Here is a 126250-nt window from a genome sequence, read left to right as displayed (position 1 = left end):
TTGTATTATATCACTGAAAATAGGTGCTACTATTATCTTCATCTTACAAATAAGGAAAATGAGGCTAAGTGACTCACCCAGAGTCTCACAGCTCGTATTCTGTAAGTGTTTAAGGCAGTATTTGCGCATGTCTTCCTAAGGCCTTGTTTGATTCTGTGTCCACTCCACCATCTTGCTGTCCATACACCAAGAAATTCAAAGACAGAAAGAAAGCTAAAATACTCATAGCAAGGCTTTACTTTTTATTTTTATAATCACAAAGAATTGTAACAGAGTAGATATTTATTGCCAGGCCTAGAGGTCTGAGGGCTACCCGAGTCTTACCTTACCTGTCCCAGGTCTTCGGTTGGCCAAACCGGATAAACATATGAGAGAAGAGACTTTCTGGAGTCGAACAAGGGTTAGGCTTTATTCAGGGTCCTGGTTACATGTGCAGGGGGAGCTCTTCCTTAGGAGGGAGAGAGAAATCTCCCAAGGAGGCAAGATCTTACGGTAAGAGATTGGAAGTAGAAGTGTAAGTGGGGAGAGAGGGGGAGGGGAGAGTGAAGAGAGGAAAAACGGAGCCTTCTGTCCTGTCAGGGCCCCTCCTCGCTAAGAGCGCCTTCAGGCTTTCCTGACCCTAATTAAGCTCTCCGGCGGCGTAGTTTGCGCCTGAATACCGTGCCTGTTAGATAACAATAGGTGTGCCCAGACCCGGGCCAATCTCGAGGGCGGGGAGAGCTTTCTCCCATCACGTTTCTCATGGGAAGAGGCGGAAATACACGAGATAGCTCGGTCTTACTCCTCGATTCCCTGCTGTTTTCTGGGGGGCCTCATGAGAACTCTAAGATTTAGAAGTACCCACCTTTACCCGCCCGAGACTGTCCACATGGAATTGAGCTTCCATCCCCAACAATTTATCACCTGGGGAATTGGCTAAAAAAATTATCATATGTGAATGTAATAGAATATTACTTTGTTGTAAAAGAAAAATAATGAATATGATTAATTCAGAGATTTTATGGGAAGACATTTCCCTCCATTTCTTTGTAGAGGTGAAGTATTTTGGGTACGGAAAATTGTGTCCCCCATGTCAGACTCTTTTATTATGTTGGTTAGTTTTACTGAACTGGTTTCTTCTCTTTTTTAAATTCTTTATGTTGTAGTCTTGACACGCCCCCCCCCCCCCCCAATCTCCTAAATGGAAACATTTGGGGGACTATTTCTGTCTGCGTGCTGATACCTTCTCTGTAACTTATAGTCAGGGTTTCCTAGAGCAGTGAACTCAAATAGGCCTCTAATTCTTACATAAAGATGTCCGTGGGTGTGTATTGATTTGGAAAACTGTATGTTAACATTACCTGTGTTTTGTTGTATCTTAATTTATTTTGTTAAATGTTTCTCAGTCATATTTTAATCTAGTTTAGGCTATTCAGGAATATTTTATCTGCAATGCATCCCTATATCAGTGTGTTTGACATCTCTGGATTAAAGAAATGAGTGGTTAATTGACTTGTCCAGAGTGACACAATCAGTGTGTATTAGAAATGGGATTTGGGAAGAGTTGGGGAGAAAATTTGGAACTCAAAATTTAGTGGAAATGAATGTTGAAAACTAAAAATAAATAAATAAACATAAAAAACCGATATTGTCAATTACCTGACTAAAATAGTAAAAAGTTCAGTAGGAAATGTGTTTTAATTAAAACATTAAAGTGAGAGAGACACACAAAGATGAAGGGGGAAGAGAGGAATGAGAGAGGGAGAGAGAGAGAATGAGGAGGGAGAGAGAGAATGAAGGGGGAGAGAGACAGACAGAGATAGAGAGAAAGAAGAGAAAAGAAAGGGGATCAGGGAAAAGAAAAAAAGGTGACTCACATAATTGAATAATTTTTCTTCCCTGTGTACAAAAGACAGTAAAATAGGCAAATGAGACATTCATGGCATGATGGCTAGAGAGAGGTAGCCTTGGAACCAGGAAAACCAGGGCTCAATTCCCCCAGGGGCTCTAGGCATAGGGCTCCAAAAATGACAGCTGCTGCTACAGTGCCTGTTGCCAGAGGTCCAGACTATGCTCCCTTCTCCTGGATGAAGGAGCCCTCCCACTGACCTTTGTAGCTGTCTATAGTGTTTGTGGGTTGAGCAATCTGGGAACTGTTGCCAGTGGTCCCCTGAAGCCTGTTCTGGGTCCTGTCCCTGCTGTGCTCCACTGCTCTGCTTGCGGGGCTGCTCTGTGCGCTGCACACTGGTGACAATGTTGTTACTGTTGTTGATGGAGGGGCAATAGGGGAAGTAGGGGAAGATTCGAACATTTAGTTGTAAATGTAAATCAAATACCCATTTTTACACTTGGAGGATGCCAATGAAGCGTTAACTGAAGTTCTATCCAGACAGGTCATCCCTAGTTCTATCAAAAGATCTGTATAATCTCCTTCTTGAATCAAGTCCCTCTCAGAATTCTGTGGAGATTATAGTGCTGAGAATTTAGAGGTGAATTTAAATAATGCATTTTGGTAACTCTGTGATTCTGTGTGATATATATTGTCCCAATTCTGAACTTGAATTTAAAAGGGTAAGAGTGCCCAGAATGTCCCAGAATACACTTTGCTGGAGGTGTAAAGTCATAAATTAGCAATAAGTACCCTCAAGAGAAATGCTGTAATTAGTTGAGGGATTTCCATGCTATGGATCTGGCCTTTTTTGACCAGATGTTATGAAATCTGTCTTCTTGAAATTGATGGATATTTTTAAATGGAATCCTCCTTTGGAACAGCATGGGGCCAGGATCAGTCCTTTTACTTTAGAAAACTATATGACAGAAAACCTGAAATGTTTTCTTTCTCATTGAGTAATAGTATACCGTACCTTAAACACATAAATATTGTCCTCTTACGGTGGTATGGAGAAGAGAGAAGCTGGAAATAAAGAGGGAAGTTAGCAATGAATACCCATCCCCCTCCAAAAGAATTGGTTGGCAAGTTAGTAGCTCACATTCCTTCAGGAAAGGAGGTCTTGAGGAGACATAATTTAAGTTCCCCCTTTATGTCACCCAAAGGATACTGCTGAATCTCAGAGTTTAAAGCCCATGGAACTGTACAGTCATGAACACTTATATTTTTGCTAAACTTTAGACCCCTCCAGTGCCAACTTTAGAAATGGGAAATAGGACAAAGTGACCTTTTATAAGCACCCAGAGACCCAAAGATTAATTTTACTTTTCAAGGAGTTAAGGGGGAAAAAGTATGTGGAATGCAAAAAACTCAACCCAAAATAAGCAAAGAAAAGTCTCTTACTCTACCCCCCTTATTGCCTATGCCTCTGTTTCTTAACTCTTTCATTACCTTCAATAATGCAGGTGTCCTAAATCACATTTCTCTCTGGAAAGGAAGCATTTATTAAGGACCTTTCACATGTCAAGCACTTTACAATTATTTTCTCATTTGATCCTCACAACAACTCTGGGAGTTAAGTGCTATTGTTATCTATATTTATAGTTGAGGAAACTGAGGCAGAAAGAGTTAAATGACTTGTCCAGGGTCACATAGATAGCAAGTTTCTGAGGCTGGATTTGAATTCACATCTTTCTGACTGCAAGTCCAATGCTATAGTCACTATACCATCTAGCTCTCCCACCACTAGATAGATATTTAAAAAAATTTTTTTAATCCTTACCATCACCACCACAAGAACTTACCTCCTTATACAGCCCCTGGCTTGGTTCTTCTATCACCTACTGAAATATGTCATTTCATTGTTTTAAAATAATTTAAAAACTATTTAAAAGCCATTCAACACAAAATGGCTCTAATGCAGCACATAGGAATTTTATCACATCTCTTTCCCAGTTTCTCCTTCATAGTTTCATGAAAGAGATCAAAAAGAAGCCATGTTGTGTTTGATGAGGTAAGATTCAGAGACAACTTGGTCTTAACTGGCTAAAAATCTGGATTCAGATGAAGGGGTACAGTTTACAGATTTCTGTTAGCTATAGATATGGGTTATGGTGGGACTGTTTACAAAGTAGAGAGAACATCAGATAAATATGACAGGTTTTAATGGAAGTGACCCTCTGGGAAGGATGAATGCATTAATTCTTGTCTGATATATGATGAGAAACTCAGTTCTCAACTTTTAAACATCCAAAGGGACATCTAGGTGGTGCAGTAGCTAGAGTACTAGGCTTGGGAACTAGCAAGACTCATCTTCCTGAATTCAAATCTGACCTCAGAAACTTACTGGCTTTATAACTGTGGGCAAGTCACTTAGTCCTGTTTGCCTCAGTTCCTTATTTGCCAAGTGAGCTGGAGAAAGAAAGAGCAAACCACTTATGTCACCAACATGATACTCACAGAAGCAGTTATGAACATGCCTGTGTATTTCCAGGTTTGAGTCACAAGATATAACACACTCTCTTCATTGAAGACAGAACCAAGACATTTATTCAAACACCAAAAAGCCAAATCCATCATAGTAACCAAGAAGTCTATACACATTATCAAACCTTCCCACATACCAACTCCCTCAAGCAAAACGACTGCCTCTCTCACTCACACCAGCTTTTGCTTCCTCTCTCTTTCCTAGCTCTGTCTGCTTTGTCTTACTTCCTCTCAGCTCTGCTCCACCCTTCCTGTTCTATGTGACTTAGACTCATGTGACTCAGGCTTCCATGTGACCTAAGCAGGTCACAAAAGGCCTATTAGTGTATGGGAAAGATCTTCCTATTCCATTAGCAATACATTAATAATACACCACTCCAACATCTCTGCCAAGAAAACCCCAAATGGGGTCATGAAGACTCAGATAGAATTGAAAAGTGATTGAACAACAAAACACCCAAATATCTATTGAATAGGGAGTGTTTATTTCCACAGTTAGGTGCTGGTTGGAAGAGGAAAATTAGAAGGTGTTATGACTGTGGGAGGCAACAGTAGAGTGGGAAAAAACATTGGATTTATAGCGGGAAGGCCTGGGTTTAAAATCTGTAGCTATTTCTTAATGGCTGTGTTACCTTGAACAAGTCCCTTCTCTACCCTTAGTTTTCTCATCTGTGAAATAGAGTGTTGGGCTAGGTAACCTTTGAGAAGCCTTCTAGCTCTAATGCCTCTGACCCCTATGATCCTAGGTTGGCCAATTATCCACTAGGTGATCTTGGGCAAGTAACCTTCACCAACCCAAGTTGGCCAATTGTTCGCTAGGTGATCTTGGGCAAGTAACTCTCACCAAACCAAAGTATCAGATGAAGGGGGTTAAGATAGATGACATCTAAAGTCCCATTTGGCTCAAAATCTATGATGTTATTAACTCTAGTACTAGGCATCAAAGTACCATAAAGGTGCATCCTAATGGGGTTGGCAGCAGTAGGGATGAGGGAAAGAATAGAGTAGGATGAGAGAATTTGAGATTTTCCCGAGTGAGCAGACTCTTTTCTTAATTTTTCATTGAGGTAGTTCAGTCATACAAGCATTTAGAGGGAGTATATGGCTTCATCCAGTTAGTAAGACCAAACTGTGGAAAGGGAGAGGTTTGATGAAGGCTATTTTTCCTCAAGGGTCTGTGGGAACATATATAACTAATGTCAAAAAGGAAACAAAGACAACTATAGAACAGACAGTGTTTGTATTTAGTAGACCTCACACTCCTGCATTCATGTTCTTATATATGCAGTCAGTCAACAAACATTTTATTTAGCACTTACTATCTGCCAGTCATTGTTTAAAATTTGGTTTAAATAATTAAAACCTTAAAAACATTAAAAAATATAATTCATTGGTTGACGTGAACAGTTCCTCAGTAATGAAAGTGATGGTGGTAGCAGTAAACTCCTTGAGGCAGAGGCTGTCTTTTGCTTCTTTTTTGTAATCTCTTAGTACTTAGCACAGGGCCTGGCACCTAGTAGGTGGTTAATAAACATTTCTTGAATGAATGAATAAATCATTTTGTTGGAGAACATCTTGTTGTCTGGAGGATTTTGCCATTAGGAATGCGCTATTACAAATGCACAACTTAACCTTTTTTTTCTGTCCTTTATTCTGTTTCATGTACTTTATTCCTTTTTTTTTTTATTAAGCTAAAAAATTTCTAGTAGATTATTATTTCATTATTATGACTGTTATTCTATCAGAGGATAGTAGTTTTCCTGTGTTGCTTGAGACAATGTAGAACAGTGGAAAGAATGGTAGATATTGAGTCAGAAGACCTGGGTTTGAATCTCAGATTTTTCACCTATTACCCATGTGATCCTGGGCCACCTCTCTGGGCTTAAGTTTTCTAATTTGTAAATGAAGAGGTTGAATCCAATATCTTCTGAGGTCCTTTTAAACTCTCTACTTATGATCCTTCTATTATTAAAGACGGTCATGTCTTTCAGCAAAAACTGGATGAAAACTTGTTGGGAATGTTAAAAGAAGTTGTTATTTTTCCAGGTTTGATTTGAGTTAGATCAGAAGTTATTAGATTTCATAGGGACTGTGAACTTTCATGGGAAAAATATTGCATCTTTATTCACTAACTTTTAGCTAAAATTTAGCATTTCCTTCAATTATGATTAACCCCCTCTGCCCCAATAACCAATCATTCTGAGAAGGAGTCTGAGAAGGATTTACCAAGCTACCAAAGAGGTCCAGGACATAAAAAGGTTAAAACTCCTTGTATAATGTGGCCTCTGATAGCTTTTCCAGTTTTCAAATTCAGTCAATCTGATATAATTTTTGTACTGACAGAACAAAGGTAGGCTCTTCCCCTTTTACTAATCAATAAATCAATAGATATTTATTAAGCACCTACTATATTTCAGGTTCTGTGCTAACTGCTACAAATACAAAAAGAGGCAAAAGACAGTGCCTGCCCACATGCAGTTTACAATTTAATAATAGCCTAGTAATAATAGTCTTTTAATTTAATGATAGTCTAGTAAACTTTCAGTCAAAATAAACAAATAGGCCATGAATTTATTCCTTTCCATATTCCCCCAATGAAAAAGAAGTGCTTAGAATCAAAGAAATGGATATTTTTGAAGAAAGGGATTCTTTGGGTGCAGGGATATGGAGATACTTTGAGGAAAGTACCTCAAGTAAATGAAGTGAAAAACACCAAATGGAATTTCAATACAGTTTGCTCTTCTTGTGATGCTTAGTACTCTCCAGATGTCTAAGAAATATCCATTGCTGGATCCTCAATTTTAGTGTTTTCTCTTTGATACTACAGTTTCTAGGATTTCTCCACTTTTCTAGTCAAAGAGAATGCAACAGAAGGAAGGTTCTAAATATATCCAAGAGAATTGATCTCATTGTTGGAAAATGAAAGAATGCATTCATTTATTAGAAGGTCCCTTTATGTAGATTCCATGCAGGCCGCTCAGCACAAGTCACTAAACAGCCCTTTTAACTGGGTGCGAGTATCATGGAAAACGAATGTGTGAGCAGGAGTGCCACATCCAAACTTTGTTCTGCCTCCATGTCACCATGACTCACAATGGATGCAACATCAGTCAACAGCAGTTACCGCACATTTCCTTTCTGGTTCTTCTTGTAAAAGAAAGCCTATCTAATAAAACTTAAGCTAAATTTAAATGGAATTTTTAAAACATCAAAACAGTGAGAAAACATGAATCATCCCAACACAATGTCCGGATATTGCACTGTTCCTTATTATATAGCTTTCTGGGATCCTAACGGAAGAGAGTTTCTGTTTTGCCTTTCCACTCCTTCTCTACTGTTGATTAGGAGAGAAGGGGAAGAAGATGGTTTTTCTCTTTAAATGAGGACCTTCTCTATTTCTCCTCTCCTTGCTGTTTTTTTAAATATCAGAACATTTAGCTCAGTCTCTTCAACCTATATCAGAGCCTGAGGTTTCTGAGGAATTAACTACTGAATGCTACTCTTGGAGAGGCTTATATTTGTGTCCTGTTTTCTGGGGCAATGCCAGTGTTGTCCCAGTGACAAAATTGGTGGGGAAATGAATTTCTAAAACGATAATCCAAGCAATTGAGTAAATGTCCATTTAATTACTTTCAAATGGAAAAGAAAAAAAATAACTGTCAGAATGTTTAATGACCCAAATGAGAGTTAGTTGTGATGTACTGCTTAGTGATTTATGGCATAGCATGACTGATGCCAAAGTAATAGGATCAGACAGTTTTAATCTGGTCACCCTGTCTTCTATGGAATCTTGTCAACATAACATCATTCAGAAAGATTTTGTAACCTAACAACATACATGACAGAATTCTCTCAAATTTCAGCCTGCCAGGACTGAAACCATTTATTTAAGTGATTGGTGGATGGTAATTCCTTTTTCACAGGGATAGTCATTTGGAGGGGCTTGTCTGGGAGACTGAATTGCTTTCCCTTTGAGTTAGCATGAGGAGAAATGGTGTTTGGAAGAAACATTTGTCTAAGGACATCTAAGTATTTCATAAGGGGTCTGGGTTGATGTTTTTTTCTATCAAGAAAATAATAATAGTAATAAGTAATCAGTGTGCAAAGGAAACTTGGATGAATCAAATGATATATTATTCCAACATAGTTTCGTCTTCCTGAGTACGCATGGCTATGTTCATTAGCTTTAGATGGTGTGGCATGGCAGGCATGAATTCATTCTGGCCATATGCAATTCATTCATCATACTAGTTTGAGTGATTAACATGGTTGGTCAGCTGATCAATTCAGGAATGGCAATTGGTGTTAATCAAAATGAGAGTCAATTCATATAGCTAAATAGTGCCCTTCTTGGATCCATAAAGATCTGTCAGAACCATATCTCACTTGCGCACACAGAGCTAGGACTGAGTTACAAGATTGTTCAATGATAGGTAAGCAGTAAGTATAGTAGTTAAAAACAATTGATATGTCTAATAGAGATTGTATTTTTTTTCTCCTGAAGGGAAACAGAATTTTTGCAGATCAAGTGACAGAAAATAATTTGTCAGACTCACAATAGAATACATTGAAACAACAAAGACAATTTTTCAAAAGATTAATGAGAAACCAATGCAATTAGTTTCGAAGGGTGTGCCCTACAGAATCTGGTCAAGAGATGAAGCATTTGTTTTACCTTTAAAGTGGGGTTCAGTCCTTAAATTTTTTAAAATTAGGATTTTGATAACTGTACTTCAACATAATTCATTTTCTCTGTAATTCTCTGTATGTCATTTTATGTACTTAAAAACATTATTCTGAGAATGGGTCTTTGTCCTTTACTGGACTGTCAAAGGGGTTCATAGTACACAAAAGAATAAGGACCCCTCATTTAAGGACATTTCATTGGATCATAGATTTAGGCTAGAAGGAGTTTTAGATGTAAAGTCATCAAATCCACCACCTTCATTTTAAAGCTGAGGAAACTGTTTCTATGAGACATACAAAAGAGGTAGCTCTTCTTACTGGCTGTATGTTCCCAGGCACATTGAGAGATTAGATGAACTGTCCAGGGTCATGCAGCTAGCAAGTGAGGTATGATTCTGATGAGTCTTCATGCATCCAAACCCAGGATACTGCCTTTCCTAATGAAAGGAAGGCTCATCCTCACATATCTCACTGAGGATGATGTGGTATGTCATGGCATGGCATTCAGGTATAATTGGGGTGGGTCAAGACATTTTAGATTGGAACCCAAAGGGAACTAAGATCCTGATGACATAGAAAGAACCTCTGGTAATTGATAGGCCCAGGAAGGCAGCCGAGACAAAAGCTGGCTTGGGTATCTATGGAATTCATCTCTAAACCTACACATGTCCCTCAAGAAATCCTGGGATGTAGAGATGGCAGCTTTGAATTGTGGTGTGTTTATTTTGTTCAGAGATGGCAGGCATGGAGATTCAGAACTGACTTTCCACAGTTGCCATTGACTCAGTGGAGATGGAGGTCTTGTGTTTCTTTCCCCCTTCTTTCCTTTGTCCAAAAATTAGTTAGCAAGACTTGCAATTTTCTTAAGTGGATAGTTTGATAAGAATCACTTTGGCATAGAGGACAGAAAGCTGTCTTGCCTCAAACATGTACTTTCTGTGTGACCTTGGTCAAGTCACTTAAGCTGTTAGGGTTCTTGGCATCTTTCTGAAACTAAAATTCAGAGAAGGCACAGACCTGCATTGGTAGAGCAAATTTCCTCATCAAGGAGTTCTTTATAACAATATAATCAACAGCTCTAATCCCTGCCCATGTCTCAACAATTTGCTGGACTGGAAGAAACTCAGACACTTTTGATATTAGGTAGTAAATCAAACTGTTTTTCAAATTTTTATGTTCAGTAAAAAAAGTTGGTGATATTATTTTATTAAATATAACAATAATCTCCTTCTTATTCCTCTAAAAGCACATGCGTATTTTTAGGGAAATATAATTCCTGTGTTTTTCTGATTCCTTTACACATAACTCAACAGTGTTCCTGAGTGAAAATTATTTGATGCTTGAAAAAAGTCTCCAAAACTGTACAGTGTCTCTCTTTAGTACGAGGAAGCTGTGTTTTTGCCAGGGTTGAGAAAACAGGCAGAAGGGATTCAGATAAGTTCTAAACCCAAATCACTAGGTTTAAGTTAATGCTATGCTGGGTTAAATGGAATCTCCTATTTCTTCAATTGATGCTGCCAGTCAGTATGTTGGTGGCGGCGGCATTCCATATATATATGGAATACATACATATATATGTTTATGTTTATATATATACACATATATATGTTTATATACATACACACATACATGCAAGGCCTTTATAATAGAGCACTAAGACCACAAACTTTCTCACCTTTTTGATCCCTCTTCCCAAGGAGAAGAAACTATGTAGTGGGGCTGAAAGACATCAAAAATGAAACCCATTTCCCTCTTCAATATCTTCTTCAGTTTTCATGAAAATGGAGGATTATGAAACTTTCTTGGTCTCCATAGATTCTATTGCCCTTAGCCTAGTGTTGGAGGAGTGTGCGAGGGTTTGTGAGCAGCAGCAAATACTAATATGAAAGGTACTGATAAGTGTGAGGAGAACAAACTCATATTTTGTAGGCTGATGGACATTTTTTGGAGTGCCTGAAGATTTGGGAACCTATTTCCAATTTTATTCCTGAAGTTATTTTTCAGGACTATGAAGATTTTCTATATCAATATTTCTCTATAGTTACAGACATATATATATGTGTATATATATATATATATGTATACATATATACACATACACACACATATATATATATATGCCTAACATATTTTCAAAGGGTTAATATTGGTGCCCAAATAATATGTAATATATGAATCAGTTAGTACAGAGAGGACCAGGGGATCATGGGATTGCAACTTGAGAGTTTCATGCGACCTATGAGACTATGTATTCCAACCTATTAATTTTAAAGATGAGGAGACAAAGGTCCAGCGACTTGCCAAAGGAGCAGAGATTTACAAGTTATAGCAATCTGACGCTAGGTCAGAAAAGAATTACAAGGAGATACAATAAACAATAAAATGAAGAAGACACAAATACTCAATAAACAAAATATAAAAGCTCATAGAGAGATACATGCTTGCTTTAAAAAGTGTTCAGAACATCCCTTGACTTCGGATGTCACATCTGTCTTACAGAAATTATGAGAGGAAAACAACAGACTTTACAAAATCATTTCAAAATAAACACTCTACAAACCCTAATGGAAAAACATCTGCAGTCTTTAGTTCGTTACCACAGTTTGTCATGAAGGTTTATACATAATTATGCACTTTTCCTTGGATTTATTATTATAGCCTGCTGTATTATAAGCCTGTGGTTCAGGGTTCAAGCTAGTTTTTGTTGGTATTTTTGATAAGAAATTGATAAGCAAAGTGCGGAACCCATTGAAATGAACAAGGAGGAAGACAGGGACAGATGGAAGACCAGAGAACAGTTTTGACACAATTTCCGGATTAGATGGGATTGCACCTGGAAATCTTTGGCTTATTTGGTCAAGTGGAGAGAGACAGAGAATATTAACTGTCTCCCAGCATGGAAGATAGATTGAAGCAACATTTTGTATTTATGGGAGTTGAATGATCTATAAATATAGTCCATTAAAGAAAATATCCTTCAAAAACTCAGAGCCATACACATGTACACACAAACAGACCCTCCCCCCGCCCCCCACACACACATCTTAAGGGAAGCAGGCACTGGAAGGACAAAATCCTGGTCTCTGTTATCTGTATTTAAATGTCTTCACATCCTGTAGGAGCCAGCTCAACAAGAAGAGTCGAAGAGACAAGCAATGAGCTTCTATCATGCCTTGAACATTGTAGGGTTTTGATAAATGTCTTTTGAAGTGTGTTTGATTATCTTTTTCTAATCCTTCAGAATATTTCATTGCTATGGCATTAAGCTCTTAAAGGACAGGAACTTTTTCATTTTTGTCTTTATATAAGTATATAAGTAGGGCTAAATAAATGATTGCTGTTTATTGCATTCTATGCCTTCTGATTAGAATATGGCTTCTTGATTTAATGAAGAAATTTGGTTGAATGAAAGTTTATGATGTATCTTTTTGGAAAGTGTTGAACATTCCATTCATTTATTGCTATAACTACCAACTTTGGCACCAAGGGCAAGCAGCATGAAATGCATTCTCTAGGTGGTTTTCTAATTTATAACATGGAAATGATACATGTCAAAGATCTGTCATTTTGTTAATGTGAGGATTCTGTCTACTACTGCATACTGCAGTCCATTTAAAGCGATGTTAGAAGCTCAGAGGGATTAAGTGATTTGCCAGTAGTCAAACAGATAATGTCATAGTTAGACTTTTGACCTAGGTCTTTCTGACTCCAAATTTGGCATTCTCTCCATTAAATCACCCTACCTCTTCATGAGTTAATGATTCTGTGATCGTTTGTGTAATAAACATCAAGTCAGACATATAACAATGAGATGTGTCCTGACTGAAGGCATTTGATGATGTGTGATGGAAGAGATCCAGCAGAAACTGAAAAATATTTCCTGTGAATGCTGAGGTGCTCAAGTTGCTCCTGTTCACAGATGACATTATTCAGTTTGCATCAAACCCCAAAATATTACAGACCTCTTGCAAAACACCTGTGATCACCCAAAAGAGTTTGGTCTGATCATTCACACAAAAAATGCCAAATGGATGAATAATGATTATCACATGGATTTAACATGCATTTAGATGTGCACCCTGGAGAGCTTGTCCAATAGTACAAACAGTGCAAATGGAGAATGAGTTGGTCTCAGAGTTCAACAGGAGGAAGGGAGCAGGCTGGAATAACTTCAAGTAATTTCTAAACCTTTTTACTAGACCTTAAGCTTCTAATGAAAGCAAAAGTCCACCATCTTTTCAACATTAACATTCTGCTACTGTTGATAAATTACAGCAAGACATAGAATACAACTGTCCTTGAAGAACTAAAATATCTCATAGATGGTCGTAGAGAGGTGTATACTGTGACATGTTTCTTGAGCACTTTTTTTCCTTTAAAAATCAGTTGTTAACTACCTCTAGTACTAGGTCTGAAATTTGGTAAGATTGTGAAATGTGTGGAGTGTTCAGAGAGAACTAGAACCTCTGGGCTTGTTGAGCCCTTTTCAGGGCTGCTCATCCACCTTTGGTGTCTATGACACTCAACTCTCATCTATGGCTCCAAGAAGCATAGTGATCACACCCAGATCAACTATCTCGGGCACTGACTTTGTGCAACTCTACCTCATTTAAATCTAATTCATGCACAAGTCATCACCCCATGATATCATTTTGAAAAAATGAAGGATGAACAGCAGTCACTCCAAGTCACTCTGAACTTATATTGTAAAGTTCTCTGACTTTTACTTAAGCCAAACAGACACAAGAGAATTTTGCCCTCAAATGGTAAAGATTCTCTCTTGTAGAATTCTAATGACTGTACAATTCTGCCTCACTTAAATCTAATTCATGCATGAGTCAAGACATCACCCATAATGCCATTCTTCCTTTTTGAAAATGAATGACAAACAACAAGTAAGATTGCTTACCAAGCGGAGCCCAAACTCACACTGGTGAGAACTTGAGTTCACATGGAAGATGGAGATGGGAAAATAGCTTGGAGGATCTCTGAAGCTAACATGTTGTCCCCCAACCCAGTTATCCTTTGCTTTAGCTGTATCAGTCTCACATCCTCTCAATTACATATTTCTTTGATACTATTCTTTTTTCCATTTCTTATTAGCATTTCCATATGTGCTGGGTGTGGTGGCTTCCTCATATCCACCACATAGCTTTCCATTGCCCACTAAGTGATAATAAGAGACAATCAAGCCTTTATTCTTCCCTTCAGCACCCTGACCCCTATTCTACCTCATCATGACTCTGTCCCAGCTAAGAGCTAAGCTCTGCACTTGACCTATCCATAGGCCTTACCTATGACCATCCTTAGGCTATGCCCTGTCTTTTTCCTTAGAGAAATATTATCCATTGTCAGAAGCCCTTTAACTTCTCTTCCTTTTGCAAATTTCTTGCTCTTGGACAATTCCTTGCTCTGATTGTCTTGTCCAACATATGGATCATCCTGTGGCAGTAAATACTCTTTTGGACTGATGAACATTGTTTGTGGATCAATGTCAGTCCAGAGATTGAGGTTTGGGAAGGGGAAAAGAGAGGGGAATAAGCATCTACATCTTGCCTGTTATGTGCCAGGCACTGCGCTAAATACTTTTAAAAGATATTATCTCATTGGGTAATTTTAGAGCTTTGATCTGGAGCCCTGGCTCAGTAATTTACCAAGTGGTAAAGCAGACTCATTAGTACATGGTGCCTAGAGTGTGGCTGGATACCAGCATACCCATCCTACATTCATGCATACATTGTGCTCAGAAAGTAGTTATCTGACCTATGATCTACTCCTATGATGTGACTATTTTGAGCGTAGTATCTTTGCAAACATTCTTAAGATACATACTTGGAAAAAAAAAAACCCAGTCTCTAGAAAATAAGCAAGTGTAATTAATAAAATAGCTCTGACTGGTCTTGTAAATCTTGAGTTTCACTTTCACAGAGAGCCAGATAGTATGAATTATTATGAATTAGTCTCAAGTACAGATGAGAGTCTTTATTTGGCTAAATTCGGAATCTAATTTAAAACCATGGGCTACAAGTTAAGAATCCAAAACATTAGAATTTGTCATTCCATATGGCTATTTTAGAGCTCAAATGCCAAACCATTGCATGGTTTGAAAAAATAATTTCATTACACAGAAATACTTAATTTCAAATGTTTTTATGTCAGTATAGCAGAAGCTTTTATTTATCCAAAGAGACTTTAAAATCAAGTTTCCTTTGAATAACAAGAATTTAAAGTAGAAGGAAAGTGATTAATTAAACTCAAAATAAAAAAAAAAGTTTTGTGAAATTGAAATACTTTAAGACAACTTTATCCTTGCTTAAAACAGCAGGTATAGTTCACTGCAATTAGTATGTGGGTACCAAAGGAATACATTTCTTCCTTACCCCTGAGTTCTGGAATCCTTCATTTCCTTTAGGATGCGGTTTAAACGCCACCTTCTACAATGCAGCCTTTCTTCATCCTTCCCCTTTGCCCCCAGATCCCTCCTCCTTCTTCCTAACCCTAAATTACCTTTATTTGATTTTGTATCTATTTTGTGTGTACCTAAATAGGTACCTATTATTTCCCCAGATGGATTGTAGGATCCTTGAGGACAGGGACTACTTCTGTGTTTTATTGAGGTATTCTGTTTTTATAGTACCAATATTTGGGGTCTCTCATAGCAAGTAAAATAATGAAATAAAACTAATAACCCAATGACCTCAACTGAAAGTTCATGCAATATTTCAGAACTGAAGCACCCTTCACCCTGAATGTCTCTATTTTAAAAAATTAACAGAAATTTATTTTCTTTCCCCATTCCCCCACACCACTGAAAGAAAAAGAACTAAATTTGTTTTTCTTTGAACAAATATTTAAAGTCAAGCAGAACAAATTCCTTCACTGACTCTATTACTGATGAATATTGCCTGTGGTTCAATTTCCTCACTGATGAAGAATGATCACTCAATGCTCTGATCTTTTGTGAGGGGTGGAGTTGGTGGGAGCTTGAGAGAGGAGAAATTCTGGTCTTCTGGCTCCCGGTTTTGAGAGAAGAAGCATGGTTCCTGATTCTCTTCAGTTCCCTGAAAGGAGAGAAAGACTTGGGGAAGAAGCTGACATGTGGAGGAGCCAGTGCCTTGACTGTATTCTTATCACCAATTTGCTATATATGTTTATATTTTAAAAAGGGGGTCTTTTTATCCAGGTATCTGGCATATAGGAGGTATTTAATAGGTGGTTATTGATTGACAAATATGAAAACAGAGAGAAACTTTCTAATTGAAGTTTGATAATTATTTTATATGGAAACATTCCAGATGTAGGCTTCACATAAATTTTTCTGTTTGTCTAGGGGATTTTTAAAAAGGGATTATTCTGCATATCATAACACAGGTTCATACTAATTGCAAAGTGATCCTGATTTTAGTTCAGATAATTGTTACAGATTTCCTGAATAAATTTGCATATGGAAGCCAAATTTACTTTCTAAGGGTAGCTACAAAGCCACATGTGGTAATTAAGTAACATAATCAACAAAAAATAGTCCTCGTAAGAACTTCAAACTGGAAGTTTGGAAATAGTCTTACAGTCCAATGAGTACTTCATTTGCAAATAATTAACCGGAGACAATACCCTCTCTGGAGTCAGAAAATCTACCTCTGAAATTACTACACATCCCTAGGTCTCAAGGGTTTGGACTAAGTGGCCTTCTAGAACCCTTTTGGTCTTAGATTTATGATCCTATGGTCTTCCACTCAGCTCTTTTAGGGTGGTCATAGGAGGATTTACCGGTACTTACAAAGACTTTTTTTTTAAACTACAAAATGGGTCATCATTTTCTTTTCTCTTGAAAAAAAACAACTCATCATTTCATCTGAGATCTCATCTGGAGGTATGACAAGTATATACACTTAATATGAACATTGGGTAGGTTTCACCAATTAACAGTATAATCTCTTCAATAAGCAGAACAGTCTGGCATAAACAGATCTGGCATCAGAGGTCCTTCCCACATGACTTGACTTGACTGTCATTCAATGAAAACTCCATTCCTACTCATTTTAATTGTCTCCTGACCCTTTGGCTCATCTTGATATTTTTGTGTCCCAAATCCTACATCTGTATTGATTCCTTTGCATGACATGGCCTGTATTTTGACTCCCTGGAGTCTCTGGGTCCTATTGGTCTGAGACTTTAATTGCTGGTTGCCATCTCCTGATACTCAGTGTTGTAATCTGTCAACTATTTGGCTTGGATCCTCTGTTGATTTCAAGATTTGGCATCTTTCACTCCCATATCTGTTCCTGTGCACTGGCCCCTGTCTGCTAGCATCTTGGCTAGCAATCAAAACCATTGATCAGGATGTTATATGCATCCTAGATTTTGAGAGATAAACACAAATATTTTCCTTAGGAAAATAAACATAATGCCCTGTATGTAAATTTCAATGTCTACCAATCAAAAGGACTGTGATTATACATGTATAGAGACTTCTTCTATTTATATAGAACATGATCCTTCTATGCCTAAGTGGACTGTTTCACAAATTCCTATGACTATATACATATACATACATATACACATACATACATATATGTACACACATGTCCCCAAAGTCTTAATATATGTGTTATGTATATTTGTTTATATGTGTGTGTATACATATACATGTGTGTATATATGTATTTGTTGCCAGTCTCTTGTTGATGAGCTTTAGGATATACACCCTTGTTTGTGTATACACATACAAACATATATGCATATCTATACATATATGTATCAATATATTTGTAGTCAATTTTTGATTGAGTTCAAACTTATTTAGGCTAATTCTCTACCATTAGTCTATTCTTGAGCCTATGAATAAATGAATGAATGAATGAATGAATGAATGAATGAAATCTATCCATCTTCTCAGGACCAGCCCATTCGGCTAGCAGAAACTTTGGCCATGTCCATGTCATTGTAGTAGCAACCACGCTAGCACACAGGTTGGGCTGGTAGCATAGGTTCTTGGATCTACTTTTCTAAAAGAAAGACAACTTCAAAGAGGCCAACAATCTTACTTTAATTACAGATAAATAGAAAGAAGTGAATATAGAAAACACAAGCAGAGAAAATAGCATGGAGATTCAACAGACAGGGCTCCAATATCTGAAAAAAGCAATACAACCACCTATATACACCACAGATGGAGAAGGCACCAACATCTGAGTAGTCGGGGGCTCTTAACAAATAACTACTCAGAGTCCCATCCAGGGAATCAAAAGGTCCTTCTCATGAATGAGCCCCCAAAGCAAAATGCCAACCTCCCAGAATATATAACAAAGATTTGATCCCTGATTGTCTCAGAATCTGAAGGCACAAAACCTACATGACTCAGCACAGCTGTGAATTATCAGGGTTCAAAGGAGATTAATCCTTCAGATGTTTACAACTTAGCCTGAACCTAGGAAACCAAACTCCAGGAAAAAAAGTCGACAAAAAAATCCCACTTTGCTTATGCTTACAGTCATGATGTGGTATCAAAACATTATTTTAGTGGAAGCTTCATATAGATAAAAATAATCAGAGCTCATACACTGATAAGTATTGTAGAGGTTAAGAAGTTAGAGAAATTCTACAAAGAACAGATAGGAACCTGTAATTTAAACCAAGGCTTTGATGCATGCCCAGATCTCCTAAGAAGGAAGCACCCAGGAGGGAATGGGAGGAACATTTTTGGGGAAAAGACACCCTGCATTCCCCTACCATAAGAGAGGGGAGAATAGAAAGTGATTGTAATAACTGTTTTTCTATTGTCTGCATAGTTAAAACAGGCTGCATAAGTAATACTATCAGACTGCAACAGTCTAGCTCTCCCTTTTCAGCACCTGGGAGTTGTGCTGGTGGCTAGATATGGTTGCCAGCCCATCAAGAAAGTCCTAAGAGGCTAGGATGCCTGAGACATGGGCCCATGGGCGCTTTAGATTTAGAACTTCATTGGACTATACCATAAATTGCACAACAATAGGTCCTTGCCCAAACTCCACTCTTTTTGGGACCCTCTTGGGTTCACAGTGATTATCAATAGTAACTATTGTTCTTTCCCTGTCAGCTTGATTGATTGATTTTTTTTTTCTTTTGCTCATTAAAGGAGTTGATTACTTCTTAAAGAGGCCTATTCACTAGATGGGTGTTACCTCACTCTAAGTGAGTACCTGAATAGACCAAGGTCTTCCATTGCATCCTGGGCTTTCTCCACTTGTCCTGATGAATATCTGGTGAATAACTGGATCCAGATGGCTCAGGTGGAGAGAGTGAGCTTGGTGACCTTTAATCGCCCTCACTCACTCAAAACAAAATCAAGTGAAGTCACGTCATCATTTCTCTGATGTCATGGTCTTCAGAAACAAAGGACGAACACACAGAAACTAAGCTAAACTGTAAACCTAATTCTCTTCCCCTTCCTACATACTGGGATGGTATAAAGGGAATTGCATCTTCCAAGTATTAGGGAAAGGGTCATGTTTAACAAATTTGCTTTTGCGATACCCTTAAAGTAAATATTGCTTTGTGAAAAATTGATCTGATAGTTAAATGGTTAAATAGAACTAGGGTACTTCTCTAACTCCTTAACCTCTACAACACATATCAGTATATGAATTCTGATTATTTTCATGTAGATTCTCTAGTATTCTTAAAAGGGGCACAAGAGTGTCTAGTCTCTGCCACTGATTCCCTTAAATTTTGTGGAATAAATAATCACAGGCTAGAGTAAATGGAAGAGACTAGATATCCTTGTGCCCCCTTTAAGAATTTTGGATAACCCTAAGGGAGGTGGAAAAGTAACATACCTAGCTCTTAGCCTATGGGGTCACTGTTAAAAATATATACTTTAACACTTGGTGAAATCATTCAGAGCATAGAGAAAAAATGTATTGGAAAACATGGTTCTGGTATTAAAAATATAACTATGCAGAAAATTCACACCTATATATCATGAACATTTTTTCTAAGAATAGAGCCAGAAAGATACAAGGAATGCCAAATAATATCATGAAAATTTAATTGATTATATTTTAAAAGATGGAAAATTATTGAATGCAAGGATAATTTCTGGATCAGCTACCTTTATATCTCTACATGGTTAAAATACTCATTTGTTGAGTAAATATGAAAAGTAATATCACATTAGAAGAATAAAATTGAGAAGAAAAAGTACATAATTGAGACAATGACAAGCAGACTGTTTTTAAAGTGCTATCGATGCTGCAAAAATTAGAAAGTGATGAAAGAACAGATATTAACACAAGCTATTATTATTTCTTATAAAGTTCAACGAGAATAAACCAATTGGCAAAATAAAAAGAGCACAAGAGTCTATAAACCAATTCAGCTAACAAACACTTGATCTCCTTGCCAAGTGGTGATAGACTCCAGTGAAATGAAACACCATTTTAGAATAGAAACTCATTTCTAAAACCTTATGGAAGATGGCTAAATATTATACTAATTATGATCCCATAAAACAATGAAAAGTTATGGAAGGAAAATAAAATTTACAGAAAGACTAGCTAGAGACCTAATTGAGCAAATCATTCCAAATGCATTTATGAATGAAACTAGAAAGAGGATTACAAAATATGGAAAATGGAAAAGATCTGTTAAGACTTCTGTAACAAACTTTTCTCTCTCAACAATAGTTGAGCCTTCATATCTGGATTCTAACACCACAGGTTCTGATGTGCACAGTCCCTAATGAGAAAAAATAGAAAAAAAAACACACATGAAAACAAATATGGGAAGAGAAGCTGGACCAGATATCCATAGAGGAGGGTAGTACTGGAAGTGAAACAATTTTGAGGTGTTTGGGGGATTGCTTTTCAGGTCATGAAAAGGGGGAATAATATAAAACTCTTGGGAAAAATAACTAGGAAAATATCAATAATTACTGACACATCCCTACTTTCTCATTTCTACAAAATCTTCAGGAAAATAATCTACATGTACGTTGTAGTCATTCTTGAGTAAGCAAGCAACCATTTGCACATGCTATTCTATAGCAAATGATGTCTTTAAGTTACCTGTTGAGTGAAAGATATAGAAAATACAAGATATCACCAACTTTATTGTTAGTTGACTACAAAAAAGCTTTTGATATGGCAGAACAAAATCATGCCTTAATGACTCTACTCAAACAGGGGATATGTGAAAATTATTAAGATTTCTCAACAGACAAAACTACCTTGGGTTAAGAATTCTTTTACCTTTGACAAGCCATTTAATGCCTGTAAACTTACATTCCTTCTTCTGTAAAATGAGTGTTGGACTACATGACCTCCAAGGCCTCATTCAGTTCTAATTCTATAGTTATAACAATTATAATATGATTTTTCACACTTAGCAAGGGATAAAACAGGGAAACACATGTGCCGAAAGTGTTTGCTACCATCATAGAGAATGTCCAATTTAGAATCTAAACTGTACAAGGTTTCTATATATCTAGTGAGGTCCTCCAAATGTTCCTGTATGTGGATAACATTGTGCTAATTGCTCCAAGCCATGGAACACAACTCTCTTCAAAATGAGATCCATACTCACTCAATAGAATTGACCTAAATGTTCACATGGGATGAGTCAGTGAGTAAAAAATAGCTTTTTTCTAGATGATGATATGTGGTTGAATGGACAACTCACAGAGCTTTCCGTAAACCTTGGAGAGACATTACTGTAGGACAATGTACCCAGAATTGAACAGGAACATGAACAAGTTCTGGGTTGTTTTTTTAAAAAATGTGTGATGCTTTCTCTTTTTTTTTGGACCCAGAACTTTCCTTTGAAACAAAGGCTTTTATTTTTAAAAATAGATTGTTATTGATATATTGTATTTTTTACATTACCTAGATTTCTTTCTATATTCCTCCTCTCACCCTCCCAGGAGAGCCATCTTTTATTTTAAAGCTTTTTTTTTAAGAAAAAAGAAAAAAATTAAAAAGCCAGTCAATGAAAAAAATTAAAGAAAAAAGCCACACTGATGTTACATGCAATGTTTTGTACCTGTGGATTCACCAGATCTCCAAAGAAATGGTCGAGTCCCTTTTCATCTTTGGGACCAAATTTCTTCTTCTTTTCTTTTTAAATATTTTTTCCAGCATTCACTTTAGATTGTTTTGTGGTTGTTCTTTGCATTTACATTGTTGCTGTCATTGTGCATGTTGTTTTTCTGGTTCTGTTTAGTTTACTTTGCATCAGTTCATGCAAGTCTTTCCATGATTCTCTGTTATATGTCAAACAAAGGCCTGTATATTTTGCAACAATATTCTGGTATTATTTTATGGTTGTGAGTCATGGAAATACTTAATACTTGGAAACCTCAAGATGTTACTAACAGGGCAAAAAGGAGAAATAGCATAAAGGATATTACGGAGAGGTCTATGCTGAGAAAAGATGTTCTCTCCAGGTTGCTCTCCTGACTCTCTGGACTTTCTTTACCATTCCATAGAGGTCCTTTCACCTTTTAAGCTCACTCCACCCTTGGACTTTTCACATTGTAAATACCCGCTATCTTTGTGGCTTCTTCCTTTGATTGGCTGGTTCCTCTCAAAACCTCTACTTTAAGGAAGATATCAGGCCAGTCATACTATCATTCTTAGCCATACTTCACTCTTGAATCACCAGACTTTTTTTTTTTTTTTTTTTTACCATTTTGGTGGGAGAGATGTTGGTAACACTCCACTCTTCTTTTATAAGTTGTCTTCCTCCATTAGAATATTATCTCCCTAAAGGCAGGGACTTTCTTTCTGCTTGTTTTTATATTTCTAGCATGTAGCACAGTGCGTGGCATGTTGTCAGCAATTACTAAGTTTCTGTTGACTTGATTTGACTAGATTATATTATGAGAGAGATCATAGCCCTTTTGCTCCATTGGAATCCAGACAATGTCAAGATATCTTAAAGAATAAATACTACTACTACTAATGTATCTAGTATATTTAGTAGGATTACTACTACTATTACTACTACTCCTACTAATCAACCTATTGGGTTGTTGCTCATCAGTTGTTTTCCAAGAGGGTCAATGACATCATTACATGGGTGGGGTCCTGACCTGTGTGTGCATTTGCACCTAAGTGAGGCAGAGTTGCATAAAATCATCAGTCTCACCCTCTTTTCTAGAGTTATTGAAGTCCAGTGGCAAGACAAAAGTCAAGACAACTAATGATTACTCAGGATGCAGTGTCTTCTTTCACGTCTGACCAAGGGGAGTAAGAGGGAATAAACATTTTTAAAATGCCTACTTTAAAGTCGGGCACTTTGCAAAGGAGGTTTGTAAATATTTTCTCATTTGATTTTCACATCAGCTATGGGAGGTAAGTACCATTATTACTCACATTTTTAAATAGAAGCAATGGAAACTAACAGAAGTTATGTGACTTGCCCAGAATCACATGGCTAGCAAGCATCTGAGGACAGATTTGAACTCAGTTCTTTCTGAATTCAAAAAGTTTTGAGTTCCAAATTATCCCTTCCCTCCTTTCCCCTCCTTAAGAAGGCAAGCAATTTGATATAGAGTATACATGTGCAGTCATGCAAAACATCATTCCATATTATCCATCTTGCAAAAGAAAACATAGAGTCAAAAAACCCCAAGAAAAAAAAAAGAAAGTTTGTTTTAAAGTATGCTTTGGTGTCAGTGGAAAACTAAAAATAAATTTTAAAAAAAATTTAAAAAAATTAAGAAATAAGTGCTTCTCTATTGGATACTAAAATATTTGAAGATCAAGTAAAACTTTGAATTTGAACAAACAAATAAATAAGTGAAAAAAGTATGCTTGATCTGCATTCGAACTTCATCAGTTCATTTTCTGAAGGTCAGTAGCATTTTTCTTCATTAATTTTTTGGAATTGTCTTGAATCTTTGCATTACTGAGAATAGCTAAGTCATTCACAGTTCATCATAAATTTCTGTTACCATGTACATTGTTTCCCTGGTTCTCCTCACTTCATTCTGTGTTAGTTCATGTAAGTGTCCCCAGGTGTTTTTGAAACCGTCCTGCTTCTCATTTCTTCTGGCAAAAAAGTCACATACCACACACAATTATATACTACAACTGGTTCAGCTATTCTCCAGTTGATGGACATCCTTTGATGTCCATTTCTTTGCCACCAAAAAAAAAAAAAGAGTTGCTATAAGTACTTTTGTCCAAATCAATCATTTCCCCTTCTTTGATCTCTTTGGGATGCAGACCCATTAATGGTATTGCTGGGTCAAAGGGTTAGGCATAGTTTCAGATGGTGCTCCAGAACAGTTGGATCAGTTCACAACTCCACCACCAGTACATTAGTGTTCCAGTTTTCCCACATGAGGGCTAGCTATTCCCCCAAAGAAAGACTGAGGTTCATAAAAGAAAAAAACAAAAGAACTTCCTATTTTCTTGGTTTAAGAAGCAGCTTAGTTTTTCTTGCTCACCAGTGTCACTTGTTGGCTTCAAGGAAAACTATAACAATAATCATTTCTATAGCACCTACTATGTTCCTGGTGCTGTGATAAACACTTTACAAATGCTATCTTACTTGTATGCCTACTTTTTGGTTGTTTGAGTCATTGTTCAACTCTTCATGACTCTATTTTGGGTTTTCCTTGGAATGGTTTGCCATTTCCTTCTCCAGCTGGTTTTATGGATAAAGAAAATGAGGAAAACCGGGTTCAGGGACTTGCCCAGTCCCAGCTAGTAAATGAATGAGGTTGGATTTGAACTCATAAAGATGAATCATTGATTCCAAACCCAGTGCTCTATCTACTGTGTCAACTAACTCTGCCCCCCGATTTTTTTTAAACAGCTGATGAAATTGAAATTAAATGACTTGTCTAAGGATATATGTTTCTACATTGAGATTCCAGGCCCATAACCCTAGCCACTATAATGCCTACCTAGCTGCCTAAACTAAAGAATGTTTAATGAAGTCGTAAAGTAGACCAGTCTAGGGAGCTCTAGAGTAGCACCCAAATGGAATTATATTCTTTGCATATTTTCTAAACTACTTGTGTGCAGTGTAAAGCTGGTCACCATGTTCCGGAAGAGATAAAAAAAGGCCAAAGTGGTAGTACAGAGAAGGATCATAAGCCAGGAGAGTGATTTTAGTCATTTCTTTGTGTCATTACCTTGACAGGGGAAATGATAATAAAAATAGGGCTACCAGAAATAAAAGTCTCTATGAATTGGAATATAGAGTACTAAGTAAACAGAGAAATAGGAGTTTGTATTTTGTATATGAGTTTGTGTATGAGTACAAAACGAGTTGCTCATTTGTATAATGAGCTCTGATAAAAGGTGACAAGAGTATGGGATAAGGGAAAAAATGTAGGTATAATTGGTGCTAAGAGTTTTATAAAAATTTCCCTTCATTCTCTTTTTATTTTTATCTTTTATTTCTATCAAGACTGATAAATCTTTCCCACAAACAGTATTTTTCATATGCATTTGTGTTTTACTATTGTTTAGATGACAACTCAGTGGTGCAATGGATAGAATGCTGGGACTGGAATCAGGAAGACTCATCTCCGTGAGTTCAAATCTGTCCTCAAACATTTACTTGGTCCTCTTTGAGAATGAAGAAACAATAACACTTACTAGCTTGGGGAAGTCACAGTCCCATTTGCCTCAGTTTCCTCCTCTTTAAAATGAGTTGGAGAAGGAAATGGCAAAGTACTCCAGTATCTTTGCTGAGAAAATCCCAAATAGGGTCACAAAGTCAGACACGACTGAACAGCAATAGCTAAAACAACAGTTTGTATCCTTTTTCTTCTTTAAGAAGTCTTAAAATAGATTCCTGGGCACTTTTTAAGTTGTATAACCTGCAGCAAAGATTTCTCTCGGGTAAATTTAGTCAAGTCCAGTCATCCTTCCCTATTTTATCTTCCCAAGTGTCATTGACAGCATCTCATTACAGAAGGTACTGAAATGTTAGATTCAAAATATAATGATTTCACTGTAATTAATGATGAGAAGAGATAATTATAGAAACATCGTCAAACCAGCCTAATTTGAGATTATTCATAAATGTCCATTCAGTTTAACCTGTAAATATGCTTGGAATAATCTGATTTAACCAGGTCTTAATACAAGTTTTCTTTGTTGTATTTTTTAACATGTTCTACTGCAATTTTGTTAAACATCTTCTCATTATATTTTAGTCTGGTTGAAGTTACATTGGGCAGTTATGGCTGACTACATGGGGCCAGTAGACCTTGAACTGGACATGTCTCAACTTGATGACATTTAAGGTCCCTTCTAGCTCAAAATCATACAAAACTTCCAGGGCATACACATTTAAATAGGGAAAGACCTGAGAAGTGAGCTATGAAACAAAGCTAAATTAACTTTTTCGTTCTTTTTGTTGAACTTTGCCAGGTGAATTTTTTTTAGAATTTCTGGTTGTAGAGATGAGTCTCCTGAATAGACACACACTCACACACATTAAGATTAGCAAACAATGTTCCTGATTTATTCTCCTCCAGAAACATGAGGACTACTCCTTCCAGGAATGGGGAGAATGGTTCTTCAGACATATTGGCACCATGGTCTTTCTTGTGAGAATGACTTTCTAAAAAAAAAAAAAATCTAAAAAAGAAGTCCAAGCTTTCTATAGACTTCTTTCCCCCTCCACTACTTTTGCTGTTCTTTGAGATGATAACTTCTCATTATCTTTCACTATTTTCCTCTAGAATATTTTGCAGTTGATCTTGAACTCTAAATAATGTTACTTTTGGCTTCTAAATTTCTTCATTTAGTAAAGGAGTCAAGGTTTCCATTGTTCTTAGAGTCCTCTTTGTGATGAATGCTTTTTATCAGTTAAACTTCCCTAAGCATACATGTACATAGATGTATGTATAGCTATACATACATGCATATGTGACTGTATACACATATATGCAAATGCTCAAATCAATGATGTGAGTATTCTCTCTAGCAATAGTTTGCAACTCACCTATAGTTGTGTGTCTCTTACTAATGAGCTCTCATAAGTTCATCATCGGAGGATTACCCAACTGGTTAAGGAGCTTCTCACTTTCTCTCCACATTACAAGGATTAAAATAGAATCCTTTACCATTTTGTCATTTGTCTCTCACTCTTTCCACATGACCAGTCCACTTCTTTTTCTTTCCTAAATTTCTTTGCTGACCTCTTTCATACTGCTTCTTTTTTGAGATCTCTTGTTGGGAGCATGGTACAACTTGCTTCTGTTGCCCTTGTGCCTTTCTGTTGCCCTTTGGATTTTGCTTAATGTTAATTTTTCTGAGACTGTAATAATACTTGACTCATAGTCATGTAGCCACAATGGAAGGGTACTGATATTACAAAGATCAGACTTTGTTTCAAGGAGATTAAGACAATTTTAAAAAATTCATTTCCCAAAGGTAATCTAACAGGCTTTCCCTTTCCTGTTCAATTTTGGGCGCCTTATCATTCATTTGCAGAGAACTTCATAGGTTGTCCATCCAACCATAGTCCGGACAATAGGCTCCCATCATCAACTTGATTTTTCCTATATAAAAGGCTATTCAGGTGATTTATGGACCTCACTTAGGAAACTCTGCAATGTTCCTGGATTAACACAATCAGAGCAGTATCCTCTACAAAGAGGAGCATCTAGAGGACTTTTCCAGGCACAACTACAGAAATATACATACACATATATGTATCATATATGTATATATATACATGTATGTGCATGTATGTATGCAATATGTTTGTGTGTATACGCATGCACGCATGCGTATACACACATTCATTAAAGAGTTACTCTCCATTTTTGTCTTACTCATGGATGGTCACTTGGGAAATGAGATAATTGCAATAGCTACAATCAAACTCTGAGAGAAAATCTTTTAGAGCAAGATCAAAGTCTCCTTTCTTTTGACATGTATTCACTTATTTAGACTCTACTCCCTAAATTTATGGTCTATAATTAAATATTACTATTCTCCCATCTTAGACTGTTGGTTTTCTTTGATGTTTCCTTTCTTTTATGAAGTTTGCCTTCATTAAAGAGTCCTAACAATAGCAGTGCTCCTACACCAACAGCCCAGTCCTCATAATCAACATTCAGGAGAGCAAACCCAGTGAAGAAAGGGCCCCATCATTCTACCATCACCACCACGAGCTCACCAGTTTTATTAAAGGGGCAAGTAATCTAGTCTAGATGAGCCAACAAGATATCCTGAGGGAGAGACAGGGCATGGAATGTAACAGGCAGATCAAACCGTCATCATTTCCCCTCAAACTCCAGTGAAGATGTTTACTTTTCAATCTAACTACCCGTAATTTTGTCTAACCCACATCTCTCCACCTTGTGCACAAGAATATGATGAAAAATTTCACCAAAGGTTTTTAAGAATCCTGATGAACCGTGTTTGTAGTGTATCCCACATCTAGAACTGGAGAAACCTAGTCAAAAAAGGAAATGATGTAGTTTGGCATGACCTGTTCTTGATGAAATTATGTTGGCTCGTTGTGATCACCACTTCCTTTTCTAAATGTTCATTAATCATTGCTTTAATAAGATAATCTAGAATTTTGCCAAGAAGCACATTGAAGACAATTGGCCTAAATTCTGCAAATTCCATTCTCTGTTTTCTCTTTTCAAAAATTAAAACTTTTGTCCTTCTTCATCCCTTTAGCCTTCCTATTCTTAATTCTTTTAATTCACTCATAGTAATTTAATTCACAGTGCTTTAATAATAGTTTCTGACAATTCTTTTTTTTTGGATTTGGGAGCAAATTTATCAAGGGCATGATGCTCACATTATCTCCCTACTTATACTGGGTTTTTACTTCTCTTTCAGCCCATATTTTCTCAAGAATTGCCTCTCTCCACCTTTTGGAGGAGAACAGGTAGGAAAAATAGAAGTTGAATACTTCTGCTTGCTTTCTGTGATCTGTAATCTTCATTTTATCTATCTCAAACAGCTCTCTTATCCTTTTTTTTTTTTAAAAAAACTGTCTTTTTTTCCTTCAATATGCAATAATAAGAACTTTTGTCTTGGTTTAGAATTATTGACCAGCCTCTGCTCAATATAAGCTTCAGCAATTCTAACACCTTTCTTTAGGGATTGTAAATGCTTTTGTATTCATCTTATGGTGATAGCTCTTGCTTCTGTCTTACTATATTTATCTATTCATCTGTCTTTTGTCCATTTCTTGGCTTATTTATTCCTTTTTGTTTATTTATTTAATCATTTGTTTGTTTATGGTGTCTTTTGAAACTCTAAATCAGTCGGTAAGATCTTTGTGCATCCACATCCCTTTGTTAGACAACTCTCCTTTGCTATGAATGGAAACTGTTTTCCTTTGTGCCTATAGAATTTAATTCTTGAAGACTGTAGAATGTAGTCTCAAGATCCTATCGTTTCTGTCAATCCAGTAAAATCTCTTTTCCAAAGACTGAGAGAACTTCTCAAATTATGCATTGCTTTTCTTTCTTTAGTTGTCACCAAATTATTTTATCAGGAACCTGGGCATTAGAGGTGAGAAGTGTCTAGTGTTTCACTCCGCCTTGTGGTTTGAGAATTTAGTTATCATCAATCAATATCTTTATTATTTTCATATTGTTATTATATCTCAACACTATTTGATATATTTGTGAAGTTGGACTTTCAAAAAGGAATTTTTTTTCAGACTGAGAAGCATTTTGAGTCATTTTAATGCCAATTAATATTTTTTTTCCATGCTCCAAAATGCAACACTTTTTTTCAATGAACCAGTGGAGAAGTGGGTGGGTGTCAATGAACTCATTATAAAAGCAATAAATGGGAATTCAATTTGAATGCAAAGTGGAAACTCATTGGAATGATGATCTGGGGAGTCATTTAATTGTATATTTCAAAAGCACCTGCCATCCGTTAAAGACATTTGGTGAAACTACAGAGTACAAAGTTATCTATATTCAAATTCAGTTTATGCCTGATCAGCAGAAAAGTACACATAATTACTTGCTCACAACAATTTTTTTTTTTAACCAACTTATGCTTTCCCACAGAAGTTACACAGGAAATAGAAAAAGCAAAGATGAAAGGAATGACAAATGAAGCAATTCTTTTCATTACCTGGAGTAAACTGTCTTTGAAAGTGAAGAAAGAAAGGTGTAGGATAAGCATGCAAATAGATTTCCCTTTTCTTTTGTTATTTATTTGCCAGTTCACAGTTGGTGCTTGTTCACGTTTTCAGTTTCTTTTTAAACTAATCCCCAATTTTAGTGGCGAAGCTAGTTCATGGAGGTCAAACAATTTAGTCATTATATTTAGGGGAAAAAAGCCTCCCCAATGTTTAGTTGAAGTTTAGTTTTATTGGATGGGGAACATTCATTTTGACATTTATTCATACTTAATATATGTGTTTTCTTCTTACGGGTGAATTAATTGCTGGAAGAAGTATTTTTCAGTTACGTGCAAGCAAATTCAGTAAGACTAAGCATTTATCTTTCTATAAATGAGTTTGTGGGATTTTGAAAGAAAGATTCCAAATTTCCTAGCTTTAGCTGGCAGGCTGATCTATTACTATTGCCAATGTTGATCTACAACTGATAAAAGATTTTTTTTAAGTAAGGAAAACATCACATACATTTTATGTTGTTAGTTATTTTAAAAATATAACTTTTGCCAGCTTCACAGATGTGACTGTACAGATGACAATTTTGCAGGGCTGGATTCCAGGAATATAGGTGAAAAAGGTTCACCATCTTTCTGAGGGGCTGGACAGCCTATGTAGAATGTGGTTGTATAAGCAATAAATGCATTATTTATCCAAAGAATAGTTATTCATAGGAAGTGAATCAAGATCCACTAAGGCTTATTGTCTGCCTTCTTTAGAATGTAAAATCTTTGAAAGTAGAGATTTTGTCATTCTTTCTATCTGTGTAGAAGGGTGGGGAACCTGTGGCCTCAAGGCTACTTATGGCTCTCTAGGTCCTCAAGTGCAGCCCTCTAATTGAATCCAAACTTCCCAGAACAAATCCCCTTAATAAAAGGATTTGTTCTTTAAAACCTGGACTCTGTCAGAAGACTGTACCCAAAGATCTAGAAGACCACATGTGACCTCAGGCTGAAGGTTCCCTACCTCTGGTAGCACTTCGCACATATCCAGCTCATAGTAGGTGTTGAATAAATGCTTGTTGATTGATTTTGTGATTGTATGACAGCTATCTGTATATTTGATGTGCCCCTGCAATACCCCATTAAAATGTAGTCAAGGACACTGTCCCGCTTTGAAGTTCTGTGTTTATATCTTGAGAGATTAGCACGTCATATGTTGTAAGCCCTTTCTATAATATTTGTTAAGTCAAATTGAAATAAGTGCAAGTAATTCAAATATTACTTTGGATATTAACAAATCAAATCTTGATATAAAATATGAAGTCTCTCAAAAGTGCTGTATTAGTTCAGCCTTTAATAAATCTCTACCCCTGGAAATTCAAAAATTTTATTAAGCTATTGTTACAAACAGGTACTAGGTTCAGGGGATACAACACTAAGACTTGAAATCAGAAAGACTTAACTTCAGGAGTTCAAATTCAGCCTCAGATATTTACGGGCTGTGTGACCCTAGGCAAGGAACTTAATCCTGTTTGCCACAGTTTCTTCATCTGTAAATGAGCTAGGGAAGAAAACCAGTGTCTTTGCCAAGAAAACCCCAAATAGGGTCACATAGAGTTGGATGTGACTGAAAGGACTCAACACTATTAAGACTATAGATTTACTGGCGAGTATGCCTATATACACACATACATGTATATATATGTATATGCAGATATGTGGAGAAAGATGCCAATTTTCATTTGAACACTTTTAAGTACTTCAGTGTTATCCTCTTCATGAATCCCAATTCTTCCTAGAATTTTTTCCCCAAACCTTTAATGATTCTGATTCTTTTTCTCTTGTCCTGCTCCAAGTCTTCTTAGCCTTCTTAAATTACAACAAGGCCCCAAGCTGGATACAGTGCTTTAATAAGTGCCTGACCAGTGCCTGGTGGGAGAATGACTTCATGGCTTTTGCACGTTCTGTCCTTGTTAATGCATTCCTGTATGTTGTTGGCCTTTGGAATAACAGCCATGTGCTGTTCGCCTGAATTGAGGTAATGATTCATAACAGTGAATAGGTCATTTTCTCCTATCTCATCAATCCCTATCTATTTTTTGTGTTATTTGTCTGATTGCAATTGAACTTTTTTTCCAATCACTTCTCCAATTTGTGTAGGTCATTTTGAGTTTTAACCTGATATTCAAAGGAACTAGTCACTACTCTCAACTTGTCACCATTCCTAACCTTAATCAAATAATCAATATTTTTTTAATCATCTATTGTGTGCTAGGCATTATACTCAGGATATAAATGCAAAGGTGAGAAAGATCTTCAAAGAGCTAGTTGTTAAATATTTACTAGCACACTCCCATTTCTGTTCTAATACCATAGTACCCAATGCAAGAAAGAGAACAAAAGAATAATTGGATATGGCAAAGATTTTAGGTACAATCTAGTAATTTCATATATATGAAGTAGACCCCAAAGAGATCATCTACTGTGCCACACTACCTCCCTGAAATGACAAATGATATTTACATAGCACTTCTCACTTCCATCATTTGATTTGAGTGTCAGGGGTTAGGGAGAGGTAGGAATGGAGCTTTCAGTATCAAGGAGTGAGGAATTGTGGATTCTTGCCATTTTAAACTTCTTAGAATACCACTTAGTCTAGTTGCCTCCAATCACCCCCTTTTCCCTTTCAAGCAGATCCCACATATGAGTCTTCCTATTTCTTTTTCCATTGCCACAACTTTTTCCTTTCGATTAGAATTCCTCTTTTTCTTCCAACTTCTTATTTAGGATGCCATCCTTGAAACAAGCAGACAGTCCTTCAGAGGTTTCCTAAAAGGCTTTTGTAAAAACTGAAAGTAATAAAGGAGAAAACAGATATGTATAGTTGGTGTCTAGTTCATCACCTCCCAGTGCAAGTTACATCCCTACACTGCAGCAGAAATAAAGATCGCAAAACTGAAGGACACCCCAGTCTTCAGATTTAAAAAGGAAATAAAAAGGAAGAAAAACAAGAACTGTGCCTAAAAAGTAGTTAGTAATTTAGGATCTTTCCATCTGTTCCATTTTTAACTCTGGCTCATACTATGTCTAAATAATAAATACTTTTTGAATTGATTCAAATAACACCTAAAATTTGATTGGAAAATGTTCAGGATCCTTCAGCTATAAACTAAGGACATATTATAAGATTCTAAGCTTGCCTTTGTCTCAGTCTATAAATTTACAAAAGAATGTACTTTTTTTACTTCTTATGAAGTCGCCAAATCATTTCATTTTCACCTTGACCAAATCTATTAGTGCTATTTGTACTAACCCTGGAGCATTCCCATCATGGTGACAGACATAACTAATTTTCCCTTTTGTGATTGATAGATGTGTCTAGAGATAGTGCCTCAGCTAAGTCTAGAGTTGTAACTGTGAGTTGTGGTCTTTGGGCATATTCATTTGAAGAGATTAGAGAGACAGAAACCTTGGGTATGCTATATATGGTAAGCATGAACCAATGTTAGGTTAATCCCCTGGGTCAGGTATAAGTACACAAGCATGGTAGTGGGGCCACCAAGAGAAACTGGGGGATGGTTAATTTGGGAATTGGATGGAGAGGGGATGATTCTTCCCTGAGGGATCCAATATAAGTAAGGTGATTTTCTTACCCAACACTATTTTCTGACACTCACAGTCTTCCATCAGCTAATACCACCACCAAGACCACCATAAGAAGGAAGAGCTAGATTTTGAGTCAAGGATACCTGAGTTCAAATACTACTTCAAACATCTTCCAGCTGGGGGACCCTGGGCAAGTCATTTAACCTCCATCTCAGTTTCCTCAATCATGAAATGAGGAGAATAATAGCACTTACTTTAGACTTGAAAGGATCAAGTGACGGAATATCTGTGAAGCACTTAACACAGTGCCAGGCACATAGTGCATGTTTGATAAATGATTCTTTTCTTACCTTTTCTTGTATTTCTTTTCCTTCCTTCCAGAAATTAGTGCCCTGGGAGGGGCAAAGAATTCCCCTCCTTCATGTCAACACCCTGGGGCAAAGCCTCAATTGCTCCCTTTTACTTACAGCTATATTAAGAGCCTTGTGCAAATGAACTGAACATTACTTAGAAGAAAAAGCCTAAAATCAGACTGATGAAAGTCCTCCTCTCCATCCATTCCCACCCCCACCCCTACGATGACACAGGAAACACGGTGATTCTTTGCCTAATCAGATCCTCCTCTGTGATAGATTCTGAATTATTTCATACTAATAGAATTTTGCAGTTTTAAAAATCCTTGGGGGTCAGTTGGTGCGGCTTCCCAATTTTACAGATGAGAAAACTAAGGCCCAAGAACTTAAGTAATTTGCAAGGTCATGTAGCAAGTCAGTGTCAGTGCTGAGATTAGAACTCTGGGCTTCTGATTCCCAATCTGGGGTCCTTTGTACCCCATCAAGCTACCCCTCTTCTTTTCTTCCAATAGCCCAAGTTTGTTGATGTCTTATGCTCTCCTACAACTCCACCTTTTTAAAAGCTTTCTCCTAACTTTGTCAAAAGTGGAGGTGCTTATTTATTTATTTTTACATAGGAAAATGAAAGATATGTGGTCACTTGTATGCAATAAACTTCAGGCATGTATTAATAAATCACATAGCAAATAAAAATTTCTGCCCTATGAACCATCCTAGTCAATACGATCAGCTGGCTGGGTTGGAATTATCCCTGATGGTTGCAATCTGGAGAAAACAGACTGGGCAAAGCATCTCCGTCTGACTCACAATCCCAAAGCTCAGAATGCTACCCTTTGTAGGGAGCTTGATATTTCCAAAACGCTTGCAATCTCTAATTAGTTAATTGGCCCGTTAACATCAAAGGCTTTGAGTCATTGAAGGCTTTATTGTTTCCTTTGTAGTCTGTGGCATTCTTTGTGAGTTTACAGTATTTGCTTCTAGCTCCTGGTTTTGGCTTTATTCGGATATGTCTTTCTTGGATGAGATTTTAGTTATTTCTGAAAAAAATTAAGAAGCCCAGGAAACTGGGTACATAAGCTAATGGGAGAATGAATTTCATTTGTATTCTTTGCCATCTGCCACAGTGTCAGTTGGATATCTCCCTGGGAATACGAGTACTTCAAGTACTCAGAAATGTGGAATTCAGGTGCAAAGTAAATAGAGCAATTCTGAAGTATCATTTTGCTGGGAGAGAGCGGAGAGGCTTTATGCCTACTATTATTGCAAACAGATTGTTTGATGTAGGTGGTTTGAAGGACAAGAGAGAGAGGGCTTTCAGAAACTGGATTTTAAGTTATCAAATAACTTGCACACCCACAGTTTGGCTCCTCTAAGTTTGTGAAGCGGTAGCCAAAATTAAAGTATGGTATCCAACATGCCAAATATTATTCAAGTAAAAATCAGTGGTTTTCTAAGCAAGTAAGATTGGTCCCTACTGTTGGTGTTCACCTGCAAAAAGCATTTCTGGAAACCAAGCAGTGTGGTGAAGGATGTGGCCACTTGATGAGGGGAAAACAAAATTCTACCCAGTGCTGAGCTGATGCTTGCACTGAGGGGGCCAGATCCCTCTAGATCCCTTTGCATAATCAGGGCCATTTGAATCATTCTCAATCTCCTCTCCCCTCCCCCCAACTTATGAGATGAATCTGGCCACAGCAGCCTTTCCACATCTGTTGCATCCCTACACATGCTCAATGTTCATTGAATAGTTCATCCCTTATTTGGACCTTGATTTCCAATATGTGTTGTTAGTTCAAAGGGGCCAGGTTCCAGCTGGCAAGTCCTGGGTGGACTGCCAAATACAGAATTTCATCTGAGCTAGGGCTAACATTATCTGAAGCATATTTATGTTGGTGCTGGAAGACCCGAGTCACAACAGATAAATTGGAAGATTGTTTCATGATGGATTATTCATGACAGAGTTTTTCCAAAAAATGTTTTCTATCACACAAAGGCCAGAGATCACATAACTCCTGTTCAGGGCCATCCATCAAGTAGGATTTACTCTCAACAAGAAATTGAATTCCCCTAAGAAAGTAGTGTAGGAAAAGGAAAAAAAAAAGCTTTCAGCCTTTGGGAATAGAAGTAATACATGTCTTGACTCAATATCCCCTAAGATGCTGCTACTTCAGACATTGTGCCACTGAAAATCAAGCGTGTGGCTTTAAGCCCAATGGATTTGACTCTATTAATATTTATTAGTTATTTGGACAGGCCAAGAAATGGTGTCTCCACCTTTAGGGAATTTATGATCTAATTGATATGCCATGTAATGAAAAGAGTGCTGGACTTAGAGTTAGGAAGACTTAGATTCAAAATGCGTTTCATACATTTAAATGAACTGTGACCCTGGACAAGCCACTCAGTTTCTCTGTGTCTCAGTTTGTTCATCTGTTAAATGAGAGGGTTAGACTCCATGACTTCTGAGGTCTCTTCCAGCTCTAAATCTGTCATCCTATGATTTTAGGAAGATAAAGAAAGTCAAGTGTGGATATGTTTAAAGGAGTCGTGAGGCTGAAATAACTTTGTTTTTACTTTTATAAAAATGTTTGTCCGCACTTAATGTGCACATGGGCATCATCAACCGGAAAATAATGTAAGGTTCCTGGAAGCAAAGCTTTTTTCATTTTTGTCTTTGTAGACCCAGCACTTAGTACACACGAGGCACTTAATAAATTATCAATTGATTGTTGATTGATTCAACACATAGGGTGTGTACAGGGTATTATTGATTTGATCTATCTGGGTATAAGTCCAAAGCTCACTATTGACTCCTTCTGTGAACTTTAGCTCTTTACCTGTGTCTTAGAATCTCTGGCTTCCTTCCAGACTTAGCTCAAAGGCAGTTCCTGGTCTCCTCATCTCATAGAATCCCATTCATATTACACTGTATCTACTCTATATGTATTTTGCATGTACCTATTAACACACGTTTTGTCTCTGCCTTAGAATGTGAGTATTCTTGGGAGCAAGGGCTGTTTTTGCCTATCTGTATCTAAAGCATTTAGCACAGTGCCTGGCCCTTACATAGTGACAGCTTTACCACTTCTCTTTAGTTGCAATTCAGTTTACCTGATAGTACATTCTCATGTACCATAATATCATATCAGACACTACAATCAGTCAATCAAGAATGTAAATTCAGCTCCCCTTACCCACCTCTTCCAGACATCTGTGTCAGGTAAGTCAGGGGATTTACAAAGGAATTAGAAAACAGATTTCTTGTGGCTAAGAAGCCTGCACCCTAATGGGATCACTTGAACAAAACACATCTGCTGCTAAATTTCTGAATAAATCCTGGTCATTTTATTATTCCCTTATATATTGGCAGCCCTTGAGAAGATTCTCCTTCGAATACCTGCAAGATTTGTGCACCCAAAGCCTTTGGATGTCTGTGTAGGAGTTTTAGCCCCAAACTAAGGGAAAACAGACTGGGAGTTCCCAATTTGAAAGGATGAACTTCAGTTTTTTGGAATTCTTTACCATACAAAGGCAAAATTTTCTTGTGTCAGTCTGACATAAGTAGAAATCAGAACTTTACAATGTAATTTCAGAATGACTTTGACATTTAATAGACTGTTTATTCTTTCTTTTTTTTTGAAGATGACCAGTGATATCACAGGGTGATGTATATAGACTTGTGCATGAATTGGATTTAAGTGATGCAGAGTTGCATAAAATTGTCAGTTTCACTCTCTCTTTCAGAGTCTTTAAAGTCCAGTGACAAGACAAGAGTCAAGATGACATGACCTTGGCATCTTTGACGTCTCACCAAGCTCCAAGTGTTTCACAGTGTCTGCTTCAGCTGCTTTCGTGGGCACCAGAACAAATTGTTCTCATCCACTTATTTTGCTGGGGGACATCTTCACATGTTTGAGGTAGACTTCTCCATAAATCATCGATGGGTTTGAGGCCTGTTGGTTACTCTCAACCTTGTTTAGCCTATCTGCTGAGAAGGCTTACTAGGGTGAGGTCATTGGACATGATACAGCTTCTTGGAGTCAGAGCTGAGAATTAGGTGGTAGGTGGACACCAAAACTGGATGAGCAGCCTTGAAAAGGGCTCAGCAGGCTCTCCCACCAAAGGTGTTAGTACTCTCTGATCACCCCATAAACAGGTTAACAAAATAAACTAGAGAAATATACCTTTCTATCCTAACTAATCATATCTATTTCTTTTGTTTTACTTTCTGAATGGCTTTATTCATTTTTTTCATATTCCACATTAGTCATATTGCGAAAGAAGTATCAGAACAAAAGGGAAAAGCCATGAGAAAGAAAAAAAGAGAGAAAATAGTATGCTTCAGACTGCATAGTTCTTTCTGTGGATGTGGACGGTATTTTTTTGTCATGAGTCTTTTGGAGTTGTCTTAGATCATTGCATAGCTGAGAAAAGCTAAGTCTATCAAAGTTAGTCACTGTACAATGTTGCTGTTACTGTGTACAATGTTCTCCTGGTTCTACTCACTTCACTCAGCATCATTTCAAGTAAATCTTTTCAGGTTTTTCTGAACTCTGAGTTTTTCCAGATTTTTCTAAAATGGAATGGGCTCTATTTGTGAAGAGAAAGACATGTATACCTGAAATAAATACACTTAGAACTCAAAAACTATAGAAAACCATAAAAATAAACTTATAAAAATAAAAAGTCTGTCCACTTGATGGGTGGAAAAAAAGTATGCAGAGCGAAAACAGGACTATTTTAGCAACTACAGGACATGGGTTCAAATCTTAACTTATGACCTATGTTACCATGGACAATCCACCTCACCTTTCTGGGATTGTTTCCTCATTTGCAAAAGGAGCTGATTGTACAAGATGACCTCTAAACTGCCTGTCCAAGACAAGTGATCCTGCTGTAGCACCAGCCAGATTTATTTTCTGGTCTGGGTATTGCTAATTTAAATGATCCTTGAGAGCTGACCCAAAGAAAACACACTAACCTTCTGAATATCCAAGAATTTTCTCAAGGGGGAAAAAGATGGCAATTTTCCTTTAATGAGTGCAGTTCTGCTTCATTTAGTGATTTTATTCACAAAGACCTTGTTTCTTCCCCAGGTTATAATAAAAGTTTCACCTCAATGACAGACAAATTCAGAAGGCAATATAATTCAGTGTAAGGAACTTGAGCTCTGGGTTAAAATACCTTCTCTTACATTTAAATGACCTTGGGCAAGTCACTTAATCTCCTCGGGCCTCAGTTTTTCCATCTGTAAAATAAGAGACATGGATGAGATGACTTCCAAAGTTCCTTCCAGCTCTAGATTTATGACCTTTCTCATCTCCATCTTTTGGTATGTACTAAGACAATCTCTGGGGTTATGTAGTATATGATTTAGCCCTGGGAATATCAGTGAAGAGAAAGGGAGTAAAGTTTCATATTTCAAGACAACTATTGATTCATGGCTACAGGCCCCTAGAAAGAAGGTCATTGCCAAGAGTTTCAGATTGTTATTGTCCCACAAATTCCAACAGGTCAATTCATTGAGCATTGGCTCCTTCAACCAGGACCTAGGTTATTTAATCACTTGGGGCTTTGTCTTACTATTGGCAAACAAAATCTCAATTAAAACAAAAATTATTAAATCAAAATAATTTCACCATTTATAATCCAATACAGATTTTAATATGATGACCTCAAATATAATCCCAGGATCTTGGATTTTTTTTTTATTTATTGGATCATGGGTCCAGGTTTCCCTTTCATTTGTGTCTACTGCCCAGACTGACAAATTCATCTTTTCTTTCTCATCTTTAGACATCCTAAATCTCTTCTGATTCCCTTTCCCCCAACAGGAGGTAAGTAGATCTCAGCATTTTTCTGTGGAAAACACACTTAAATCCCTGATTTTGAACCCCCTATTAATGAACCTGGTTCTGAGTGTCAGTGTATCAATGGTGGGTCAAGTTTATAGAAAATACTCATGGCCTGTCCTATTCCAGGAGCCCCCTGAGGTTTTGTTGTGTGAGGGTAGGAAAGGGGGTGACCCGAGAGAACTGGGGCTCTGGGAACTCTACTATGGATAACTTCATTTTCTTCTTTGGGATGCAAATTTAGAATCAAGATCTCTGGCTCACTCTCTGCTTTGTCCAGTTCCTTACTTGCACTCTAGAAATAATCTTTTTGCTTCAAAACTTCTGTTCTCACCCCAGGAAATTTTTGTTCCTCCAGGTGTGAATGAATGTATTTAACAGAAAACAGCTGGAATAAAGGAATTAATATATTGGGTGAAGGGATCAGTGTTCCTCTTGGTAAGATTTCCTTTGCTTTGAGGCTACTACAGTCTAGTTGTCATCTCTATGAAATTCCACTGTGAAAGCCCCTCCTTTAGGGAGAACAAGTCCCTGGCAATACAACAACGAAATCCTTGGCTCTTAATATCCATTTATGAAGAATGAATGTTGGAACAGGTTCCTTGTACTTTCCTATCATGCCCTTCCAAGATACTGTACTATAGTTGACCTGGCAGCCCAAAGTTTGAGAGTTTTATCTTCCCTTCCAGGGACATCATCCAGGTGATATGGCTGCCATCAGATTACACCTGATTAAGCCAGCATGTTTAATTAGATGTACAAAGTGACTGGAATAGGTGTTTTTTTTTTTTTTGTTTTTTGTTTTTTTTTTTACGGGAAGGCAACATTGTAATTCTATACCATATGAGATGCTCAGTCCATGTAACCAAACCACAGCCTTTTTGCTTCTGTCAGTTCATAACAATGCAATTCCATGAGAAACAGCTGTTGGCAGGATTACAATTTACCAACTTGTTAGTCAATAACTTTTAGTATTTTTTCCTCCTCTAACTCTTCGTAAGTGAATAAGAAGAAGTTTTGCAGATTTCTTAGGATAAACTTTATTGATGCCCACTCTTTTCAAAGTCCCATGAAATCCCCATCCTTGAGAAAGAAAGTAGCATATCTCTTTAGAAACATCTTAAAGTTCATTAATGGTAACTGCAAATCCTAAGCTTAATGTGGTGCGGTTGTAATGGTATGTGGCTAAAGGGATGATTTTGAATTTTTTTCTGTTGAAATAGGAGATTGATGAAAGAAAGCTGAATGCTGAGTAGCTATAATGCCCAATTTTGGCCCCAAGAAACAAATAATGAAACAGAGTTCTGTCCTCTCGAAAGAGGTGAGGGGCCATGGGAAGGAAATGCTTCATTATACTTTCAGATGTGATATTTACACATCTATATATAGGCATCTATACATATATGTAAATATAAATATATGCAAACTTACTATTTTATACATGTATGAATATATGTGTATACTGATTATATATACATACTGATAATTTTACATATGTGTATAAAGTTTGATGCATATCTATATCTATACATAGCTACTAAACTTTTATTTCAGGGCAGGGTTCAATGCTACTGTTGCTGTTGGAGGTATATCTAGAAGTTCTTGTGATATAGAAATGAGGGACAAAAACATAACTTCATAAGAATAAAAACAAATACCTATGAAATGATTTTCTGTTCTTCCTGTGCTCATTGTCTCCTTTGTCACATTTTAGGTAGCACCTTTCTCAGTATACTAATATTAATGTCATAGGTGCACCTATGCCATGGCCAGACAATTAAAACAAGCATTTATTAATTAGCAGATACAGTTCTAGGTTCTGAGGGATTCAGGGATGAGAAAGGAAGTAAATCCTACTTGAAATGAGCTTTCTTTCTAAACAACAGACATGTAAAATAAATATACATGTCATAAATATAATGTGAATAAATACATGAACAAAGTTAGGTAGCCTGGGAAGGAGAGCGCTAGGAGTTGGGGGGGGGGGTGTCAGGAAAGGCTTCATGCAAGAGATAATAAAATATTTCAGCTACATCTTAAAGTAAGAGACTCTCTGAGGCAAAAGTCAGGAGAAAATACATTGATAGAGAAGACCAATTTGGCTGGATCACAGAATAAAGGATGGAGAGTAACTTCCAATGAAGTCAGAAACATAAGTTGGTGGGAAGGTGTGAACTGTTTTAAAACCTAAACAAAGGAGTTTGTATTTTATCCTAGAGGCAATAGAAAGCTGCTGGAGTTTGTTTAACTAGAAGAGTCACATGAACAGAATCAAGGAAAGTCAATTTGGCAGCAGTACGTAAGATGTACTGAAATGGGGAAAGATGGGTCAGGAATCTAAATAGGAACCTATTGAAATGGTCCAAGTGAAAGGTGTAGGTAGATGGATGAGAAGAGAGTATGTGTCAGATGTGAAAGAAATAGCAAAATTTGGCAACTGATTGGATATGTGGGGTGAGAGTGAGGAGTCCAGGACAATTTCAAAGTTACAAACATGGGAGCGAGATTAGGATAGTGGTGCCTTCTAAGGAAATATGGGATTTAAAAGAGGGAAGAATTTAAGCAGAAATATGAGTTCAGTTTAGAATATGGTTTTTTTGAGAGATCTTTAGGACACCCAGTTAAAATATTTAATAGGCAAGAAGTGATGTAGAACTGAAGCTCAGTGGAGAGACTGGGGTTGGAGATGTGTGTGCATGTGCGTGTGCGTGTGCGTGTGCATGTGCGTGTGTGTGTGAGAGAGAGAGAGAGAGAGAGAGAGAGAGAGAGAGAGAGAGAGAGAGAGAGAGAGAGGCATACACATTCACATTCTTATATAAATGTGTTCTCTCTCTTCTTTTTCCTCCTTTCTCTTTCTGTTTCTTCTCTCTTCTATTTCTTCTCTTCTGCTCTCTTCTTTTTTCTTCTTAGTTTCTCCTCTTTTTCTTCTCTCTTGTTCTTGTTCTCTCTCTTGTTCTTGTTCTCTCTCTCTCTCTCTCTCTCTCTTTCTCATATCTGAATTGAGATGAAAATTGAACCCATGGGAGCATATGATGTTACCAAGTTATAGATTATAGAGCAACTTTTCTAGGTCCCTATACTTATTAAGCTTCTTTATACCTTAATTTTTTCTTTTGTAAGTTTATTTTTATGCTTCAGAGTCCCATTCATTTTCCTCCTTAAATTTTCTTTTGTTAATAAGTTTATTTTTTGGTTCATTGTCTGATCCATTTTTATGTTGCCCCCCATGGTTCTTTTCTCCACTAATTCATAGAAAGAACTGTGTGGTGAAAATTTCCTCTGCTAATCAATTAAAGACAGAGTAGCAAATTGAATATTGTTATTTCTCCCTAACCCTTGCAACTCTCTTGAGAGAAAAAAAAGAGTTGCCTATAATCCATATTGCTTATCTTTGTAGGGTATTATGATTTCTGAATTGAAGAACTCACCCTAAGAAATCTCTTCTGTAGATCTGATTCTATAATATCCTTTTTTGGGGAGGTTTTATTTTGTTCTTGTTGTATGTTACCATTTTTGGTCACTATTCTGCTCAGTGGTTCCCTATCCCTAGGACAGATCTAAAGGAGATTATGTTACTTGCCTCATGGACCTCTAGAAGTAGATGGCAGAATGGAGATCAGATCTTACTTCTCATGACTCCAAGCTCAGTGGGAATATTTCTTGCTCTTTTCATTTCACAACCTCTGGCCATCATCAGATTATATGGTCTTAAAGGCAAAATATTTCAGTGAAGATGACATTGATAGGAAATGGTTTACTCTTTTTTACTACTGATTTTTATTTTACCACTGTTTTTTATTAGCACTTTGCAAGTTTATCCACAAGATACACGATTACAATTGGATCAAGAATAAGCATTAAATCATTTAAAAGGTATGGGTACTTAAAAGAAATTTTATATGCATAAATCGAAGCTGCCCATATCCAACGTAGAGCAAGTTACCTGACCCTAATAAGTATTGAACTTGAACTCTTAAACGTGAGAAAGGAGATGTTCTGATTTATGACCAAACCAAAATCAACATGCATATATTAGGTCTCCATTTGCATGTGACACTGTTTAAGTAAGTCACTGTACCAACGCATAATCCCTGCCCACTTGGAATTTCTAAACGTAAGTCAAAATGGTGGTGTTTGCAAGATCTGGCTAAGAACATTTCAATTTCTCTATGGATTTTGGGCAAGAGAATCATTGATAAGATATACGCTGCTTTTGGTTGGAGCCAGATAGGTGGCATAGCAATAGTGCATATGATTAGCTATCAGGAAGACCTCAGTTCAAATCCTGTCTCAGACACTTACTAACTTTGTGACTCTGGCAAGTTGTTTCACTTTTCCTATCCCTCAGCTTCCTTCTCTGCAAAATGGGGATAATAGCAGTAGCTATCTCCCAGGGTTATTGTGAGGATCATATGAGATTTTATATATATATATATGTATATATTCATATATATGTGTGTGTATGTATATATATATATATATAATATTTTGCAAACTTAAAGCTAATACTTCTTAAATAAAGGAATGAAGTATCATTATCAAGGATTGGCCAAAGAGGTATGAATCTATACCCCTTTGTTCAGAATCCATCTTTGAAAGATGGTGTCATAGCTAAAATCCAGACTTTCCAGGTAAAAAAATGTATGTTAAGCATTCAGAAACAAATTAAGAATAAAGGATCCAAAATCAGAATCACAGAAAATTTGTATACTTTCCTTTCTGTCCTCTAACACCACCACCCTCATTGCCTTGTGTCTGGACCATTGCAATATCTTCCTCTTGGTTGGTCTGCCTACCACAAGTCTATTCACTTAGCTGTCAAAATGATCTTCCTAAAGTCCAGATTTAATCATATAATTTACCCTACTGGGTAAACTCCCATGGCTCCCTATTACCTCCAGAATCAGATATAAAATCCTCTGTTTGTCTTTTACAAAGCCTTTCATAACCTAACCTCTTCCTTCCTTTCTAGTTTTCTTAAACTTTACTCCCCTACATACATTCTGTCATCCAGTGACATCAGTCTCCATGCTATTTTTCTCCAGACACTCTTAGTTCTTCCTTATGCCCGAAACTCTTTTCCTTTGCATCTTCATGTTCTAGTTTGTCTTCTAAGTTTCTTTTAAGTGTCAGCCAAATTCCCCTAGTTTAGAAGATGACTTTATTCTGCACCCTAAGTACAAGACTTTTCAGGGAAGCTAGGTGGTACAGTGGGTAGAATGCTGGGCTTAGAAAGAAATATTTATTTTCATGAGTTCAAATTTGGCCTCAAGCAATTAATAGCCATGTGATCAAAGCAAGTCACTTAACTCTGTTCACCTCAGCTTCCTCATCTGTAAAATGAGCTGGAAAAGGAAAATAGCAATATTTCTGCCAAGAAAACCCAAGTGGTGTCACAAAGAGTTAGATATGAATGAAAATGATTCAACAACAACGTAAGACTTTTCATTTATTCTCAGTTATTTTCATCTTTTATATTTGTCCCATTGATCTAGCCTGCCAGATCCTTTAGGATCATGTTTGTCATCCACTGTTAGCCATTTTTCCAGTTTTATTTCATCTACAAATTTGATGATCATACTATCTATACCATTATTTAAGCCACTGATAAAAATGTGCAATAGCATAGGGCCCAAGCTCAGATGTCTGGGGTATTCTACTTGAGACCTTCTGCCTCATAAACATTCAACCATTAGCAACCACTCTTTCTGATCAACCACTCAGTTAGCTCCAACTTCATTTTATTGGAATCCTCTAATCTCAATCTCTCCATCTCCTCAAGAATTGTATGAGATCTTCTCAAAAACTTTGCTACAGTCTAAGTAAACTATAACACAGCATTCTCCTCATCCATTAGTTTAGCAATCTTGTCCAAAAAGGGAAATGAAATTAGTCTGGCACAACCTGTTCTTGATGAAGCCATGCTGACTCTTCACAATCAATTTAGTGGATTGCCAACCATCTCTTTAATGATCCATTTAAAAATTGTCCCAGCAATAGAAATCAAATTTATTGGCCTCCAATTTTCAGACTCCATTTCCCACCCCATCCCACCTTTTATTTGGAGGATTGGGGCAGCCCTTCCTCTTCTTCAGTCCTGTGCTACTTCTGTTTTCCATGATCTTTCTAATGTCATGGATAATGGGTCAGGAATTCATCAGCCAGTTCTTTCAGGATCTGAGTATCTAGTTCATCTGGGCCAGATCATCAAGGGCAGCTGGAAATCCTTACTTCAACCGTTTTTTAGGCATTTTTGTTCCATCATTCCAAATTAAAAATCTCTAAAAATCATTTCTGCTTCTTCGCAAAAAAAAAAACAAAACAAAACAAAAAAACAAAAAATAGAAATAAAATAAAGACTGAGCAGGTCTGCCTTCTCTCTATTGCCAGTTACTATTGTCCCATTCACCCTAAGCAAAGATCATGTTGCTTTTATCCTCTTTCTCCATCAAATATAGTTAGAAACTTTCCTTTTCTTGTCCTTAGTTTCTTCACCAGTCTCTGATCATTCCATGCTTTAACACTATTATTATTTTTACAGGACACTCATATATTCATCTTCCATGACTTGGCCCTTCTTCCATATTTTATACATTTCTTTTAAAAATCTAAATTGGTTGGTGAGTTTCCTGTGCAACCATATCAGCCTCTAGACACCTCTCATTTTTCTCTTCTCGTAATTATTTCTCTTTATGTCTTCAGAATTTCATTCATGAAAACCTCCCATCCTTCTTGGACTAAATTCCCCTGAAACATTTTACTCCATGGAATCCTATCTGTCTTTCTATGAACTCTTTTAAATTAGCTTTCCCCAGATCTAGAGTGCGTGTCAGACTATGGCAAGATTATTTTCCTCCTCTATTATCAATTCTAGATCAACGCCAGGTTCTCAAAAATTCTATTTCAGAAACCAACTCTTCTCTGTGAGAATAAGATTCAAAATACAATTTCTCCTTACTGATTCTTTCACCTTTTAAAGGATGAAATGAAGGCAAATCAAGAATTTGTTAGAGGCTCTGCTTTTGACTGACAGAAAGCACCAGGAATCATTTGGATAATTGAAGTCTCTCTCTACTCTATCACGTCTCTGTGCTGGGCTTGTGATAACTTTTTAAATAATTTTTGTGATAAGTGGTAACAGAATTCTGCCAATAAGTGCTGTGCTCTTTCTATTACACTGCGTTTTTCTCTGAATGAATGACTTACAAAACATACTCAATGTGTGAGTAGACTAGTCTGTCTATGGTATATGATGATAGTAGTAATAGTAGCTAGAACTTATATATTGTTTTAAGATTTGCAAAATCCTCTATAAATATAATCTCATTTTATCCTCACAACCACCACAGGAGGTGATATTATTAGAATCCCTACTTTACAAAGTAGGAAACTGAAGCAGATAGTGATTAAATGATTTGCCTGGCATCATACAGCCAATTAGTGCCTGAGGCAGGATTTGAACTCAGATCCCTGACTATACATACAAACACACACAGAGAAGCACATTTATATATGTGTGTATGATAAAATATATATGTGTATATACATGATGTACATATACAGGCAAATGCACATGCATTTACACATGTATTTACATGCATATATATTATATGTGATTATATACATGTGATTAATATACAATTATACAATAATACATGTGATTATATACAATATTGCACGTATATGCATGTTCTCATTATTGTCTATACTGTATATATATACATGTATGTGTGTATATTATACTTACGTATGTATAATATACACACACACACACTCATTTTAATTATGTCCAGCACTTTGTGATCCCATTTGCGGTTTTCTTGGCAAAGATACTGGAATGGTTTGCCATTTCCTTCTCTAGCCCATTTTACAGAAGAGGAAACTGAGGCAAACAGGGTTAAATGGCTTGTCCAGGGTCACACAACTAGTAAGTGTTCTAAGGTCAGATTTGAATTAAAGTCTTTCTGGCCAGACATGGTACTCTATCCACTGTTATGATGACACCTGGCATATACATGTATATGTATACACACATATACAAATATGTATACATATATGTGTATATATACACATACACATGGACATATATACATGTTGTAACACCTGGTGTGCATATACAATATAGCATAATATGATATAATAAAATACAGTATTAACAGAATAGAATAAATTGAATGCATGTTAATACTTGGGGATGGCGGAGAAAAGTTGAGATCAAGTTATAGAGCACTTGAAATTCAAACTAAGGATTTTGTATTTCATTCCGTAAGCAACAAGGAGTCAAGAGGTTTCTCAGCAGGGGAATGCCATAATGAAAGCCATGTTTTAGGAAGATTAATCCAGTGATGATGGGTAGGATGGATTGGAGGGGATTAAAGAGTGAGTGCTTGGTGAAAAAATGGAAGCGGAAGGTGTAGACGACTCATTTCAAAAGAGTGGAAATGAAAGAAACTAGAGGCGCTAGAGTGGTAACAAGAGGGGGTCAAGGTCAGGCCAAGCTCCCCATTTTTTTAACCTAAGGGAGCCCCATGCACTTTTATAGGCATAAGAGAAAGAGTTTCCTCAAGCAGAACTCCAAGGTCATTATTTATAATGAAATACTGACGGTCACTTCTAAAATCAAACCCTATCCTTATTGTAGTAAACAAAGGGTAATATAATTCTATATCTATATATCTATATATATATCTATATCTATATATAGTTAAGAGTAGTCAAAATGACAATTGATACCATCCAGGTACAGAGATTCTTGACTGATAACACAATGGTAAAAAAAGAGAGAGAGGAAACAAGAGTTAATAAGTAAAGTCTTTGTAAACCCAGAATAAAGTCTATTTTATGTGCTCACACAATTATAACCAAAAGGGCACCATACCTGGAGTCCAGTGGCTTAACACTTGCTAATTGTGTGATCATGAGAAAGATTTTTAACCTCTCTTAGCTTCAGTTTTCACACCTAATAATATTTGTGCCACCTCAATTGTGCTCATTGGATTGTTATGAAGCAGGACCTCAGTAAACTTAAGAGTTGTATTGAGTAGGACAATTAATGTGGTTTTGTAAACCTTAAAGAACAAAATACACAGCCCCCAGCACTATTAGTGAAAACCATTAGAGCAATCAGTCACCTTGGGCAAGTGAAAAGATTCATGTAGCATACACCATTTGTTTTTCCTGAAGGAAATTATTCATTTGAAAAATGCTGAATTTGTAGAGGATGCTAAGTGAAGGAAACTTGAGGGGAGGGTATTGGTGGGAAAAAGATATAGTGAGGAATAAGGATAATTTTTAAAAAATTCCTTAAAACCATTTGCCAAACAGTGTGTATTCTAATATCTATGGAGTTTATTTCTGCTTTGAAAACTTACATCTAGAGATTATTTTAACTGGATCACAGGACCAGAGATTTAGAGTTAGAGGGGCTGAGAAGTAACATAGTTTTTGCACATTCATTTCGCAGATGAGAAAACTGAGTTACAGACATAGATGTTAAGTGACCTAGCTGAGGTTACACAGGCAGAGCCAGAATTTGAATCCAGATCTTCTGATTCCAAATTCATTGTTCTTTCTTGGACCACTCTGCCTTAAGCACGTTACGTCACCTATCTAAGCCTTTTTTTTGCCCTCTGTAAAGTGAGGAGGTTGAATCAGGTGAACTCTCAGGCCCCTTCTAGCTCAAATGTCCGGTGATTCTATTTTGTGTCAGTTACAATTTCTCCTTCTTCACTTTCTTCTCCTCCTCTTTCCTCCCTCCCCTTCTCCTGTCAATGATGTTCCAAAGCTAATTCATCTCTGGATAGTTTGAAGTGATACTTTCACTTCTAGTCACTCAGTCGGTCAACAGGCATTTGGCGACTGTTGTGTGCTTAAAATGACACTAAGACGTTTGGGAAAACTTCTTTATTAATCTCTAAACATGTTAAATCCCCTGCAGTGGAATACAAACTTTTAGAGGTCAAGGACTTGGTCACTTTTGTATTTGGATTCATAGTGCTCAGCATAGTGCCTGTTACAAAGGAAGCATTTATGTTTATCAATTGGTCAGTTTGTTGTTGGCAGTGTGACATGTGACCAGGATCCCATGATCTGACTACACTACTCACTGCCACATACTCAAGAATCTTTAACTGCTCCTTTTGGTTTTTCAGGCTGAAATCATTTTTATTTGATATTCCAGTCCAACTCAGTGGGCAGAAATGATCTCCACTACATAAACTAGATGGGAAGTTTTAGGGGCAGGAGAAAATCATGCCCCTTTCACTATTTCTGTGTGGTTTAGAGGACTGCATCTCAGAACCAAGGGAGACCAATGAAATTCTATTGGATTGAGACTCTTTTATGTTGCCAGTTTTGAAAAGCTAAATGTAAAAATCTTAATAAAATTAACTTCAACAGAGAAAGTATTCAGAATAGCATCTTCAGCACTAGGGTGTGACACACCATGCAATCAGGTTGCAACAAACAAGTGAAATAATTTAAAACAAAAGAACAAATAATGGCTTCATTAGATCAAGGTAATGGGCCTATACATGAAAAGAAAAACCAATGAGTTTCAATGACAATTCAATGACAATTTGAATTCAAATTAAGGATGTGCTAATAGTATTCAAATAGTCCTATGGAACTACACAGCTGAAAGCTTTACAAGAGTGATCAGTGTGTGGTTACAGACTTGCAGAGGGGGTAGGGAAGGTGCTTCAGATTCCACAGCATCCGAATACACAAAACAAAGCCATCTACAATCTAAAAGAGATGATATTTTAAATAAATAGTTCATCAATTTGATGAATATATACATATAATCCATCTTTTTGGGGATTCAGTTATTTAAGAGTAATATATTACTGTCCAGTGGTGCAGGAACAAGTGCTTAGAAATAGAACAGTGTGGCTTCACTAGCTTTGATTTCAGTCAATGATTAGAATCTAAGAAGTTTATTTTGAGTTGGTTCTGGGTCCATGCTATGATTCAGAAACTCATAAACCTCTAGGGATTTGTCTGGAGAAGACACAAATTCTAAAGTTGTGCCCCTATTTTCAGTAGAGGAAGATGAGCTCCCATCAAGAAATGCAAGGAGAGGAAAAGCTATGTACTGGATGAGCTCCTTCTCTGATTTAGGCTTAGAACGTTTTTCCATCTTCTGAAGTTGGCTAAACTTCATTATTCTTACTATTAGTTTCTCATCCTTTATTTACTACTTTTGTATTATTGATAAAATCCGTGGGATTCATCTGCACAGAGCTAGTGAAAAGATCCACCAATAGATGTGGGTCTATGCTAAATTGTCTTCCTGAAAGCATGACTTGAAAGTCTTCTAAACCGCTATCAATACCATCAAGCTAATCTGACAGCTCAACCTTTCCTGAAAGATTGATGCTTTTATTCAGAATGGAAGTCTGCATGGAGATGGGATCTTCTGAAGTCAGAGTAGATGAGTTGTTTACCTGGACAGATATGAGTGAGCTGCCACTCTCCCTGACAGAACTTCTAGGATCACTGGCTGGAACAGTGGCTGGTTCACTGCTTTTGTCCCTACCCTGATTAATAACAACATAATCATCCTCATTGTCATCTTCTACAATGACAATATCAGGGTATTTACTGGCTACCGTTTGAAGTGTTAGATGTAGCCTCTTCATTGGTTTCAGGAATAACTGGCGCACAGCCTTTAGGAGAAAATACAACATTTGCAGCTTCTTCTTAATAGATCTCCTATTTACCTTTCCATTTGTATTTCGCATTATTCTCATATTTCACATTATTTCATATTATTCCTCTCTATGTACATTAGCTGTCAGTTGGTATACTGGTTCTCGATACTTAACATAACATCTCCAACCTCTTTGTTTCTGCACATATGGTCTCTCACGTATGGCATGCAATCCCTCATCATTTCCACCTTTCTGGATCCCTAACTTCCTTTAAACAACAGATCAGTTGCCTCCTCCTATTCAAGACCTTTCCTGTGCTGCCCTGCTAACAGTATAGGTGTCATCCTATAATTGTTCTGCATACTCTTACATACAATTTTTTATGTACTTATTGGTGTATATTTTATATCTTTAGAGTAGTGTAGCCTTCTTGGAGGGAAAATTTTTTTGTTTCGTTTTATCTTGGTATTCTTAGCTCCTTGCACATAGTAAGTACTTAATGTCTATTGGATTTCATCTCATTAAACATTATCTCACTTTTCTAACTTGGCAGAGGAGTTTCTGCCCATGGATCATTGGTTTTATCACCTGAAGAGCAAATGGATCAAGCTAGTCAAGAACAAATCCATTTCAGTAAGTAGGGCTATAACTGATAGTCTGAAACAAATTGATAATGGTATATAAATATATAGTGAATATATTGATTTGATACTATTTTGCTAATGCATAAATATATCATAACACCAACCATGGATTCTGATCCACTCACTATCTAGGTGTCTTGTTTCTTTACGGTCTTTCTTTTCATGATATCCTTGAAAGTGAGTCCTTAGGTCTTTGATTTCCTTTAGTTATGACTTCCATTTGCAAATTTTAAGCTGAGACAGCAAAATGAACCTTTAACTTGCTGCAAAACCAGACCTTGTTTTCCTGTTGCAGAAGTATTTACCTTCACTCAACATTTGAGTTACTTCTAAAAGCTAATGGGAGCTTCATTCTTCTCTGAGTCGCACTTCTTTACTTTTAAGACAGCTATCCAATTTTCTATGGTAACACATTTCCCTTAAAGACACATCATTTTATAGTTCTTTTCCATTTCCTTTGATGGATGTACAGAAAATGTAGCAGACTGTCAAGGACCCCAAAAGATATGTTCTCTGTCTGTTCACAGCTAGGGCGGAATTGGTTGAAATGTGAGCTCCTTCATTTGGCCTTAATGTAACCCTGGCCTGGGAGGACGACCTGTCTCTGGGGGCAGGAGATAATTTAATTTCCATGCATGTCAAGTCCTACATTTCTTCTGTGTGGAGGCTGCTGATAAGTGTCAAATTCTGCAGAATCAGGTGTTTTATTTTGGAGATGTAGAACTTTCCCAAGGGTCGGAATGGAGACCACCAAGCTGACTTCACTTTATAATCTCAGGGGGAGTCCGAAACCATAGATTGTGAAATCAGAAAAAAATATTTCTTTACTTTTTAATAACTATTTGTCTTTCCTTTCATTTTTAACTTGTAGGTCCATGGTAGCATCAACAAAAAGAGTTTGGGAGGCCATAGTTAACAGATCTCAGTTTATTATTGTACACTTCTCCAGCCAGAAGCAAGGGCCAACTCTTCTAGTGTAAATGACAGTGAATTTTAGACAATTTTAAATGGATCACCAGTGTCTTTTCTCCTGGAAAAAGCTGAAATAGCAATGCTTATAAAGAGTAAACTTGGATAATAGTGCTGTCTACCAGATGAGGTGAATTCTACTGGCTTACTTGAGCTCATGTATTCCTCTCTATTTCTCCCATTAGTTGAAAATTTCCATTAGCTTGTAATGCTATGGAAATCTTCAGTAGGACCACTCAAGTGGCCTGACATGATTTAACATTTTAAGTGATCTTAACATCTAAGTTATTTCAGTTCAGGATGAGGTGATCTCATTCCCTTTTAGTGCTATGGGTGTCTCTGCAGACTTTCAAGGTCTTTGTCCTACTGCTTCAAGTCATCTGGTCTTATATGTGAATTAAGGTAGCAGGGAAGGAAGTGGGTTATTAGAATGTCCATCAGATGCCTCATGGACTTGAAGGATACTGGGTAAAACTCCAGCTGAGAGGCATTGCAGAGTTCCTTTTACCTTGGCCAAAGAAAAGAGTCTTTTCACAGCATTAGAACCCAGCTTACACATTGTACTATGATGTTATGTATGTATGTCTATTATACATATATAATAATGCATATAACACACATGTATGTATATAACATAAATATAATCTTTTATGATATATATTATTTACTCCTATATAATATTAGGAATTATATGTAGGAATATATAATAATATAATATTAGGAACTATACATAGAAATTATTCCAGTGTAATAGGAATTTAAATGCCTTTATGAAGGTTTATTGTTAATTTGATATTAGGTTTAGGGCTATACAAGGATGACACAATGCCTTTATTCTCTCCATGTTTTATTTTAAATAGTAGTGGAAGAGGAAGTCATTGGTATAAGGAACTTCCAAGGATGAGGAAATTCCCTTTACCAATGCAGCTTAGAGTCATAGAGTTAGTTGCCTAGAACACTTAGAAGTTAAGTGACTTGCCCAGGGTCACACAGCCAAAGGCAAGACTTGAATCCAAGTCTTGTGTGATTGCAAACATGTCTCTTTTACGCCAGGAATTCTCAACCTTGTCATTGTCCCCTTTGGAAGACTGGTGTGCCCCTCTTAATGATTATGACACTACTACTACAACAAGAATACTACTGTTTTATATGGATAAAATACAATATCTCTGATTATGTAGGAAACCAATTAAATGTCATTATCAACATAATGGAAAAAAAAAGTTCATAGATCCCAAGTTAAGAATCATTGTATTACACTATTTTGCCTCTTGGGAAGCATAGCGGGGAAGAAAATGGAAATAAAGGAGAGCAAGGAGGGTCAATATGAATTTGGGGATGGTATGGGAATTTTTTTTTATCCAAGCAAAGGTACTTTGTTGCATAAAGCAAAAAATGGAACGACTGAAAACATTCTCTCAGAGTTGATTTTGTGGTTGTAGCTTTTCTCTGTGATAACTCTCTGAAATTATGGCAAATATTTTCTGGTCAGAACCCTCATCAGTTCTCTCCCACTTTGGTGACTCTTAGCTTAAGGATGAAGAGGAGACTGCCATCTGGTTAGTAACTTTACCCTCTCAGTTATTCACGAGATACAAACTGCTAAGACTAAAACCCAATTTTGAATGGAAGCTTGAGCTCCTCTGACTGAGCATGCAGAAATTGGGTGCGGTTTGCTGAATATGATGTGTAGAGCCCCTCTATCATCTGAGACTGGGCCAATAGCCATCTGGGAAGGAGCCTGGAAAAGAGGAAGTTGAAAGCCTTTACCAAGGACTCAAAGCAAACAAACACATTCACTCTCTTCAAAGAACAAGGAGGGGCTGTTGACCGACTTAGCAAATATTCTTTAAATTCATCTCAAAGCCACAAGAGTCAGAATATGTTACGTGGTATTCTGACTCCAAACTGTTAAAAATAACTCTTGAATCAATACACAGGAGGGATTGTCTACACAAATCCTGGATTTGAGTTCTGACAGATTAGGGTTGTTTCTATTGATTAGCTTTCTCCAGAAGTGTGCAATTTAGTATATTTAGAGGAAATTCCAAGTGACAATTGAATAGAGTTTCGGAAGAAAGTGTGTAAATCCTGACATTCAGTTGACTCCCAATGCTGTGCCTTTTGTGTCCAACCCAAGAAATAAGCTTCTGAATGTTGTTTCTAAGGTATTGTAGATGGTTTATGACTAACACTGGGGCTTGTATAGCAGTATCAGGACTATTCATTCACCTTCATGCTACTGATTCTCCAGGGTGAATTTTAGGAAAAGCTCTTTTTCTTCAGGATCAGACTGTGAGCTCTGTTTTTTGTCATGAATATATGGTTAAGCAGGTGGCTGGGTGCTTTCATAAGGTGCATGACTAAAATGTCACATGGTTTCCAGGAACTAATAGACTTCTGCTGGTTGGGACTTGCACTTATTCCCATATGTACTGCTATTTCACCATTATTGACTATTATGTAATAAAGTGTGGGTAAAGGTCAAACAAGCATTACTTAAATAACTCAAGTCAGTTAAACTTTTCACGAGTAATTACTGTAGAACATGTTTTTCCTGATTCCCATTTGAACAATCCCATAAGTTGACTTTAATAGCTTCTATTCCTTAGTCATGAATACTTAGTCTAATTAATACTTAATCTATATGAAATGTAGATCAGAGTATTAAGAGTTGGTGGAGATACCTAGTGATGACTGGTTTTAAGTATTTATTTCTGTTTTTTTTTTTTCCATCATGCCCTCCCATATTTTGTAGTCTATAAGATTTGTTTTACTTTGTTCTTGCTACATCCTCTACGTACATAGCCCTTTGTAAAAGCTAATCAATTTTATTTGGCTAAGGGATATTGGAGCACTAGTTGCTGGAACATGTCAATGGAGAGGACATACCTGAGGGGGGGAGGGGGTTTGAGCCGATTAGAGTAGAGAAGAAATACTCCTCCACGCTATTTTTATTTAGATAATTACTGAATTGGGAGGTAGCATGATTCTTTAACTTGGAATCTGTGAACTTATTAAAACATTTTTTTGATAACTGTATTTGAATACAATTCGTTTCCTTTGTAATGCTCTGTGTTTTATGCATTTAAAAAAACATTATTTGAAAATGGGGTCCATAGGCTTGGAGGTAGGAAAATGTGGGTTCAAGTCCTACCTTTGACATATATTGACTCTGAAGCCCTGTAGAGTCACTTAACCTTTCAGTGCCCAGCAGAATTCCCTAAGACTATAAGGTATTAACAGACAGACAGACAGAGACAGTGAGAAACAGAGAGGGACAGAGAGATAGACAAGCAGACAAACACACATACACACACACATACACACACAATCACGGAATGAGTGAGTGAGTGAATGATGGAGATCCCCTCCATCATTTATCCCCAAGGAAGTACTGTGGTACAAAGATGTCAAACTTGGCCCCAGGCAAAACTCCCAAAGGCCAACTGAAGACAGATTAAAATATAATAGAGAAAAATTAGCAAAATAAATAACAATATAATACAATATAAATAATCATAGATTATGGTTTTCTAAATCAATATGCAGTCTGGAAAGGATTTGAGTTTGACATTTCTGCTGTTGTCCATTGAAAATACAGTTGCTATTGGTAGGCAGTGCTGTACTGTGGAAAGAGACTTTAGATTTGGAGGATCTGCGTACAAATCCTACTTCAGCCACTTACTACCTCAGCAAAATTGGGCAAATTACTTTAATCTCTATGGGTCTTAGTTTTGGTCTTAGTTTTTTCACTTGTAAAATGAGAGGTTCTAACAGGATAGCTTCTGGGTTTTTTTCGACAGTTTCAACGTCTCTTGAAGAGCTCCTATTACATTGTTTGTAAATGTGCTTGGGTCTCTACCATCCTTAAAATAAAACAAAACAACTCATCACTTGGTCCATCTCCTTAAGCAATATCCATCCTGTGTCTCTATAGTTATTATTATCTTTATTTCACTGCCAAACTTCTAGAAAGGGTCATCTATATTTGCTGCCTTCACTTTTCCAAGACCCATTTATTTCTCCATCTCAAATAGTAATCTCCTTTCTAATCCAATCACTGTACTGAGATTGCTTTAAAAAATGACCAGTTACCGAGAATCTCCTCTTCACTGGCTAGTGGACTTGAACCAGATCCAGAATGTCTATGTACAGTCCACAGTCTCTCTTGACTCATAACTTTCTCTACATGGAAAGAGAATCTCTCAGTGCTCAAGCATTTAAGGAACTTTCTCAGCTTACCTCTATCAAAAAGCCTTTCTTCTGAGTTGTTAGTGCCCTTTCTCTCACCTCAAATTATTTTCTGTTTATTTGTCTTTGTTTATAACTTCCCAGTAGAATGTAAACTCCCTGAGAATGGGAATAATTTTACCTTCTATCTTTGTACCTGTAGGCAGGGGCTCTTAAAATGTAATTTATAAACTCCTTTAAAAAATGTTTCATAACTCTGTTTTGACAATCAGTTTTCTTTGTAATCTTATGTATTTTATCGACTTGAAAGCATTATTCTGAGAAGAGATCTGCAGGTTTTACCAGTTTACCAAAGCATTCCTTGGAACAAAATAAGGTTAAGAACTCCTGCTCCAGTGCCTTGTACATAGTAGGTGCTTAAAAAATATTCATTGAATTGTAATGAATTTAATTATGTGACAAAATTTCCAATTTTAAGAGACTTTTAGTTTTCACATTTATACATTTGTATCATTTAAAAATTGTTAATGATTTCTTTGTTTTACATGATTGCATATATATAAACTATATCAAATTGCTTACTGTCTCAGGGAGAAAAGTGAAGGGAAGGAGAGAGAGGGATAAAATTTGGAACTCAAAACTTTTTAAAAAATATTTAAAAATTGTTTTAACATACTATCGGGGAAAAATAAAATATTGTATTAAAAATTTTTAAATGTTAATGATTTCTTTAAAACTTCTTAAAAGAATCAGTAATAGTAGCATTCAGGAGAGCTTATACAGAAGATCAGATATTGAAAATGTTTAAAGCAACTTAGGGCAAAATTGCCCAATGAGTCAAGTGACAAAGCATAATGAATTAGTTATACCAATTAACCACTTCTACAATTTTTATAACAACTATATGTTTTAATATTCTTCCAAGTTATTATAATTTCATACTTTGTAAATTCCTCGAGGGGAGGGACTCTATTGTATCTGTCGTTGTATTCCCATCTCCTGTCAGTGCTTGGTGCACAGTAGGCACTTGACAAGTTTCTGGTGGATTGAATCACATTGAATAGGAAAATCTCGGTCGCTGTATATGAAAAAATTCTTACATATTGAGATGTTGCCTAGTACATGGATAAATAAGGTTTTGAATCCTTGCATGGATTTAGGAATGGAACTCAGATTCATTGCATTACATGACATAAGTACATATAGTATTTTGAGATATTTTATGTATGTAGTGCAAATATTTGGATGAAATTTTTGATGCTGTTTAGTTTCATACATAACCCATCAGTCTCATCAGTGGGAGCAGGGTGTAACTATCCAGAGATGCTTTGTTCTTATGCTTGTTAAGGTGCAGAGCATCTTTTTTTCTCTCTCTTCCTTCCCCTTTTTTCTTTCTCACACCATTCCCCCTCTTTCCCCCAGAGCAGAAATGGACAGCTGACTTACTCTACATAACATCTGGTTTCTCATGCTACCATTCTTTTGGTGTGGAGCCTGACATTCCTTTGCCACAGGTAACAGCCCCTTCCACATCTTTACCATGTGAGCCCTCTTGCAAAAAGCTGCACTTGACCCACAGTTTCCTATGTGAAAAGTACTTCCCATAAAATCTTGTGAACCATTTGTTCATTCAAAGGTGGACATGTTTTACAGCCACCATCTAGAGACCCAGAAGTGAGGGTTAATGCAATAGAGAGATTTTATTGGCCTTTTAATAGACTTTGGAGATGAAGTAATCTCAGTTTCATATCATTTGAAGGCACCACAATAGATAGCTCAGTGTCTCCATGATAATTTGATGGGGCTTAAATTCCAATAGCCATCCAAAAAAGACATCTCTATTAATTCTGGAAAGCATGTAACATTATTTAAACCAAGAGCATAATGTACACATATGCACACAATAAATACATATGCACACACATGTATGTAAATATGTATGTACATGTACATACATTTGCACACATGCACATATGTCCTCAGAGAGGACAGAAGGGAAGAAGGGAGAGATAGACAAAATTTGCAACTCAAAACTTGTTTTAAAAAAATGTTTAAAAATTGTTTTAACATGTAATTGGGGAAAAATAAAATATTGTATTAAAAAATTGAAAACAATGATTTCTTTGAAACTCCATAAGAGAGTCAGTAATAGTAGCATTCAGGAAAACCTATTCAGAAGAGAAGATATTGAAAATGTGTAAAGATACTTAGGGCAAAGTTATACCTGTCTGTGTCTATGTCTATTGCCATACTTATTCTTGTAAATGTAGGATGTCACGAAAAGTCTTAGTGTAACTTAAGGCTCTGCCTCACAGATTTACTAGCTGTATGCACCTGGGCAAGACACTTAACCAGTTTGCTTCAGTTTCTTAGTCTGTAAAATGGTTTTAACTATAGCATCTAACTCTGAAGACTTCTGTGAGGATCAAATGAGATAATATTTGTAGAACGTTTTGTTTACAGTTCTATGTAAATACTTGCTATTATATATGTATCAATATATACATATATGCATATATATGTAGAGAGAGACATGTATGTGTACATATATTCAATCAGTCAGTCAATAAACATTTACAGAACACCTACTATTTGCCTGGTACTGTGCTAAATTCCAGGGACACAAAAAATGTAATAGATAGTCTGTGATCAAAAGGAGCTCAATGTCTAATTGGGGAGATAAGATGCAAACAACTATGCACAAACAACGCATATAATTTGGAGATAACCAACAGAAGGAAGGAACTGCAACGAAAGGAGAGCAGGAAAGGCTTTTTGTAGAAGGTTGGACTTTAGCTGGGACTTGAAGGAATCCAGGGAAATCACAAAGCAGGGATGAGAAGACAGAACACTCAGGTATAGGGAATGAAGGTGAGGTGGGAGGGGTAGTTAGAAAAATGTCTAGAGATGAAAGGTGTAGGTCCTACTTGAGGAGCAGAAAAGTAGGCTAGTGTCATTGGATCACAGGGTAGAAGTGGAATGTATAAGAAGACTAGAAAGGTGAGGGGGGTAAATTATCAAAGGCTTTGAATGCTTAACAGAGGCTTTACCTTGGATCCTAGAAGTATCACATATGATACAGCTAAAAAATGGTGTTATCTTTCTGTAACCTTTATATCAGAATTATTCACCAATTCCTTCATTGCATCATTTTTAATTGTTCAAGTGGGTGACCTTTAGATTTTTCTTTATTCATATCTGAAATATCCACATAATATATGGATATCAGCATACTTTTGTCTTTAGGTGTAGACTAAGCACTAGTGGAGAATATCTGTTTTTAATTTCTATTATTCATTAAAGAAAACTATTAAATTTTAGTAAGATGTATCTTATTAAAAACAATTTTACTGAAAGGGTTTGAGATGTTAGAATGTGTTGTCATGGAAGTGGTGGGCATGAGGTCTTTTGCTGGAGGAGAATGAGGTTAGGGTGATGGGAGCAAGGGTAGTGGTAGCATGAAGAAAAATTGACACAGTGTAGACAACCTGCATAATGGTGGTTGGGTCAGTTTTCCTGATAACCCAGGAAGGAATTCAGTAGCTACTTGAATTCCCCTTTGAGCTCCACATTGTAATGCTTAGGAGGAGTTGTGACTTGGTCTGAGTGAATGAGAGAGAGAACCAGCCAGCAGATGTCATAGTTACCATTCATTATTTCTTTCATTCAATTTCTTTTTGGACTGGACCTGGGATTTCATCAGAACATGGTGTGCCTGGTAAGGGAATTTTCTCTTCTAACGAAGGTCATCACCTACTCCACAACTTCTAGTTTTAGGGAGTTACCTAGAGGCAATGAGAAGTTTTATGAGAAACTCAAAGTCACATAGGGAATATCTACTTGAAGTAAGGCTTGAATTTAGATTTTTCTAATATAAGACATCTATTATACCATATTGTCTCTCATTTGAAATTGAATGGCAAGCATTTGCAGAGTGCTTTAAGCTTTGCGAAGATCTTCACAAATGGTTTCTTGTTTGATCCTTATGAAAACCCTGGGAAATAGGTGCCACTGTTATCCTTATTTTACAAATGGGAAAATTGAGGCAGATAGAGATTAAATGACTTATCCAAGATAATCGGTATTAGTTTACTGAATGTTGTAGGTACTCTTGCAATGTTTAGATAAGACATGATCTCTGCCCTCATGGAAGGATAGGCACAAATATAGAGAGCTTTAATAAAATAAGTATAGAATGTCCCAAAAATCTTGGTGCAATTTTAAACTTTAAAAGAAAAAAAAGACTTTTGGTACAGTGTATAAATATATGAAAGGGGTCCCTTAGGGAAAGTTATTTACTGCATTTTCTACAATATTTAGGAGAAGGGAGAAGAAAGCAGAGATAGTTTGGAGTAACAATGCAAGACATAGAGGGAAAACAGCTGGCCACAAAGAAGAGGATAAGAGAAGTAAGGACGTTAACAGTGCCCACAGGGTGGGGATCTTGGACTTGATCCTTTGAATAACGAGCCAGGGATTTATGGAGAAGGATACTCAGCAGGGACATGGAAATAGAGGATGATTTGGCTATTGACTGTGAGTTCAGCTGGATCAGCGTGGGTGCTGAATGTACTCATCCCTTGAACAGGAATTTTTAATAAGCCAAATGAGAGATGATGACTTTCCTGATTAGGAAACAAAGGAAGTGTGATGAATCAGAGAATCACAGATCTAGGACTGAGAGAGAAGACTGTCCTTCCTCAAACTTTCATTTTACAGATGAGGAAGTTGAGGCCTAGGAGATTTAGGTGACTTGCCCAAGGTTATGCAGGTAGTAAATATCAGAGGTGGGATTTGAGTCCAGGTCCTCTCTCATGAGGAATTAAGTTGTAATTGATTCTGCTTCAGCCTAGAGAGCAGGGCTAGGAACATGGGAGGAAGTCACAGAGACGGTCTAGAGTCATAGATTTAGAGCTGGAAGGGACTTCCTCTCCATCCTTCATTTTATACTTGAGGAAAATGAGGCTTAGTTAAGAAGCCCAAGGTCACACAACTAGTGTTCGAGGAGGGCTTTCAAATTCAATATTTTCTCTCTGAAATGATTCTCTCTCTCTCTCTGTCTCTGTCTCTCTCTCCTCCCTCCCTCCCTGCCTCTTTCTTTGTTTGTTTCTTTTCATCATCTATCCATCTATGTATCTATCCACATGTATATACACACATGCACACACATATGTGGATGTATATGCATATATGTATGTGTGTCTTGTTTGCAAATAGTCATTTGCAAATTGTCTCGCTCCTTAGACTTGAGCTCCTTTTGTATTCCCATCATTTAGTAAAGTGCCCGGCTCATAATAGGCACATATGATTGTTGGCTTGATTGATTTACCTTGTCCATTCTGTAATACTGCCTCTCAATGCAGTTAGGTGAAGTAGTGTATAGAGCACCACTGCAGGAGTCAGGAGGACCTGAGTTCAAATCTCACCTCAGATGCTTGGCACTCACTAACTGTGTGACCTTGGGCAAGTCACTTAACCCCAATTGCCTCATCCTGGGTCATCTCCAGTCATCTTGATGAATGTCTGATCACTGGATTCAGATGGCTCTGGAGGAGAAGTGAGGCTGGTGACCTGCACAGCCCTCCCTCACTCAAAACAAAGTCAGGTGCAAGCCATGTCATCACATCTTTGATGGTGTGGTCTTCTTCCACAAAGAAGGATGAACACACACACACACACACACACACACACACACGCTGCCTCTCAATGATTTTAGAATGACAGAATCAAAGATTTAAACCTGGAAGATTTTAAATGTAGTAGAAACTTCCTTATCTAGCAGATGCATGTAATCTTAATGCTTAAGGGACTTTGCTAAGGTCACTGAGATGACAGATGCAAGCTTATAACTCAGCTCCTTTTCTCCATATCTAGGATTCTCTCCACTATAAGACAGTGCCTCTATGTAAGGAATAACTTCCCAATGATTAACAATATCACAAATGGAATGGCTGCTTCAGTAGTAGATTCCCTGTTACTGGAGGACTTTTAGTGGAGAACGGGTGACCACTTATCTGGGCTGTTGTAGGGGGAATTCTTTTTAATACACATGGGACACAACACCTTTTAAAGTCCCCTACACATCTGAGATTCTATGATCTATGTATCCCTCAGTGTGAACTAACTTCAACAGGCACAGATCCCATTGTACCCTTTCCATGTCTTGGTAGATGATTTCATGAGTTTCTATGGGTAAAAATCCACTAATCTGACATTTTCTGGCAACTCTCAGTTATCAACCCCTCTGCACTTCACCAGTTGATTCATCCATCTCAAAGAATCTTTTCCCAAGCCTAGAGTTAAAGTTTTTCTAGCTTTGTAAAACTGTGTTGTAATGACACAGGTTTTGAGAATTCAGTTTCATCTCCATACCATAATGAGGCAGCAGGGGGAGGAATTTATAGGCATTCCCAGCTCTGTCTTTTTCAGGGCAAACCTGGTAAGGAAGATTTAATTTTTTTAATTGAATGCAATTGAATTGATACAGATCAGCTTCTCTAGTTATCTTTTCTATTAATATTTCCAAGGCTTAGGACAGTACTTTACCCATAATAAGAACTTAATAAATGTCCTTCCTTCCTTCCTTCCTTCCTTCCTTCCTTCCTTCCTTCCTTCCTTCCTTCCTTCCTTCCTTCCTTCCTTCCTTCCTTCCTTCCTTCCTTCCTTCTTTCCTTTCTCTCCTCTCACTCAATTTTTAGACCTAGACGGATCTAGCATAGAAGCTCTGGACCTGACTACGTAATAAGCCAACTCTCATGCAGACTGTTTAGGCCATATGAACACTTTGTGACACAGATCCTTCATATCCTTAATTGAATTAAGTGTTACCCATAATTCAATGTTCTGTAATTTACAAATAACATATGTAGAAATCTTCTGCTGATATTATGTGATCGTTAACATTAGAGCATCACAATCTCTGAAGAATCAAACTTACAAGTGGCCCAAGGGGTGGAATTGTCTTATAGTCCTGACTGAAGTATTAAAAAAAAAAAACCCAGCAACAATTTTTAGCATGTATAGTAGTGATTAAGTCGTTTGGGGGAATATAGTAAAAATAAGGGGGGAAGTCCCAGACTTTGGCTTTCAACTAGTCAATCAGCAAGTATTAATTAAGTTCTATGTGTCAGATCCTATTTTAAGACCTGGAAGTACATAGAAAGGTCAAAACTCGTCCCTAGACCTCAAGGAATTTACATTCTAACGGGAGAGAAATAGCTATTCAACTAATAATGAATAAGCAGCAGAGGTATGTGATAAAAGTCCTATAAATCCAATAGCACATGACAGAGGTTAAAGACTGTTTTGGTCATTTTGACTATCATAAATACACATATTAAAAATAAAGGGCAAATGAAGAAAGATGCTATCTGTATCCACACAAAACAAGTGATAAATAGATATATAGAATAATTTCACGCGCGCGCGCGCACACACACACATATACCTATTTGTGTTTAATAGTAGCCTTCTCTAGATCAAAGTGGGGGGAAGTGAGGGAAAAAAGAAAAAACCCTGAAATTTCCAAGATAACTTTATGGTATATTTGAAGGGGATAGCATGTTGTATGTACATGGTGGACTTGTAGTTTCATGTGCAATCATCTTTTTGCTGTACTGATTTATGGAAATGCTTGTTTCATTTCGTGAATTGAAAATAAAAGTAAATATTTTTTAAAAAAATTTTGTGATTCTGTGATTCTAGTTTCATTGGAGTCCCTGTCTCCTTGGAAGCTTTTCTGGGCCAACAGATGCTACTGCTTAAAAGGAGGTGCTGCAGATGCTTTGGATCTCTTCTCTTTCTAGAATGAGATCTTTGGTCCTCCCCCAAGCCTCCTCCCCGGAGCCTCTCCCAGATTTGTCATTCTTTGTCATCCTCAGACTCCCTACTGAATGATTTGTTTTGAGGTTTTAATTTCAATTTTCTCCTGAGTATAAGGCTTTCGATGGATAATCCTTTTTATTTGACATCTCTCTGGTCTCTTAAGATTAGACCATCCCAAGGTAGCATGTTACAGGGTTACTCTGCTATCTTTATGCACCCACAGAGGTGTCAAAATGCAACCATAATTCAAGAATTGAGTTGAAAGACTCTCAGAACTTTCTGTGAGGAGCAGCACTACATCAAAGCTGTTGGAAAGTACACAATGTCATGGTGTAGCTGAAAAAAATAGTGAACTTCATCCTAATTTCCCAGTAAACATCCCACTTTTCTGCTCCAGCTAGCCGTATGAGAAGCATTTCCGGTGTCCGTACTGAACACAGTAGGAGAAGCATCTCTTTCCAACCATAAAGGGCACATCCTGCAGAGATCAAAGTTTTTCCTCAGACATTTCCTTTGTGACTAGTTCTCCAGTGCCAGCTCTCCTTCTGTTTTGCTACCACTGTCTCATTTTTGTTTGGTGGTTGAGTCTGACATTTTTTTTTAATGTGGCAAGAAGAATTCTTCTTGCCCTATTTTTGGGTCTGAACAAATAGTTTAATGGACTCATTTATAATCATTGGCATGAACCCTATTGATGTAGAGTTCATGTTTGGGTATAGATTGAAATATGTGACTACCTTAGAAAACTATCAAAATAATTGCCCAAAATTGGATCTCCGAGGAGCTAACTGGAAAGAAATCTTTGAAATACTTTAATTCTTGTAAATAATCTTTTTGAAATATAAAAATGAGAGAAGTCTGGGACAGAGTTGACTAGGGTCATGTCTTAAAAGATGGGCTGATGGAATCAGGATTCTCATCAATGATGAGAAGTTTGGGAGAGGGCTGGTTTTGTTCAAAATGAGAAGAGTCATCACTTTGAGCTTGAGAAATAAAAGCTACACTCATATTCATGGCCATCTCTAAAAGGACTCATTTGAAACTTTGGAAGTTTTCTCACCATTCAAGAAGCACATGGCTATGATTTGAAGTGCCGACTTCCACCTATGTTTGCATGCTTGCTACAAGTAATAAGTACTCCCTATTTGATTATTAGGGAGGGGTTGGGGATGAGAATATGTTGATATTTTAATATGCCCATGAATTCCTATTTGTAACAGTGTATGTAGGTAGCAACAACATTGGGGAATGGATAGAGATCTGTATTTGATTTCAGGAAGAAGATCTAGGTTTTAATCCTTTGACACATTAGTGACTAAAACCTCCCTGGATGTCAGTTTTCTCATCTATAAAATGGTTATAATAATAACACCTACCTCACAAGATTGGGGTGAGGATCAAATAATATTATAAATGTAATCAAATTAAATAATATTTTGTAAACTTTGACACTATACAGACACTATCATTTTATGTAAAAAATTGCAAACATAAAATATAATTGAAAATTTTTAAATTTGTCTCTACATATTATGTATATACATATATACATTCATATACACACATGCATACATGGGAGGGAATGAATAAGAATTTGTATATTACCTACTGCATGCCAGGTACTGAGCTAAGTGCTTTTTGCAAATGTTATCTGATTTGACTTCTATGACAAGGTTACAAGGCCAGTATTATTATTATTATTATTATTACCATCCCCATTTTATGAGGAAATTAAGACAGAGAAGTGTTAAGTGACTTGTCTAGGGTCACACAGCTAGCATGTATATGGAGCTGGATCTGAACTCAGTTCTTCCTGATTCAAGGCCTGGCACCCTATTTACTGCACCACATAGCTGCTTCCAGGTTAAATATCCCTGTTTTCTTCAATGGATCCTCACACTACATAGTCTTTAGGACTGGTTTTCTTCTTTTGAATGTTATAGTTTATCAGTAACTGTAAAAATTTTATCCATAATTTCATAAATTGTGGTACCCCAGACCGAACATCACATTTCACCTTCTGATTAGGACAGAGCACAGAGCACAGAGGGACAATCCCTTCTCTGTTCCTGGATACTGTTTCTCCTCAAAGAACCTAAGAAGACATTAGCTTTTTTTGGCTGCGGGATCATAGTTGACTCATGTTGAGCATGTTGAACATTAACCCTCCCCCACCCCATCCTGTTCAGATGATCTGCTGTCTAGCCATGCCTGGCTCATATTGCTTTTGTGAGACTGGATTGTTGAACCGAAGTGTAATACTTTATAATTAACCTTATTAAGTTTCCTTTTATTAGGTTAAGTTCATAATGATCACCTGTGCCATGAAGTTCTTTGGTCTCTTGGCCAAGACTTCACAATCTTGGGGAGCACTTTCTAGATTTCTTTTGGCAATGTCATCTGTGCCCATGTAATTCACCAGAAGTGGGTAGAGGTCATCTGGTTTGACACGACTTGGGAGGTTCTCTGTCATGTCCTGAATACACATCTCTAGAGACTGGTAGAGGGCTCTGTTGCTCTGGCTTAGATGACTTAGATGGCTTAGCAATTGTTTCCTGTTCTGGCCATAAACTCTGAGGGCCTTCCCCTCTCAGACTGATATTTTTGTGATAATAAATTGGACCATCTTTTGTCTCAGTTCCTACCCAGTCCTTAGTCATTGAATGGGCAGCGCCTCAGGCAAAGTGAGATCTGGGAAAGACCTTAATCTAGAAAGACCAAAGTCACCTACTGCATCCTGGGCCACAGCCAATCATCTTCACTTTTGTCTTGTCACTCAACTCGGATAACTTTGGAGGAAAGAGTGAGGCTTATGAACTTTGCACAACTCTGTCTCACTCAAATATAATTCACACACAAGTCAAGACATCATGGTCATGACATCATTGATCTTTGACAGCAAAGGATGAAAAACAACAATTTATCAGGTTAGCAAATAACCATCTCATGCAATTGCTTATAATCACCACTGCTCGTGTCTTCTTCCTCCAGCTCTTTCTAGGTGTCTGATACCTGATATCACTTGGGAATCAGCATCCTCCGTCTTCAAAGGACAAGCTCCTAGTTGAGCTTCCTCCTTTTTTGGGCACAATCTAAAATCTGTTCCATAGTTTCAAGTATTCAGTAGTCTTCTCTTTTCCTTTTATTTCCCTTCTCTCTGATTAGTGTTTTTCTGCTTTCTAATTTCTTGATACAAGTCAGGTAGCCCTTCAGTCTTGTCAGATCCCTTTTCTTTCTTGTTTTTACCTTCTTTAATTTATAAAGAAACATTTAATTTTCCCTGATGAGCTAGTGAATGAAGAACAGCTCCTTACATCTATTGCCCTCCCTTATACTATGAATACCAGACTGTACCTGGACATAGACAGTAATTACTTGTTTTCTTTTTCCTGGAAACCATAGTTTTATTTTACTCAGCTATCAATAAGAGAAGAGAGAAAATAATTCATACTCTCTTTATATTTCTCTCTTCTATTCCCCATCTCTCCTAGGGGCTTGACCTATGATTTTATTATTGTAGGGAATTCCCAGATGAGGAAATTCCCTCTACCAATGCAAGTCATCACCTTTTTGTTAATTTAGAGTCCTAGAAAGTTTTCTACAGCCCTGAGAGATAAAATGACTTGCCCAGGGTTGCACAGCCAGCCTGAATCAAGAAGCAGGATTTAGACTCAGATATTCTGGATTCAAGATTTCTCTCTATTGAATATACCCTAGGACATGCTGATTCCTATTTTCCCTACAATTTTCTTAATATCTATTCCTTACACTGTGATACAAAGTAATGAAGGGATAAATAGAACCATATAAAGAAAAACAGGAACAGTAGATCTTCAGATAATCACTTAAAGCCCTCCAACACACACCTTGGAGAATATTAACCTAGAAGCAAAAGTGAACATTTCACTCTTATGTTCATTGTGATTATTGGTTATAGATTAAAGAGACTCTTTGTATCTTCCACTTTCTTTCTCTGATTTTCCTTCTTTCCTTTTCATTCTCTGTCCCAAAGTTTGACCAAATCCACAAGGCAGGCTGGTGAATGACCATAATGTCAGAATTTTTAGGAGGTGAAGATCACTTTTAGTCCTTCTTTACAGTTGTGTGCAAGGCTAACCAATCTGTGACCCCCAAATCTTCCTGTCCTTTCTCATGGACATGCCTGTGAAAATGATGGATCATCTAATAGACTTACAGTATTGTGCCTCTCATTGTGCCTCCCTGTGCCTCAGGGAAAGCGTTCCTTGGCTTTGAAAATAGGACATCTCCATTTAAGGCCAGATCAACACTGCCACATTAAGATTCTATAAGTCAGAGTGGTGACCAGAACCTGTGATCTGAGATTGACCTCTGTTAATGACTCTGGGCTAGGACTCCATTTGCCTGGGTTAGCTCCACTTGATTCAGGCAATGATAATCAAGTCCCAGACTGGGACAAACCGCTTCAAGGGTCAGTTTGGATTTGCATTGTGTTTTTTTCCAAACTGTGTTCATTTCAGAAGGAAGAAACTGGAAAAAGTAAACTGACTCTTGGCCCATGTCTTGTTGTTTACCACTTAAGAGGTTGCATGAAATTTCTTATTATGTAAGTTATGATAAAGCTGAATGCTGGAACAATTAACCAAGAGCACATTCCACAAGTCAAATATCTTTTACCCATACTGTAGGCACAGGGTTCTCACTTTTAGCTTTTCTGTCCCATTTCCCACCCCACTTGAGTGGGTCTTTTTCATTCTGTTTCATGCCTAACCAACCTCTCCTGAAAGTACATATTTTTGTACATTTCCAAAGGATGGTCTGTAGTCCTGTAGCTAGCTGTCAAGTCTTGGAATGGGGGAGAAGTTGGACTGGCTTCACCTTCTTCAGAAACCAGGAAACAGCACTTGCTAAGACTGAAATTTTGAAGGCATTTGCTTTTTTTTTTTTTTTTTTTTATTCCTTCTATAGGGCATGTTTCAGAAGACACGCTGACATAATACATGACCACATACAGACAACACAGTCAGCAGCTAACCACAGCTTTCCACTCAGAAGTAGGACCTTTGGCTCCAAACCCATCTCAATTCCCCTACTTGTTTAGATCTTTATACCTCATCAGCTTAAAGGTGAAAGTCTGAGAAGTGCTGACAAGACTTATACCCTCTTTCATAGTAAATCACCAGGGAAGCCATCTATCTTCATTAGGACTTTCCCAAGGGACAGGTATACAGAAACAGGTACATTTGCATAAAATTGGGTATCAGAATACAATCTGTGGATTTGCAAGTAAAAGTCATAACATCTCTCTCCTGAAGGTTACATTTTGTTCATCTTCCTCATTAGTCAATCAGTCTAAAGGATTTTTATCGAGTGCCAATTATATGACAGGTACTGTACCAAGCACCAGGGCTACAAAGAAAGGCCAAAGATTATCCCTGCTGTTGAGGAACTCCAGGGTCTAACAAGGGAGATAATATGCAAACTACTATGGACAAGGAGATAGATACACAAATAGCTGAAGATGATAGAGGGAAAGGTGAATTTTCAGAGCAGCAAGTAAAGAAGATATGATTTGCTGTTGCCTCAAATGGATTGGGGCAGGGGGAACCATCTTTTCTCTTTTCCCCTCAATATCTTCCTACCTAGACAGACTGGTACAGTGTAGAGAGGAGGGAGTCTTAAACTGATATCCACAGATACATCTCAGTGGCTCTGTAAAGTTAAATGGGGAAAAAAGTACATCTTATATCTTCACTTTCACTAACCTCTAAACTGAAATTTAGCATTTCCTTCAATAATTTAAAATCATTATTCTGAAAAGGCAGCCATAGACTTCACCAGACTACAAAAGGAGTCCGTGAAACAAAAAAAAATGGTTGAGTCCCAAGTGTAGAGTTAAGTAAAAGAGGTGATGTCAGTGTTTCTTGGAAGTTTTTTTAAAGCAGTGAATTGTACTTCTCTCCTCTCTGCAGTAAGTGATAGACTACAGGGACAGAATGGGGTATATATAACCTGCCATGAACAATATGTTAATTCCTTTTGTTTAAATATACTTCTTTGATACAAAGGAGGGTTTAATAACTGTGTGTGAGGTGAGTGTGAGCACCTGCGTGCAGAGGTGTCATTGGATAAAAAAAAAAACAAAAACACTTAATAAACCATTTATTCAAGCAAACACTTTTTCCTAGGCTACCACGGAGACTCTTACATTTGAAGGTGAAGGAGACACTGATTTCCATCTGACTACCTCTTTCCATAGCATTTGCATTATTTCACACACACACACACACACACACACACACACACACACATCTGTCTGATACCTTGCCACAATATGTTAATCTTGACTACTGACAGCTATATGATATTGAGCTAGGCATACAATATAAACTTGAAACCAGTACATAGAATGAAAAGATTATATATTCAATTAAGTTCAAATTGTCTACAGCACCCTCCACCCCTAATAATGTTATGCCAAAGACTTAATTGTTTATTATGGTTTACTGTTGCTGTATCCACTGATTCTTCAAGCAGCCATGTAATAGAACCTTGTTTAGGATAGTTCTCTGCCTCTGTCTCCCCAAGCAACCTACAAGAGAAAACATTGAGATGTTTACAGGGCTACAAGTCAGCGATCCTAAGGACTGGACTTTGGATCTGAGTCCTCTGTTTTTTTGACGATTTGGGTGCAGTATGCCAGGAAGATTCTGTGCAGATGTTGCAAAGCTGTTTATGACATAATGTCTTCCTTCCACAGTCAGATAACTGAAAGTGACCACCAATAGATACCAGGGTGGTGCCTGGAGAGAGGGAGGGCCTGCCTTGCCTGTGTGATTTCATGAGAGTAGCAAATGGAGCATCACATGTTACAGAGCCACAGCCAAATAACACATATTAAACTGAGCTTCATCTCACTTGTTATCCCAGAAGAGCCTGAATACAGATGTTCCTAGGGCATTTACAATGCAAAATCCCTTCCTAGAGAACTAATTTGAAGCTAGACCATTGAGACTTATGAAGTTCAAGTTCTTTGTGGCACAGTTTCCTTGAGCAATTTTTATAAACACTTCCTAAACGTTTTATGAGCTATGAAAACAGTTGAGGGAAACTGTGCAGCCACATAAAGGTCACATGCTAAGTACATTGCTGGAAAAGTTGCAGCAAAAACCCCCCAAACCGGCTAAGTTTACTGACATGCTGTGGTCTTAAGACAGAGCTCGGCCTCAAGTTGCATCTTGTTAACCAGCAGGAATGCTTTTAAGGCTTCTCTTGTCACTTGCAATAAAATAATTTCACAAAAAGGGTTACAGATCTTCAGGCAAAAGTGTTCTGTTCATGCAGCATTATTGAGCTGTTTCTTTTAATTTGGGGAAAAGGTGGTTTAGCCTTGAAACTGTTCCCTCTCATACTATCTTAAATATTTTATATTTTTTTAAATAACCAACATTTATTTTCTCCCTTTCCATCCCCTATCCATCCTTTTTGTCCTACATTGAGAAAAAATAATAAAGGCAAAATCTTTGTAACAGGTATGCATAATCAAACAGAAGAAGTTCCCACTTTGGCCATGTCCAAAAATATGTGCCACATCTCGCACTTTGAGTCTGTCAACTTCTATGTCAGGAGGTCTTTATCATCAGCTTGTGGTTGGCCACTGTGTTGATCAGAGTTTTAAAGTCTTTCTGGGTTTTTTGTTTGTTTTTACAATATTGTTGTTATAGTATAAATTAGCTGCCTAGTTCTGCTCACTTCATTCTGCATCGGTTCATACAAATCTTTCCAGATTTCTCTGAAACTGTCATCCCTTCTGTCATTTCTTATGGCACAATGATGTTCCATTTTAATAGAGGAGTTGTTTTGTAAGTGAATGGGTTGAATTTCCTGGTTTAGAGTTACAATTGTAACTGCTCTCCATCTGCCTGAAACCCAATGAAGCTTTGCCTCTCCCCTTGATGACTTTCCAGCTTGGGTTGCTAAGACATGGCAGAAACTTCCTCTGAGGGAAAGGGCAGGAACTTACAAGCTGAAGGTGCTAGCCACAAGAAGCATGTCTCGTAGACAATCAAAAGTCAGATTGACTGACTGTTTCTCCATTTCCCATTGTTGGTTCCTCTCTGTTAGTGAGGTTGCCTTTAAGTATCTACAAACCAGCTACAGTTTGTTTGCTATTGTTTCTGTAGCGACCTGTGTGAAGAAGTTACTTTAGATAGATTTGTGGAATGAATAATTAACGGCTGAATGAATGACCAGAATTAAATGCCATAAATTAAGTGTTTGATTCTAACACAATCCTGTTATTGCCTAACTTTGTTACTCCTCCTGTAGAAAGTTAGGAAATAATAATACATAATAACTGACCTTTATATAGTAATAGCAGACAGATTATGCTTTAGAGTTTGCAAAATGCTTTTTATATAATCTCATTATACACACACATATGTATATACATTGATATGCTACTCTGAAGTTTGCCAACTGTTTACATGCAAACATCTAAGTTGCACAGTGGCCCTGGGGTTGTGATGACCTGAGTTCAAATCTGGCCTCAGACATTTCCTAGCTGTGTGACAAATCACTTGGCAAATTGCTTAACCCTTATTGGCCTCAGTTTCCTCAACTTTAAAATGGGGATCGTAATAATACCTCCTCACAGAGTTGTTACGCAGCAAATCAAATGAGATAATATTGCAAAGTTGTTAGCACAGTGCCCAGCACATAGTAGGGACTTGGTTGTTGTTCAGTTGCATCTGATTCCTCATGACCTCATTTGGGGTTTTCTTGGCAAAGATACTGAAGTGATTTGCTATTTCATTTTCTAGTTCATTTTACAGATGAGGAACTGAGATACAAAGGGTTAAGTGACTTGTCCAGGGTCACAAAGCTAGTAAATGTCTGAGGCTGGCTTCAAACTCAAGATGAGTCTTCCTGATTCCAAACCTAGTGCTCTATCCACTGCACCACCTAGCTGCCAGTGGGTGAATAATAAATGCTTTTCCCCTTTCTCTTTCATTTGCTCACACAACAGTCCCCTGAAATTGATGGGTGTCATTATCCTCACAAAGTAGGTGAGAAAGAGATTAACACAAGTCCTAAGTATCTAATGCAGGTTTTGAACTCATTTTTCACTGAATCTGGGTCTAGCATTCTATTTCCTATCTCGTGCTATCTCTATAATGCTTAGCTTCACCTCTCACAGATGGTGTGAGGCATGAGTAATGGAAGTTAAGGATTTTGAACGACATGGGCTACTATTTAAATATTTTATAAACCCAGCACTAAGTTCCCCATTAAAGTCAGGCTGACAAGATCAGAATAATTGCCATGAACAGAATGAGCCAGATTGAAAATGAGAATGTTGACAGTCGTAAAGTTCACCCCTTTAAATAATTTAGGAAAAAAGAATGCTATGGCAAAGAGATTTATGGAAAATAGAGAATTCATTTAAAAGTGGACCAAAAATTCCAAATACGTTGTGAACAGAGAAATGCAAAGCAAATCTGTATTCCATTTTACTGTTCTTTTTAGGCAAAGACAGGGCTTTAGTTTGAAAAAAAAATACATTTGTTCTCTATTAGCTTTTCCTTTAGGCTTGTTGCTCTGTGGAACTCCTTCTAAGAGGTAAATCAAAGATTTTTGGGGGAAGAGAATCCCAGAGAAAGAAACCAGGAGACTCTCAGGAGGAAGTGATGGGTTGGGGTAAGAAGAGGAATGATAAAGGCAGAAGTGGAAAGTGAAAAGTTAGCCCAGTTGGTTGGCTCCTGATGAAAGAGCCTCACGTTTCAAGACAGTTTGGCCCAGGGGAAAATTCTGTTCCATAGCCACAAACCACACCCTGAATCTTGGCTAGCTGGCTCACTGAGCTTTGCCCTGAGACCCAAAAAGAGACCAGGTGAAAGAATTTGGATGTCTCAGTGAATTTGTCACCACCCTTGGATAAAGTGATCAAACCTTTAGACCTACTGACAGTAGTATCACCTTCATGACTTAGCAGATAGAACTGGGAATTACTGATTCAGGATATCACTGCTGGTTTCACAGTTCACTGACTGTATGAATGAGATGCTCACTTGGAAATATTTTTTTTTTTATTATTTTCTTACTTAAACCAAGGACTCATATTTTAAAAAAAACAACCCTGAGGTGATCTTAACAAATAACTATGTCTTCAATTACTTATGCAAATAATTTACTTTCTATGTGACCCTAGGAAAGTCACTTCAAACCTCAAGTTCCTTATCAGTAAACTGAGGGAGTTAGAGCAAGTCATCTCTCTCTAAAATTTCTTCCAGCTCTAATATTTTATGATATTATGAACACAATAGAGAAGAGAAAAGAAGAGAGGAGAGAGACTTTCTTTTAATTGTTGTTTCAATTTGGAATAGCTTTTAAAATTAGGGGCATGAAATAAATTTAATGAGAAAAATATCTAACTACAAATTCATTTATTCATTCACTGAAAGTTTTATTAAGTGTCTGCTATGGTTACATTATGCAACAATGGGGAAAACACATAGTTTAAATTAAGACATGGTACCTCATCCTTATAGAGATCACTGTAGAGGAGGGTCATGATAAAAAACATAGATGGTCATAACAAATTGCATTGCATTATTGGAGCATTAGGGAACTGCAAAACAAAGTATTCATTAGAAGGGTATCTGGGGGAAGATCATTATGATCTTATTTTCTAGAACTGGAAAAGACCTCAGAGGTCATTAAAGCCCTTATATCACAAGGAAGGGAAAAATGAATGAGGATATGAAGACCAGGGAAGCTCACTCAGATAATGAGTATCAAAGGAAGGAGCTAAACATCAGTAACTGTTGTTTCTCCTCTATTGTAATGGCTCTGAAGGAAGGGGAAGTCCCTTACCTCCTGGCAGTCTACAATCCTATCTTTTATGTGCTCTTGAACTGGGGTCTTCTAAGCTTATTCTGAGACTTCTCTCTCATTTCAGATGGACTCTGGCTCAGAATGGATGCTCCTAAAAACTTCGCCTTTTCTTCTGAATACTGAGGAAGTACTAAAATGTGTTGGGGGTATCTAGGAGTTCAGTGGACAGAGTACTGGGCTTGAAATCAGGAAGACTTATCTTCATGATTCCAGTCTCAGACATTTATTAGCTTTGTAACTATGGGCAAGTCACTTAATCTTATTTTCCTCAGTTTCCTCATCTGTAAAATGAGCTGGAGAAAGAAATGGCAAACTACTCCAATATCTCTGCCAAGATAACCCAGAAATGGAGTTACAATGAGCTGGATATGACTGAAACAACTGAATAACAACAGCCTTAAAATGCTAAATAAGCATCATGTAATTAAAAAAAGGAATTATATCTTGTTCTAATGGCATGAATTGTGTATGTACTTTTAAAGTACCATATGTACCTCCACCTATCTAACTCCAATATGATGACCTGAGAAAAAGATATGCAATTATGTATAATTGGTATGTGCCACATTGTGAGTTTTTCTCCTCATAGGCAAATGCGGTAGAGGAAGACAATGGGGAAAATCTGATCATGATCCATATGGTGGTTAACTTCTTTTCTTAATATCTGCTAGGACATAATGGAAAGGAAGCTTGTCAAAGAGACATCATCTCATTGATGAATGATTCTGCACACAAATTTTGGGGATCAAAATTCTGACTTCAGAGGAAGTGATGATAAAGAAAAGGGAAGCCAAAGCTTTTTGGGTCTTGGCTACCTAACTGTTATTGAAGAGGAAGCAAGTAAGTGGAAGTTACTCATTTTGGATGACTTCCCTCCTACCTCCCACTCCTCCAACCTCCCCATTCCTTTTTTTTTTAAGGATATAGACACATGCTGTCTCCCTCTGAAAGAAAGAAAAGGAGAAATGGCCACATGTGGCTTGCAGATGGAACAAAAAGGGGTTCTTGTTTTTCCGGAAAGAGACAACCCTCTCCCGTAACACCTTCTTGAGAGCAACCTTGTAAAGACAAAAAGGGAAGACAGCATGCTTCTTCTAAGATTATGGTGCCTATTATTGGTTGTAGGCATAGAGAACATTGTTTACTGGGTTAAGTAAATGTAGATGAGTTGTCATCCATTTTCAGTGATGTTTTGATTCATCCTTTCCAAAACAATGCAGTCAAAATTGCATATTTTTATCTTGGGGTGGGGAGAGGAGGAATACAATTCAGTACAATCATATGTAGAGAGATATGGATCATTTTTTCCTTTACAATACAATATGGTACTAGCAAATTACTAATGACTTTGACTCACTAACTGTGCAAACTGATCTTTTTTTGGGAGTCTCAGTTTTCTCATCTGTAAATTAAAGTGTTTGGAGCCTAATACCCTTTAAGGCTCTAAAATTATATGATTCATTTTTTAAATTCTTGTTTCCAGGAATGGTGATGTTTCTCTGTGTGTTCTTCTGAAAATCTTTGTTTGTATCTATCTCTTTCTCCATTCCCTACTTACCTTCCAAAAAGATAGAGAGGAGAGTAGGGGAAAGAAGAGAAAAGAAGAGGAGAGGATAGAGACTTTCTTTTAATTGTTGTTTCAATTTGGAATAGCTTTTAAAATTAGGAACATGTTTCTTTTTGGGCCCCTTCATGCTGTGTTTCTCCAAGAAAGTAAAATACTGTGATCTACTTGTGTTAAGAGCTCAGATGTCACAGTTTGATTAAGAAGTGCATGAAAATGCTCTCTTCCCAATTAGACTACTCCTTCCATTTGGCATGTGACTTCTCAGTCCACTTTTGTAGGAAATTATTCTGACCAAGATATAAGATTCATTTGAATGTCCTCAATTCTTTTTGGTCTCCATGTGTCAAAACACAACTAAGTAAAATTTTATAGGGCCATAGGTCTAAAACCAGAAGTACCCCCAGAAGTCATGTATTTCGACCTCATTTTATAGATGAAGAGACTGAGGAAAATGAGCTAAACTGAAGTGGGTGCCCCAAATCGTAGAGTAAGCATGAGAAACAGGGGTTGAACCCAGCTTCTCTGACTCAAGAATTTATGCTCTTTCCATCACATCATTACTCCTCTTTCTATCTTAAGGTAGCCCACTCTGAGCACCCTAACGTTTTAATCAGTGAGAGGCCCCAAAGATTAAACAAAGGTGATTTGGGTCAACTCTACTTGCAGAATTGCACTTATTGGTTTTTGTCTATTGTCAAGATACTCCCTTCTCTTGTCAGTGCATGTCTGTTCCATGCTTTTGAATGTGGATTCTATTTGGCATATGAATACTGTATATTTTCAAGTAAAACTGTGTCATATAGGACTCTAGTCATTATTAGTCATTTTAATCTTTATTACTGTATTTTGGGGTTTCTAGACGTTATATAATACACTTCCCTGCATGGTAAAGAGATAGTGAAAACTCAGATTGTAGCTAAGTCCTCACTGATTGTAAGGCTTATTTTGGAGTTCTCTTAGTATGTAGGATTTAAAATGCCCAAAAGGCTCACCCACAAAAGACTTAATATGTTAGGTCCTCCAGGTTTTCTAAGAGACAGGAGGAAATTGAATTGGAAAGAAAATAGTTGAAACACCAATTCCTTAGGCACTGGCCATCTCAAAGAATGGCCCCATTCCCCAAACTTCCAAGCTGAATTGTGAGATTACTACCACAGTGTTTCCTTAGGGTTCTTTCTATGTGAGTTCTGAATATCGGAATAGAAACTTTTGGAAAGAAACCAGCTCTCTCAAGAAACTAAATGCTCGTATTTCACTCATCAATTACCATTGCAAAAATTTGTGCAATGATATATTGGCAAAGAGCTTGGAAGCTGTTATTAAAGAAGTAATACATTGAACCCAAGATGGTTTCTGAAAATGCAGTTTGAATTCGTCTAGGGCCAGAAAATTACTTCTCTATGATACACCTGTCTAAGAACCCTTTCCCTAAAGCTGTATTATCACTGGATACAGAAAGGATTTTTGACACATTTCTGAAAACTAATGAGAATTGGATATACGCTTATTTTGGGGGATTTATTGAGATTTATGTATTTGTTTATTTGATATCCTATACATTTTCATTTTGATATTGGGCATAAATAAAGGGAGATGTTTTACTCTGGTCTTTGAGTTGCAATAGAAATGATAAAGGCAGAAATTTTCTTTATAAGTTGAAACATACATGTGAGGGAAGGACTAAGTTACTTCGGTGAAAGGGCTTTGGCTATAGGAGTCTGATGATTATTTTAACATGACCAAGTACTTCAATGCTACACTGACCTGGTCCACTGGAGAACTTTTATTGAGGATCAGAATAGGAAAAGAAAAAGTCAAGACTATTTCTTTATGTAAATTTAGGATTGTTCTTTAGGAGATTTTAGGAGAGGCAGAGGTGTTGTTTTGAGATACATTGAGCCATGGGATCCTTAAAACCAAAACTGTTGAGTAAGGAAGTATAGTCATCTTTAGAAAACAGTTACTTGGATAAGAGACTAAATGGCCATGCAACATTATAGATAATAATTTATAATAATAAAAGACTTCTGTATGGTAATAAGGCACAATCTGACTGATCTATTTAAATATTCCTTAGAAACACCCTCAAATCAATAACTCTACTAAGTTATGTTTTCATAAAATGAAGCAATACAGCTTAATAGAGAACCACTTTGTGATTCAGGAAGACTTGGGAGCCTAGTTCTACCTCAGACACATGCTGACTGTATGATCCTGGACAAATCACTTCATCTTTTTTTATACTCTAAGCAAGGGTGTGTGGGGTGTTCAGGGAGGTCTAGCACTTCTTATGTGAGGGCTTGACAAGTGCTTTTCAGGACCGTTCATCCACTTTTGGTGTCCACCTTCATCCAACGAGATCTCACCTGTGACTCCAAGAAGCTCTAGCACGTGCAATAAAACCATCTCAGTAGAAGGGCCAAACCAGATTGAGGCTAATTGATAGGCTTCAAACCTGTTGGTAAGTCAGGGGCAAGTCTACCCTAAACATGTGAAGACTTCCTGTGGTGGAATGGGTGGATGAGAACAATTTGTTTCAATGGCTATGAAGATAGCTGAAACAGGTTATGTAGAGCTTGGTCAGACATTGAAGATGTCAAGGTCATCCACTACATCCTGGGTTTTTGCCAGTCTTCTTGATTTTTATCTTTCCACTGGACTTCAACGTCCAGTGGAACAGTGAGCCTGACAACTTTGTGCGACTCTGCCTCACTTAAATCCAATTCATGTACAAGTCAAGACATCACCCATAGTGTGATATCATTGTTCCTCTTCAAAAATGAAGGATGAAAAAGAATTTTCTAAGCAGCTCTCTAAGCCTTTAAGTTTTAGAGAAGGCACCAACTTGCATTGGCAGATGGAATTTCCTCATCTGACATCACATATTCGGTTCCTGTCCCTTTCCAAAATTAAGAATGCCCAGGAATAAGGATGGCCCCATTGATTGTTGGCCCTAATAGGAGCTTGAATTTGAAGATCATATCTGAATGGAAAGGTAAAAGTTGGTCTCTCTCTGGAGTTCCAGTCCCCCAAGTGCCTATTGGACATTTTGAACTGGATATTTTTTAGAAAATCTCAAGCTGAATATATCCAAAATGCAACTTATCTTTCCTTACAAGCCCATCTCTCTTCTGAACTCCCTTATTTCTGTTTTTCTATTTGAGGCAAAAGAATTCATCCAGTCACAGAGGCTTGCAACTTTTGAATACTCTTTCATTCTTCACTTGCCAGCTAGTTACCAAATGCACTGCTCCTCCCTCCCCAGGATCTCTTACATCTGTCCTTTTTAGCTTGGCTCATACAGCTACCACTCTAATTCAGGTCTCTACCAGGGACTATTGCAATAGCTTCCTAATTGGTTTCTCTACTCCATTTTCTCCTCTTTGCAATTCATCCTCCACTTAGATGATAAAATGATTTTCCTAAATCTCAGTCCTGATAAAGTTAAAACTCCTCTAGTCAATGAACTCCAGTGATTCCCCATTACCTTTAGGAAAAAAAATATAAACTTACATAAGCTTCTTTGTTTGGGAAAGGGGAAGGAAATAAATATTAATTAAGCACCTACTATGTGTAGATCATTGTGCTAAACACTTTACAATTCTCATTTGATCTTCCCAACAACCCTGGAAGGTAGATGCTGTTATACATAAAATACACACACATACACACACATATTATATATATCATACGTAAAATACATAATATATATACATATAGACATACACATAATATATACATACATATATACATAATGCATATATATACATACCTATACACATAGGTATGTATATACACACATACTATATATACATACATACATATATATATAGTGTATTTTGTAGCCGAGGAAACTGAGGCAGATAGAGATTGTTGAGGGACACAATTCCTCTGAGGCTGGATTTGAACTTAGGTCGTCTTCCTCACTTCAGACCTAGTGCTGATCCATCTAGCATTGAAAACTTCACAAGCTGGATAGTCAAAGCCTCAAACTACCTTTCCAATATATTCTCTCTCTCTCTCTCTCTCTCTCTCTCTCTCTCTCTCTCTCTCTGTCCCACACACACACAAATATTGCCCTTAGAATATAGAATGGTACAACCTGATTGGCCTTCTTACTTTTCCACCTCCTGTCTCTGTACCTTGCATATACTTTTTCTGATCCCTTCAGTTGCTAGTGACTTCCACTCCCAATACCCCATTGCCTTGGATATACTTTATATCTACTTATAAATGTTTCCTTGGGACAGATTGTAGACTTTTTGAGGGCAGGTTCTGTTTTACTTTTATCTCTGTATCCACAACATGAAGCAAAGTACCTGACATATAGTAAATGCTTGTTGATTGTTGGGCAGGATAGAGGAAGTCTATTCCTTTGACCTTTCAAGGGATTCTTCAAGAATCTGTTATTTCATCGATCTAGTTCTTCACTTGCACCTGGGCAGACAACAAGAAGCTGAGGCAAAAAGGGTTAAGTGACATGCACAGTGTCACACAGCTGGTAAGTGTCTGAGGTAAGATAAGTCTTCCTGGTTCCAGGCCAGCACTCTATCCACAATGGGCACCTAGCTGCCCTTTTCTCATTGGTAGAAAGGATTATTTGATTCTCCATGCCTATGTGAGGGACAATGTGGGTAAGAGCTTGAAGATAGAAAGATTCTTTTCTGATTTTCAGGTTTGAGAGAGGATACATGAAAGACATTTTAGGATCACTTTAGGCAGAGGTCCTCAGAGGGGGAGAAAGACTTTAGGAAGAATCTGACGTGTAGTGGAACCAGTGCCTGAAGCATATCCATTGCTTCCATCTTACAATACTAGAGACTTTGGGAATCTTTGCCTTGGGTGAGACAGAGACCCACCTTAAGGTGAAGATATCTCTCTCAGTGGCAGTGCACATTCACTTTTTGTTTTGTCTAGCATAGTCTCGTCTGCCTAATTTATCTAATTTCTGTTTGTTACTGGTTTGGAGAAATGGGTTTACTCAACATTTGGTGGGAAGAGAATCATGACTTAGGATACAGCTCGTGGAACACGCTCCCTATTACTTTTAGAAATTACTTTTAGATTCAAGTCATGCTCCTGATACAGTCTGTATCAGGAGAGACTGTATCAGGAGCATGACTTGAATCTAAAAGTAATTTCCTTTTGACTAACAATATTGGGGGAGAATAGATATAATATTAATATGGCAATCATTTTCTGAGGAGAGGAGAGTGGTCAGATTCATGATTCTAATTTTTACTCCTAGTAGCAAGAATCAAAGTCTCCCTTGGTGAGGCATGGGTGAGATTTCAGAGATATATCTATTCATTTTTTCCCCATAAGTCAAATTTAGATAAATTCATTTGGACATACACATAACCTATGTGGGTGTGCACATGTGCACACAAATATACAACATATACCTTACATCTACATCAGATGTTTCTCCCTAAATAATGCTCTTTTGGCAAGTGCTTAGGCTGAAGATCTGAAAGCATTTTTAATACTTTTATGTATTTCTTTTCTCAGTCCCTTGAAAATTGAATTCTGTTCTAGCTTCATGGCTGTCTGCACTGAGCTCTACTTGTTGATAGAATTCCTCAAAGGAAAAGGAGAAAAAAACACCAAGAGTGATGAAAGGTGGCTTAAACTTACACATTTTTTTCTGACCTTGGAGGGGTTTAAGGATCACCGCTAAAATTCCTTTTGAAACAGATATTAATTTCCACTCCTACTATGGCTAGAGATGATCCCTCCATTGAAGTGGAAGAGGGGAATTTACTGAAGAAAATTATGATTTCGTCGAAGAATTTGAACATGGAAGATGAATGACTAGAGAAGGTAGAGATGGAATTTGTGTTGGTTGGGTTTGGCTTGGAGACTTTCTTGAGTTAAAGGCATCCCACTAAAAGCTACATACATCATTTGTAACACCCCAGGGTAAATCTGGATTAAACCAAAGGAAGGAAATTCTACAGTTGAACATTAGGCAAAGTGCCTATTGAGGAAGGCATTGGCTGAAACATCAGTCTGTGGAATTTCCTCTATTTGAATTTGCTGTTTAAAGCCTTTGCTATAACAGAATATATTATATTATGTTACCAAGATATTGGTGAGGTGGCAAGTTTTTTTTTTTAACTCCCCCCTATCTGCGATAGGAAAAAAGAACGTGTGTACCTTTCTATTTTCTTTGATGAAATCCTTTAGCCAACATAGCTCAGAGCAGACCACTCCCAGCAGATACAGCAAAACTTTATCCTCCAGGAACTTACAGTATAATAGAAAGCATAACATAAACGTAAATATAAAAATAGCTGAAATGGCTGAAATGCACAGACTGTGACATTTGACGGTGGCCTCCAATGACAAACCAAAATATGATGGTAATAATAATTGCCATGTGTGTAGCATTCAATCATTTAAGAAGGATTTTCTTGAACATTTTCTTTTTTGGTACCCTGTGAGGTGAGTAGCACAAAATTTATTGTCCCTTTATTATAACAGAGGAAACCAAATCTTAGCAATGTTGGATGACCTGCTCAAGATTACATAACTTGTAAGTGGAAAAGTCATGCAGGATCCAAACCCAGGTCTTTTGACTCTTAAGCCTAATGACCTTTCTATTATCCTTCTGAAGACAGCTGTGGAAACACATTTCTTTCATTACGAAAACATCTTAACTGCTAGAAATGGCCTCTAGATATGTTCAACCCAAGCATGACTATATTCAATGGTAATGTAAATTTTCTTCCTATTGGTCTGACTGTTCCTTCTCTGACTCCTCAACTTGGTCATTGTCTATGTCATCCAAATCAAGAGTTCCCCTCAAACGTCCTTAGCTCTCTTTTTTCTCTCTGTACTTTCTTACTTTGTGACTTCATCAAATCCTATGTGATTAATTAGCATTTTCATGCAGATGGCTTCAAGATCTATATAACCAAATTTATTACAAATAGCTTCCCAACAGAACTGCTGGCTTTTAGTTTTCCCTTCTATAATCCAACCTCTACTGAGTTACTAAAGCAATCTTCACTGATACACATATCTGACCTTATTTCTCCCCGCTTGCGAACCTTCAGTGACTCCATTGCCTCTAGAATAAAATGCTAATGCCTCAGTTTGATACTTAATGCCTTTCACAATCTAGCTCCCTTCTTCATTCCTACACTCTCTGTTGCAAACTGCCTTACTTGTTTTCCAACCTTGGCATTGCATCTTGCACATCTCTACATTTCTAGAAGATATACAGTTCATACTTGGAATGCACTTTCTTCTCAATGGCATCTCTTAGAATTTCTGGCTTGTTTCAGACTTAGACTGAATCACTTATGAGAGGACTTCTCTTATTGCCCTCATTGTTAATGCTTTTCCCCTCCTCAAATAATCACGCGCGCACACACACACACACACACACACACACACACACACACACACACATCTCTGTGTTTTATATTCCCCAGTAGAATGTAACTTCTTTGAGGGGAGGCACTTTTTTCATGTCTTACTAAACTTCGTGATACTATTCCTCTCTCTCTCTTTTGCTCTCTCACTTTTCCTCTTCTCTCTTCCTCTTCCATCTTCCTTTCCCCTCTCCCTTTCCTCTCCTTTCCTTGTTTCCCCTCCTTTCTTCCTCCCTCCCTTTCTTCCTCTTCTTTTCTCCTCCGTATCTGTATCTCCAACTATATCTCTTTCTCCGTAAGCTACCTATCTGGAAATAGAGGAGAAAGAAGAAGGGAAAGGATGAGAGCAAGAAGAAGAGGAGGGAGGAAAGAGGTATGTATATATAAAACATATATATGTAGATATAGATATGTCTGTATGGCTAGTGAATATTGAGACAGTCTTGCAATTGAGAACACCTGAGTTCAAGTCCTGACTTTGATCAACTGGCTAGGTAAACCTAAGTAAGCCATTTAACCTCTAAGTGTCCCAAGGAACTCTTTGTTTTTTCACTTAATAGCACTTTATTATTTTCCAATTACATGTAAAGATAGTTTTTAACATTCGTTTTTATGAGATTTTGAGTTCCACATTTCCCCCCTCCCTCCTTTTCTTCTCTCCTCCCCAAGACAGAAAGCAATCTGATACAGGTTATACATGTACAATCATGTTAAACATATTTCCACATTAGTCATGTTGTGAAAGAAGAATCCAAATAAAAGTGAAAAACTTCAAGAAAGCAAAAACAAACAAAAAGTGAAAATAGTCTACTTCGATCTGCATTCAGACTCCAAATTATTTCTCTGGATATGGATAGTATTTTCCATCATGAGTCTTTTAGAATTGTCTTAGATCAGGCCTGCACAACATACGGTACATAGGTCACTTTCAGCCCACCAAAGGATTTTGGGCAGCCCATGAAAAGTGTAGAGGATGTAAAAACAAAGATATAACCAGTGCTTTGTCTGTGCCCTCCTTAATCCGCCTTCCATTAGTCACTATTGTGCCCATCATGTAACTTAGCACGTGGTTTGCCACTGTTCTCTCTCTCCTGTTTCTCACATTACCCATGGCAACCAACTATCATCAGTCTGTCCCCAGTCTGAGAGGAGTGAGAGTCAGGTATATTTACTGTGCTTTTGGTCATTACTAGTGTTGAGTGAGGACGAAGTGAGAACAGCTATGTACCAATGCAGCTGATGCCCACTATGTGATAAGCAGCAACAATGCCAGGGCTTCTTCCTCTCTCTTGCTGTGCCGCCATCCTCCAAGCCACATGAGTGTCTTTCACTTTCTCCAAGGTCAGGCGCTCAGTTCAGTATTTCTTTGGACATAAGTAGTTGCTCCAGAAATATTTTGGTTCTAACATTAAAGTTTTTTGGGGTGACTTTGTAATTTAGATGATAAAAAGAAATGGAAAATAGAATCAGTACATAGAGTGTTTAATCTAGAGTGAACAAATAGATACTTTTTTACTTACAACTAGAAACAAAATACTGTGCCTTGTTTACTGAGACATAATCGCTATTCCAAAGGAGTGCGATCATCATCACCATTTTGGATCAAGACATCCTGATTTAAGCAAATTGGAGGCCAATGAAAAACAAATTAAAGCATTCAAATTATTGAATTATTGAAATAACAGTTTTTCAAGAAAGTGAACTCAGAAAAGGAGGTGGAAACCGAAGTTAGTTTTCAGATTTCTAAAAAATTGCTGCTGCTGGAAAGTCTTTTACTGAAAACTTCATATAGAAGTGTTTTATGATCGCAGTTTCTGGACCATGTCTTGATTAAAAAAAATGTTTTTGAAAATGTAATTTTGTTCTGTAAGACCATGCAACAAGGAGTAGCTGATATGTCTAATAATCTTCATGATCAATTACATCAGAAGGTAGATGAATTCAGCTACTGTTCTTTAGCAATGGTTGAAAGTATTGATTTGATACTGCTTGACTTCTAATTTTCATTCAAAGTGTAGATGACAACTTTGAAGTAACTGAGGAATTGACTGGTTTGTACTCGAAGTAAGATTAAACTATTGGAAAGGCAATCACAAATGAAGTAACAAGTGTGTAACTGAAAAGTTAGGCATCATGTTTGAAAATTTAGTGGCCATTTGTACCCATGGTGCTCCATATATGTATAGGCAAAACCTTCATGCAATAACTCTTGCTGAAGAGTTTGCTGGCAAAAAAAAAAATAACTAAGTTTCATTATGTTGTACACTAGCTAGTGTTATGCAGCAAAGTTTTAAAATTTGACCATGTAATGTCAGTGGTACTGCTGATTGTAAACTATATTCATCTAAGGGGACTAAGACATGTCATTTTGAGCATTTCTTGAAGAGGTTGATACCACCTGCAATGATGTATTCTTAACACACAAAAGTTCATTGGTTGAGACATGTTTTGCATCTGCTTTATTTGCAATGTTTTGTTCCTTTCAAGGAAGAAATTGTTCAATTGTTAGAGAATGACTTGAATAATTTCCTGGAGCTACATAATGAAATTTGGAATAACGACCTGTATTTTTATGCGACATCACAGGTCACCTAAATGAATTGAATTTACATCTTCAAGGGAAAAGTCAACTTATTTTTCAAATTATTGTTGAAGTAAAGACTTTCAAAATGAAACTGAGGCTATTTAAAAGTTAATGCTCTAAAGAAGAAATGTGCCACTTTACTACATGTATGAAATATATTCCATTATGTAAGCATAATAAATTAGGAGAAAAATATTCAAACAACGTTGAACTTTTGATCAGATTAGCAGTGTTTGACAGGAGTTTGACAGAAGACTGATACTAACTAATGAAGAAGATATTAAATTTAAGTGAATTGAAGATCCTTTTTCTGTGGATCCACAGGAAATTCCTACTCATTTATAGCTAAGGGTTATTGAACTTCAGTGTTCAACAGTTTATCAAAATAAATATAGAGAAACCATCCTTTAAGACTTCGATAAGAGTTTGGACAAGAGAGAGTTTAAAAATCTGTGAGATAATACTTTATAGGTTTTCAGTATATTTTGGAGTAACTACATATTTGAACAAATCTTCTCCATTATAAACTTGAATAAAAACCAGCAATAATCAGCTCTAACTAATGAATACTTGGAAGATATTTGGAAAACATCAATTTCAAACATGATTCTGGATTACAATAAATTGATTGCTGACAAAAAGTGTAATATATCCCATTAACTAAATGTAAACCATAAGAAAACCTAAAAAAAATATTAAAAGGCACCATTTAGCAAAGTAATTTTTTCACATTAATATGATTTCATGATGAACAAAAATTTTAAGTAATTAGTGTATTTAATTGATATTAATTGAAATTTCCCTTTTTAAGATATGATTTACTTGAAAAAATGGTTTAATCACTAATTATACAATTATACTTTTACTTGGAAAGTAAGTCACTAATAATCCATCTGTAGTCCAAAGAAGTTTAACCTATTTTAGTTTTGCCCCCTACCTACTTCCAAGTTGTTCAGTTCTGTCTAGGATCATTCCATTGCTGTGAAGAGCTAAATTTATCACCACTGATCATCACACAATGTTGCTGTTACTGTGTACTGCATTCTTCTGGTTTTGCTTACTTCACTCAGCACCAGCTCATGTAAATTTTTCCAGGCTTTTCTGAAATATGCCTGTTCATCATTTGATATTGCATTAATAGTATTCCATTATATTCATATACCACAGCTAGATCAACCACTCCCAAACTGATAGGCATTCCCAGAAATTCCAACTTTTGGTCACCACAAAAAGAGCTGCTATACATGTACATGTGTGTCCTTTCCCCTTTTTTAATGACCTCTTTGGGATATAGACCTAGTAGTGGTATTAGTGGATCAAAGGGTAGTTTTATAGCCCATTTGGCATAGTTCCAAATTGTTCTCCATAATGGTTGGACCAGCTCACAACTCCACAAACAATGCATTAGTGTTCCAATTTTCCCACATCTTTTCCAACATTTATCATTTTCCTTTTCTGTCATATTAGCCAAACTGATAGGTGTGAAGTTGTACCTTAGAGTTGTTTTTTATTTGCATATTTCTAATCAACAGTGATTTAGAGCACTTCTTCACGTATCTAGAGATAGCTTTGATTTCTTCATTTGAGAAGTGCTTATTCATATCCTTTGACCATTTATCAATTGGACAATGACCTGTATTCTTATGAATTTGTCTCAGTTCTCTATATGTTTGAGAAATGAAGCCTTTATCAGAGATACTTACTATAAACTACAGATTGTTTCCCATCTTTCTGCTTTCCTTCTAATCCTGGTTGCATTGGTTTTGTATGTACAAAAGCTGTTTATTTTAATATAATCAAAATGATCTATTTTTCATTTCATAATCTTCTCTATTTCTTGTTTTGTCATGAATTCTTCCATTTCCCATAGATCTGGTAGGTAGACTATTCCTTGTTTTTCTAATTTGCTTATGGTATCACCCTTTATGTCTAGATCATCCACTTTATTTTGGTATATGCTATAAGATATTGATCTATTCCTGGTTTGTATCCTATTGTATTCCTTATCTCCCAGCAGTTTTTTTTTGATCAGATAGTGAGTTCTTTTTCCAAAGGCTGAGGTGTTTGAGTTTATCAAACACTAGACCACTATAGTTATTGACTACTGTGTCTTGTACACCTAATCTATTCCATTGATCCACCACTATATTTCTTGGCCAGTTCCTAATAGTTTTGATGATTATTGCTTTATAATAGAGGTTAGATCTTCTATTATTAGACCACCTTCGTTTTTATTTATTTTTCATTAATTCCATTGATAATCTTGACCTTTTGTTCTTCCCGACAAATTTTGTCATTATTTTTTCTAGCTCTATCAAATGATGATTGGTATGGCACTGAATAAGTAAATTAGCTTACGCAGAACTTTTATTATTATACTGACTCAGTCTACCCATGAGCAAATGACATTTCTTCAATTGTTATTTCACAACTATGCTGAAGTTGTTAATTATTAATTTTAAAATTTATTTATTTTAAGTTTTCAATAATCACTTCCACAAAATTTTTGAGTTCCAAATTTTCTTCCCATCTCTCCCCTCCCCCACTCCAAAACACCGAGCATTCTAATTACCCCTACCACCAATCTGCCCTCTTTTCCAACATCCCTCCCTTCCTTTATCCCCATCTTCTCTTTTGTCCTGTAGGGCAAGATAAATTTCTGTACCCCATTACTGTATTTCTCATTTCTCAGTTGTATCCAAGAACAATACTCAACAGTTGTTCCTAAAACTTTGAGTTCCAACTTCTCTTCCTTCCTCCCTCCCTCCCCATCCCCAAAAGGAAGGCAAGCAATTCAATATAGGCTATATATGTATAGTTTTGCAAATGACTTCCATGATAGTCACGTTATGTAAGACTAACTATATTTCCCTCCCTCCTATTCTGCCCCCCATTTCTTCTATTCTCTCTTTTGACCTTGTCCCTCCCCAAAAGTATTGACTTCTAATTGCTCCCTCTTCTTATTGCCTTCCCTTCTATCATCCTCCCCCACCCTGTTTATCCCCTTCTCCCCCACTTTCCTATATTGTAAGACAGGTTTTCACATCAAAATGAGTGTGCACTTTATTCCTTCCTTGAGTCAAATGTGATGAAAGTAAGCTTCACGTTTTCCCTCTCACCTCCCCCCTTTTTTCCTCCATTGAAAAGTCTGTTTCTTGCCTCTTTGATGAGAGATAATTTGCCACATTCCATTTCTCCCTTTCTCCTCTCAATATATTCTTCTCTCACCCCTTAATTTTTTTTTTGATATGATCCTTTCCTATTCAACTCACCCTATGCTCTCTCTCTCTCTCTCTCTCTCTGTGCGTGCGTGCGTGTGTGCGTGTGTGTGTGTGTAATTCCACCAATTACCCAGATGCTGAAAAAAGTTTCAAGAGTTACAAATTTTATTATCTTTCCATGTAGGAATGTAAACAGTTCAACTTTAGTAAGTCCCTTATGATTTTTCTTTCCTGTTTACCTTTTCATGCTTCTCTTGATTCTTGTGTTTGAAAGTCAAATTTTCTATTCAGTTCTGGTCTTTTCATCAAGAATGCTTAAAAGTCCTCTATTTCATTGAATGGCCATTTTTCCCTTGAAATATTATACTCAGTTTTTCTGGGTAGGTGATTCTTGGTTTTAATCCAAGTTCCTTTGACTTCTGTAATATCATATTCCAAGCCCTTCAATCCCTTAATGTAGAAGCTGCCAGATCCTGTGTTATCCTGATTGTATTTCCACAATACTCAAATTGTTTCTTTCTGGCTGCTTGCAATATTTTCTCCTTGACCTGGGAACTCTGAAATTTGGCTATAACATTCCTAAGAGTTTCTCTTTTTAGAACTCTTTCAGGAGGTGATTGCTGGATTCTTTCAATATTTATTTTGCCCTCTCGTTCTATCATATCAGGACAGATTTCCTTGATAATTTCATGAAGGAACATGTCTAGGCTCTTTTGTGGTCATGGCTCTCATGTAGTCCCATCATTTTAAAATTGTCTCTCCTGGATCTATTTTCCAGGTCAGTTGTTTTTCCAATGAGATAATTCATATTGTATTCCGTTGTTTCATTCTTTTGTGATTTCGTGGTTTCTCATAAAGTCGTTAGTTTCCATCTGTTCCATTCTAATTTTTAAAGAACTATTTTCTTCAGTGAGCTTTTGAACCTCTTTTTCCATTTAGCTAATTCTGCTTTTTAAAACATTCTTTTCCTCATTGACTTTTTGAACCTCTTTTGCCAATTGAGTTAGCCTATTTTTAAAGGTATTATTTTCTTCAGCATTTTTTGGGGTCTCATTTAGGAAGCTGCTGAATTGCTTTTCATGATTTTCTTGCATCTCTCTCATTTCTCTTCCCAATTTTTCCTTCACCTCTCTTACTTGATTTTCTAAATCTTTTTTGAGCTCTTGTATGGCCTAAGACCACTGAATATTTATTTTGGATGTTTGGGATACAGAAGCCTTAACTTTTATGTCTTTCCCTGATGGTAGGCATTGTTCTTCCTCATCTGAAAGGATGGGAGAAGATATCTGTTCACCAAGAAAGTAACCTTCTATAGTCTTATTTTTTCCCCCATTTTTGGGGCATTTTCCACACCAGTTGCTTGACTTTTGGGTCCTTTGTCAAGAGTAGGGTATACTCTGGGGATCTGTAAGATCTCAGTTCCTTCAAGATGGCACAATCAAGCGTGTACACTGGTCTGGGAGCAACAAGAAACTTTTGTGCCCGGAATTTTCAGGTAGTAGTTTCCTCTCCATAATCACCTGGCCTCCAGTTCCACCAAGCCAGCACTAGAGGCTGACAGTCAGATAAACTGCTCACTTCTCCCAGGGGCTTTAGGCAGGAGCAGGGCTGCCATTCAGTGTGAGATAAAGATCAGCTGCTCAGATCCCCCAGGGACTTTACGATCTAACAACGGATGTGGGCTGCTGTAGGAACTGCTGCTGCCCAGTGTGGCCTCTGAGGCTGCTTCCTGAAGCCAGAGCTACGGGAAGACACTACTCCCTTCTTGGCCAGCTGAAAAAAACCCTCTCACTGACCTTTGGCACCTGCGGGTTGAGGGATCTGCAAAGTGCTGCTACTGCCCCTGGGGATTCTGCCCCCAAGACCTGCTCACATCCTCCTCCTGGCGCCCTGCCATGTGACCAAGGATGGGCTGGGCTCTGTTCCACGTCTGGTGTGACAGACCTTTCCCTTTCCCTTTTCAGGTCACCCTGGGCTGGAAATCTCCTCCACTTCATTGTTCTGTGGCTTCTGCTGCTCTAGAATTTGTTGAGAGTCTTTATTTACAGGTGTTTTATGGGCTATGGGGGAAGAGCAAGTGTATGTGCATCTTTCTACTCTGCCATTTTAGTTGTTAATTATTTCAAGTAGTTTTTTACTTGACTCTCTAGGGTTCTCTAAGTATATCATTATATTATCTGCAAAAAGTGATAGTTTTGTTTCCTCATTGCCTATTCTAATTTCTTTGATTTCTTTTTCTTCTCTTAATGCTACAGCTAACATTTCTAGTACTAAATTTCTAATACTAAATCTTGGCTTCACCCCTGATGTTATTGTGAAGGTTTCTACCTTATCCCTATTATAGATAATGTTTGCTGATGGTTTTCGATAGATACCATTTATCATTTTAAGGAAAATTCCCTTTATTCCTAAGCCCCCTACTGTTTTTAATAGGAACAGGGGTTGTATTTTGTCAAAAGTTTTTTCAGCATCTTATTGAAATAATAATATTATTTCTGTTGGTTTTGTTATTGATACTGTCAAGTATGTTGACAGTTTTTCTAATATTTAGCTAGTCTTGCATTCCTGGTATAAATCCCAAATGGTCATAGTGTATAATCCTTGTGATATATTGCTACCATCACTTTGCTAGTATTTCTTTAATATTTTTACACCAATATTCATTAGGGAAATTGGTGTTTAAATTTCATTCTGTTTTTGCTTGTCCTGGTTTAGGTATTAGCACCATATCTGTGTCATAAAAGGAATTTTGTAGAATTCCTTCATCAACTGTGTTTGTCCAAATGTTTTGCATAGTATTGGAATTAATTGTTCTTTAAATGTTTGGGAAAATTCATTTGTGAACTCACCTGGTCCTGGATATTTTTTCTTGGGAAATTCATTAATGATTTGTTCAATTTCTTTTTCAAAGATGGTGTTAATTTAGGGATTCTATTTCCTGATCTGTTAATCTATGTACTTTATAATTTTCTAAATATCTATTTTGCTCAGATTGTCAGATTTATGGGCATGTAATAGGTAAAATATTTCCTAATGATTGCTTTGATTTCTTCTTCATTGGCAATGATTTCACCCTTTTGATTTTGATATTGGCTAGTTGGTGGTCTTCTTTCCTTTTTGGAATTTAATTAAACAATGATGTATTAATCTTGTTGATTTTTTCATAAAGCCAGTTCCTAGATTTATTTATTAGCTCAATAGTTTTTTTTTTTTAAATTTTCAAGGTTATTAGTCTTACCTTTGATTCTCAGGATTTCTAATGTGTTGCTCAGTTGGGGATTTTTAATTTATTCTTTTTCTAGTTCTTTTTTTAATTGTCTGTCCAATTTATTGATTTTTTTTCTATTTTGTTGATGTAAGAATTTAGAGAAATAAATTTTCCCTCAAATACTGTTTTGGCTGAATCCCATAAATTTTGATATATTGTCTCATTGTTGTCATTCTATTTAATGATACTATTGATTAAACATGATTATTATATGATTTATTCTCTGACTTTCTTATTCTTTATGATTAGATTATTTAGTTTCCAATTAATTTTTAATCTATCCACTTCCCTTTTTGGAATGTAATTTTTGTTGCATTATGATCTGAAAAGAATGCATTTAACATTTCTGCCTTTCTACACTTGATTATTTTTCTGGTGGGGAGCTCCTGGTGGGGAAGATGGAGTAGATGGTTTTTAATATTCTTTCCAGTTGTAGGACAACATTAGTTTATTATAAAAAATTTTGGGAAAATTTTAATTTTTAAAATTAAATTAATTAATTAATTTTTTGTTTTCAACAGACACTTCCACAAGATTTTGAGTTCCAAACTTTTCCCCCTTGTCTCCCCTCCACCCACCCCAAGACAGTGTACATTCCAATTACCCCTTCCTGCAATCTGCCTTCCTATCTATCACACCCCTACCTTCTCTTATCCTCATCCCCTCTATTTTCTTATATGGCAAGATAGATTTCTATACCCCATTGTCTGTATATCTTATTTCCCAGTTCCCTGTAAAAACAATTTTTAGCATTGATTTTTAAAGCTTTGAGTTCCAACTACTCTCCCTTCCTCCCTCCCCACCCATCCCCACCGAGAAGGTAAGCAAATCAAGGTTCTACATTTGATTTTGAGGCTTCCTGAGTCCAGGATTTATTTTGCAGCACTACTTTATGGTTGTTTGGAGGTGAATATGAAAGAGTTAGAGTAATTTACTGCTTGTTCCACCATCCTGCTTCCCAGAAGTTTGTAGGTGATATTTTGAACACAAGTATGATACTTTGAACTTATCACAACTAAATTTAGTTTTACTGTCCATTACTATCAGTCATGTTTGACCCTTTATAATCCCATGTGGAGTTTTCTTGGCAAAGGTACTGGAAAGGTTTGCCTTTTTTTTTTTTTATCCAGCTCATTTTATAGATGAGGAATGTAGGCCAATAGGTTTAAGTGTCTTGCCCAAGGTCACATAGCTAGTGAATGTCTGGGATCAGATTTGAAGTCATGAAAATGAGACTCCCTGACTTCAGACCTGGCACTCTATCTACTGCATCACTTACCTGCCCTTAACTTTGCTAGATCCAATGTGTTATTTACTCCTTCTAGTTCAGGGTCATCTGCAAATTTGATGAGTATAACATCTATACCTTCATTCAAATCATTGATAAAATCATTTATGACCCCTTGGTCACTGTTCTGAATACCTTCCACCATGTTGACATGGAATGATTGATAAACATTCTTTGAGTCTAAACATTTAACCAGTTTCACATCTATCTAATTGTGTTATCATCTAGTTTATATTTTTCCATCTTTCTACAGAAGCAATATTAGATATTTTTATTAAATGTTTTATTAAAACCTGCACAAACTGTTTCTCATTATCCTTATCATCTGCTGGTTAGGGAACTATCAGAAAAGGAAATTAGGTTGATCTAGAATGACCAAGTTCTTGATGAACTTCTAGCTTTTTGCAATTACTACTTCCTTTTCTATTCTAGATGTTCACTCATCATCTCTTTAATGATCCATTCTAGAATTTTTCCAAGAATTGAAGTAAAAGTAAGTGGCTTTGAGTTTGTGGACTTTGTGTACCCTGGGACTATAATGTGGCAAAATAAGATGGGGTCATGTTGACTTCTAAGTCATTTCACAGTCGAAGTATAAGCAAAATAAGGCTTGAAAAATCCATCCTTGTCATTCTCATGTTTACTTGCTAATTAGGACAAGATGCCAATCCAGTCAGTTGCCACAAATAAACAAAAGCACTGAATGTTCAGTTTTGCTTTCTGCAAGTTGGATTCACTAGGGTTTACCAAAACACAGAGAGAACAAACACTGGCCAGAAAGGACAGAGTCTTGCTCCCAGCCCTGCCTGTCTTCAATTTGACTTTGTCAAATACAGTTGTACCTGCCAAGAAATGACCAAACAAACCCCACAAATAGATCTTTATCTTTGTTGCTTAAGTCAAAGTGGAATTACACCAAACCAATCCACCTAAATTATGTTAAAAACCAATTACCCTTAGACTCATCCATGAACATGTAGAGTCATGTTCCTGACAGAGTAAATAACATATCTATCGAAACCCCACCTTCAAATTCCTTCTATTTTGCTCACCTCTGTATCTCCTTTCTGGGGCAGCTAGGTGGTGCAGTGGGTAGGGCACCAGTGCAAGAGTCAGGAGGACTTGAGTTCAAATCTCACCTCAGGCACTTGACACTCACTAGCTGTGTGACCTTGGGCAAGTCACTTAACCCCAATTGCCTCATCCTGGGTCATCTCCAGTTATCCTTATGAATATCTCGTCGCTGGATTCAGATGGCTCTGGAGGAGAAGTGAGACTGGTGACCTGCACAGCCTTCCCTCACTCAAAACAAAGTCAAGTGCAAGTCATGTCATCATTTCTCTGATGGCATGGTCTTCTTCAGCAACAAAGGATGAACACACACATCTCCTTTCCAGTGTTGTATCTACTTTCCTTACATTTTATAATGATCTATGACATACTAAGAAATTTACTGTCTCTGTCTATACCCTGAATCCAAAGATATGTGGGAGAATACAATGACAACTTTGGTTGGTGATAATTCTTCAGTTGGTGTTTTAGTCTTTGATTTTCCAAGGATTCCTGTTTTCTACAGGAGTCCAGAAGTGTAACTCTATAGTATCAGTTCCTTCTCCCCTAATATTTCTCCATTGATGACAGTCTAGATTTAGGGGAAATGATTCCTAAATGTCCCTCACTTTAATCCTGCTATCATTAAAGATGAAGTGATTGAAATACCACTATATTTCAGCCAGGGAGGAATGATATTATACTCCAAAGACAATAATTTTAGCTGAATTGTCAATGTCTTCAGTCTCTAAGACAGATGCAGAGGAATGCAAGCGTGGTACAAATAAAGTAAGTATTGAATACTAATTGGATTGGATACTAATGTTTCTTCTCTGTTGAGCATTAGTATGGTGTGGACAAGGGTGCGCTGGTGAACTTGAGTTATTGACATTCTCTCCATTACTTTCTTAAGTTTAGATAATCAATAAAACAAAAATAAAGCCCTGATTTCTAGTGTTTGCCAATATCCAAGGTGTTAATGCTTACACTGAATGTCTAACTTAATTTATCTCTTGTGAGTTGGAATGAGCTGACTTCAGCACATTGCTGGATATGTTGGAAGGCACATAGAAAGTCACATCTACCTGAAGTGAATTTTTCTTTGTTAACTATGTCTTGGTCCCTGAGTATCTCTTTGCAGTGTATTGCCAAACCAAACTACCACACTACACATAGTCTAGAGTGGAATTATATTTAGGTCTTCTGTATAGGGAATTCTAATATGATGTGGTTGCCATGATGATTAAATATGAAAACGAATTGTGTGTATAATAATCACCAGCATTTATATCCTGCTTAAAGTTTGCAAAGCACTTCATAACTCACCTCATTTGCCTCCCACAACAATTCTTTGCAGTTGCTGCTATTATATTTTACAAATTGATGGAGGTTAAGTGATTTGCCTGAGATCACACAGCTTCTGAAGTAGAATTCAAATTCAGTACTTCTGACTCCAAGTCCAACATTGTATCCAATAGGACATATTTTTACAGTATTTAATACCTTCTTCTCACCTCTTCTAGCATTTACTCAGTATCTCACTTACACTCTCCTGTCTTGTAGATAATCTGAAAATCACCACACTCTCTCATTTTATTAAGGGAAGTTACTGCTTCCCTCAATACTTGAGAATATTTCCATATGAACTTTCTTTGGGGAGTGAGGGATGGGGCACTGAAGTTTTCATTTTAAGTCAAATGTTTGGCCTTCTGTTACCCACTGTGCCTTTGTGTAAAGTCATTATAGAAAGACAGAAGTAACCATTGAAACCACTGTTAAAGGGAGACTTCACTCAATTAAGAGATCTCTGGAATAAATGAAGAGATTGCTTTTGTAATTAACTAATTATACAGTGTTATATAATTAGTTAATTACAAAAACACAATTAGTTAATCACAAAAGCAATCTCTCATTTATCCTTTCATATCTCTCTTCTCTCTTAAATATCACAGGTGAACATAATGCTCAAGGAATTACTGCCATGGTTGGAAATCCAAGGATTCCCCAAGGATTCAGTTCTTTTCTTACACTTCCTTCAGCAGTCACCACCTCCTGTTGAAGCCAGATGGACTCCAGGGAAAAACACATGCCTACCATTTATCCAGCAAACATTTATTAAAGCACCTGCTATACACCAGGTACCACACTAAGTATAGAGAATGCAAGATGGGAAATTAGCACAGTCTCTGTCTTCAAGAAGTATACATTCTGCTCTTGCCAAGAAAAAGTTCCTAAAAGAAGATCAGAGGTTGTTAATGGATTGATCAATAAGCATTTATTAATCTCCTACTATGTGCCAGGCTTTGCTGTGAATATAAAAATAAAAATGGAGCAGTCCCTGCCTCAAGTCTTCCTCAGTCATTCTTCAAGACAAGTCCATTCAAACCAACATGCATTTAGAAATCACTTACTATGTTGCAGACACAATGCCAGTGACACAAAGAAAGGCAAAAATATTCATTACTCTCCAAAAGTTTGCAATCTAACAAGGAAGACATCATGCAAACAGCTATGACTAAATGAGATACATACACAATCCATTAGGCATGATGTTTGAGGAAGGTATTAGCATTACAGGGTACTGGGAAAGCCTTCTTGCAGAAGGTGGGATTTTAGTTGAGACTTGAAGGAAGCAGAGAAGCCAGGAGGTGGAGACAAGGAGGGTGAAAATTCTGGAATAGGGAGTGTGTGTGGAGAACAGCCAGTGAATATGTCTAACTAGAGTCAGAAATAAGAGTCAAAGTTCAAGTGTCCTGTTCGAGAGACAACAAGGAGGTCAGTATCAGAGTGTCAGTGGATTTTAGAGTATATGGGGGGGGGGGAATAAGTTGTAAGAAAACCAGAAAGGTAGGAAGGACTCAGGTGATAAGCCATTTCAATAGTCAAACAGAAGATTTCATATTTGATTCTGGAGGTAATAAACCGTCAATGAGGTTTATTGAGGAAGGGAGTGACATAGTCACATCTGAGCTTTAGAAAGATCATCTTTATAGCTGAGTGAAGGAGGAACTGGAATGAAACTAGATTGATCTAGGTCTTTCCTGATTCTGAATTCTGTGGTTTTATTTCACTACATCAGGGAACTGTAGTCTGGATGAGCAGGGTTCAAATTGGACAGATTACCTAACTCCTCTGAGGTTGTTTTCTCATCTGTAAAATGGAAATAAAGGGGAAAAGAATAATCATTCATATAGAGAGCCTACTATGTGCCAAGAATGGTTAAGCAATTTACAAGCATTCTCTCATTCAATCTTCACAGCAACCCTGTGACGTAGGTGCTATTATTATCCCCATTTCACAGTTGAGGAAATTAAGGCAAACTGATGTTAAATGATTTGACCACAGAACTATTAAGAATTTGTGGACAAATCTGTACTCAGATTTTCCACTCTGTCTGCTGCATCACCAACTACCTTAAATTACTTACCTTACATGGTTATGAGAATCAAATGAGATAATGTAATTAAAGATTTTATCATTTTAAGCGCCATAAAATGTTAGTTTTTACATTATTTCTAATTATATAACATTGTCTCTTTTAGCAAGAGGTGGATAGAGCATGAACCTGGAATAAGGAAGACCTGGTTTCAAAACTGGCTTCATATATTTACTAGCTATGTGACCTTAGGGAAGTAACTTAACCCTGTTTGCCCAACTTCCTTATCTGTAAAGTGAGCTGGGAAAGGAAATGGCAAAGCCCTCTATAGTATCCTTGTCAAGAAAACCCCAAATGGCATCAGGGAGAGTCAGACACAACTGAAGTGACTGAACAACAAGATGATTGCATTTATGAAGAGATCTTTGCCACATACAGTTTTAGAGAGCCTCCAGTATGTTTCCCAATTAGCTTTCAGCATACACCAACATGTGAGTATCACGCAATAGAAAATTACACTAAATTGAACTGATATATGAAAGTCCTGTTCTAATGACTCATTGTAGTATAGGGATGACTCTGGATGCTCAAAAGCAAAGCTTTGTGGTAAGTTCCATCAAGATGGAAGGACTTGGTGTATGGGTCTGGTGTTAAAATGTTTCTGCTGTCTGAAGGTTGATAAGAAGTATTCATAATTCAATTTAATTCAACAAAATGCTTAAATGTCTACTACATGCAAGACATTGCTAGATAATCAAGAAGTTGAAGAAAGGGTAATGAATTTGCTTTCAATCACAACTACCCATGAAATGGAAAAAAAAAATGTAAAATAGCCTTTAGTTCTTCAGTTTTCAAACTTGTAGAAAGGACTTGGGGAGGGGAGGAGTAAAACTCATTCCACTCTTAGCCAAGTTAAAATTTAACTGCTAGCACTCTTGGTGTGCCATTGCTGCCCAGGGACCAATGAGATGCATATATGCCTAGGAGAAGGGCATCAATTATTAAACACAAGTTTTAAAAAAGAACATCATAGGAAAATCAGCAAAGTCATTGAGGGGATAGACAAAGCTGATCGAGAAGTGAACTACTGAGGTAAAAATGTCATCTTCATGAGCAAGTTCCCTGCGAAAAAGAGAGTCAAGTTAATATTCCTTGGGATGCCAAAATATTTCTTTTTGTTTCTCTTCCTGATAGGTTTTTGTTAATAATTTGCATGTAGGTTAATGGTTTAATATTTTTTCAACCTTTCCAATAAAACTATTATTTTAATTAATTTTTATTTAATCTTTATTTTTAATTTTTTTATTATTTTATTATTTTAATTTAATGTAATTTAATTTAATATTTTATTATTTTAATTTTAATTTTTAATTTTAATTTTATTTAATCTTTATTTAAATCTCTTTGTAAATCCATTAGTCAGTAGGTTAAGAAGCATTTACTAGTTGTCTACTGTGTGGCAGGCACTATGCTAAGTTCTGAGGATACAAAGAAAGGTAAAGCAAAGTCCCTAACCTCAAGAAGCTAACAGTCTAATGGTAGAAACAATATGAAAACAACTATACACAAGGAGCTAAGTAAAAGATAAAATGGAGATAATCAAAAGAAGAAATGCATTAAGGGGGACAAGGAAAGGCTTCTCCTACAAGACAGAATTTTATTTGGAACCTGAAGGAAGTCAGATAAGACAGGAGGCAGGGATGAGGAAGGACTGTATGGGGAACAGACAGTGAAAATGCCTGGAGTCTGGAGATAGGGAACAGTAAGAAGGTCCTGGTCATTGTCACTGGATGTTAGAGTTCATGAGAGTGGGATGAGAAAGAAGGAGACATAAGAAGTTGTAAGAAGGCTTGAATTAAGTCTGAGAGCATGCTTCCTGGTACTTTACTGAGAATGCAGGCAACTCCTGGTGATTATCTGATGAGAACTCCAGAGGATATATACTTCTTTAAGGAGCAGAGTTTATGAAATTGAGTTGACATACCATTTCATTCTTTAACTGCTTTTTCATCATCCTTTATTCCAGAGTTAGACCTATGCACAGCAGAGCCAGCCAAGTCTTAGAGGTAGATAATTCTGTCTCCTTCCCCAAGCACTGGAAATAGCAGTCCAATTCACATGGGGATTACATATTTTTGCATATGGTCTTGGATGAGAAATTTTTTCCCAGCTTGAGAGACTAACAAATGAGAAATGCCCTGTAGAAGCAAATGGCAGAAACAGACATGTTCTTGCCCATTCAGGCCAAGAGATGAGTTAGGTCTTAGGTCTTGCCTAATGGTAGTTTTCAAGTTCAAGAGGTCACAAATTTGAGTGTTCTGGTTATTAGAACTTCTAGGGCAGCTGTTCTCATGTGTTTTGCTCTCAGAAACCTTTTACAGTCTTAAACATTTTTGAGAATACCCCAAAGAATTTTTGTTTATTTGGGTTATATCTATAATTGCCATTTTAGAAGTAAACTGTCTTAGCATTAGGAAATATTAAAAATTAAACTGTCTTAGTATTATTAAATAGTTGTGACCTCTCAGATTCCCTGAAAAAGTCTCAGGGACTCCCAGATATCTTCAAACTACTTTTTAAAAACTGCTGTCCTAAAGAGAAAAAGGTGAGTTTCATTCCAGAGAAGTATTCAGAAGGCAAGGCCAATAAGTTACTTAGAAAATCGATGCAATTCCAGTGGGAAGGAGTGATCTTTTAGCGGCATCAAAATGTGTTTTAGAGTGAATCCAAACTACAATGGAGCATTATAAGTCTGGAAGAGACAGTGTAAGACCCTGCAGGTGGGCTTGGGATCCAACAACATGTTCGAGTATTTTCCTAGTGGCAACCCCAGCTTTCTTTCCCTTTCTAAGGGAGCTGATGTGTCACTGGAGTGCTCTTTGTTTCCCTATATCTTCATGGGTTCTTGTTTGTCCTTTTGTTTTGTTCATTTTCTACTGGATGACAAAAAGCTATTCTATCCATATTTATTATTACCTTGAGAGGCTGTTTAGGAATTGGGTCTTGTCACCTAAATTTGGAGAAACCTAAAAATGAAACAAATACAAGCTGATTAGAGATTTTCCTGGATTAATTCCAGGTAGGGACAATGAGACAAAGAGAGAAAATGACTCTTTTGATCTCAGCTTCCAGTCATGGACCTGGTCAATGTTAGCCCAGAGTCTTGGGGGTGGGGCACTATCTCACAGGTTATGAAACTATGGGTGGCAGTTGCTAGATGGGAGAAAGGGTCTGGACTTATTCTTAGACAACTTCAAATAATCAGGAAACCTTTATTAGCTTGCCTGATCCATTTTTGGCCCTGCTTTCTATATCTAGCGTTTTAAATGAGCATTTCTTTCTGGAGCACCCCGTTGGCTCCTCTCCTTTTGGAACATTTCACATTTTGCATTTCAAAACCTAATTTGTTGCATGACTGTCTTTATGGGATTTTGACCAATCACATTACAACACAGAGAACATTTGCCTTTGTCTAATTGACTTGTTTTGCCATGGTTATGCCAGAAACCACATTGACTCCAAGATGACAAAATCACATCTGTATTTTCTGAGGACATCCTGTTCCAAGAGCACTTCACCCTTCCTGCAGCTCACCTCCCCTCCTTTCCCATTCCACCTCCTTTTCCTCCAGTGATACTACCCTTAACTCCTCCCCAGATTGGGCATCTGCTTCTAATGTTGATAGGTAATGGCCAAGTCATAAATCCACTATGTGAATGAAGATGAAACACTGAGAGGAAAAGGAAAAAAAAAAAAAACATTGACACCTTTAGGAAAAAACCCATATTATTTGGACTGGGTGTGCTGCATTTATGGTATTAGCTATGGGCACCTGAGCTCACTTGCCTGCAAAATGTATTCTATATTTCATCGTTTGATTGATAATCATATTTGCAGGTTAAACATTGAACAAGATTTCTCATATATCCTGTGATAACATTGGTATACACACTTATATCTGTATCTCTCTCTTTTTCATTCTGTCTAATTTATCCACCTATGGCTAATCTTTTCCCTACAAATGGACTTTTAATTTTGGTAATACCAAGCAAATAGACCTACTTAATATAAAGCTGTTTTTAATTCAAAGGTTAAAATGCTTACTAAATTATAACAAAAATGACTTAAAGGAAAGGATAGACCTGACTCGACATGTATGGAATAGTAAACTAAAACTTTCTCTTTGTGCTGAATGTATTTTAACCAGGATGCAAACTATGCTTTTGGGAGAAGGGAGAAATATGTTTGTGCTTGGAATTTAATAGCTTAACATTCTGTTTTGGAAAAATTCTGTGGTGTATTTATTGAATACTTGTGCTTCCTACTTCAATAATAAATGACAACAAATGAAGACTTCTCAATAAAATGCATGACCATTCAAAAAAATTAGCCTTGCTAACATAGTGGATGAAGAATAAATAATGTCTTAATTATTATATGCATTTGGATGTTAATCTTATTGAGTTAGTCCATCACTAATAATAATAATAATAATGATAATGACTGACATTTGTAGGGTATTTTAAATTTTGGAAGTGCTATACTACAGACATACAATGAGCTGAGCTCAATAGAACAATGAATCTGGAGGAGACAAAGCTTGAAGAATCATGTCACTAGTGCTTTGAATAATCTTTCATTGCTTTCTGTTATAAAAATTCAACTTTTAAATTCTAATATTCATGCTCTAACACTATAATAGCTAAGAACCATGGAACATGATGATCACAGAAGAAAAACATTGACAAGATGCAGAATAGATGAGAGAAAACTATAGCATATTACCAATGATGACTTGTGAGTAATGAGAAGTGACATAAAAAGGTTTAGTCAGGGACACTTATGATTGGTTAAAGAGCAAGGAGTATTGACTGTGGAGGAATATCAGGCAGTTGGATGACTGTACCATTATTCATTAAATGAACTAGAAAAAATGCCTCTAGTTTACTGGGTAGCTCACCTATAAAGGATTTGAGAAGACACAGGCAAGAAATGCATGGGATGAGAAGGAAGAAAAGGAAAAATAGAGAGAAGAAAATAGAGAAGAAATAAAGAAAAGGAAGGAAGAAGGAAAAAGGGAAAGAAAGAAGGAGAGAAGAAAGGAAAAAGAAAAAGAAGGAAGAAAAGAAAAAACAAAAGGATACAAGGAAGGAAAGAGAGGGGGAATGAAGGAAAGAAAGAAGGAAAACAGGAAAATAAGGAAGGAAGGAAGAAAAAAGAAAAGAAAGAGGGGAAAAAAGGAAGGAAGGAAATATATACTATCTGCTTACTATGTATTAGACACTATGCTGGATTCTGGGCATATAAGCATAACAGAGGAAACAACTCCTCCCTGAAAGGAGCTCACATGGGAGAATTGCTAAGAGCATCTCCAAATATTCAATAGACATAAATTTAGTTGCTGACTCTCTTAATGGGAGAGTTTTGGTAAACAACCAATGGATTGAAACATTATTGGAAGAATTGAATCACATCAATATTGACATTCTTTTGAAAAACAAAACCAATTGGAAAAGGAAGTTGCAAATAAATCGGAAGATGGTTCATAGGTTTTCTGTAGGGAGGCAAAGAAATTGGCTGAGTGGGTTTGTTTCATCATGTGTCTGAAAGCTCCAGGAAACATAGTGTCATGGGACACTTGATCATCTAGTCTTATAAGGCTCATAAGGAACATGAACAAAAGATCACTATAAAGATAATTATGGTCTGTACCAACATGGGTCACAGAAAATGGAGTGTTAAAAGACTTTTTATGAAGAATTTCAAGAGACTCTTCAAATAAAATCAATGTACTCACTACCCATTGACTTTAACCCAAGTTTTAGCACTGGGATAGATGGAAATAATAGATTGGAAAAGGGATTGTAATCAGAGATGTGAAAAGGAGGAGGCAGAAAAAGGGAAATCACATCACAGGAAGAGACACAAAAATATATTACAGTAGAGGGAAAGAGGAGAGGGAGATGAGCATTGTTTGAGAGTTACTCTCATCTGATTGGGTTCAAGGAGGGAACAGAAAACTCAGTTAAGTATAGAAATACAACTAGCTCTATAGGCAGAAGGAGGGGAAGGGGGAAATAAAATGGAGGGGAAGCTAAAAGGGAGGGAAGAAGTAATAAAGGAAAAGGGGATTAAAAGAAAAGGGGGCGGAAAGAAGGGAGGGAAGACTGAGGGATGTGGTGGTCAAAAATTAAAACTATTAAGGAGGGGAAGGGAGAAAGGAGAACTAAAAACATAAATGGGGGAAATAGGACCGAGTTAAAGACACATATAGTAATCATAACTGTGAATGTGAATGAGATGAACTCTCCCATAAAACAGAGGCAGACAGCAGAATGGATTAAAAACCATAATCCAACAATATGTTGTTTACAAGAAACACATTTGAAATGGGGGTATAAACACAGGGTAAAGGTAAAAGGTTGGAGCAGAATGATTTGTGCTCCAGCTGATGTCAAAAAAGCAGGGATAGCAATCCTAATCTCATACAAAGCAAAAGCAGAAATAGATCTAATCAAAAGAGAAACAAAGGAAACTATGTCCTGCTAAAAGGCACTATAGACACCTAAGCAATTTCATTACTAAATATATTTGCTCCAAGAGGTATAGCATTCAGATTCTTAGAGGAGAAGTTAAGGGAGTTACAAGAAGAAATAGACAGCAAAACTATACTAGTGGGGGACCTCAACCTCTCCTTCTCTGAACTTGATAAATCTAACCTCAAAATAAACAAGAAAGAAGTTAAGGAGGTGAATGAAACTCTGGATAAGGTAGATATGATAGATCTCTGGAGAAAACTGAATGGGGATAGAAAGGAATATAACTTTTTGTCAACAATATATGGCACATGTACAAAAATTGACCATGTTCTAGGCCATAACAACTTCACAATCCAGTGCAGAAAGGCAGAAATAGTTGATGCATCCTTCTCAAATCATAATGCAATAAAAATTATATGTAATCAGGGGGTGGAGCCAAGATGGCAGAGCCAAGATGGCAGAGCACCTCTAGAATCTCTCCCTCCATAGCCCATAAGATACTTGTAAAAATGACTGTAAACAAAATCTAGAGCAACAGGAGTCACAAAACAGCAGAGTGAAAGAGATTTCCAGCCCAAGGCAGTCTGGAAGGCCTACAGGAAAGGTCTATCACACTGGGTGTGGAGCAGAGCACAGCACACAGAGCACAGGCCAGCTTTCCCTGCACTGTGGCATGGACAGGACTGGAGTGGGCTTTAAAGTGCCACCAGCAGCAGCTGTGGGTCCCAGATTCCTCAACTCACAAATGCCAAAGACAGCTCCAAAGGTCAGTAAGAAAGCTCTTTCACCTGATTAAGAAGGGAATGCAGAGATCTAGCCCCATCCTCAAGTAGCAGCCATCACTGTTGTGGCAGCTTCCATTGTTGGAGGTCAGGCGTAATGACCCTGGGGGATTGAGCTCCTGATCTGCATCTCAGACATGATTGGCAGCCCTGGGCTGAGGAAGAGTGCTGCTTGACTGGTGGAGCTGGTGGAGGCTCTGGAGAGGGAATTCTACTCATAGATCCTGGAAAGAAAAGAGTGCTTTTAATTACTCCCAGACTAGAGTGCAGGTTGGGAGACGAGGAACCTCCTCTCCCTTGATTGTGCCACCTTGGAGGAATTGAAAACTTACAGGTCCCCTCAGTGTACCCTCCTCTTGACAAAGAACTCAAAAGTCAAGTAACTGTGAGGGAAAATGCCCCCCAAAGAGAAAAATAATAAGACAATAGAAGGTTACTTTCTTGGTGAGCAGGTATTACCTTCCATCCTTTCAGATGAGGAAGAACAACACATACCTTCAGAGAAAGACCTAAAAGTCAATCCTTCTGCATCCAAAACCTCCAAAATAAATATGCAATGGTCTTAAGCCATGGAAGAGCTCAAAAAGGACTTTGAAAATCAAGTAACAGAGTTGGAGAAAAAGTTGGGAAGAAAAATGAGAGCGATGCAACAAAATCAGGAAAAGCAAGTCAGAAGCTTGCTAAAGGAGACCCCCAAAATGCTGAAGAAATTAACATCTTTAAAAATAGACTAACTCAAATGGCAAAAGAGGACCAAAAAGTCAATGAGGAGAAGAACGCTTTAAAAAGCAGAATTAGCAAAATGGAAAAGGAGACTCAAAAGCTCACTGAAGAAAATAGTTCTTTAAAAATTAGAATAGAGCAGATTGAAGCTAATGACTTTATGAGAAACCAAGAAATTACAAAACAAAACCAAAAGAATGAAAAAATTGAAGACAATGTGAAATATCTCACTGGATAAACAACTGACCTGGGAAATAGATCCAGGAGATAAAATTTAAAAATGATGGAACTACTTGAAAGCCACAATCAAAAAAAGAGCCTAGACATCATCTTTTATGAAATTGTCAAGGCAAACTGCCCTGATATTCTGGAATCAGAGGACAAAATAAATATTAAAAAGTCACTGATGACTTCCTCAAAATGATCTGAAAAGAAAAACTTCTAGCAATATTGTATCCAACTTCAAGAATTCCCAAATCAAGGAGAAAATATTGCAAGCAGCCAGAAAGAAGCAATTTGAGTATTGTGGAAATACAATCAGGGTAACACAGGATCTGGCAGCTTCTACATTAAGGGATTGAAGGGTTTGGAATATGATATTTCAGAAGTCAAAGGAACTAGGATTGAAACCCAGAATTACCTACCCAATAAAACTGAGTATAATACTTCAAGAGAAAAATGGCCATTCCATGAAATAGAGGACTTTTAAGCATTCTTGATGAAAAGACCAGAGCTGAATAGAAAATTTGACTTTCAAACACAAGAATGAAGAGAAGCATGAAAAGGTAAACAGGAAAGAAAAATCATAAGTGATGTACTAAAGTTGAACTTTTTACATTCCTACATGAATATTTGTAACTCTTGAAACTTTTCTCAGTATTTGGGTAGTTGGAGGGATGATGCACACACACACACATATACATACATATATACATATATATACAGAGACAGAGGGCACAGAGTGAGTTGAATAGGAAAGGATGATATCTAAAAAGTAAAATTAGGGGGTGAGAGAGGAATATATTGGGAGGAGAAAGGGAGAAATGGAATGGGGCAAATTATCTCATATAAAAGGCAAGAAAAACTTTTTCGATGGTGGGGAAAAAGAGGAGGTGAGAGGGAAAAAGTGAAACTTACTCTCATCACATTTGGCTTAAGGAGGGAATAACATGCACACTCTATTTGGTATGAAAATCTATCTTACACTATAGGAAAGAAGGACAGAAAGGTATAAGTGGGGTGTGGGGGGGATGATAGAAGGGAGAGCAAATGGGAAAAGGGAGTATTTAGAAGTAAACAGTTTTTGGGGAGATAAGGTCAAAAAAGAGAACAGAATAAGGGGGGGAAAGATAGGATGGAGAGAAATACAGTTAGTCTTTCACAACATGACTATTATGGAATTCTTTAGCAAAACTACACATATGTAGCCTATATTGAATTCCTTGCCTTCTCAGCGGGGATGGGTGGGGAGAGAGGATGAGTAAGTACTTGAAACTCAAACTTTTAGGGCAAATGTTGAGAACTGTTGTTGCATGTAACTGGGAAATAAGAAATACAAGTAATGAGGTATAGAAATCTATTTTGCCCTACAAGAAAAAGAAAAGGTGGAGATAAAGGAAGGGAGGGGTGTGATAGAAGGTAGGGTATTTTGAGTAAAAGGGTAATTAGAATGTACGGTGTTTTGGAGTGAGGGAGTGGAGAGATGGGGAGAAAATCTGAAACTCTAGATCTTGTGGAAATGAACGTTGAAAACTAAAAATAAATAAACAAATTAAAAAAATATATATGTAATCAAAAGCCATGGAAATATAAATGAAAAATTAATTGGAAACTAAATAATCTAATCCTAAAGAATGGATGGGTTAAGCAAGAAATTATAGAAACAATAACCAACTTCATTCAAGAGAATGACAGTAATGAGACAACCTACCAAATCTTATAGGGTACTGCAAAAAGAGGAAGTTTTATATCTTTGAATGTCTACATGAATAAAATAGAGAAACAGGAGATCAATGAATTGGGCATGCAGCTGAAAAAGCTAGAAAAAGAACAATTTGAAAATCCCCCAGTAAATGCTAAATTAGAAATACTGAAAACCAAAGGAGAGATTAATAAAATTGAAATAAGAAAACTATTGAACTAATAAATAAAACTAAGAGTTAGTTTGAAGAAAAAAAACCCAATAAAATTGATAAACGTTGGTCAATCTGATTTAAAAGAAGAAAGAAGAAAGCCAAATTACCAATATCAAAAATGCAAAGGGCGAACAGGAAATTAAAACAATAACTAGAAATTTCTTTGCCCAACTGCATGCCCATAAATTCGACAATCTAAATGAGATGGACGATTATTTTAAAAATATAAATTGCCCAAATTAAGAGAAGTAGAAGTTGAATACTTAAATAATCTCATCTTAGAAAAGGAAATGGAGCAGGCCATCAATGAACTCACTAGCAAAAAGTCTCCAGGGCCAGATGGATTTAAAAGTGAATTCTATCAAACATTTAAAGAATAGTTAATTCCAATACTATATAGATTTTTTTGGGAAACTTGTCAAGGAAGGAGTCCTACCAATTTCTTTTTATGATACAAATATGGTTCTGATACCTAAACCATGAAGAGCCAAAACAGAGAAAGAAAATTATACACCGATTTCTCTAGAATATGGATGCAAAACTTTTAAATAAGATATTAGTAAAAAGAATACAGTAACTTATCATGAGAATAAAACATTATGATCAGGTAGGATTTATACCAGGAATGCAGGTCTGGTTCAATATCAGAAAAAAAACTATTAGCTTTATTGATCACATCAACAACAAAACTAACAGAAATCACATGGTTATCTCAATAGATGCAGAAAAATCTTTCGGCAAAATACAACACCCATTCCTATTGAAAACACTGGAAAGCATAGGAATAAATGGAACTTTCCATAAAATAATAAGGAGTATCTACCTAAAACCATCAGCAAGCATTACATGCAATAAGAACAAGTTAGATGCATTTCCAATAAGATCAGGAGTAAAAAAAGGATGTCCATTATCACCACCGTTATTCAATATGGTATTAGAAATGCTGGCTGTAACAATGAGAGAAGAGAAAGAAATTGAAGGAATTAGAATAGACAAAGAAGAAACTAAGTTATCATGCTTTGCAGATGATATGTTGATATACTTAGAGAATCCCAAAGAATCAAGTAAAAATCTACTTGAAATAATAAACAACTTTGGGAAAGTTGCAGGTTACAAAATAAACTCAGATAAATCATATGCATTTCTATATATTATTAACAAAGTCCAACAGCAAGAGAGAGATAGAAAGCAAAATTCCTTTTAAAGCTATGGTAAATACTACAAAATATCTGGGAGTCTACCTGCCAAAACAAACTCAGGGACTATATGAACACAATTACAAAACAGTTTTTGCACAAAGTCAGATCTAAGTAAGTGGAAAAACATTACTTGCTCATGGGTAGGCTGAGCTAATATAATAAAATGACAATTCTACCTAAATTAATTTACTTATTCAGTGCCATACCAATCAAATTACCAGATAATTACTCTCTAGAGCTAGAAAAAATAATATCAGAATTTATCTGGAAGAACAAAAGGTGCAGAATATCAAGGGAACTAATGAAAAGAAAGCTAGGAAGGTGGCCTAACTGTACCAGATCTCAAATTGTATTATAAAGCAACAATTATCAAAACCACTTGGTACTGGCTAAGAAACAGAGGGGTAGACCAGTGGAATAGATTTGATACTCAAGACACAGTAGTTAATGAATTCAGCAGTCTACTGTTTGATAAACCTAGGGGACCCCAGCTTCTGCAATAAGAACTCACTGTTTGACAAAAAGTGCTGGGAAAACTGGATAACAGTGTGGAGGAAAGTGGGCATAGACCAATGCCTGACACTGTACACAAGAATAAAATCCAAATGGACACATGATTTAGGTATAAAGATTGATACTATAAACAAATTAGGGGAGCAAGGATTTGTCAGATTTTTGGAGAATGGAGAAATTTATGACCCAACAAGAGATAGAGAACATTATGAAGTGCAAAATGTATAATTCTGATTACATTAAATTGAAAAGTTTTTGCACAAACAAACCCAATGCAACCAAGATTAGCAGGGAAGCAGAAAACTGGGAAAGAATTTTTGCATCTAGAGTCTGTGATAAAGGCCTCATTTCTAAAATATATAGAAAACTGAGTCAAATGTACAAGAAAGCAAGTCATTCCCATTTGATAAATGGTCAAAGGATATGAACAGGGAATTTTCAGAGGAAGAAATTAAAGCTATCTATAATCATATGAAAAATACTCTAAATTACTATTGATTAGAGAGATACAAATGAAAACAATTCTGAGGTCCCATATCACACCTATCAGATTGGCTAACATGACAAAACAGCAAGATGATAAATGTTGGAGGAGATGTGGGAGTTGGAACACTAATTCATTGTTGGTGGAGCTGTGCACTGATCAAACCATTCTGGAGAGCAATTTGGAATATGCCCAAAGGGCCACAAAAATGTGCATACCCTTTACCCAGAAATATTGCTTCTAGAATTCTTTTCCAAGGAGATCATCGAAATGGGAAAGGTTCCCACAGGTATAAAAGTATTTATAGCGGTTCTCTTTGTGGTGGCCAAAAACTGGAAATCAAGGAGATTCCCATCAATTGGGGAATGGCTGAATAATTGTGGTATATGAATGTAATGGAAATACCATTGTGCTATGAGAAAGGATGAACAGAAAGACTTCAGAGAAGCCTGGAAAGACATATATGAACTGATGCTGAGTGAAAGGAGCAGAACTAGGAGAACTTTGTACACAGCAACAACCTCCGTGTGTGAAGAATTTTTCTGGTAGACTTAGTACTCCATTGAAAGGAGAGGACTTAAAAAATTTCCAATGGACTCTTGAGGCAAAACGCCTTCCGTATCCTAAGAAAGAACTATGAAATTGTATTGCTGAGAGAAACAGACCATTTTCTTTTGTATTATGTTTTGTTTAGTTTTATTGTTTCTCCCATACATTTCAATTCTTCTGTGCAACATGTATTTAATAGGAATGTGCATGTAGAACTTATTATATAAGATTGTATGCTGTTTCAGGGAAGGAGTGGGGAGGGAGAGGGGAATGAGGGGGAGTGAGGAAAAAATAATCTAAAATATATAGAAGTGATTGTTGAACACTGGAAACAAATAATATAATTTAATTACAAATAGAATAAGGTACAGAAGAATCAAAAGACTTATAGCATTCATAGAAGGTTTGTATAAACCTTCTGTAGCATATAGTTTTTTTCAAGAGAGAGTTGGAAGATAGTGGCTAGATGAGAGCCAGACAATATCACACGAAAAAATGAAATTGACTGTATTTTAATAGACAGAGAAGAAAAGGTTTTACACACACACACACACACACACACACACACACATACACACACACACACAGCATTTAACAGTCATATCAGATTCCGGTGCTTGTGCATTGTCATGCCACTCATTAATTAAAGCAAAGGTCAAACTTATCATCAAGTTGAAGAAAGAATAAAGATGAGATGAAGATATGTTCAATATAATTGCAACCTTAGATATAAACATGGGAAATGGAAAAAGGCAAGTATTGACCTTGATTTAACCTGTCTTTCAAATGTAGAGCAGTTACTAAAATGACAGACCCAAAAGAGGCTAGAATCCTTGCAAAAAAAGAGGGGATAGGGAAAGAGAGAGAGACAGAGACAGAGAGACAGAGACAGAGAGAGACAGAGAGAGAGACAGAGGGAGAGACAGAGGGAGAGACAGAGAGAGAGAGACTGAAAGACAGAGAGACAGAAAGAGAGACAGAGAGAAAGAAAGAAAAAGAGACAGAGAGACAGAGACACAGAGAGACAGACAGAGGCAGAGACAGAGAAAGAGACAGATACAGGGAGACAGAGAGAGAGAAGCTATACCAAGTTGAAAACTCATTGGTTCGTTAGGGGGGTTTCTACTGCGAGTATTTGAAGGGTTCCTCTGGCACAACGTGTGTATTAGAAAATTTGTACTGATGGGCAGGAAAGCCCCTGAGGCAAGCTCTGTGGAGCACTCAGAGCTTGGTTAGACTTTAAAGATGCCAAAGCCATCCTCTGTTATTTTGACTTTTCTTGCCACTGGAGTTCCATGACTCTGGAAGAGAGAGAGTGAGGCTGACAACTTTGTGCAACTCTGCCTCACTCAAATCCAGTTCAAGACATCACCTCATGATGATAAGGTTAAAATGGATAAATGACCTAGGTATAAAGAGAGATTACAAGAAAATTTTAAGAGCATGGAACATATGACTTATCAGACTTACAGATAGGTGAATAATTTAAGAATAAACAAGAGATAAGGAGTAAACAAGTATAAAATGGATAATTTCAATTACATTAAATTAAAAATTTTTGTACAAATAAATAAATGTAGCCAAGATCAAAGGGAAAGCAGAAAATTAGGAAAATATTTATGGACAGATTCTCAGATAAAGGTCTCATATCTCAAATATAGAAAGGATCTTGTCAAATCTAGAAGAATACAAGTCATTCTCCAATTGATAAATGGTCAAAGTATATGAACAGGCAGTTTCAGATAAAGAAATCAAAACAATTTATAGTTATATGAAAAAATGCTCATTGATTAGAGAAAAGCAAATTAAAACAACATTGGAATATCGTTTCTCACCTATCAAATTATCTAAAATGATTGAAAGGGAAAGCCACAAACAGTGGAGACGATATGAAAAATTGGAACATTAATTCACTGTTAGTTGGAATTGTGAACTGATCCAACCATTTTAGAGAGCAATCTGGAATTATGACCAAAGAGTTTAAATTGTCTAAACCCTTTGTCCCAGTAATACTACTACTACTAAGTCTATTCCAAATATGATTAGGAAAAAAAGGAAAGAACCAACATGTTCTAAAGTGTTTAAAGCAGCTCTTTTTGTGGTGGCAAAGAACCGGAAATTGAAAGGATGCCCAACAATTGAGGAATGATTGAATAAGTTGTGGCATATGATGTTGATGGACTACTACTGTGCTATAAGCATTGATGAGCTCAATGATCTTAGAAACATATGGATAGACTTGCATGAAAAAATGAAGAGTGAAAAAACCAAGAAATGTTGTATACAGTAACAGCAATATTGTTTTAAGAACAACTTTGAGTGAATAAGTCATTTTATTAAAATACCCAAATTAACTAAAAGGAACATATGAAGGAAGACACTATCTCCATCCAGAGAAAGAACTGATAAACTGAAATATGCATAGAATGATTAATATATATTCTGGGGAGGAGGGAAGAAAGAAAGGAAAATAAATTTACACGATAACTTTATTATATATTTAAAAGGAACAGCACATTGTACACAATAGATTTTGCAGTTTCATGTGCAATAATCTTTTTTATATTATACTATGTATGGAAATGCTTATTTTATTCTTTAAATTAAAAATAAAATAAATAGGAAAAAAGGAATGATGAATAAGAAGATAATAGCAGGTGCTCAGTTGGTTGATTTCTTTAACTAATCTGATGTTCTATAATAAATAAAACCACAGAAAGATGACTATTTAAAAACCTAATTATTGTCAGATGAAGCAATAAAACATGCTTGTCAAAGGTGTTTGCTGTTGTCAAACATGATGCCTTATGCAATGTGAAGCTCAGTCTCTTTGTGACTAGCTGGTGACTTCCTGTCCTCAGAGAAGAGATGTTAGCTGCCCATTCATCAGTATTTATTTTAAGTTATTAAAGAGTTGTCTAATGGAGTTGTTTTCTGTTTGACTGATTCTAGTCTCAGTGTTTGGTTCTCAAGTGAGGTTTACAACAGTCGATTCTAGTGTAGTAATCCTTCTTACCATTCTTTTCCTTCCCTAACGGTATCATTTGGTATTTTTTGTTTAATTTCTTCTGGTGGATAGAGTGTTGGACATGAACCTGAGCTTAAATTTGGTTTCAGACACAACTGGTTGTATGTCAGTTAATCTCTGTCTGCCTTAGTTTCCTCACTTGTAAAATGAAGATAAAAATGCACAATCTCCCAAGGTCATTGTGAGAAATAAATGAGATAATAGTTGTAAAGCACTTTGCAAACCTTGAAGCACTCTATAAATGCTAGTTGGTATTATTATTACTGTTGATAATCTTGCTTATAACTTCTACTTTAAAAATTTCCCCCGCAAAATCACCTTGAGAGTTATTTCTTGTCTGAATCAAATGAGATAATATGTGTAAAGTGCTTAGCACAGTGAGTGGCACATAATAGGTTAAAGGTGAATAACAAATGCATGTGGGTCCCCCCAACCCCCTAGCATGATTGAAATCCACGTGGTCAGAACATTTCTTTGAGGCTCTTCCTGAACTTTCCAAATTCCTCTCTTGTAGATTTACCTGTTGGGCTTTTCACAACTCACATTTCTTCATTGTGTTTTATATTTTCAGTTCTTTATTCAACTTTTTAGCCTCAGAGTTTTCAGAACTTGGATCAAACTCTACCTTCACCTTCTTGGATGAGTTGGGTAGACCCTACTTGATTCTGAGTTGTTTCCTAAGACTAGGTTCTCTCTTCTGCTTTGTCTCTTGCTGTTGTTAAGGTCAATGCTGTCTACACACTGTGTTGGGAATAAGCCACCTGATCAGTGGTCTGTCTCCTGCACAGTGTCTGCCATATTCTAGGGGTTAATTAAATCCTTTTTGATTGATTAATTGAGACTTTGGTGAATAAAAATTGTCACTTCCACATTGAATCTTGTTTTTGTAAACTCTGATTATATTGTGAGGTTTAGTTAAAATGAGTTATACCTGAGGCATTGAACTGCATTATTTTATTTTTATGCCTGTCTTTTAGTATCAACACTGGAAAAAAATTGCTAGGCCCCTGGGCATGGAAAAAAAGAGTGGGGTATTCTAATACAGGAAATGAAATGAAAGCATATAAACTTCTGTGCATGTATTTTGTGATTTTGAAGTTGAATATGTAGAATTTAGAGGCTGGTACAATACAGTGGAAAGAACGTTGAGTCTGGAATCAGAGGTCATGCATTCAAATCCCACTTTAGATCCTCACTGCTCATGTAATCTTGAGCAGGTCACTTCTCATTCCTGGGTCTCATTTTCCTCATCTGTAAAATGAAGGGGCTGAACTGAATGACCTCTGAGGATCCTTCTAGGCCTAGATCTATGATCCCATGAACTCAGTCCTTTATTTTTTCTTTCTTTCTTAGTCATCAGTTGTTCTAAGTATTTCTACATTTTGGGGGAATCTTTTACTTCCTTCAAGACTCAACTCAATGTCTACTTTCTATAGAAAATCTTCTTATGTCTACCCCTCAAATTACTAGTATCTAATCTCCCCATACTTTCTTGTATTTGTTGTTGTTCTATCATGTCTGACCCTCTTGACATCATTTAGGGTTTCTTGGCAATGATATTGGAGTGGTTTGCTATTTCCTCCTCCAGCTCATTTTACAGATGAGGAAACTGAGATATAGAGGGTTAAGTGACTTGCCTAAGCAGTTAGTAAGCATCTAAGGTTCCAGGCCAGGTGTCTACCATCTATACCACTTGTATGTGTTGTCTTCCTTGAGAGAATAGAAGCTCCAGGAGGAGAGGAACTTTTTCATTCTTGTGACTCTTATATAGTGCATATATTAGGTGCTTAATACACATTTGTTGATTAAGTGGTTGAGGTGACAAGATTAAGTCACTTAATCTATATTTGTTTCCCCAAAGGGACACAGGGAGGGAACCCTATCCTACTACTTTTTGCCCCCCAAAACAAATACCACCCCGTGCAAGACCAGATGTAAATATTAGCAGATACCCTATGGATGAGGCAAAGAAGGAAACACACTCAGTCCTACCTGATAATGTTGTGACTGCAAAGCAAGGTCAACCTTGCTTCAGAAATTCAGTCCTTCACTGCATGATGGGCAATGCCCAGATAGGCTTTCCATTATAAATATACCACACACATATACTTCTAAACGAAACTGCTCTCTCCTACCACCTTGAATCATGAATATGGCAACATATTGTGCATTTTTAACTATAAACCTCAATTTTCACCAGCATTTTGGGAAATAGGAATTGTCACCATTTAGAAGAGAGAAGTTAAGAGGTCCATATAGTGTAGTAGAAACAAACAACCAAACAAACATTGTCTTTGGAGTCAGAAGATCTGGGTTCAAATTCCTTGTGTAAGCTTTGTTCCCTGTAGGACCATGGCCATATCCCTTTAAACTCCCAGAGCTAGAACCTCATTTTCCTCATCTTCAATATATGCGAGTTAGATTAAATTGTGAAACCCCTTCCGATTTTAGACTTATTAGTTCAGTTTCCTGCCCAACTAAAGAAAATGACTGAGTATGATAAAGCTAGGGGAAAGGAGAAAAATGTGGGAAAGGAAGCTTAAACAATCTTGTACCAAAGGGTCAGAGAAGTATATAAGTCATAGTGGTTTGAACAAAAATTCTCTCTTCCCACTTCCCTTTATGCTACCATTTGGTGTATTCATTTGGAAGTGTTGGAAAATGTATGAAAAAAACCCAATGTTGATAAGTCATGTCTGACTCTTGGTGACCCCATTTAGGGCTTTCCTGGCAAAGACACTGGAGTGGTTTGCTATTGCCTTATCCAACTTGTTTAAAGATGAGGAAATTGAGGAACACAAGATTAAATGACTAACTCAGGGTCACACAGCTAGTAAGTGTCTGAGGCCATATTTGAGCTCTGGCAGATGAGTCTTTCTGATTCCAGGATTTGTGTTCTGTCCACTCCACAACTAGCTACATAATTCAAATCATCTTAGCAAGCACTTGAAAGCACACACACATACACACACACACACACACACATCAAAACTTTATCATGACCTTACAATAGGCTTGCAGGGCTATTTTTATTAGTGCCTTTGTCTTCTTGGGGTAGTGTTTTATCATTTCCTGTGTTCGTTTCTCTGTGGCTGATGGGTTTCAATGTCAAGTAATTCTATTGAATTTCATTTTAAAACAAAACAAAAACCAGCCATGTAAAAATATCCCTCCTACCTTGCTCTGTTCCCCCCATCTTTATAGTAGTTTTACAAAGAAAAGAGAGGCTAAGAGTAACATGTGAGTCTACAATTCAGGTGGAGAGAGGCATACGAATTTTAACAAAGCTGAATAATTACAGAAGCATTTTGGGTTCCTGTTGAATTTTTGCAAATTAAAGTATGAAGATGATTTGCCAGAACTTGGGACATCTATTCTGCAAAAAAGAAGTATTAGGAGAGAAATGATCATTTTCTTAAAATATCTGAATTCATATGGAAGAATGTCAGAATTGTTTTGCTTGACTCAAGAGGGAAGAGCTTGAATGAAGAGGGAGAAAATTGGTATTTATCAAGTGCCTATTATGTGCCAGGCACTGTGCACAGCCCTTTAGGAATATTATCTCATTTGATCCTCAGAATAACCCTAGGAGATAGAGCTAGTATTTTCCCCATTTTACAACTGAGGAAGCTGAGGTAAAACAGGGTTAAGTGACTTGCCAGGGTCATAGAGTTAGTAAGTATCTGAGGCTGGATTTAAGCTTAGGTCTTCCTTACTCCAAGCTTAACTCTCCAGTGTATCAACTAGCTGTGTGGGTGAAATGTGATAGCTATAGAAAGATGCAGTTTGGATTAATGTTGGCAAAATTTTGTCCCAATCAGAAATGATTATCTCAACAAGTAATCACTTCCCCGCTAGTGGAGGTGTATGTTGTGGTTGTCCTTCATTCTTGAAGAGGACCAAGACATCAGGAAGGTGATGTCATGGCTTGCAAGTGAATTGGATTTAATTGGATTTAAGTGCAAAGTCACTTAAATATGTCTATATGCAGATACAGGGTGATCACTTATTGATTATTGATATAGTATGGGATAAACTAGATCACTTATGGCATCTCTTCCAATTCTAGAGATTTCATGATTCATAAACTTACCAATGGAATCTATCCCTTTGCATTATGAGTCATTTTCCCTACCCTGCTTTGTTAAGTGCCAGCTATATTAGACATCTTCTTCAGTTTTACCCTACTCTCTGTCATCAATGATGGGGATGGTATTCTGCCAAATCTCCACCAACAGATCAGACAGAAGATATAAATAAGTAGCAGAATATTCAATCAAGAATGGATAGCAAGGAGGAAAATCAAATAATGAAACCATTCTCAGCCTCTTTACACAAATGGGTATAACTTCTCTCCCCTAATCCTCCCATCTACCATATGCCAGTGAGAAAAGAGAATCAAGCTTCAAAGTGAAGATCTGCCTCAGATCGTAATTGGAAATTCCTCCTCCCTCAGTTATACAGTCTGGGTTCCTTCAGTTCTTTAACTTGGTTCAAGAACCTACCATCTTAACTTAGGGTCCTGCTTCTGCGTGCCTCAGTGAAGAGATACCACATTTTTTTCAAAGGCTAACCACCCTTTCCATATGCCTGGAACTCATCAACATATTTTCAGCTTTTTTGTTGAACATTATTAATGGTTCCACCCACTCTGGCAGCTGCGAGACTTCTTTGATTCTCCCTTCCTACAGAAGGGTATCCAGTTCTTGGTCCTAAATGAGTTAGAAGCAAGTGAATTACTTTCACTGCATCTCTGCTTTAGGAAACAGGCAGTGAGCTATTTCTATCACTTCTGCTGAGTATGAGGATGCAAACAAGAACACCCATTTTTTTTGTTCTTTCAACTCATGTGAAGCCCTGTTTGCTACCCCAATAACCCATAGCGATAATGAAAGCTCTGAAGTCCAGATAAGTCTTTATAAAGGAAAGGAGTTATAAATGCAGAGCTGTCAAGTTCCTTTTCCTTTTTATATTCCCTCCCTCATTACAAATTGCAGCTCTTGCAAGTCAAACAGTATGCATAATTTGTAGATGAATACTGAAAGACATTTTTTAGTTGACTTGCAGATTTCATATTATGCCAACTATTTATACTATATTCAAATATGCAGTAACTAAAATAGAAATGGAACTTGCTTTCAATACAAAGGACATTTAGGTCATATTCATAATACATAGCAAAGTTGTATTCAGCAGACCAAATATGGAATTTATGTGAAAATATATAGTACAAAGCCACATAATGAAATTACATGCAATAGACAAAATACCAGGGTCAGCTGCCTGGCTGCAATTTATGGAAAACGCCTCTTTTGGACACGATTCTTTAATAGTCCAATTCATGGGTAGCAAGCGATTACGATGCATTGTTTTTATAGGGCCTTGGTTACTCTCTGGAGCTTATAGACTTCCAGTTTTCAGTTCTGTGATTTCGTAATGATCATAAAGATATTTATGTGTGTGTATACACACATGCATAGATTATTTTCATTTGTGTATTTTAATTGAACACAAAAACCAAAAGTCTATCTATTCTTGGTTAAGTAATTCTTAATGGGGCTGCATCTTGGTGTAGTCAAAGAAAATTGGACTGAAAGTAAAAAGCAGACGACTCTGAAGTTTAAATTTGCTACTAACTTTCTAGGTGACCTTAGGCAAGCTGCTTTAGGTCTCCAGGCTCGGTTTCTTCAATTATAAAATGAAAATTTTGAGCTTGATGATTTCTAAGTGAGACCCTTTAGGTTCTAACATTCTGTGAGTCTATGCACAATATAAAACAATCTGAAAGCACATGAGCAAAGAGAAGAGAGTATTGCCGGGTCATATAATTTAAGGGAATATAAGTGATGATGCTGGATATTGTAAATTCAGATAATTGAAGTTTAGGTTGAGCTTATTAAGGGAAACCTAATTCTCTGGATCATTAAAAGTGACAACAAAGAAAAGGAGAAGTGAAGGAGAACAAAACTGTTCACAGGGTACAGAGTGGGCTCAGTGAGATCAGAACAGTCTAATTTCAATGACTCTTAATAGATGTTATCTCAAAACCTTCAGATTCATCTTTATTAAAGTCACTGTGGTTCTTTAGCGTGAAGGAACTAATTACATGAAAATTTTGAATATTTTACAAGGAGAGGTACTGAAGGAGTAGACCTTCAAACTTGGTCCAATTTAGATCCAGAGGCATAACCCAAACTATTTATTACATACACACAAAGAATGAAGGAAATTGAGAACAGGAGATTCCAGAATGTTAAACAAAACATTACCCATATACACACGATATTTACATTGCCAAGTATGCCAGCAGGAATTCCTTTTATACCTTGTTTTCCCCTAATTCATTATGTCAGGAATTACAAAATAATTACGGGACCAACAAGGAAGAAGGCTTAAGCAAACATTAACTAATGCCCCAACTTATGCCAAAAAAGCTTTGAAGCTATTATTCTTTCATGTTTATCAAACTTTTAAATGATGTGCTCCAGGGTTTTTCCTTAAATAATCAAATAATTTACTTACTTGTGTTTAGAAGCTTGACACTAACTTGCTTCATATACTGGAGTAATATGATATATAATCGAATACAAGTGCTTGGAATTTTCAACAAGGTCACTGCAAGCCTCCATGAAAGCCAAAGACACTTATCTTTATTCTTTTCGGCTTATACCACCTCCCTTCCATTTTTTTTTGTTCCCTTTCCATTTCCCTTGCCTTTGCTGTGTTTTTCTCTCTGTGTCTCTCATTTCTCTTTTCCTTTCCACCAAACCTTTCCTTTGAGGTCATAATTTCCACTGACAGTGACATGCAGTTTTCATTTGTTGGATTTGGGGATATACTTTATTCTGCTTTTCAGGCATAGTTCTCATTTATGTTTAAGGAATTTTGGCTTTTTCGATATCATAGAGTTGTACTGAGGTAAGAAAGAGGAAGAGCCTAACAAAAGAGTCATTATCATTACCATTAATTATTAGTGTGACATATAGGTGCTTAATAAATGCTTGTTGAATTTGTTTGAAACTTGACTACACAAAGGGGAAATGATAGTCAGATTGGAATCTACTGAGCTTGAGAATTCTCTAAAAACACACACACACACACATATATACATACATTAAAATACATACACATTTATACAAATGTAGGTATTTTCTTGATATTTAATAAATGTTTATTGATTAACATGTATCTTTTATCTCTAATTATATAAAAAGCATTAAGAAGTGAGAAGTACTGATCTCACCAATATAGGTTCTCCCTCTGTTGAAACAGATTATGACTCATCCAAATCTGCCCATCATGAGTAATTTCTTGTGCGTGTCCTCCCATAACTCTACCACAGAGGACCCTCACTTCTTCCAATCTCTTGACATTTCATAGCTAACAATGGAGCTAGTAGAATCTTTACTGGTTATCCTTGGTTCTCACCATGTGACTGACCTATCTTTCTTTCTAGTCACACATTTTTCTCAAGAGGTTCTTAGGGCTGCCACTTTTCTTTTATAATTCTTCATTTTTGATGTGTTTAGTCTGCTCGTTAAGTATAAATTGTAAAGTGTATATGTTATACCATAATATAGCTATCCACATAATCTTATTTCTTGTTTTAACATTTTTCTTTTTACAAATTTACACCACCTCAATCAATACTGCCTAGTATCTACATTAAATTAAATAACAATACAGATCAGTGGTCCAAGAGATAGGGCAGTTAAATGTACCAAACAGTAAATGAGTACTAGCTGCTCAGAAGAGAGGGCAATAAGACCTCCTAGGCTAGAGAAGGTTCATGGAAGAGTTCCGATTCATGTTACAGCTTGAAAGCTGGGGAATAGGGTGGGTGAGGATCCTGGATGGGATCACAATGGATTAATCTTCCTTCTTAGATGATGTTTTCAGTGATGTTAAACTTTATTTGCATCTTAATTCCTATTTCTAGCTGTTATGGCTTTTTTGGTAGAGGTAAAAAATGGAGAGGAGGAAAAGCAGGTGATGTGGTAAATCCATGACTGGAAACTTCAGATCTGCCTCAGTTTAATAATAAAACCTTATATAATTAAATATTATCATCCATTATTTTTATGTTAATTTAAAAATATTTGCAAAGTGAAGATAAAATAACAGTCATGGTAGATATATAATAATTTGTACCCAAAGTTCAAAATATTTACTAATGAGCTGAAAAATAGAGGCAATGGGTTATTCAGAGAACATCATGCTTGTGTTTCCCACCAGCAGGTTGCTGACATGTGGAACTAATTAATATAGGTCTTCAAATTAAGCCTCAATTGTGTTTGTTTATTTCTCTTCCAGGGGTGGTCTATAAAGTCCAAGTTATGCGGCAAGAGTTCTTGTTTGGTGTGGACTTTCAGAGTCATTCACTTGTGAAGCAGTTTGTCTATTTTGGTAATGAAGCTTTACAGTTACAATATTGGAAGAGACTGTATTTATTTTCTTTGCTCTCTGCCACATTCCATTTGACCAGGAAGTGGCATGTTGACCAGAGAAGACCAGCTCAAATGGAGCTCATTTTTCCTGGTCATTTTCTCATGATTATTCTAGGATACTGTTCTTTGAGAGCACCAAAGGTAGGGGAAATAAAATAAAGTGTGGGGACGGAAGGATCATTGGCTTGTGCAGAGGCATGAGTTCTTGACTGGAATAGTAAGACCCAGATCCATGCACATACTTTTTTCATAGTATTTAATTTTTTTCCAATTAAATGTAAAGATAATTTTCAACACTAATTTTATAAGATTTTGAGTTCCAAGTTTTTATCCTTCTTTTTCTTCTCTCCCCCCTCTCCAAGATGGCAAGCAATCTGATATAGATGCATGCATATAATTTCTAGCAGAAACAAAAAGTATTAAATTAAAAGAATAAAATGCCTCTGTTCTTGATATTCTATCAACATGAACTCCAGCTAAAGGCAAGCAAGCTCAGCTACTAAATCTGTATGAGTCCTAACCTAGATTATGGGGCAGCTAGGTAGTGCAATGCATAGAATGCTGGGGCTGAAGTCAGGAATACTGATCATCCCAGGTTCCAGTCTGGCCTCAGACACTTACTATCCATGTGACCCTGGGAAAGTCACTTAATCCTGTTAGCTTCGTTTTTCTCATCTATAAAATGAGATAAAGAAGGAAATGGCAAACCACTCCAGGGTCTTTGTCAAGTCAACCCCAAATAGGCTCATGAAGAATCAGACATGACTAAAAATGACTGAACCACCACCACCACAATCATCACAACAACCACTTAAGCTAGACTTGGAACAAAAGATAGAGAATTCTTGGTTGCTATTCAGAATGCCACAAAAGAAATTTTGCTGAAGTGCTTATTTAAAGACAGATGGAATAAAAGTTCACTCTTGGTTTCAGATGTGAATCCAAATCTAGAAGAGATTCATTTGTCTTTGTTTGTTGCATAATACCCAAGTGCTAAATCATCGGGTGATACTTGTGTAAGAATCAATTGATGAATTTAGAATTAGGCAAATAAAATGGTTAAAAGTGTAAACCCATGGAACTCATTGATTAGTATATACCTCAAGGAGATCAGTGACAATAAGAGAGTTTTTGTAAACCTAAAAAATATTCATAGAAGCACCTTTATTTGTGGTAGTAAAGAACTGGAAGCAAAGTAGGTGTCCAGCATTGCAGAATGGCTGAACAAGTTGTACACAAATGTAATTTATTATTACTGTAATGAATACAGAGAAGCATGAAAAGTGCTGATGCAAAATGAAATAAGCAAAATCAAGGGAACTCTATACACAATTGATACAACAACATAAATGGAAGGAGCAAAGTTAGACCAAGTGAAAATGAATGTTGAAAATTACAAAGACCATGTTACACTCCAGGGTAGAAAGATGAAAAGATGCCTCCCCTTATACGTGGAATATATGGATGTGGAATATTACATATGTTGATCAGATTTATTGATTTTCTTCTATTTTTTCTTCTTAAAATTTATTTGCTACGTGGGATGACTCTGGATAGGGAAGGAGAAGAATAGAGGGAACAAATTTAGGTTATACAAAAACAAATGAGTCAATTCCTGATCTGGTCCCAAAGAACTCAATTTCATATTTTAAAAAGTACTACTCTAGCTTAGATGAGTAGGGCTTCTTACCAGATCAAATTCGTGGTATTGGGAGCTCCCCATCCAGTTGGCACCTTCCATAAGAATGTTATCAGAGAGTTCCCCCTGTTAGAAGACTAAGCTAATTTTTACTTCTCTTTTCTATAGTCTTAATAAAAGTATTTTTGTGCCTATATTGAAGCTTTCATTGCCAAGGTGTTCTACATACTCACTAAAATAAGATCCTCTATAGTTTAGATCTAGTCACTTCTTTTTTTCTCCACATTTTGTCTGCTTAAATGGTAATGCTGCAATTGTCAACATAAATTTGTTGTTGTTCTGTCATTTTCAGTCCTCTTTGACTCTTCATGACCCCATTTAGGTTTCCTTGGCAAAAATACTGGAGTGGTTT

General features: G+C 36.8%; 1 long non-coding RNA gene and 1 pseudogene across 1 annotated transcript; one reads left to right on the top strand and one right to left on the bottom strand.

The window, feature by feature from the left end:
• The first annotated feature begins 23825 nt into the window (after positions 1–23825).
• Positions 23826–40640, top strand: LOC140513635 (uncharacterized). Its single transcript, XR_011970260.1, has 3 exons — positions 23826–25564; positions 28849–28897; positions 37797–40640. It is a non-coding gene; the product is annotated as an uncharacterized lncRNA (long non-coding RNA).
• A 10086-nt stretch (positions 40641–50726) lies between these two features.
• On the bottom strand, positions 50727–95519 carry LOC140514750 (heat shock factor protein 2 pseudogene; annotated as a pseudogene).
• Between the last annotated feature and the right edge of the window lie 30731 nt (positions 95520–126250).

The sequence above is a fragment of the Notamacropus eugenii genome, chromosome 7, assembly GCF_028372415.1.
Source record: "Notamacropus eugenii isolate mMacEug1 chromosome 7, mMacEug1.pri_v2, whole genome shotgun sequence".
Classification (NCBI taxonomy): Eukaryota; Metazoa; Chordata; class Mammalia; order Diprotodontia; family Macropodidae; genus Notamacropus; species Notamacropus eugenii.
Note: the sequence above shows the minus strand (reverse complement) of the source record. Positions and strands in the feature narration are given on the sequence as shown.